At 33.6% G+C, this 127,287-nt stretch overlaps 17 protein-coding genes and 1 non-coding gene across 48 annotated transcripts; 12 read left to right on the plus strand and 6 right to left on the minus strand.

Moving 5' to 3' along the window:
* The first annotated feature begins 347 nt into the window (after positions 1-347).
* LOC103578860 (exocyst complex component 5) lies at positions 348-3,533 on the plus strand. The gene is made up of 6 exons (XM_008560097.3): positions 348-912; positions 986-1,426; positions 1,509-2,086; positions 2,167-2,655; positions 2,732-3,242; positions 3,320-3,533. Exons 1-6 carry the CDS (start codon positions 880-882, stop codon positions 3,419-3,421), a joined length of 2,154 nt encoding a protein of 717 aa, XP_008558319.1. The 5' UTR covers positions 348-879; the 3' UTR covers positions 3,422-3,533.
* Positions 3,534-3,591: 58 nt separating this feature from the next.
* Positions 3,592-6,607, minus strand: LOC103578859 (protein arginine N-methyltransferase 1). Of its 13 annotated transcripts, none has more exons than XM_008560083.3 (3): positions 6,501-6,581; positions 5,843-5,878; positions 3,592-5,656 (listed from the first exon to the last, which is right to left on the minus strand). In XM_008560083.3, exons 1-3 carry the CDS (start codon positions 6,576-6,578, stop codon positions 4,553-4,555), a joined length of 1,218 nt encoding a protein of 405 aa, XP_008558305.2. In that variant the 5' UTR covers positions 6,579-6,581; the 3' UTR covers positions 3,592-4,552. The 13 variants fall into 13 exon arrangements, with proteins under 13 accessions (XP_008558305.2, XP_008558303.2, XP_008558312.1 ...); XM_008560081.3 differs by having other exon boundaries at positions 3,592-5,659; XM_008560090.3 differs by having other exon boundaries at positions 6,458-6,549.
* A 95-nt stretch (positions 6,608-6,702) lies between these two features.
* Positions 6,703-16,242, plus strand: LOC103578858 (AT-rich interactive domain-containing protein 4B). Of its 2 annotated transcripts, none has more exons than XM_008560079.3 (5): positions 6,703-7,838; positions 8,334-8,770; positions 8,852-14,547; positions 14,625-14,765; positions 14,974-16,242. In XM_008560079.3, exons 1-5 carry the CDS (start codon positions 7,833-7,835, stop codon positions 15,015-15,017), a joined length of 6,324 nt encoding a protein of 2,107 aa, XP_008558301.1. In that variant the 5' UTR covers positions 6,703-7,832; the 3' UTR covers positions 15,018-16,242. The 2 variants fall into 2 exon arrangements, with proteins under 2 accessions (XP_008558301.1, XP_008558302.1); XM_008560080.3 differs by having other exon boundaries at positions 8,334-8,761.
* Positions 16,243-17,552: 1,310 nt separating this feature from the next.
* On the minus strand, positions 17,553-20,613 carry LOC103578856 (uncharacterized). 2 transcript variants are annotated; one of them, XM_008560077.3, is made up of 4 exons: positions 20,520-20,613; positions 19,861-20,076; positions 19,449-19,613; positions 17,553-19,322 (listed from the first exon to the last, which is right to left on the minus strand). In XM_008560077.3, the coding sequence occupies exons 3-4, from the start codon at positions 19,590-19,592 to the stop codon at positions 19,068-19,070; spliced, it is 399 nt and encodes a 132-aa protein (XP_008558299.1). In that variant the 5' UTR covers positions 19,593-19,613; positions 19,861-20,076; positions 20,520-20,613; the 3' UTR covers positions 17,553-19,067. The 2 variants fall into 2 exon arrangements, with proteins under 2 accessions (XP_008558299.1, XP_008558300.1); XM_008560078.3 differs by having other exon boundaries at positions 19,449-19,623.
* A 115-nt stretch (positions 20,614-20,728) lies between these two features.
* On the plus strand, positions 20,729-32,705 carry LOC103578855 (ubiquitin carboxyl-terminal hydrolase 34). Its single transcript, XM_008560076.3, has 3 exons — positions 20,729-21,184; positions 21,519-21,615; positions 21,683-32,705. The coding sequence occupies exons 1-3, from the start codon at positions 21,142-21,144 to the stop codon at positions 32,133-32,135; spliced, it is 10,593 nt and encodes a 3,530-aa protein (XP_008558298.1). The 5' UTR covers positions 20,729-21,141; the 3' UTR covers positions 32,136-32,705.
* A 1,421-nt stretch (positions 32,706-34,126) lies between these two features.
* LOC103578854 (cytochrome c oxidase subunit NDUFA4) lies at positions 34,127-34,834 on the plus strand. The gene is made up of 3 exons (XM_008560075.3): positions 34,127-34,286; positions 34,401-34,547; positions 34,626-34,834. The coding sequence occupies exons 1-3, from the start codon at positions 34,245-34,247 to the stop codon at positions 34,671-34,673; spliced, it is 237 nt and encodes a 78-aa protein (XP_008558297.1). The 5' UTR covers positions 34,127-34,244; the 3' UTR covers positions 34,674-34,834.
* Positions 34,835-34,931: 97 nt separating this feature from the next.
* Positions 34,932-37,182, plus strand: LOC103578853 (phosphopantothenate--cysteine ligase). Its single transcript, XM_008560074.3, has 6 exons — positions 34,932-35,353; positions 35,430-35,560; positions 35,818-35,915; positions 36,274-36,488; positions 36,552-36,734; positions 36,803-37,182. Exons 1-6 carry the CDS (start codon positions 35,225-35,227, stop codon positions 36,974-36,976), a joined length of 930 nt encoding a protein of 309 aa, XP_008558296.1. The 5' UTR covers positions 34,932-35,224; the 3' UTR covers positions 36,977-37,182.
* Positions 37,183-37,244: 62 nt separating this feature from the next.
* Positions 37,245-41,494, minus strand: LOC103578852 (vacuolar protein sorting-associated protein 16 homolog). The gene is made up of 13 exons (XM_014443097.2): positions 41,258-41,494; positions 41,005-41,191; positions 40,796-40,924; positions 40,315-40,459; positions 39,565-40,241; positions 39,366-39,493; positions 39,130-39,274; positions 38,742-38,876; positions 38,505-38,666; positions 38,297-38,446; positions 37,824-38,168; positions 37,654-37,757; positions 37,245-37,480 (listed from the first exon to the last, which is right to left on the minus strand). Exons 1-13 carry the CDS (start codon positions 41,311-41,313, stop codon positions 37,336-37,338), a joined length of 2,508 nt encoding a protein of 835 aa, XP_014298583.1. The 5' UTR covers positions 41,314-41,494; the 3' UTR covers positions 37,245-37,335.
* A 139-nt stretch (positions 41,495-41,633) lies between these two features.
* On the plus strand, positions 41,634-44,356 carry LOC103578851 (integrator complex subunit 11). Of its 2 annotated transcripts, none has more exons than XM_008560072.2 (4): positions 41,634-42,061; positions 42,299-43,042; positions 43,108-43,932; positions 43,996-44,356. In XM_008560072.2, exons 2-4 carry the CDS (start codon positions 42,371-42,373, stop codon positions 44,284-44,286), a joined length of 1,788 nt encoding a protein of 595 aa, XP_008558294.1. In that variant the 5' UTR covers positions 41,634-42,061; positions 42,299-42,370; the 3' UTR covers positions 44,287-44,356. The 2 variants fall into 2 exon arrangements, with proteins under 2 accessions (XP_008558294.1, XP_053597146.1); XM_053741171.1 differs by lacking the exon at positions 41,634-42,061 and adding an exon at positions 42,090-42,153.
* A 783-nt stretch (positions 44,357-45,139) lies between these two features.
* Positions 45,140-58,524, minus strand: LOC103578849 (kinectin). 9 transcript variants are annotated; one of them, XM_008560065.3, is made up of 15 exons: positions 58,264-58,524; positions 57,779-57,940; positions 57,404-57,555; positions 55,611-55,790; positions 55,068-55,416; positions 53,365-54,971; positions 53,001-53,087; positions 52,545-52,793; positions 52,082-52,225; positions 51,794-51,886; positions 50,999-51,142; positions 50,758-50,913; positions 50,608-50,682; positions 50,165-50,395; positions 45,140-47,067 (listed from the first exon to the last, which is right to left on the minus strand). In XM_008560065.3, the coding sequence occupies exons 2-15, from the start codon at positions 57,924-57,926 to the stop codon at positions 47,047-47,049; spliced, it is 3,636 nt and encodes a 1,211-aa protein (XP_008558287.1). In that variant the 5' UTR covers positions 57,927-57,940; positions 58,264-58,524; the 3' UTR covers positions 45,140-47,046. The 9 variants fall into 9 exon arrangements, with proteins under 9 accessions (XP_008558287.1, XP_008558286.1, XP_008558284.1 ...); XM_008560064.3 differs by having other exon boundaries at positions 50,165-50,392; positions 50,758-50,922; positions 58,264-58,521; XM_008560062.3 differs by having other exon boundaries at positions 50,758-50,922; positions 58,264-58,521.
* Positions 58,525-59,271: 747 nt separating this feature from the next.
* On the plus strand, positions 59,272-62,258 carry LOC103578848 (UDP-N-acetylhexosamine pyrophosphorylase). Of its 2 annotated transcripts, none has more exons than XM_053741451.1 (4): positions 59,272-59,471; positions 59,838-61,019; positions 61,091-61,487; positions 61,560-62,258. In XM_053741451.1, the coding sequence occupies exons 2-4, from the start codon at positions 60,538-60,540 to the stop codon at positions 62,091-62,093; spliced, it is 1,413 nt and encodes a 470-aa protein (XP_053597426.1). In that variant the 5' UTR covers positions 59,272-59,471; positions 59,838-60,537; the 3' UTR covers positions 62,094-62,258. The 2 variants fall into 2 exon arrangements, with proteins under 2 accessions (XP_053597426.1, XP_008558283.1); XM_008560061.3 differs by lacking the exon at positions 59,272-59,471 and adding an exon at positions 59,569-59,752.
* A 105-nt stretch (positions 62,259-62,363) lies between these two features.
* On the minus strand, positions 62,364-65,283 carry LOC103578847 (NF-kappa-B-repressing factor). Its single transcript, XM_008560059.3, has 8 exons — positions 64,856-65,283; positions 64,649-64,782; positions 64,281-64,506; positions 63,726-63,852; positions 63,471-63,643; positions 63,227-63,400; positions 62,534-62,704; positions 62,364-62,451 (listed from the first exon to the last, which is right to left on the minus strand). Exons 1-7 carry the CDS (start codon positions 65,032-65,034, stop codon positions 62,542-62,544), a joined length of 1,176 nt encoding a protein of 391 aa, XP_008558281.1. The 5' UTR covers positions 65,035-65,283; the 3' UTR covers positions 62,364-62,451; positions 62,534-62,541.
* Positions 65,284-65,521: 238 nt separating this feature from the next.
* LOC103578846 (uncharacterized) lies at positions 65,522-67,001 on the plus strand. Of its 2 annotated transcripts, XM_008560058.2 has the most exons (3): positions 65,522-66,096; positions 66,198-66,339; positions 66,406-67,001. In XM_008560058.2, exons 1-3 carry the CDS (start codon positions 65,981-65,983, stop codon positions 66,829-66,831), a joined length of 684 nt encoding a protein of 227 aa, XP_008558280.1. In that variant the 5' UTR covers positions 65,522-65,980; the 3' UTR covers positions 66,832-67,001. The 2 variants fall into 2 exon arrangements, with proteins under 2 accessions (XP_008558280.1, XP_014298597.1); XM_014443111.2 differs by having other exon boundaries at positions 66,198-67,001.
* Positions 67,002-67,277: 276 nt separating this feature from the next.
* LOC103578844 (dynactin subunit 4) lies at positions 67,278-70,087 on the plus strand. Its single transcript, XM_008560054.3, has 9 exons — positions 67,278-67,690; positions 67,774-67,844; positions 67,914-68,098; positions 68,162-68,304; positions 68,375-68,540; positions 68,606-68,789; positions 68,970-69,168; positions 69,475-69,665; positions 69,757-70,087. Exons 1-9 carry the CDS (start codon positions 67,562-67,564, stop codon positions 69,971-69,973), a joined length of 1,485 nt encoding a protein of 494 aa, XP_008558276.1. The 5' UTR covers positions 67,278-67,561; the 3' UTR covers positions 69,974-70,087.
* Positions 70,086-71,167, minus strand: LOC103578845 (40S ribosomal protein S14a). Its single transcript, XM_008560055.1, has 4 exons — positions 71,059-71,167; positions 70,635-70,789; positions 70,454-70,541; positions 70,086-70,367 (listed from the first exon to the last, which is right to left on the minus strand). The coding sequence occupies exons 2-4, from the start codon at positions 70,781-70,783 to the stop codon at positions 70,149-70,151; spliced, it is 456 nt and encodes a 151-aa protein (XP_008558277.1). The 5' UTR covers positions 70,784-70,789; positions 71,059-71,167; the 3' UTR covers positions 70,086-70,148.
* A 2,874-nt stretch (positions 71,168-74,041) lies between these two features.
* Positions 74,042-100,894, plus strand: LOC103578843 (zinc finger SWIM domain-containing protein 8 homolog). The gene is made up of 8 exons (XM_014443042.2): positions 74,042-74,047; positions 74,438-74,858; positions 92,231-92,482; positions 92,635-95,626; positions 95,727-96,219; positions 96,300-97,423; positions 97,514-97,663; positions 97,748-100,894. Exons 1-8 carry the CDS (start codon positions 74,042-74,044, stop codon positions 97,812-97,814), a joined length of 5,505 nt encoding a protein of 1,834 aa, XP_014298528.2. The 3' UTR covers positions 97,815-100,894.
* A 4,491-nt stretch (positions 100,895-105,385) lies between these two features.
* LOC103578841 (5-phosphohydroxy-L-lysine phospho-lyase) lies at positions 105,386-114,671 on the plus strand. Of its 6 annotated transcripts, XM_008560051.3 has the most exons (11): positions 105,386-105,718; positions 110,044-110,323; positions 110,474-110,685; positions 110,798-110,900; positions 111,833-111,951; positions 112,023-112,257; positions 112,870-112,960; positions 113,230-113,438; positions 113,531-113,756; positions 113,929-114,327; positions 114,404-114,671. In XM_008560051.3, the coding sequence occupies exons 4-11, from the start codon at positions 110,812-110,814 to the stop codon at positions 114,506-114,508; spliced, it is 1,473 nt and encodes a 490-aa protein (XP_008558273.1). In that variant the 5' UTR covers positions 105,386-105,718; positions 110,044-110,323; positions 110,474-110,685; positions 110,798-110,811; the 3' UTR covers positions 114,509-114,671. The 6 variants fall into 6 exon arrangements, with proteins under 6 accessions (XP_008558273.1, XP_053597200.1, XP_053597196.1 ...); XM_053741225.1 differs by lacking the exon at positions 110,044-110,323 and having other exon boundaries at positions 110,608-110,685; XM_053741221.1 differs by lacking the exon at positions 105,386-105,718 and having other exon boundaries at positions 105,768-110,323.
* Positions 106,265-106,346, plus strand: Trnas-aga (transfer RNA serine (anticodon AGA)). The gene has a single exon. It is a non-coding gene; the product is annotated as a tRNA-Ser (tRNA).
* Positions 114,672-127,287: the final 12,616 nt, after the last annotated feature.

The raw sequence follows: 127,287 nt of genomic DNA on the forward strand, positions 1-127,287 counted from the left end.
ATTATTTATAATTATATTTATTTCAATAAATTCAATATAATTTAGAACTGTTTAATCATAGTTTATCAAATTTTACTCACAGGTTTCACGGCCACTTCACACACGATTTTTAAACGACATTTTTTACTGATACTACTTCGCACAAACACGATAATTATTATCTATTATTAATGTCATAAGTTTTATTTAATTATTTAAGTAATTAAAGCAATTAATATCACGACAATTTATCACTAAATCCGAATATAATATCGCGATCTACCCGGTCATCACGAAACATGACGCTCAGCGGCCGCCATCTTGAAACTCTCGAGCGCGCGGAGAACAAGATTCGAATGACGCCACTTTCAAATCGTTCCATTACCGTCAGCGCGTAATTCAAAAATATCGACAACGCAAAACTCACTTCACACTTCAAACTTCATAAACTTATAGATTAATCAAAAACTTCTAATAAAAAAGATCAGATGGCAATTAACGTTTGTTTTTAAAGTAATTAAGCAGCAGAGACTTCTATTGACTTGGAAATTTACTATAAAAATAACGTAACCTCACAACAATATATCAGACGAAATTTATGTTCCAAATCCAAATCCACTTGTCAATTTATCATATGGCTCATATGACGTTATCCAAATAAGTGTAGATGGAATTTATCACATAAAACAATAGATAATAATTACAGACAATTAAAGTCTGAACTGGTCAATATGAGTAATAATAATATTAGATAAATATATTAATATAATGAAATATTATAAAAATAATTTAATAATGTTGCCTTAATAATAAACAAATCTATTTATAAATATTTATTTTTGTGTTTACAACAATACCATTGGCTTTAATAATTACTAGTAAACTAAATAACTCTTCAAGATGATGCAACAATATATGAAAGAGCTTGAGCAGGTATTCTGTCCTATTTAAAATTACAAATTACTTATTTTTAACAATTTAAATATTTAAATTAATTGTCACATAGGAGCCGTTCGATTCCGAGGAATTTGTTGAACGCTTGGCTTGGAGAACAGTTAACGACTCTATGGTAGACGGACCAGGTGTTTTTGACCCAGTTTCAGTCCACGAGACCTTTCTCCATGCCATCAAAGACCTCCAGATCCTAGAGGAACGTCAGCAGAAAAAGTGCGAGAAGCTGGAGCTGGCGCTAAAAGATGAGGAGACGCGGCATGCCTATGAAATTATCGAGATGCAAGGAAAGAATAAAAAAGCCATTGATTTATTTCATCAGCTCGACGAGCGGATAAATTTTGTTGCTACCAAAGTTATTCATCTTGGCGATCAACTTGAGAACGTCAACACTCCAAGAGCACGTGCAGTTGAAGCACAAAAATTAATGAAACATTTTAGCGAATTTTTAAGTCCTGGTCCTCTCACTGATCCTATTTTTACTGATAAATCTACAGTAAGTTCATCAGCAATGTTTTTTAAATTACAAAAAAACAAATTGCTTTAAGTGTATTAATTATTATCATTATTATCATCAGTTAGACGTCGCTGCAGACGTGATACAAAAACTGCATCTGATATCACAAGAACTGCCATCAGACAAGTTCGATCAAGCGAAAGCTAAAATAGCAGCCAAGTATGACGAGATAGAGCGAAGTTTGATCGAAGAATTCGTTCGTGCTCACAACAGCGACGATGCTGAGAGGATGAAAGAACTTGCATCTGTATTGGAGCACTTTAAAGGTTACTCACAGTGTGTTGATGCATTTATTGAGCAAAGTCAAATGGGTTCGTTTGGCGGGAAAGATGTATTCCAGGATGTCATACCAATGTGTACAAAAAATTACAAACTTATGCAGCAAGTATTTACAAATCCCCAGCAAGTTATGGCCAAGTTCGTTCTTAATATCTATCATTTGAGATTACAAAAATATACGGTAGCTAAACTAGCTGATAGATCTGACAATGACAAGTATTTAAGTAACTTGTATGATTTGTATTGCAAGACTATTAAACTGTCAACTGACTTGAAGCAATTTGACATGGGTACTGACGAGGCCTACTTGACTAAACTTACCCGTAATATTTTTCAAAAACACCTCGATACTTATATCAGGTACTTTGAAATCAATTTATTTTTATTTGTAATAATTTATTTGACGCGACAGTAAATAAATAAAAAATTTTAATTTACAGCCTTGAGTTGAAGGCCCTGAGAGAAAAATCCACGAGCTTCTTGGTCGAATACTACGACTCTAAGAATCATCAGAAGAAACAAATACAGACAGGAGGCTTTCAAGAGCTCAGACGTGATCTCCAGGCAGTAATCAGGACAAGGACAAATATAAATATCGCTCAGATAGAAGATTACGGCGGAGAAACTTTTCTGTCAGAGGAGCTGGCGATAGCTCTACTTCAACGGAGTAAATTAGCGTTTCAACGATGTCAGGCGTTATCCCAACCAGCAGACTTGCCTTCAAACGCACTTCAAATTCTGGAGATTCTCCTGCAGCACTTGATGAATGAGCACGTAGACTACGCGTTGGAACTGGGACTACAAAGTGTACCAATCCCCGAAAGCAGGACTCCTCCAGACATACATTTCTTCAATATCGCACGACAGTGCAATGTTATCGTGCGGTTGCTTGAAGAACAATTCAACGACAGTCTCGTGCCTCTTGTCATGTAATTATTATTCTAACTATCAAACCTTCAATAATAATACTGCAAGATTAACAATATTTTATTTGAATTATTTTAGATCAACTCCAAAACACGGAGATTGTTTAGCTCGACAAAAATCAGTACTAGTACAAATAGAATTGAAGTTGGACACAGGATTGGACCGCAGCATCAACGCGATCGTGGGCTGGGTTAGATTATACCTGCAAAGTGAGCAACGGAAAACAGACTTCAAGCCTGAGACTGATGACGTTGACACAATCAATACATCAGCATGCTTAGCAGTGTGTCAGTATGTCACAGGAATGATTCGCCACATCAGGGACACTCTCGACGGAAAGAATGCAGAAAATGTACTGACTGAACTCGGAATACGTTTCCACCGGGTGATTTACGAGCATCTCCAACAGTTTCAGTTCAACTCTGCCGGCGCCATGTGCGCGATTTGCGACATGAATGAGTACAGAAAGTGTGTTAAGGAACTAGGAGTTGGTATTGTTATCTCATTGTTCGATACTCTGCACGCCTTGTGTAATCTCCTGCTTGTCAAACCTGCGAACTTGAAGCAAGTCTGCACCGATGACCAATTGGTAATTATTGAAAAGTTATTTCCTCAGTAATTTTTGTTAAAAAATAAATTAATTAATAACTTAAACTCGTAATATAGGCCATGCTGGACCGTTCAACCCTCATGAGCTTCATTCAGCTGAGATCGGACTACAAAACTCAAAAATTAGCGAACTTACTAAAAGGTCTTGCGACGACATAACACTTTTAAAAACTAAATTATAAATTAAAATTATTGGAAAGGAAAATTATAAATATATATATATATGTGGGAAGTTGACAAATTAAAATTGTTTATATAATAAACCAAAATGCCTTTTATAAGGAGAATAATCATGTCTGTAATAATAAAAGAAAATAACGATACACAAATGTCGTAGCAAACTTATTGACTTTTATAATTCTTACAATTTATAATTCACAATTACTGGTATAAAAGCAATAATTTTATAACATACAATTTTAGTTAATAATCGCGTCATCATCATTACACAGACAGAATCTAATTACTTTTATTTATTTGTTTATTTTTTTTTTTTTAATTTGACGTTCATACTTCAGACTTATTGAGTTTTTTTTATTTTCGTCGATGATAAGTCGGAGAAAAAAAAGAAATAATTATTTTATTATTCTCTAGTGAGTGGAATCTTTTTGATATTTCGTGCCGTGATGAAAAAAATAATCTGAGTGACGGCAAAAGAAAGTACAAGTACCATTTAATTATTATTTGTTTTTTTTGCTTCTTAATCTAACTCGCTTACTAGACTGATAATCTTAGGGCCAGTTTTTCAAATCGGGTTTATTTTTATCCGGGCTTAAATTAATATTGCTAGTAAATCTATACATTAGCAATATATAGATTTACCAGCAATGATAATTTAAATCCGGATTAAAAATCACCCGGTTTGAAAAACTGGCCCTCAAACACAATTGATTTTTCTTTTTTTTTTGTTACATATTAATTAATATCTACTCATACAATTTTGTGATATAAAATATTTACTTAGATGAATTGACATTGATATAAAAAAAAACTCAAAACAAAAGATGATAATCGTTATTCAGGGAATAAAAAAAAATAATTAAGTTATTGCATATACAACTATAGAGGAAGAAATATTTAAAGTTATCAAGTGATTATAAACAGAATACATTTATTGTGTATCACTTTCGCTTGCCTTCGTTCCGTTACAATTTATTACTTATTTGTTGTTGTTGTTGTTGTTTTTATTTTATTTTACTCTTCCTCACTATCAATTCCAAGCAAAGGTGTTATGACTCATCGGCAAGATTACAGAGCGAATAAGGACACGTAAGAAGAGTAATTGTTAAATCAACGCATACGATAATGATTCGTTTCGTTAATTTGGCACAACTCTCCTTTGAAATCTAACTCAATACTAAAATCTAGATCACGATAATTCCTAGCGTTTGGTTTCATCGAGAATACACCGTAAATTTCCTCACCGCGTTTTACCGTCATGTAGGAGTCAAAGTAGAATACCGTCTGCTTCCAATGGGTGTACTGAACTTCCGGCGCTGTGCTGAACCCAACACGTTTGTGGCACTTGGTGAATTCAATGTTGAAGAATGTGACTAGAGCTTGAACGTAGTCGTTGCGTCGTACTTGAAGAGTAAACGGAGATGAGAAATCAAGATCCGCTTTTGTTACCGTGTAGAGATCAACCTCCTTGATGAGACATGCGTTCGTGACAACTTGCTTAGGGTCCACGACATCAACGAGGGGTTCACTTATTGCGACCTTACGAATACTGCTCATGTCAAAGCCGTAGACGTCGTCCCACCAGTTTATTTTCTCGTCTTTGTATTGACGATCCTCGATACCGCAAATAAATAGAGTTGCTTTATCGGGGAAAAGCATACCGTCGGGTTTGAGCCATTTGTCACGCGCATGGAGCACCGTGTCCAACATCGACTCGTAGAAAAGACAATAGCCCATCCATTCGGAAATAATAATGTCGACTTTTTCAATACCGTCTGGCAATACGACTTCTTCGACTTTTCCCTTAACAATAGTGATTATGTGAGACAGTTGATTGGCTTCAACTATTTTTTCCGCGTACTCGACGATATTGGAGCACTCAATACCAATTACTCGAGCTGCGCCGGCTTTTGCTGCAAACATTGACAAAATTCCCGTGCCGCAGCCAATGTCCAACACGATTTTATCTTTAAATAAATGCTTATTATGATACATTGAGTTACGATAGGTTATCGTTCGCACTTCGTCCTTCAGCATCTCCTCATGGATGCCATAGTGAGCGTACGAGTCGAAGTAGTAGTCACGTGAAGTCATCTCGTCCACTGGCACCTTCTTGTTCGTTGCCGCTGATTCTTTGTCGTTGTTCTCCGTGTTGTTCTCCTCTACTTTTATTGCCGTTATAGGCTCAGCAACTTCCATTGTCTCCATTTTTGACTGCTGAAATTATACAAAATGACTGTTTAAATAATTAATTAATAAAATAAAATAATAAATAATTATTTAAAATAAACATGCAGGAAATTTGAATAAAGAAGCCGTAGCTTCGAAAAAATTAAATTTTAGCATGAAAATTAAAAAAATTCGATTATTCTATTAAAGGAATTATTGAATTTTAATTACAATGTCCTTCATAAGTGACCGGGTATTTGTGAATGGCTGCAAATTAAATTATACAAAATAAAAAATCACGTTTAAATAATATGCACTAAGAAAAAAAAATTTTTTTTTAAATAATAAAATAATAATTAAACTTTATGTAGCTATAAATTTATTAACTAAAAGCAGTTTGTAATTATTAAAATTATGAACAAAAACGTCGTCCACGTGCCCGCCAAAATGAATGGCGTCTATTCTATTGTAATCGAGCTTTATGAATATCACTCACTCGGTTATATATTTTCACGTGTCAATTATTATTATATATATATATAAATGATTTAATTAATTATGCACAAATAAGTACTCAATAATTATAAATTTTAAAAATAATTTATTATTCAAATGTAACTCAATTTTTTTTTTAGTGAAACGAACTAATAAAGAGTGCAGAGAATATGTATGTATATATATAATATATATAAAACCGGAGGAATGCCAAGGTTTAACAAAACATGCTTTCTATGACAAAAATTCACCCAACAAAAAAAACGACGGTACTTTTTAATGGTAGAATAATAAAAATGCAAGTAGACACCACCGAATTAACATTAAATAAAATAAATAACGTTTATTTACGAATTATTTAGTCACTCGGATGCCGTTGACGTGTGTTACTCACGGATTTTTCGGCGGATAATGAATTGTTCTCGGTGATGCCTCCCGGCACTTCATTACTCGTCGCCATTTTGTTTCGCATCGAGCTCTGCCGCATCTTTTGCGCTCATTTTCTCAACTAAAATAAAACTTTTTTATATATTTTATAATTCCTCAATTTATCAGCGATCTCCAATAAAAATCACTCAATTACTCAAAACAGTCGACGAACTATTTTTATACATCAGTTTAAAATTTATTCATCTCCCAATCTCTCTCCAAAACGCGACTTCATTTAACCGAATTCAAATCTCCCGCGCTAAGTGCGCCCGCCGCCATATTTAATTTTTCGGCCAATTCAAATCAGTTTACATTTTTGAACGCACTTCCGGTACAGTATTGCTATTAGCCAGCATAAAGACATCGGTCTTCATTTTTATTTTTAAAAAAAAAAATTCATATACTTTTTGAAATTCATTATCATCAATTTTAAAGTAAACAATAATTTTAAAAAATTAATCGGTAAAAAAAAAATAAATTTAAATAGTGATAATGATTTTAGTTTGTTTTAAAAATATATTTATTTGCATGAGTGCACATCAGTCCATAGTTTATGTCCATGACGTACGCATACTCCCAGCACCGCCAGCACCACCTCCGTCACTTCGTCCCTCATCACCATGTCATTCTTCGTATCTCTATGTTGTTGTAAGTATTGGTGTAGCAGCAATAGTTAGCAGCTAAAAAGAGAAGTAATAAAAGTAAAAGAGTGTAGAGGATAAATTCGATTGTGCATGAAACTCTGGTGAGAATGCGCGGCAGCAACCAAACCAACTTGCTCTAATATGTACGAAAAGGAATAAAAGTAGCAGAGGAAGATACAGCTGCTGAAGGAGAGCAAGAGACAGAAGTCTGTTGGTGAACAGTGAATTTATATGTACGGTGATATGTGTTGGTGCCGTCTGTCCAGGTCGCTGTTACACCGTGTTGTCAACAGAAGTGAGACAGAATAAACTTACGAGATTGCTGGAGAAGTAAAATAGGCGGGGAAGGTTTGAGGTAAAGCCTGGTAGTTGTGTGATCACTGATCAGTGTGGGTATTACTCCAACCCAAACTCTTAAGCTGAATTTTTAAACGGGTCATCATTTTATTCTGCACATAAATTATTATTATTATTTTATTTATACCATAAATTAATACTGCGGGGATTACTTGTGCTCAGACGTATTATTTGTGCTGCTAATAACTGAGATATTAATAATTGTGTGTGCTCAGTACAAACTATTATTATTTTTCATGCCGTGTTTTATAAATTGTCGTAAATTTGTGTACATGGAGCCTGTGGAACGATAGAAAATGCTGGTAAGTAAACGGGCGGGAGAGAGTTACTAATTCTTAAACTCTGTCTACCTATTTTTAATCATTTAAATATTCGTGGCTCATTTTTATCTACCATACTTAATTATTTGAGTGATTTATATTTTTTATTTATTATTTATACCCTTTTATTTTATTTTATTCATTTATTTATCAACGAGTTATTTTATTTATTTATTTAAAAAATTCAGAAGTTATTTTAGTATAAATAATATTTTTCGAGGTTACGAAATAAACGTTAAATACTATACGTAAATACGTCGTTGCTGTTTATAACAAATAGAAGAGGTTTTTTTTAAAACTACTTTGCTGTTAATTATTTTTACTGTAATTACTTTATTATCAATGTAGATTATAAATGCGCACTATCGCAAGTAACTCTGTGCTGGTGACGTAATTCATACAACTTAAAAAATATTACGTGTAATTTTTTTTTTTAATTTATTTGTGACATAAAAAATATAATTGTTTATTTTTTAGGGAGACGATCCGCCATACCTGTCGGTGGGAACGGAAGTGAGCGCCAAGTACAAAGGCGCCTTTTGCGAGGCTAAGATTCGTAAAGTTGTACGTTCAGTAAAATGTCGAGTTACGTACAAGCAAGGTCTGGGAACTGCAACTGTTACCGATGACCAAATAAAAGGTACACTGAGAGTCGGAGCATCTGTGGAGGCTCGTCATGTGGACAAGAAAGAATTCGTTGAGGCGACCATCACCAAGATACAGGATTGCAGTCAGTACACGGTAGTCTTTGATGACGGAGACATAACGACGTTGAGACGAACTGCTTTGTGCTTGAAGAGTGGAAGACACTTTGCCGAAAGTGAGACGTTGGATCAGCTGCCGTTGACGCATCCTGAACACTTTGGTAACCCGGTGATTGGTGGTAGACGTGGCAGACGTTCGAGGCAAGCACAGTGAGTTTTTTATTTTTGCATGTTACGTTTTGACCCGACAACTTTTTAAATTAAATATTTTTTTTTGTTCTTGTGTTGCAGGGATGACAGCAGCGAAGATGAAGGAAGTCCACCGCGAGGGAGTCCGTCTGGTTCGGGTGTTGGTGGAAAAGAAGGTGTGGAAACTGAGCCTGAGATCGGACGAGTCGTTTGTGTCGAGCTGGGCGATAAGAAAAAGAAAGACAATTGGTTTCCCGGGTTAGTTGTTGCTCCGACTGCTCAGGATACTGTCAGAATACGGGTCCGTGATGATTATTTGGTTAGATCCTTCAAGGATGCTCGATACTACACAGTTCCCAAGAAGGAAGCGACTGAATTTACCAAGGAAATGGGAACGAAAGTTGAAAACAGTGCTTTGAAAATTGCTGTTGAGAAAGCTCTATTGTTTTTAGAGAAAAATGAATTGCCTCCTCACTGGGATCGCGATTCATTGTTTGGTAACAGTATGTCCAGTGGTAACAGTGATACAGATGGAGATTTAGATTCCGACAGCTCGGATGACGAACCACGCGAGGAAAAAGATCATTTTGTAGCACAATTATATAAATTTATGGACGATCGAGGTACTCCGATAAATAATTGCCCGATGATTGGCAATGAAGACATTGATTTGTATCGTTTATTCCGGGCTGTTGAAAAGCTAGGTGGCTATAATCGCGTGACGAATCAAAATCAGTGGAAGTCAATAACAAGACGACTTGGTATTTCAATGCAATTGACACATGCTACGCACAACCTCGTGAAGCAGGCATACAAAAAATTTTTACACTCTTTTGAAGATTTTTACAGAAAGCTTGGATGCACGATGGTGAATCATCCGAGAGGCAGTACACGTAAACAACGACCTGGGAGAAGTCTTATCCGAGACAAAGATCGTAACACTCCGGTTCCAACGGCTCATCAGAACATTCCCAAGACGGAGAAAGAAAAAACTGAAGGTGATGAGGAACCAAAAGAAAAGAAAGTTCCCGTTGAAGATGAAAAACCTGTCAGTAGCGAGCCGTGTGTACCTCGAGAGATTGTCAAAGAGGAAGAACCGAAGCCGGTTAAGAAGAAAGAAGTTGTCGAAGAGTCCGTCAGTGGACAAGAGAGTGATATAAATGTTGAAGCTGAGAGTACTGAATCATCGAGTAGTGAAAAGTCACAAAAACCACCAGCGAGATTCACTCCAGTATCTCTGGGTCGTGCTAAATCATCATCAGCAACGACAGCGACAGCATCAGTAATAGCTACAGCAACAACAACAGCAGCAACAACTCCGGCGACTAAAATTAAAGAAGAGCCGAAGAAAAAAACCTATGAAAAGAAAAAACAAGAGGGAAATTCATCATCGTCAAGTTCTGGTGCAAGTTTGACGGGAAAAAAAGAAACGTTAAATAAAAAAGACGAGGAAACTACAAAGACACGTTCTAAATCTAAAGAAGATACTAAAGTAAAAGACTCTCGTGAAACTCGTACACCTTCTCGTGAGTCTGAAAAAACTCGTGGTAATTCTTTGAAACCGCGGCGATTGACAGACGACGAACTTAAAAAGCAACAGCGTGGACGGAAGAAGCGAGAAGACACTGATAAATCTCGTACTGACAAGGATGAAAGCAGTGGAGCTGAAAGCTCATCGGCGCCCTGCTATAAGGGTCCAGTGCAATTGGGAGACAGACTGAAAGTTTACTACGGACCGACACACGAGTCTAAAGTAACGTACGAGGCAAAAGTTATTGGAGTCCAGCAACTCGATGACTGTGATGAGATTAACTATCTCGTGCATTACACAGGTTGGAATACAAGATACGATGAGTGGATCAAAGCTACCAGGATAGCGCAGAATTTTACACAAACTCAGGCGCGAGTTAGAAGAACTAAAGCAACACCCAGACCTCAAACGCCTAGTACCAACTCGAGTAAATCTGCTAAAACACCAACTACTGGCTTACAAGGTAGACGAAGAGCTCAGAGTGTTGCGCCAACGACTTCGAAAACTTCGTCAGCAACTTCCACCAGCACTAGTTCAACTTCATCTGCAAATAATAAAGATAAAGATAAAGATTCGTTTCAACCTGCAAGATCTACTACGCCTTTGTCAGTTAACAGCTCTAGCTCACGAACAAAGAGTCCAGCTACTCCAGCAGGTAGTCGTCCTACTAGAAATACTAGAAATGCTGAACAACTGGGTATTGAATTGCGTAGACGTACCAGAAGAATGTCTGGACACACTGATTTGTCTGTCGTCACTGAAAGTGAAGACAGTGATGCTTATGAGACTGATACTACTGAACCAGAGAGAGCTAGAACGAGATCACGTGGTACTGAGGAACGTAGAAGACGAGAAGTAAGACGCAGAGTTGAAGACAGAATAAAACCAGATGAAAATAGTGAAGTTGAAGATGAAAAAGATGCTGTGAGTGAACCAAGAAGAACACGAAGATTAAGAAGGACTCCGAATAAAATACAAAGTACTAAATCTGAGGTAGACAGTGGTGGTGCTGGTGCTGATGAAGATGAAGAAGACGATGTGGAGGATGAAGAGAATGATGAAAATGATGAAGATGAAGATGACGAGGATGAAGTGCCAGATACTTTTGAGCGAACACAAGGACACGATGAACAACCGAAAGGACGTGATTTTGATCTTAATCAAATAAGATCAGAACTCAAAGGATTTGATAAAGCTGTGAAAATGGAAGTACTGAGAATGGAGCCAGAAAATTCTGGGGATGAAGAAACTAAACCACGTGTTGAAGATCTGCAAAAAGATGTTAAAGAAGAGAAAAAAGAAGTTAAAGATGTTAAAGTTGAAGAACCTGTTGACATTAAACCAGTTGTTGAAGCTGTTGCTGTTAAACCTGATCCATCCCCTTCGCCTACTGAGGACGTTTATGAATTTAAAGAACCAGAACCATTTGAATTTGAAGTTAGAAATAAGCGGGATTCTTCTGGTGATAAAGATAAACCGAAAAAGCGGGTCTTTGATGAAGAACCCAAGAGCCCGAAAAAGAAACAAAAAACTTCAGCAGCTAGTCCTAAAGAAAATAAACCAGAGGTTGAGGCTGAATCTAAACGTAAAGCCAGAAGAACGCCTGTAAAACGTCCTGAAGAAACTCCTGAAATTATTACGCCGCCTAAACCAACTGTTATTTCATCGCCGAAAGAATTTGAAAAGATTGTTGATCCTCCACCATTGATTCCACCTAAAACGACACCTGTTACTCTTTCACCGCCGACTTTAGTCTCAGCCGTCATCGAAGAACAAACCAAGAGTAGTTCTAACGTCGATTTACTTTTTAATGACTCGATGAGCAACGACGATGGAGCCGGAGATGCTGATGATCCCGAGGACCGTTTGATAATATCTGAAGCCGAAGTTTCCGAGGCTGAACACGACAATCTGTTTACTTATCAACAAGACATGTTTCCAAAGAATGAAATGGCCAATAAAATTGAATTTAATAAAGAACCTGAAAGTGGCAAAGACAAAGAAGAGAAACATATCCAAGCAGCTCCAACTGTCGCTAGCACTAGTGCCATGCCTATAATTGCACCACTGGTGATTCCAACGGTAGCTCCGATAGTCGATAGAAAAATAATTGATCCAAAACCATTGATTAATGAAAGAAAAATAATTGATATTAAGCCACCAATCATTGAACGAAAAATTATCGACTTAAAGCCACCGGTGATTGAAAGAAAAATAATCGATCCAAAGCCGCCGACTATTGAAAGAAAAATAATTGACACAAAACCACCGACGATCGAACGAAAAGTTATGGATACAAAGCCGCCGGTGATTGAAAGAAAAATTATTGACATGAAACCATCAGCTGTTGCTTCTCTAGCGACTACAACTCTCACTACACCTATAATTCTTGCTCCCATTAGCGCCAGATTACCGGCAACGTCAACGATCGAAGAAAAATTATCAGCCGCGGCGATGGCCTTCAGACAATCAAAGCCGAGAGACTCTAAGCGGGATGATGATTCAAATGAGTCGAAGAAAAATTCAAAAGATATTTTGAAGAAGACCGAAACATATGGAAAGAGATCGAAAATTATAAATGACGAGCAGGTTAAACTGAAGCAAGAATTGGAGAGGAAAAAAGAAGAAGAAGCTTTGAAACTCCAAGAGGAACGGTCGAGAGAAGTTATAAGAATTGCGTTGAAACAAAAAGAGGAAGAGCTTGAACAGTTGAAGATGCATAAAGAAGATTTGAAGAAAGTTACGGATGTTAAAGTTGATCAGAGAAAAATAGTCGACAAACGTGAAGACGTGTGGAAAAAGAAAGATAAAGTTGAAATTATGGATATAGATGTTCCGAAAGAAATTACTCCGGAGCCTAAAGAAAATGAAAAACAAAAACGTAAGAAAGTTTTGAGCCAAGAGTTTGTCGATTCAACTGATAGCAGCGATTCGGAGCAAAAACTTGTGATTGACAATTCTGAGATGAGAGAAGAGCGGCATGAATCCTGTGATTTTGATGTTAAAATAAAAACAGAGATGGATTTATATCCAGAGGCGCGTTCTGATCAACATCAACAAGTACAAAGTCATGTCGTTCAGCTTTCCCAGCAGGAACAACTCATTAATTCTCCCAAGAATATTGTAATGAGTGTTAAAACAGAGGAAGAAGGTGAAAATATGAATTTACTTTGTGAAGAAGAGATTCCAGGTTCTCCTGCACCTGTCATTGATACGACAGAGCAGGAAAGACCTGGTGATCATCATCATCATCACCACCATACTTTAATAAAGAATGAATCGAATGAAAAGAAACTTGTGCTTTTAGAGATGCCATTTGCCAGTGCACCAGCTCTAGGACCACAGAGTAGTACCAGCCAAGGATCGATGTCAATGACCGTCACCACGGCATGTAACGTTCCTGTGCCTGTGCTGATTCCAATGCAGCCAAATGTCGTCTCCACTTCACGGCAGCCGCCGCTCATTCAGCATCAGCATCAACCCCAACAGCAGCAGCAGCAGCACCAGCCACTACAGCAACACCAACCACCACCTCCTCCACTACCAGAACAACACTTGCCACCTCCGGTCCCGCAAGTCATCCATCCACCAAGACGTGAAAGCAATGAAGCTGCTCCCGTAATGGACAATACCCCTCCAACTACACCAGACTCGACGATCTCCAACATATCTACATCTCCACGAGGCGACGAAAGAACCGGTGGATCCTCGCCCTTGTCCGATGAAAATGTTAAAATAAATCGTGATACATCAGAAGCTGATGACAGCGCCGGCAAAGGTCCCTCAGGTTACAGCGAAGACGACGCGACCTTAAATACTGACAGCAATACAGCCGAAAGAAGTTCCTCCAAGGCAATAAAAAGGTCTGCTGAGGATCCTTCGTCGCCTAAAAAGAAAAAACGCAGTCGTAAAAGCTCCGAGTGTGGTAGCAATGCAGGTAGAAAATCAAGTGGAAGACAATCAGGCAGACAGACGAGACAAAGTGGTGCTGCTGGAAGTGACAGTGATGACACCAGTGAAAGCTCTAATTCTGCTTCTCACAATATTAATAATAATAATGTTAATAATAATAATATTAATAGTAATAATAATAATAGTAACAGTAATAGTACTACTAATAATACTAATTCTCCGCCGGATGTTATTGAAAATACAACTACTGCGACCACTACAACGACAGCAGTTACTACTAATGGAATAACAGATCTCAATAGTATTTCGTCTCGATCTCCAAAGCCAATGAAGTACAACTTTTATGTGGAACTTGGTAATTATTTATTATTTATTATTCATTATTCATTATTATTATTATTTTAAATATTTATTAATTATTTAATTTAATAGATCCTCAGTTGGATGGCAGCCAGAGAATAGCTTTACTTCAACAAAAATTAACAGAGTTGAAGAATACTTATAATTCAGTGAAACTGGAATTAGCGGGTATTGAAAGGCGAAGAAAAAAATTACGAAGAAGAGAAAGAGAAGGTTAGTAGTATTATAATTTATCATTTTAAGATCTATTTAATTAATTGATAAAGTAAAAGACCTAGTACCCATTCAGGTAACTAGTACTCGATTATTCCATGTATATTTACTAAGTAAAGATATTCAAATACATGATAGTGGTCGGGTACTGAATCTATTCGCTTTAATTATCGATGAAATTTTAAAGTTATTTATGAAATTGTTCCAGCAATGAAAGCCGCGAAAGCAGAAATGCAACAAGCGTGCTCTTGATGAGACCGCAATAATCACCATTAGCATCATTAAATGTTATAAATTATTTAAAATGGCTAAAGGATTTAATAAATAAATTGTAAATACAGGCGATGAGGAGGACCGGCTATTCTCGTAAAAAATAACAGCCACCTTAGACGCACTGTTTAAATTAAGTACAGTTACAATGGAGTAAATTTAGAACATAACTTTCTGGTACATCTTTTATCAATGTAAATTGTAGATATAGATGTAAGAAATTCGTTTTAAAGATAAATTAATATTGATATTATTATTAAATTGATAACTAACAAAAAATATATATACATAAAAAATTGATAGATTGTATAAGTATACATATTATATTATATTATATATATTTTGGTTGACAATACCGTTTATATAATTTTTTTTTTTTTTTTTTTCCGTCTGTGTCAAGTGCGAATGTTTAACAAAGTACAAAATATTGGCCGGATTTGTGTCTTGATGATTAAAAGAAGCCAAACCCAAAGGTCCTGACTACTCCTCGTGTCCAACGTGGACCAATTTTAAACTTTGGCTTAATTTTTTCTTCAGCAATTTATTAAAATATTTGATATTATATATTTTGTAAAAAATAATAAAAAATTAATGCCGATTAATTATTTACCCAGTGAACAACTCAACAGTTATTAATTATTAGTTATTAATTACTAAGTAATTATATGCATTACAAAAAAAAATAATTAAAATTTTTATATGAAATTGTATTTATTTGTTATAATACAGGAATAAGATAATCATTAGCTGATTTATTTTTAAGTTTACTGTTTTATTTCGTGCTTTTATTAAATGGTCATTACTTTTTATCTATTAGCTGACGTACTTTAATTAATGACTAGTGTTGAAAAAATAATTACTCCTCAGTACTCAACAACTTTGTCTAACATCAAATAGATCAATAAAAAATATGCGAGTAGTAGATCCTACAGAAGAAGAAGAAGAAGTCTTTTTATTGAAGATTAAATAAATAGAGTGAATAGAAATCGACTCGGGTGTTGACAGTTTTAATACTCCGGCGCAATGAGGAAAAATTTTCAAATTCTGTCAACGTCAAACTAAACCTTCGTAGTATTCTGAGATATGAAATGAGTAAAGAGTAGTTACAATTAAACGTGAAAAAATAAATTTCTCAAATGAACAAGTTAGTTGTAAGTAAAGTAAAATTTTTAGAAGAGGACAAGAAGATTTTCCTAAATTTTTGATGTGCAATTTTTTCTATATTTTATTTGTTTATTTGGAAAAAAAAAAAAAAAAAAAAAAAAAAAAAAAAAAAAAAAAAAACATTTTTTTGTCTAGCTAGTTATGATTTTCAATTGAAATTTAAATATTTCAAAATATTTAAGTGCAGTGACTAGTGCATATAATTAACTTGAATAACCATCAGCGTGAATCTCCACTGCGACTAATTACCCATGGAAAAATAACCGAGTGACATGTATATAATAAACTTAAATATGAATTTTTAAATGGTACAATTCTATGATACTCAAGTTAACTGACGTCTAATAATTTTTGAATTTTTTTCGACACGAGAAATTATTAGAAAAAGAATATTTCAAAAAATTACACCTATAATTTTTTTAATTTTCTACATATGCATTTAAATTGTACAACTTTTTACTATATATATTTAATAATAGGACATGGCGTGTTCAGTTTCTCGTTCTGAGCTGAAGTATATCCATTTAAGTCTGTTTTTCTGCTCTGACCTGCTCTAAAGAAGTTTGAATACATAAAAACTTGGGTACTTTTTTGTGAGTGTAATGTAGCAGACATGAGACAATTTATAAATTTGAAATAAATCAATTAAAATAACGAAATTGAATTAAATGCACGTACGGATTTTGCGTTTATGTAAATATGCATTTTATAATTTTTTACTCTACTTAAATTTTATTCATTTATTCTAAAATTAAAAAAATTTACAATCGTCAGCTACATTCACACTCATACTTTTTTCAGTAAATTTTAGTACTTCTAAAGTTAAGAAATTATTTATAACTAGGTCTCCTATTTAAAGCTATTGGACATAAAATTAAACATCTACCACAAAAAAAAAATTCTATGGCCCAAAACTAGGTCAAGTCCCACTTTCCTACTTATTTAACAAAATATTTGTATAAATAAAAAATGAAACATTTGTACAAATTTTATTTACTGTCTACTGAAATTACCACTACGCGACATCTCGTGATAAATTAAAAAAAAGCTTACCACCAAATTTTAATTTTGACATCAAACACTAGGTGGTTTTATTTATTTATCAAAAAAAACATATCGTATCTAAACGCTTCAGCAAATTTTTTCCTCATCACCTTTCTTTGCAAAAAGGATTTAAAAATAATAATAATAACAATAAGAGACTTATTAAATACATGAGTAATAATTTATTTTATAATAATGTATGAACTTTATAAACAATATAACATTATGTCGAAGAATATATTTTACTTTTATTTATATTAAATATGTATAGTTATTAATATTAATAATAATAATCATAGATGTGGAAATAAATGATGACTCTGTTATTGAACACAATTAATTTATAAACAAATAAATTGCAGCATTCAGTACCATAATTATACAATTATTTCAGCTAAATTATATTCGATAAACTAAACAAAAAAAAATTTATAAAATGAATTGACATGATTAAAATTTCATTTTTTTCTTTTATTTTTATCATTTTATTTAAATATTTTATTAATTTAATCTAACTACGATAATCTAACATCAAACAAACAAAATATCGTATGCTCGTTTGAAAAAATACAAATCCCATCGTATAGGGAAGATATATCAAAGACAATTCATTAATTTATCAGCTATCCCTGCACAGGAAAAAAAGATTTCTTGGCATAAGAAACTTATGATCCTGAAGTTAACAGATAATTAACAATTTTTGAATTTTTTTTCCAATAAATCAAATACAAAAGAAAAAAAAACTAAAAATATGCACATGTAGAAAATTAAAAAAACTAAAAGTGCAATTTTGTTAAATATTTTTTAAAATAATTTATCGTTTTGAAAAAAATCCAAACAATTATTAAAGGTCGGCTAACTTCAGTATCACAAAAATTTTTACTTGCCCCAAGAATTTTTTTACACTATAAATTGAACACACAAATTATTTTTTTCTTGCACCAAAAATTTTTTTCTAGTCTTAAGAAAATTCGTCTTTAATTCATATTACAAAATATTCCTTGTGCCAAGAAATCCTTTTTTTCTGTGTGGTCACACTCCAATTTGAAATAAAAGATCCTGATTATTTTCCATTGAAGTAAATCTTCTGCAATCAATCGGGAAATAATAAATTTCCTACTATTATTCTCAATAAGATTCAATCGGAATTTTCAATCAGGGACCAAAGATTTTCCTAAATAATTTATCTAAAAAGAATGATTCATTACGAATAGATTTGTTTTCATTACTGAGTTAAATTAATTTTATCATCGGTGATTAATTCAATTGGTTATCATTCATAGAATTGTCAAATAAGTCCAAGTACCTTTTATAAATAAGCCAATAATTAATTTCAAAAATAAAAATAATAATTCAAAAAATATAAATAATAATAATTAATTATTCAACGTTAAGAAAAATAAAATAAATTAATTTATGAAAGATAAAATGCGTTGCACAAATCCTTCATAATCTAACAAAAAAAAAATTATATATAAATATATTATAATAAATAAAGACTTGAATTAATTAATATATTATGTCAATAATGATGTGGAATAAACGTCTCATCGATAGTAATTATAATAATAATAATAATAATAATATCTAAATTGGCTATTTCTTGGCACTTTCGCGGACATTTTAAAGTACAACAAAAAATCAGTGATTAGAAAAAAAAAAAATCAGTAAAGTGTAAGTGTCTATATGTTCAAATGACATTCGATTGTTAACGATAAAAAATAAAACAATAAACAAAATAAAATATAAATTTGTGAGTTAAGTTTTGTTGACGTGATATTGAGCGATTATTTGATTACTTTTAGTATTAAATTACGACAATCGTCAACACGGAGGTGAATTTAATTGCGCTTGCTGTGTCGAGGGCGGTGGAGGTGCTGCCGGTGATTCTGTTGACGTTACTGCCAGCGATTGAGATGACAGAGATGATGATTGGGATGACGGTGCTTGATTAACGTCTGGCTCTATTCCTAGTCGTTTTCTAGCGAACAATATTTTTTCCATTAGCTCGTGGTGAGCTTCCAGCCGTTCGATGCAGTGAAGACAAGCTGTTTTAGGCAGCGGATCATTGACTTTAACCTGGGGACGATAATTGGTAAATTATGTATTTATTACCAGTGATTTTTATCATGATAAGTATCAAAACTTTTACTGTTTGTTTTAAGTATTTAATCAACTGGAATTGCATTAGCAATTATTACTTACAGTGATTGGAAGATAAGCATTTATTTTTTCAGCCAATTTCATTCTCTCGCCTTCCTCACCGTAAATATGGATTACAAAACGATTCATTTTACTGCAAAGTCTACAAATGAACCCAGTGATCACAGCTTTATCCATGCTACCCATTTTTGGGCCTCCCACGCAAATCTGTCAGGAACTCACGATTATTCACTTACGATATATACAATTAAATATATATATATATATATATATATATATATATATATATATATATATATATATATGTATATTTATATATATCTATATTTATATATTTTTTTTTTTTGCTAATTTATCCTTGAACTAATAAATTTTCATAGAAAATTAAGTGACTGTTTAGTTTATTGTTGCAATAAATATTTATGAATAATAAAACAATAATTAATAGACTCACTTGTAATAAAATTTCTAAGTAATTGTCTTCTACTAAGAACGTACAGATTTGTTTATTACCATTCTAGAAGGCATATACGGTTGGCGCTGAGTATGTATACTCAAAGGGCCGAAAATAATTTCGAATAAACCCGCTCCGATAAATAAATTATTCCGTTTTTTTTCTAATCCCTCCACTGACAGGTACTTAAAAAAATAACAAAACCCTTTGTCAGCTCTAAAAAATAAATTATATGATATTTATATTTAATTTACTGTCATAAAATATATTGGAGTAGTTTATAAAATAAATTTCCACAATAGGAATTTGCAGTACGCTCCTGAATCATCTGTCGTCTGTCAAAACTCAAAATAATTCTAAAAATTGTCCCAGTAATTTTTGAATTTTTTAAATCCCGCTAAAATAATTAAAATATTACAAATTTAACTAAAAATATGTGTAGTTTTTGTTTATATATACATTTTAAAAAAAAGTAAATATTTAAAGCTAAAATGAAAATTTCAACGTATCCTAAAATACAAAACTTTTAATTGGGTAAAATTTAAAAATGGCGTTGACCGTCAGCTGAAAACTGTCAATTTGACACTGGTATTTTTTAAATTATTATATTTATAATAATAAATATAATGTCATTTATTTTTACTGTCATTTTTACGTACATATTTACAGGATTATTTTAAATGGATTCAAATAGTCGGCTGGGTTTTTAAAAACCATAAGTGTAGGTGGTAAATATGTATAAAGAAATAGGTTAAAAGAGAGATAAGCTGAGGAATTTATAAACTGGGATAACATGAAGTATACAACAGAATAAACGCACCAGCCTATTGGAATGCTTAATACACATTTCTGCCAACTTAATCATTTAATCGTTCCCTATTCACTGAGGCCCATTTTCGCCGTCCCGATAATACTCAAGTCTCGATTGAAATTGTGCATACAATAAACTGTAGAGTAAAAAAAAACGAGACAAAGACATCGTGAAAAAGAAGGAGAGTATAACACATATATATTTATATACATATATGTGCTGATGGATGTGTGCTTATGTATAAACGTAGAGATATACATAAAATAAAATTGTGCACACCAATATGGTAACTGGGAGAGATTAATAAACTGTTGAGGATCATAAAAAAATATAAATATAAAATGTTTTAAAAATGTTGAGGTTGTTGGTGTTTACAGTAATAATTAATATGGTTATTATTATTAAATCGTGTAATTTAAATTAGAGCTCATCATTGGGTTATTTGTTTATAAGCCAAGATAAAGAGAATCATGTGCGATGTGTGTGTTGATTTTCACGACCTTTTGCTTTCATGTAAGCATTTTATTTTATTTATTTACTTATTTACTTTTTTTTATATTTTATTTATCTTGTTGGCGGGTTTTAAATAATAATCAGCACGATTATAAATAATTGTGGCTCGTGATGACTGATATTATTTGTTGATACTCTTTTATACTCGAGTTATATTTTTAACGAGTGGCAAATTTTTTGGTTATATTATAGCTGACATTATTGTCTTTGTTGTTTTACTAGTGACAATTGTCTGGTGATTCGATTTGTCGCAATTCGTTGCTAGCTGGTGTAGATTAATGGAGTTAGATATTGCGATTAATTAATTTTTTTTTTTTATTTACTTTTATTTCAGACGAGGAACGTTCCTCGAAAGAGCCTGACGAGGTTGCCTCTCTTTGTGCCATAGATGTGGACATTATACTCCACTATGTTAATCAATGGGTTCAAAGGTAAGATTGGTTAGTGGTTTTATAGAATTTAATTTTATAAATTGAGTAATTGATTGGTGATTTTCAGACAATGTATGTGTTGTTATCGTGACTCGAAGAACTTTGAGAGGTTTATACGTTTGACCCATAGCGTTGTCCTGTGCACACTTCAGCAGCTAAAAGCGATCCAGAGTAAAAAGGAGGATGGAGCTGATAAATCAACTGGGTGTGATAATGATGACAAGGGTGTGGAGACAGATGATAAGGAGTCACGAGAGAAAGAAGAGACGAAAGAAGGAAAGGAAAAAGGTTCTGAGTCGTCAACAGCTGTGGCAGCAAGTGATTATAAATCAAAGCACCGCTGGACTCAACAGGATCGGGAAAAATTATTTCATTTGCTGTCGAAGATATTTCTTTTGAATTTCCCTCTGTACATTGCCATGAAGCATGGCGGTGCTTTGAATCCACTTGCACCAGTTAAAGACGAAGGAGGATTTTGTGAGCCTCAAGATCCTGAAGTACCAGCACCGCTTATTCGTGTTGTTTCGTTATTTTGTCGTGAAAATGGTATAAATTTAATGTCTTCCTGTTTTGACATGGAGGAACCGCTTCCAGTTGGCCTGGCCCACTCTTTGGTAGCTGTTATTTATAATCTTAAATTGTGGCTTAATTATCCAAGTATTTTGCAATTATATGTGCCACTGAGAAGTCGAGTTATGAAGTACATGTGCCGTCTTGCTGATAAAGATTTACGAACACCAGTTGTTAGGACAATGGCTGATTTTATGTGGAGCGCTGTTAAAGATCCAGCAGACGCAGTACTGCCGACTTTTGATCGCGATGGTTTAGATTTAGCTTTTAAATATTTTACAAGCACAACTTTAACAATGAGACTTGCTGGCATCGCTCAGATAAACGTTCACATTACGGCGTTCAATGAATTATGCAACAGTGAAACGGTCGCAGAAGTCGAGCAAGTTGGTCATGCGTTGGCCGCCTGGTTAACGGAAAATAATATAATATCTCATATATTTGGACCAAACCTACATGTCGAGGTGATAAAACAGAGTCATATTGTCCTGAGCTTCCTGGCAATGGAGGGAAGAATATCTTCGACGGACATGGACACAATGTGGCAAGCAGCACAATTGAAACATTGCGCACGTCCAGTTTATGACCTACTTGCACCTTTGGTTAAACATCTAGCACCGACACCAGTTCTCCATCTCTACTCATTGCTTGGGAAACTCGAGCCAAAAGATCACACCGAGCAGAGTCTCTTTTTAGCCTCTGCGTTGATTAAATTTATATGGACATCAGGTGCTCCAGGATATCCCGGTGGGTTGTCAATAAAAAATCGCGATTTATCACGTGGTCCCGATGACATTGACAGCAGTAGCAGCGATCCCAGTGGTATGGACGGCAGTAGTCCTGAGGAAGATGAAGAAGAGCCTAGTCCAGCACCGTCAGAAGGTCCCTCGCCTAGGAAACAAGCTCGTGGTGACAGCAGTGACTGTGAGGGAAATTGTAAAGGAAAAAGTATCGATAGAATGCCAGTGGAATCTAATTTAGAAGTTGATGAATTTGCTGGTGATAAATTAGACCGCAGTACGCCTCCCATCACTACGAGTCCTATTGATGATGACACAAACACAGAAGTGAGATTGTACAATAGAAAGGTAAAGACACAAAGTGGATCGGATGCAGAAGCTGATACAGAAAAGTCAGCAGCCGAAGAGCCGATTATTCATGAGAAGAAAAAAAGAAAAATATTACGAAAACGTAAGACACCGCAAAAACGTTTGGTTAATGTGGAGGAAAATATACAGGGTAATATTGTTGTATCTGAGGATAGAGAGTCACAGGATTTGCCAAGCGAGGGACCAGATTCGCTGGATGTTGAGGATAAGTCGAGAATAGATAATGCTGGTTTGGATTCAGCGTCAAAAGAGCCCAAGATAGACACTTTGGACTGCGTTAAACAGCAGCAGAGATCTCTATTGGAACCCAATGATCAGCAAGTTCCTACGACGACCTTACTGAGAAGTACTAGTAAAAACAGTGATAAGTACATGTCGTTGGTGGAGCACGGATCATTAACAAGGGATCCAGATTCAATTGACAGTTCACACGACGAAGACAGCGATCCTGTGGCAGCTGGAGTTGTCGTTGGTGCTACTGATCCAACAGGTGCCGTTATATCAGAACTCGCGGGCCTTGTTCACGCTACTGGTCAATCATTTCTACCTTCTGGACTGGATGACATGCTGTCCGACGAGGAGGGATCTTATAGCAGCAGAATTTCCAATAAAAGTGAAAAAAATATGGCGGATTTCGACGGAGAAGAGAGCGGGTGCGAAGAAGAGTTAGCTCAGCTGGCTGCCAGACACTTGAGTACAATTCAAATGCAAGCTTACGCTCCTCATTCTCACCACCACAATCATCATCAGCATCACCATCATCACCACCATCACGCTCCCCACGCAATGACCATGAGGAGATCCGTCTTCCGGCCTCCGCAAGTTCGCAGAAGAGCTATGAGACAGCAGTCCATGAGCTCGCGACTCGCATCCCAGTTTAATTTAGAGACAGTATGCAAGCCTGGAAACACACTGCTCTGGGATCTTCTTCAAGACGATAAAATTGGTCAGCTGGGCGAAGGATTGGCTCTTGAAGCAGAGAAAGCGCTGTGTAATCTTTTGTGTTTCAATGTCGACCGTTTAATTCCTATGAAATTTATCGAAGGTTGCTTGGAGAATCTGGCAGCTAATCATTCAGTGGTCGTGTCACTCAGATTACTACCAAAGCTACTCGCAAGTTTCCAGCAATTTGGGGCAATGGACGCGCACACTATCACTACTTGGGCTGACCGAGAACGCGGTATGATGAAACATTTTTTCAGTAATTTAAAAGCATACACAAGTAATTACGCGAATAATTCAAATAATTCAAATTCAATGAATTTATATTCACACCAAACTGAAGTACAAGTAAGATTACAATTTTTATCTTCAATATTTTCGCCTCTCGGATCGCCAGATTGTTTTCGCTTGAGTTTAGAACAAGTAGACATACTCTGGCAATGTCTCTCCCAAGATCCGACGTGTGCTGATGAGCTTTTTAGCTGGCTGCTGAGTCAGGCTAAATCAACAGAGCAACATGCACTTGGAATGGACACTTTGAAGCATCTGTGTATGCGTAAATTACCCAGTTTACCACCAGAAACAATCAGCATGACCGGATTAAGTTTATTTCAACAGCTGTGTAATTTGGCTCGTTTGGCAGCTGCTCATCTAGATCGTCCATTAAGAGAAGTTGATTCTGTGGGAATGGATTTTCTATGGCGAATAGCTTTAAGAGCTAAATCAACAGATGTCAGTATGGCGGCCATACAATATCTCAATGGCTACTACATGTCTCGTCAATTGACCCAAGAAGCGGAATTTGTATCTCAATGCATGACTCATCTGGAAGCGGCAAGCGCGGACTTGGAGAATAACGAAGAAGCGAGTCTTCGGTGTATACAGCGGGCGCTTTTACTTCTCCGTACTCACTTGGAGGCATTTAGAAAACGTTACGCGTATCATTTACGTCGATGGGCATTGGAAGGACGCGGAGCTGGTTCCCATGTCGCTATGAGCAGCTCTGACAAAGGACAGCACCTGAAAATTTATGTACAACCCGCTGGAATTCCTGACAAAACAACATTTTCACTGCTGAGTACCGACTACGTAGCCGACTTGAGAGCGGAAGTAGCCAAGTGGTGGGATGATACACAAAATAATAAAACAAATGCCGAGTCTTCAGCGTCAGGTTCATCGAATACCAACTCATCAGTCCTGGGAACTCTTTTGACAGACGGACCCATCAGAATGATAACTCAAGGCCAGGAGTTGACGTTTGAATACGACGAGAAGACACTGCAAGAAATGGGATTCAAAGACGGACAGTTGGTATTCATTTCTCTCGGCGCTTCTGGTAATCGCGGTGGCAATGTCAGTCGAGGAAAACGTGACGTAGATTCAGCTTCACTGTTACCTCCTCCGCCACGAGAATCACTGCCAACTTTATTACTCCTGAAGCATCAGTACTTCGAGCAGCTGTTTACATTAATGAGGACCTTGAGTGCAATGAAGTCTATGGTGAAAGGTGGACAGAAAATACCGCATACCAAAGCACAAGTTTTATCTCGCAGAGTATGGGATACTCTTATGCTACTGCCTACCAGTCCAACTTTACTCAGAGGGTTTCAGAAACTCGGAGAAACATCTCTACCTGAACTACTTGACCCAGCGAGTCCGCAGAAACTTATGTACTCACTCTACATCGTCGAGTCACTCAGCAGAAGGAACCCACCCTCGTCTCCGGTCTCTTGCTCCAATTCTGTCACGATAACTCCCGTCCATGAAGGCGGCGGTGACGCCTCTGAAGAAACTCAAGGTGACAACAAAGACCAGACGGTTGCTGAAGACTCAGTACCCTGGGCTACAAACTTTGTCCAACACGGCGGCTTACGACATCTTTTTGACATCTTCATGTCCGGGTGTTTAGAACGTGGCGACGGCAGCGAATGGCAGCAAGACTGTCTCGCGAGTTTACTTAAACAGCTCTGCCATTTAGGAGTCGTACGTGAAGAAAAGAAACGACCTAAATCTGAAAAATTAATTGTACCGCGATTGAGTGATGCGATGCTCGCCATGATGACTGTTGACACGGTAATGACAAGAATAACAAGTATTTTAAATGCCGCTTCTATGCCGCGTGATCCCAATCACTATAAAACTGGACTTTTTGGAAGGTCGCAAGTGATTCATTACACTATGGCTCTACTTGTCTGCTGGGTTCACAGTGACCCACGTGTCCGACAGACTCTTTTTTCATCTTCTGAGTTATTTGGTAACACGTGGCTCCGAAGATTAGTTTTAGAAGACCCTGAGCCAGCGGTACGCCGAGAAGTTTGTACGGCATTGTACCGTCTTTGTTTAGGGACAACAGTCCACGAAGAAGACGAAGAAAAAACAAATGATAAAGGTGATAACACTGCGTTGATTGTCCCAATGTTGAACACTCTGCTGGAGCACTTGGTATTCGCTGAAGCGATGCAACCGTCTCACAGACGTCGGCCTGATCTTCCTCTGCATCTTCATTCGGCGATTCACGAAGACGGCAAAGAACCTTACGGTCCTGCATGCCGTGATTACTTTTGGCTAGTGTGTAGACTTGTCGACGCGCTACCTGATGAAGCCATCAGAGAAGTCGGAGCTGATGAGTCTGAGCAAGGAGGCACGATAGATTTGGAAGCCTTGGCCAGCAGCGTTATAGACTCGGTACTTAATCGTGAGCACTTGGAAACTCGTCACAATACCGTCGAAGACGACGCACTTGTTGGGCTTTTAAATCTTACATGCAATATTATGTCACACAATCCACCATGCAAACAATCAAAGATTGGACAGAATTTACTTCACCGAGTCTTTGATTTTCTTTTTGCTCTGCCCAACTCTCGAATGAAACACGTGCCGAAATGCAAGAGTCAAGTCTCAAGGTCCGCGGCCTTTGACCTTCTAGCCGAGCTCGCAAAGTCTGCGCCCGACAATTACCGAATTTTACATGAAAAACTTCTGACTCAACACAAACCTGGACCACACTCGCCGTACCCGTGGGACTACTGGCCGCACGAAGACGGTCGCTCTGACTGTGGGTATGTCGGATTAACTAATTTAGGAGCCACCTGCTACATGGCCAGCTGCATGCAACATTTATATATGATGCCCCAAGCAAGACTCGCGATACTCAGCGCAGACTGCAATCGTGCTAACAAACACCAGCTAACATTAAGAGAACTTCAGAGGATGTTCGCGTATCTCCTAGAGTCTGAACGGAAGGCCTACAATCCAAGAAGTTTTTGTCGTGTCTACACGATGAACCACGAGCCTCTGAATACCGGTGAACAAAAAGACATGGCTGAATTTTTTATAGATCTTGTATCAAAGCTAGAAGAAATGACGTCAGACTTGAAAACTCTCGTGAAAACTTTATTTTGCGGAGTTATTTCTAACAACGTGGTCTCGCTTGATTGCGAGCATGTCAGCAGAACTGTCGAAGAATTTTATACAGTCCGTTGTCAAGTTGCGGACATGAGAAATCTTTACGAAAGTCTTGATGAAGTCACAGTAAAAGACACATTGGAAGGCGATAATATGTACACGTGCTCGCAGTGCGGTAAAAAAGCCAGAGCTGAAAAGCGCGCGTGTTTCAAAAAGTTACCCCATATTTTGTGCTTTAATACTATGCGATATACATTCAATATGGGCACGATGTTGAAAGAAAAAGTAAACACGCACTTTAGTTTTCCACTGAGACTGGACATGTCGGGTTATGTAGAGAAAAAATTAATTCCTCAGCACTATCGGGAGGATAAACGTAAAGGAGAGTGCGACAAAACCGAGTGTGAGAATGATGATAAAATAAATATTGATAAAGACGATGATAATGCGAGGGCTGAGCACTACCAGTATGAGTTAATTGGCGTTACTGTTCACACTGGAACTGCTGATGGTGGACACTACTATAGTTTTATTCGAGATCGTACTTCTGCCAACAAGGACAAGTGGTTTTTATTTAACGACGCAGAAGTTAAACCTTTTGATCCCAGTCAAATAGCCGCTGAATGTTTCGGTGGTGAAATGACAAGCAAAACTTATGACTCGGTAACTGATAAATTTATGGATTTCAGTTTTGAAAAAACAAATTCAGCGTACATGCTCTTTTACGAATGGTGCGCAGATCCCAGTTCTGAGCAACACAAAGAAGAGGAAGCTACTGGTTCAAGTCCGTCGGTAGTTGCGACTATTCATGAGGATCCAAATCGTTTTAATGAAAAACTTTATGCGCAGTTGGAACTTAATAAAGAACTGGAAGATTGGATTTGGCAGGACAACATGCATTTTCTTCAAGACAAAAATATATTTGAGCACACGTATTTTAGTTTTATGTGGCAAATATGCGGATATATACCAGGTACTCTGCTGTCACTGTATCCAGATGTTACGGAAATGTCGGCAGAGTTATCAACGTCGTTTTTCATGGAGACATTTATTCATGCTAAAGAGAAACCAACGATGGTCCAATGGGTTGAGTTGCTGACAAAACAGTTCAACGCCTCAGCTGGAGCATGTGCAAGATTTCTTGAACGCATGGCCAGTGATTCCTGGTGGCCTATACAAATTCTAGTCAAGTGTCCGAATCAAATGGTGCGTCAGATGTTCCAGCGACTGTGTATTCATGTGATACAACGATTAAGATCCACTCAAGCTCCTCTGTACCTGTTGTGTGAAAATGAAGACGAATCTTCGGACAATCAGTTCAATGGCGTCGGTACCCAGTCCTGCGTCACGCGATTCGTCAGAATGTTGTTGTCGTTGATGGAACACGCCAAGCAACATCTCAAGCATCTAACCGAGTACTTTAGTTTCTTGTACGAGTTCTGCAAAATGGGAGAAGAAGAGACGTTATTTTTGATCAGAGTCCAGGCGATATCTACGATGATTAATTTTTATCTTGGGCACAAAACTCTCGAGATGGTTGACACTGTCAGCGAGGAAGAAGAGGAAGAAGAGGAGGAAATTGTTGTAGCAGTGCCAGCTGAAAAATTGCGACCAGCTTCGCTGGATAAAATGATAACCCTGATAGCAACTCTCGTTGAAAGAAGCCGAGGACCTGATCATCGACTAACGCTGTCTCCAGCAGATCGCAGCGCCGTCGCTGGCGGCAAAGGTTTCCCGTTTTTATATCAACAGACTCGCGATGTTATTAATCTTAACCAAACCCGCAATCTTATCCAGTCACTGTGCCGGTGGAATGATAGACTCGCCATCCACATTGTCACCATGATCTTTCAAGCCATCACCAAACACACGGACACATGCCAGCCATTTTTTAAATTACTTACGCTACTGACAGAAGGCTCTAATCCCACAGGACTGCCCTCGATGACTCAGCTGATCTTGAGCCGCGTTTGGGACGCCGCGAGAGCTGCGCCTCATGCAGCCCTCGAGTGGCTAGCGCTCGCAGTCACCAGGAGTAAATTAGCCCACACTTGGGTCCTCCAAGAGCTCGATACCTGGTTGCAACATTTTTTAATCGAGCATTCAAATCAAAGAGTCCGTTCTGCCGCAGCTTTCCTTCTCGTATCGCTCGTACCCTCAACTCATTTTCGCCAAGGATACCGAAGCACTCACCGACTTGGTCTCGGTTGCAATTCAACTCGAGAGTTCCAATTGCCCTCCGAAGCAACAATAATACTTCATCAAATTTACACAGCATTATTAAGATTACTTCAACCTGCCCGTCATTTTATAGACATTCAAACTCACGGTACCATGAAATTAACCGCATACTTTGCATTGATGACCTACTGCGTTGTTTCTAAAACTGAAAAATTAATGTTTGGACAGTATTTAAATGATTTGTGGACATTATTTCATCCGAAATTATCGGAACCGAGTATTCCTGTTCACCACAACAAGCAAGCTGTATTATTATTCTGGCACCATGTCTGCGTAGACTGCCCAGAAAACGTCACGATGATACTTCACAATCCTCATATCACCAAAAACATTGCTTTCAATTACATTCTAGCCGACCACGAAGACCAAGATGTTGTTTTATTTAACCGTGTAATGTTACCAGCTTACTACGGGCTCTTGAGACTCTGCTGTCAGCAGTCACGTGCATTCACACGTCAACTGGCAGCCCATCAAAATATCCAGTGGGCTTTTAAAAATATAACTCCTCATCCTACACAGTATTCAACGGCCGTCGACGAGTTATTCAAACTTATGCACTTGCTGGTGGCCCGACATCCCGACCAAACAGAGCAAGAGGAAGCAGACATTGCGACATTCAGACGTGGAACTTTGTCGTCATATCTCCAGGGCCTGGATGGTAGATCCTGCTGGGCGACACTCATATCAGCATTTAGAATTCTCATTGAGTCTGACGATGACCGTCTCTACGTGGTCTATAACGGCGGGCTGGGAATGGCTCTTGAGGCCTTCCACATGTTGCACATAATGTACCACGAAGCAACGGCATGCCATGTTGCTAGTGACCTAGCAGAATTAATCGCCATAATAGTCGATCTTGTTCGATGCATGAGAACAGCTCGAGACGGTCCTGATGCCAGGAGTATCCTAGCTAATTGTAAAGAATGGCCTGATGTACTTCGTAAACTCGCGACTTTACTCAACACTTATAATCCCCCTGAGATAAGAAACTTAGCTATTGAATTACTAAAAGAGTTAGTGATGTTAGTACCTGCAGAAGCGATATTAATACTCGCACCTTTGCTCTCGCACTGCCATGCCGCTCTTCAAGAGTCCCACCCGGCTGTACCACCCGGTCCTTATCTACCAAGACGTTCAACACCTTCAGGAAAAATAGCTGCGCGACCAGCAAGGCCTATGGTTCAAATGGCAGTACCACACTCTCAGTTGGAAGCTACCAAAGGCTCTGATCCCGAGTACGACAGTGCTCTATTAGAATTTTATCTTCCGTATCACGAGCTGATTGATGTTATGTGCAGACTAGCCATAAATCACGACTGCATGACTGAAACTCTGGTTAATTTAAGTGCAATGCTAGGATTTGAAGGAGTGCCACTTCATCTCGCATTATTCCCTCGACTGTGGTTAGATGTTCATGCAGCCGCTCATATTGATCGCAAACATATAACAGCACTTTTATGTTCCTCATACACGGTCGACTACGTGGACGCAGTCTTGCTGGACGAAAGATCATCACTCGGCGTACCGGCAATTCACGCCTTCCTCAAGACATTTTTTCCCAAGCTTGCTAACCACGTGTTAACCGAGCAAACTTGCTCGCTAATTGATAACTTGGTCAGCAGCCTGAGCACGATGGTCGACTCAGTAGATGTCAAAGCTGCTGCGCACCGCCTCACGGGTGATCTACGTGCTCTTGCACTAGTTTACAGCAGCGGTAGTCAAGTAGAACCACCCAAATCTCTTCATCAGGCACTAGAGACTCTTCTTACTCGCACTAGAAATGCGCGACTTAAAGAAACTAGTACTCAGCAACAGGACATTGAAGCCCCGGCTAAAAAACGTAAATTTACACCTAGCAACGAGTGTGAGGACGACAGCGCCAGAAGAAGAAGTCAGTCTCCTGCAAATGTTGACGAAACACCTACTGTCAATCATCAAGAGCATGAGAGCAATGCGGTAATGGATGTCGAGGATAAGAGTGAACCAGCGGGAGAAAAACAAGAAACCAAATCAACAGATTCAGGTGATGAGCGCACAAGTAATCCAGACAACAGCAAGACAACTGTCAGTAAGTTGTCTCCAAGTGTTGATGGAACTTCATTGTCACCCTCGAGTCTTATGTCTGCTTCGTCAACTGGCAGCCGAACTAACCAACTAATGTGTTCTATGACAAATGTATCGTGGTTAGAGATGCTTGAAAAAACAATTGTTAATCTTCAAGTGATTGTGACAATGCAAACTAAAAACAATTAAATGAATTTATTAAATATTATTACAATAATGATAAATAATAAAAAATAATAAATAATAATAATAATGATTATAATTATAACTCGAGGTTTGTACAACAAGCCAATGGTTAATTTGTTTTCTTCCTCACTCAGGTGAAAATTCATTAAAATAAATAAGTAATTAAAAATATAAAACAAAATAATAAAAAATGATTGATAATAAAAGAGTGTGAGAGAAGAGTGAGGAAGAGTGTGAGAGACACTGTAAGTTTATGAAAGTGAGAATTTGAAAATAAAAAATTAAAAAAAAATTAATTAATTAATTATTATAATGAGTGCTCACGGATTAATCGTGTGGCGTTTTTATTGTAATTGTATAACACACACAATTTATTGGGACTGAACTTTGTGTATAGCTTTTTGCGAATTATTTGCCAGAATATATATAAAAAAATTGATAAATTAAATAATTATTATTTTAAATGGGCACAAGATTTGTTGGCCTGGAACACGATTCGTATGAGTGAATTTAATGATTTTTTTTATTATAAAAAAAAAGTAATTAATAAAATATTATTTAATCTGCTAATTATTTCATCAATTGTACATGTTTATTACTATTATTATTATTTATACCTAAGTGAGTACGTTAATAATTATCAATTTTTTATAGTCATTTTTTAAATGATAAGATGTAGTTATCAAGAAAATTATATAAATTCACACCAATAGTAATTTATTATTTGTTTCAGTGTTAAATATTTATTTTCATATATATTTAGTTTAGTAGTAAATAAATTTTAATAGATAAGTGAGTGTGAATGTAGCAGACATAAGACGATTTATAAATTTGAAATAAATAAATTAATTAATTGAAATATTTAAATTTAAAAAAATGCGCGTAAGGATTTTTCGTTTATCTAAATGTGCCTTTTTTAATTTTAACTCTACTTACTTTTTATTTGTTTATTTTAAAATTAAAAAAAATTATAATTGTCTGCTACATTCACACTTATATTAATAAGTCTTTCTTACGAGTGTGAATGTAGCAGACATCAAATTTAAAATTTTAAATAATTTAAAAAATAATATTTATAAAAAATGCACTTATTAACTTCAAAATTTTTTTAATTATTTACTCTATTAATAATTTTAAATTTGTCTGATGTCTGCTACATTCACTCATGTATTTTTTTTATAAATTAAAATTAACGGTGAGAGTTAATGTAACTGACAAGTAGGAATTTTTGAATAAATAAATAAAATGCTCGTATAATAAAAAATTAAAAAATACACGAATTTAGATCAATGAAAAAGTATGCGCGTTTTTCAAAACTATGAGTGTAAACGTAGCTGTCAATTGTTAATTTTTTTGAATTTTTAAATAAATAAATAAAATTTTAGTAGGATAAAAATTAGAAAATGCGTATTTAAATATTTGAAAAATCAGTACGTGCATTTTTTTAAATTTTATTATTTTGATTTATTTATTTATTTATTTATTTATTCAAAATTTTTAAACTGCCTCCTGTCTGCCAAATTCATGATTTTGAAGTTTGAAGACAATTAGCAATGTTCGGATGTTTTTGTTTAACAAATCAGTTACAAAAAAAAAATAAATAAAAATATGCACATGTAGAAAATTCAAAAAGCTATAAGTGAAATTTTTCAAATATTATTTTCTTTATAATCTATTGATTTTTAAAATGTCAAAAAATTATTAGAAGTCGGCTAACTTCAAGATCATGCTACATTCACATTCATTTTTAAACTTGATGATTTTAATTTATTATATTTATTTTTAATTTTATAAACTGTTTCATGTCTGCTACATTACACCCAATTAATGACAACTGCCAATCAATTATTTTATGTTCACAAAAACAAGTAAATCGTAAAATTTAAATAAATATTTTGACGCTGTAAGCAACTTCTTAAACTCTGCCGATAAAACAACACAAAATAGAGGTCGTTGTTTACAACCCAATATCAAGCCCTCAATATAAATTTATCTCATCTTACATTCACAATTTTATGTGCAGTACTAGGGTTAAACCCGCAAAAAAGAGTAGAAAGGTGTAGAAGAAATTAAATTTTAATCGCCGATCACGTAACTAAAAAATCCTCAAAAATGTTGGGAATGGATTTGAAAAGTCTGAAGAAAAATCCCTCTGTAAGTACTCTCAGTTTGATCCACTGTCAAGTAAATTACTACCTTTAAATCAATTAATTTCTCGATCTAATTACAATCATTAATAAAAATATTTTTTTTCCCACATTTATCCAGCTACTGCCTCTGTTTGCTTGTGTTATTGTCGGAGGTATAGGAGCAAGTGGATACTTAATACGTTTAGCAACGAAAAACCCTGATGTGACATGGAGCAGAAAAAGGAACCCAGAACCATGGCAAGAATACAAAACTAAACAGTACAAGGTATATATTGATCTTTATTATATATTTTGACAACAAACCCAAGCAATAATTATTTTTTTATTTCTTATTTACTTTCAGTTTAAATCTCAAGTTGATCATTCAAAATCACCAGTTCCAGAGTACTAAATAAATAAATAACATTTATTTAAATAATAATTTAATAGGTTACTAACGCATGTATCATAAATAATGTTTTGGTAAACTGTATTTATTATAATCATCAGTTAAAAAAATATAAAATGATACAAACGCAGTGTAAAAATAAAATGTTTTAAATATAGTATCTATTTATCTCGTATTTTTTAATTTTCCGCATTTATTTATTTATTTAAAATTAAAATTAATCAATAGTCAATTAAATAAAAGGTCTTAAGAAAAATTAATTATTTTTCTGGTCATTATATAAGAGGCTCCATATGTTCTAAGACGTCACTGTCGGACGTTATCTTTTTTATAAATATATATATTTTTATATCAATAATATGTGATTTAATTAAATAATTAATTGAAAGTTGCAGTACTAGTAATTACTCGTAATTACTTACAAAGTTTGTTAGTAATTAATTAGATCTAAATAAGTAAATTTAATTACAAGTTAGGAAATTGTTTTAGAGGTTAATTCATAGGGATCTTTTTTGAATTTAAATAAAGATTAATTGTTTGTATATATTATTAAAATGGGATCAAACTGGGAAGACTTTTATGCGAATCTTCCGGCACCTAGAGATTTAGATAATAGCATTGAGTTGTTGAAAAACTTTACTGAGCGACAAGGACCCAGTGCCAAGGGAATTGTTTTGGTTACGGTGAGTTATTTTTTATGATTGAGGAATTGAGATAATTTTTGTGGGGATCTGATAAGAATGTTTGTCTATTTTTTAGAGTGGAGGAACCACAGTGCCATTGGAGCATAACACAGTTAGATTTGTTGACAATTTTAGTGCTGGTACCAGAGGTTCTGTATCTGCGGAGTATTTTTTAGAACGTGGATATGCTGTTATATTTATGTTTAGGTAATTTACTAGTTACGTTAAGACACTGATTAAGCAAAATGATTCACTTAATGATGAATGTATATCTATATAGTAGTAAAATGAATCGTTTTGAATCTTTTTTTAATCAGAGGCTGAGCCGTACCTTGAAATTTTAATGATAATTAATTAATTAATAAATTAATAGAAATATGAAATTCGATGATTCGTTAAGTATGGCCCAGCCTTGGTTACAGTTAATTTATTTTAATTAATTAATTTTTTTATCGATTATTTAGGCTTAAAACTCTTGAACCGTATTCAAGACATTTTACTGGACAAAAATTTTTAGACATGCTGGAGACGAATGAAATTAATGGAAAAGATGTAGTAACAAGTAATTTTATTCAAATATATATACTCATTAGGGTGTTCGTTGTTTCTCAAATTAGATTTTTTTACTTGTCCATGATATAAATCATTTATTAATGATATCATCAAATCATCATTAATGATATCAAAAATTCTTTATATTTAGAACTTGAATATCTCTCAAATGAGTAGGTTTATCAAAAAAATGTAAGAGATCTTTTTTGTAGAGCGGTAAATTTCCTATAACAATTTGGATGAGTTGGAGCTGTACACTTAATTTTAAGCGAGTAATAAAATTTTTCTCATGATCACAAGTAAATGATATATCATGGACATATTCATTAGCTAGATTTAGTAATAAATTTTAATGTATGAATTACTAGTATTGCCAGAACATTCCGAGCGTATTGCTGAGGTGCTAAAGAAATATAAACAAGCATTGGAACAAGAAAAATTATTAGAAATAACATTTACAACTGTCGCTGAATATTTATGGCTACTAAGGGCAGCTTGCCAGGCACTTGCTCCACTAGGACGTCGTGCTATTTTGTATTTAGCTGCCGCAGTATCCGACTTTTATATTCCGCCCAATGAAATGGTAATTTAAGTATCCCTCGCAATAAACTTTATTATTATAAATAATCATAGTTATTTAAAACAGTCAGTTCATAAAATTCCATCAAGTGGACCGCCAAATATATCACTGCAATTAGTCCCTAAAATATTGAAGCCGCTGGTGAGCCTGTGGGTGCCCAGAGCTTTTGTGGTTTCATTCAAACTGGAGACGGATGAAAATTTGTTGATATCCAAAGCTCGTGATGCTTTGAATAAATACAACCACAATGTAAATATATATTTTTTATTGCCCATTTCATTATTATTTTTTTTTAATTGGACTGATTAATTTTACAGTTGGTGATAGCAAACATGTTGCACACACGCAAAAATAAAGTGGTGATGGTCACCAAAGAAAAAAGTTATGAAATTACGCTTAGTGATGAGCAAATAGAAAAAGGGGAGGAAATTGAAAAATATATAATAAATGATCTTCTTATTATTTACACCCGATTTTTAGAAGCTCATTAAAAATATATGAAATTTACACGGTGAAGGATTTTATTTTTAATATTTTGTATTCAAAAAATTAAGTCGGCAAATAATTATTTACATTTAAATATATATATACGAAAAATACAACGTATGTATAACGTTTATTTGTTTGTGCGTAATATATTTCCAAATATGTATGATGTCAGCATATATATATATATATATATGTAAATATGCTATATTTATTTGCCATGTGTATTTGTATATTTTGCGCGTATAATTTTTATAATATTAATAATTTAAATTATTAATTGTTATTCTATTTTTTATTAAATATAAAACAATATGTACAAAAAATTTATTTTTTCTTCTTTTACATTAATAAATTGTTTAAATTATTTATTACTTCGAAGACTAGTTATCATTCCGTTTATTTTTTCGGCTAGTAATCTGTCTGACGGCCCGCACTGTGCCAATACAAATGATAACGCCGATGAATCTTTTTGTTCGTAGGCAGTTTGAGCAGCTTCCACTAGCATCCTGTTTAGCAAACACATATTTATAATTAAATAATCAATTACAACACTAATTAACAATTTACGTGCTTGCTATAGTATATTACAAAGAGTTTAATTTTTTGTCTCTGTTTGTGGGAAGGATGGCACATGCGCTAATTTTTATCATTCGTTTTTTTATGAAGTTTTAAAACTTACTTGAACTTGGCTAGATATTTAACTTTCAATTCGTCTCTCACACGAGTCAAATATTTTTTTCCCTCATCTACATTATTGTACTTCAAGCACTCGTCAATGAACGGCTAATTCAAAAATAATAATTTTTTATTAACTATAAATAATTAAACAAAAGTAATTTACAAAAATACCTCATAGCCAATCGGAGATTTTTTGCTTTTAGAAAATTTCTCCAGTTCACTCCAAAGCCCGCGTTCAGACAGACACTGGATCCGTAACCACCAGTACCTTCTGTCAGGAATTTTGTACTCCGAGCGCAATTTATCAGCTAATTTAACTTCATTTTGCATCAACAATAGTTGGACTGTATCATGAAGAGATTTTCCGATCACCGACTCGCGTAAAGTTTCCTCTAATTGTCTTTGGTACTTAAGTAATTTAACTTGTTCTTCAGTCAATGCTGCATTAGTGTCATAACGTCCCATTTTGAATTTTTCTTGAGCGTTTAGTAATAGCGGCTCTCGAGTTAATGCATTCTGTATATAATTAATTACAATATTAGCAATCTGCAGTCCCTACAAGACTACCCGAGTACTACTGTCGTCTTTAGTTTATAAAAACCTATAATAGATTAATTAGCTAATGTAATAATGTAATAAATTACCTTTGGTTGATAACTTTCTCTAATATACCAGAGAGCTTGCGAATAAAAATCGTCATACATATCATAAATATCTAGCAAAGCTTCACGATTATGATTCCGACAATATTTAATGTACAGTGACATTGCGAGTGGGCAATGTTTTATTGACATCTATAAATAATATAACAAATTACTTAAAATAAAATCACTCGTTGCTTTCTAAAATTACCTCAAAATTAGCTAGAGGCATGTTTTTTTGAAAATGTAAAATAACATGATAAACTAAATCCGTATTTCCACTTTCTACTGCTTTGTCAAGCGCCGCTCTTTCGACACCAAGACGCAAAAGTAGTGGCACCTGGAGTTGAGCTCTCGGCTCATAATCTATCAACTTAAAATACAAAAATAAATAAAATATTTGTCGTTATAAATATTTGTTGAATAAAATCTTATTGTAAATCAATACTTTGATAGCTAATTGTTTTCTACCACAATCGGCAGCTTTTTCAGCAATTTCGCTGTAAGATACTCCACGTGCGTAGCCTAATTTAGCTGCTATCTCTTCAGCTATTTGTTCTTTATCCAATACTGATTGTTTTACCTAAAATTATTTAAAAATTATTATTAATTATCAATAATACAGGATGGCCACAAATGGGGAATATCGGAAATTGTCAGGGAATTCAATACAACCGGGAAATATTGAGGAATTCCAAAAAGTATCCGGGGGTTTTTTTACTACGCGCAGTTCCGGAGTGATCATGTAAAAAAAAAAAAATTTCCATATATTTGTGGCCACCATGTAATAAATGGAGTTATTGATAACTAGTAAGCAAAAACAATTTTTATAAGACCTTGTAACAAGCCCAGTGAGCAAGAATTCTGCTTTCACCATCAACTTCAGGTATTTGTAAGTGACGCGCTATTTGAATAGCTAAATAATAATGTCTTCTAACTACCAAACGATCTAATAACACCTGATTAGTCAATAAATCCAATCTAATTAATTAATTATTAAGAAATTTAAAATCCCAATATTAACAAAAAAAAAAAAAAATTAATAATAATTAGTGGGGTAAAAAAAGGATACTGTGTAAATGTCAACGGAATTCCAACAGTCGGATGTCTTATGGCATTTAGAACTCTCAAAATCCTACACATTGTGACGTAACGTTCTGGATCAATGGAATTACTGAATCCCTTTCCAAATTTAGCCGCCTAAAATTTAAAAGTAATTAATAAAATGCAAGTACTTAATTTATTGATATAAAAAATAATAAATTAATTACTCGCATGAGAAGTTTCTGAGTCTCGGGATCAAACTCATGGCTGGCTGCGTTAACACAATCCTTAATGGCACTGTCAAGTTTGTCTTTAACTAGATCAATGTAACTATCGGCTTTGTGACTGCGCTTTTCAAATTGTTTTGAAGCCTCAAGCAAATAGGACGCGGGATCAGTTGAGTTGATACGGAATATTTTCTGGACGACATTGGGGACTTTTTGAATCATTTCATGAGAACTCGCGGAAATAACTCGGACACCGTCAACTTCAGTTACTAGATGGATGGGACTGTCGTAGACGTGCAGAATAGTGTCACCACTGCGGCCAATGACCATTAGAGAATTATTCCAGCAGCAAACGACCGCTTCCGTTCCGCACCAAGCGATGTCTGTGAGCGGTTTGTTGATCCCGGTTATACATTCTGTATATTTTTCTTTCAGGTCAACCGATCCTAAGTACAAATGTCCAGTGTCTCCGTACAATGCCAGATGCAAATTATTTGCTGACACTGCCATCGCGGTGATATTATTTATCTTGTTGCTAAATAAGTTACCGAAAGGTATCGGCGCTGGTGTTTTTCCCATATGCTGGATTTGGTACAACCCATTTTGATTTGAAATTATCACCTGGCTCTGTCTCTCGAAACAGACTACACACCAGGAGTCTATTGGACCTCCCAGTTCTACAGAAAATAAAGAATTTAGATTATTTAATATAAAATCGTAACTTTTTTTTTCTTAAGATAATTAACTTACTGGGAATTTCGGGTAATTGTCTCACTTTAGGGTCAGCGACATTATTTACAAGAAATATTAAATTTGTAGAAGTTAAAACGGCTACTCCAGTGCCATTTACTGATGTGAAAAATTTTGCATCTATAACTTTGGTATTTTTAGCTTCCTAAAATATACAATAATAAGTAATAAATTTTTGAGGGCATTTAAGCGCAAAAAATTTTTTGTATTATGAAGAAATCCTTTTTTTCTGGATATTTATCAAATTTTGTTTAACTTCAAATTGATAACAACTGCAAGTAATTTTTAAAAATCTAAATCTCAGCAAAATTGAAACTACGCTGTCCTTTTTTTTAATTAATGCTTTAATTTCTTTTTAATTATTTAATAAAATTTAGATCCGCTTATGACAGTTGTCATTGAAAATTTTTGAAAAGTGGGGGACACTGCCTCTGAATGTCCTCAAAAATAACTAACAGCAACTCGAGATAATTTGACTTACACTTCCCATACTAAAAGTAGTTTGGTATGATCCAAAAAGATCATAATTAAGAATCATTCCGTCATCTTGAACACAGAGAAGCTCTTCTTGATGAGACCATCCCATCCGTACTAACTGCCCGCTGTTCCACTTTTAAATAAACAACAACATTAATTTGAATTATAAAATGATAATTTTCAAGTACTTACATTAATTATAAATACACTTACTGTAAATTTAGTCGTTACTTTTCCTGATGATGAGTACAGAGATATTATAGGTTTGTTAGCACCTTGAATTTTCACAAATTTTTTCGGATCTCTCGTAACTGCAATGGATCCTCCATAAGGAGCAGCAATTAGCTGATTGTTCAAATTTACTTCATGTTGTAATTCAATTGGGTACAGCTCGAATTTTCTGTTAATAAAATTATTTATCATAAATGATAAAATAATTGACAGATTTTGGCAATAAAACAATTACCTGAAATAAGTGTCTCTCCCCAGGGGAAACCAATCAGCTGTCAACATTACAGGCATGGTTATTCGAAGTAATTGAAGTAATAATTTTTTTTATTGTTATTTATTATCATGTGTCATATATTTATTTTTGTGACAATGTGACATGAATCTTTGACAGATAAATTAACCAGAGACTAAACGGGAACGGGAGTGGCGCCAATTCTCACTTGTCCATATTCCCACTTAAATAAAAAAATATATTGGCAGCATTGATAACTTGGCAACGAACTATATCTTCATAAATATTGCAGGTAGTAAATATAGGCGAATACTCAACTCTACTCAAAATTTCTTTACTCGAGCACAGTCTGTGTGCCGAGTAAAGAAATTTTGAGTAGAGTTGAGTATTCGCCCGCAGCTCATCAAGAAATTTTTCAAATTTTTCTCTTTATTTTGCACGACTCTTAATGCAAAGCATTAGAATGTGCTTTACAATCAAAATCAGAAAATTATTTTAAAGTTCGCGAAATCAGGAAATTATTTTTACGTTCGCGTATTTCCGACAACTGTCGGAATCTCTCGTGGACATTTTTCAACCGCGCAAAATAAAGGAAAAAAAAAACACAGCAGAGTCGACGTAGAGCAATTTGTTGTGTTGTACCAAACTTGTAATTATTATGTCAATTACTGTATGACTTACATAAAGACATCGGTAATTGATATGAGCCCAAGTTGCTGCAATTTTTTTCTACAATAAAAATTAATGTCATAAATTTTTATTTCAAATATTACGTCGAGTATTTTTGTATTTACACAATAATTTAAGGTTAGAAATTATTTTTATACTGATACCGAAAGTAGCTAACGTCTGATAATTTTTTTTAAACGAATTATATATTTAAAAAAAAAAAATTAAAGGTATACACAAATGTTTGAAAACTTGTGTATTAAAAAAATATTTTTTCTTTAAATTTTAAATTTGTTAGACAAATTAAAAATTTATTTGCTGTTTTTATTTTTATTTTTTATTCTGGTTTATTTAATTTTTATTGTTATTTTTTAGTAATCGCTTGACTGCAGCTAATTGAAAAAAAAAAAAAAAAAAAAAATTTGGAGGTAAGAGTAAAAAAACAAAATGCCAGATATTAAAGTAACGCCACTGGGAGCTGGACAAGATGTTGGAAGGAGCTGCATCCTTGTATCTATGGGTGGAAAAAATATAATGCTTGACTGTGGGATGCATATGGGTTTTAATGATGAGAGAAGATTTCCAGACTTTTCTTATATTGTACCTGAAGGACCAGTGACGAATTACATTGACTGTGTAATCATCTCGCACTTTCATCTAGACCACTGTGGAGCGCTTCCTTATTTCACTGAAATGGTGGGATACACGGGACCAATTTATATGACCCACCCTACAAAAGCGATAGCTCCAATCCTGCTAGAAGACATGAGGAAAGTAGCAGTAGAACGTAAAGGCGAGAGCAATTTTTTTACTTCGCAAATGATTAAGGATTGTATGAAGAAAGTTGTTGCCGTGACACTCCATCAGTCAGTGATGGTCGATCCAGAGTTGGAGATAAAAGCTTACTATGCCGGGCACGTGCTTGGGGCTGCCATGTTCCATGTAAGAGTCGGTTCCCAGTCGATTGTCTACACCGGCGACTACAATATGACTCCAGACCGACATCTAGGCGCTGCTTGGATAGACAAATGTCGGCCTGATTTACTAATATCTGAGTCTACTTACGCCACGACGATTCGCGACTCTAAAAGATGTCGAGAACGTGATTTTTTAAAAAAGGTATTTTATATTTATTTAAATTCAAGTTATTTTTTTATTAATATTTTATTGTTATTTATCGATAGGTTCATGAATGTATAGATCATGGAGGTAAAGTATTGATACCAGTATTTGCTCTCGGTCGTGCTCAAGAACTATGTATACTCTTAGAAACTTACTGGGAACGTATGAATCTCAAAGTACCTGTTTATTTTGCCCTCGGTCTCACAGAAAAAGCGAATAATTATTACAAAATGTTTATCACCTGGACAAACCAAAAAATAAAAAAGACTTTTGTCCAGAGAAATATGTTTGATTTTAAACATATCAAGCCATTTGACAAAGCTTTCATTGATAATCCTGGAGCTATGGTAGTTTTTGCAACACCGGGAATGTTACACGCTGGATTATCACTGCAGATTTTCAAAAAATGGGCGCCAAATGAACAGAACATGGTAATCATGCCTGGTTTCTGCGTGCAGGGAACAGTAGGACATAAAGTACTTGCAGGCGCAAAGAAAATCGAATTTGAAAACCGGCAAATTGTCGAAGTTAAAATGGCCGTTGAGTACATGTCATTTTCAGCACACGCGGATGCCAAAGGAATAATGCAACTGATTCAGTACTGCGAGCCAAAGAATGTTATGCTCGTGCACGGAGAATTTGCAAAGATGGAATACTTGAAAGAGAAAATAAAACAAGAGTTCGGTATCAATTGTTATAATCCAGCAAACGGAGAGACTTGTGTCATCACTACCATGTCCAAAGTACCTGTTGATGCTTCTTTGGAGCTTTTGAAAGCCGAGGCCAAACGTTATTCAGCTCTGCCGCCAGATCCCAAAAGAAGAAGACTTCTGCACAGCGTTTTGATGCTAAGAGAGGACAGCGTGAGTCTCGTGGACGCCGAAGAGGTGAGTTGATAATAATAAATGATCATTTGAATTACAGACAATGAATTATTAAATAAATTTTAGGTGGGGAAAGCAGCAGGAATACCGAGGCACGTCGTAAGATTTACCTCCACAGTACAGATCCAAGATCCCGGTCCAGTTCAATCAACGACGATGAAGTTATTTCAACCGTTGAAGGAACGGTTGACTGGGTGGAATGTTCAGCTGACTGATGGTGCCATTTCTGTTGAGTCTGTTTTAGTTAAAATTGAGGGAAGCGAAGATGATCAAAAGAATGTGTACGTTTCTTGGACGAATGAAGACGAAGATTTAGGCAGCTACATCCTTGGATTCCTCCAAACCATGTTGAATTAATTTAAGTTGATAATAATCTATCGTTATTTTTATAATATCATAAATATAATTTTAGCAAAGGTAAAGCAAACTGTGATATGGTTACAGAGTTTAATTTTTATAGTCAAATTCCATTAACTCGGAACTTTCCCTTAATTTTGACCCCCCACTACGAGCTACGCTGTCTCTCAAACATTTGTATGTGTCTGTGTATATTTACGTATACATTTGTATGTGTATGTATATATTTACGTATGCAGCATTCATGTGGTGTTAAGGCACATACGTGTAATATATTCTTTAAAGGAGGTGGTATTTGATAAGTCGGAATTTCCGCTTCGTAGACTAACTGTCCAAGTTAATGGAATTCGACTGTACCGCGAACCTTCTAGACATTTTGTTAAGATAATACTTTTGGTTTTAGAATTACTGTCAAAATTTAATAAAATCGACGTTCAGCAGATGATTTTGTGCTGGTATGATATTAAATTTAATTAAAAATATTTGCAGATAACTTTGTCCAAGTTTTTCTCCCGGAAGTTCTTATCACGAGATCATACCAAGACTCAATACACTGCTCTATAGTTGAGCGATCCTCCGTCGAATTTATTCAAAATTTCCATTCGGTTGCGATAAAATTTTTTTATAAAGCCTCCATTTACTGTACAAGTGCATCAAAGAATTCCGTTCCTCCATTCCAGTGTGAGAAAAAGTGCAATCTGCTCTTAAATTTTTAACAGTAATTCCAAAACCGATAGTTTTATATTTTAAGTTCTATACGTAACAGTTAAAATTTATTATAGATAATTGGTTGGGTAAATTAAATACATAATAATACGTAATAATTAATAATAACAATAATTGAAAATAACGATTGCAGGGTACATATATTTTTTATTATTAGTATATTTAATGCTATATTGCAACTGTTATAAGATACTACCAGGATTGTTAAGGCTGACCAATGGTTTGGATATTACATCAACATTCACGAGTATTTTATTATCTTTCGTAATTTACTTTTTTTCTACAGAGATTCAAATCACAAATAATTTGTGAGAACACTGATTTATTTATCTATTAATTAATTAATAGCCTTTTGTAAAAATGCATTGGTTTCAAATGCCTGATTATTGTTAACTATTTTAATTAATATAATTAATTATAATAATCGCGTTACATTTTGCGTTGAGCCGATTTGTAAAGATGTTTAAAAAAAAAAAATAATATATATAATTATATATATAGTGTCGATTGGACGATGGGTTAATTTCATTTTGGTTTCAGCGATTTAAATAATTGGTATTGAATACAAATATACTAGTATTTATTAATTATAAGTTTGTTTTTGTTTTAGTCCAAACCATTAATCGTCCAATCGAGTTAATGTGCATCATAATTTACCCCTTAATTCAGTAGTTTGTATTATAAAATGTATACAAAATAAGTACGGTATCCAATTAAAAAATGTTTACATGTATACTTTATTTAATAAATGATCAGCAATTTATTTTAGGCTGCATCAATCATTTTGGTGAACATCAAATAGAGAAAGCCTTCAATCAAAATTATTAATTAACTAGATTCTAAGCATTTAAATTTTTTATTAACAAATTAATCATCAATTACGTTCACCAAATATTGTAAATAAATAAACAATTGGTTTAATAATTACTAATTATTATCAATTATTATCAATCCGTTTGTTCTCAGCTCAATGAAATAAATAAATAATTACAATTTCAATTCATTTTCTTGATAATAATTAATTAATTTAAAAAATAAATTTACAAATTTAAAATAATCGCATGTCTGTTTTCTGTTATTGGCTTTCGATATGATTCCCTGTGTATGAGATGAGAATATAATATATATAAACTACTTTTAAAACATTAATTAACAATCTCCAAGCAAGATTTTTTTTATTCATTTATTTTATTTTATTTTCTTCAATAATTCTCGACTGGTAGACACATTAACTTGTTCTCACTGGGCTTAAACCATGATTTTGTTGCACAAAGCTCACTAGAATATCAATGTTCGTTTTTTAATTACCGAACACTTTATTGCACGTGCGACTGTTTATATATTTTATCATTTTATATTTTATTAAAATGCATGGACTGCAATATTATGTTTTAATCGTTTATGTAATTAATATATTTATATATATATATTTTTTTTTATTCTTATTTGTCTTTAATTAACTTCTAATTAGCCCAATTGATAGATTAATTTATTCAAATTGAGTGGAATCATTTTTTTAGATTTTTTATTGTAATCTTTTTTTCTGTTTTTTAAATACAATTTTAAATGTGTACTAAAGTTTTGTGTTGTCTTTTAACATCTAGATTACTAAATCTCAAATGGAGTGAATCGTTGGTTTAAAATAAAAAAAAACGTGTTTATTTTTTAAGTATTTAATTTGTTACCGTCTACTAAATCTCATGATTTTCCTGCTTCACTACCTACGTCTTGATTTATATTCTTTTTATTATTTACTGTTATTATTATCAATATTTTTTTTTTTATCAATTCTTCATATAATAAAATATGATATATTTTTTATAATAAACATTATCCATAATTAATTAATTATTATTATTTTAGTCTTCTCAGTAGCAAAGTCGCTGTTTAGTCACGTCCACAGCTTGACTTTATGTGCTAATAACTCTATTCATTTATTTACTTCATTATTATAATTATTTATTATTTATTGTTTAGTTTGCATTCTTCGCAACTCCTTTATTGTTTTTCGCTAGCGCAGCTTTGCTCTTGACGTTACTTTTTTCCTGAACCACCCTGGAAAATTTACAGTTTATTTTTAATTATTTATAAATATATTTATTGATTATTTTTTTTTTGTTTAAATGTGAGAACGAGAACCCATAAATGTTCACAATGCAAGAATCAATTTGACAAGACATTAAGTTAATAAAATAGTTCATTGTGTGGCAAGAAATAAAACAGGTTTCGGGAGCCAAAGACGAAGGCTGCTATCACATAAAATTTGAAATCGTGTTTAATCCCATGCCACAGATGATATTTTTCATGATTACCTGAATTGAAAGTTTCAATTTGAGTTCAAATATTTGGAGCTAGAAAACGAGGTAATTTGACCAATGGCGTTTACAGATTTAAGTTGGAAACGTTTGAAAAATTTTTTAAAAGAGATTCGTTCTCTGAAATTCGTAAATTTGAGACAGAAAACTTTGAGTAGAATTTTTGGAAATTTTTAAATGAAAATAATTTATTTAGAATTTAGTATTAACGTATTTTGAGTGTAAGATAAACAGATTTTGATTTTTTTTTAAATTAATATTCGCGGTAAATTTTGATTGTTTACTTGGATCTCAAAATTTGGTAATAAGTCAAAAGTAATAAATGAAATAATTATTTCAAAATTTAAAATATACGAGTGCGATTTCTATAGAGCAAATATAATATTCAAAACTAATTCATCAGGCAGTAATGAGACTTTCTACCCAAGTAAAAAAATGAATAATTTTCCCGCTAAATCTTATTGGTCAAAATTCAATTTTCGACTGACTCCCAGTGATAAAAACTCGTGTTATCAATGCAGGTGATATGAAAAATATATATAATTTATTTTAAACAAATAACATAAATGGAGTGCAAGCTTTATAAATATTTAATTTTAATAACTTGCCGTGCGTTAACAAAAAAACTTGGGTAATAAAATTGAAATAATAAAATTATATTTATTTGTTTAACTTCAAAGAATAAAAAATAATAATAAATTATCAGTGATTGTGCTAACTAAAAGCAAACATTTACACATCTACATTTTTAAATACAATCACACTGATAAATAAAAATAACTAAAAAATATCTGTGTAATCAAATAAAATCTGAAATAAATGAGTAAAATAAAATATGATTTTATTTGTACATGATAAATATATGATTAGCCCGATCTAAGTCCAGTAGATAAAAACTACCCTTTACCCCAGTGTTTGCACTCAAAATTAATCCCAATTATTATTTAATAACCATTCATATTTATATATATAAATATATATATATATATATATATATATATATATATATATATATACATTTAACTCCTGGCTATTAACAATTTTTTAAAAATATATTTATACATATTTAAATGCATATATATATATATATATATATATATATATATATATATATATATATATAGATATATATATATATATATATTGTCCGCGTGGGTTATTAATTAATAAGGTTAATATATTTTAATTTTTTTTAAACGCCAGGCACCAGATTCAGTTAATAATCATAAATTTTATTGTTAGCACTTACATATTATTTAATAAAATGGTTTTATTGATTTAAATTAATAATATTACATATTTATTTATTGAATTTGAATATTAAGTTTAATAAATTTAAATTCTACGGCGCTAAAATTACCAAGCAGTCAAAGCCACTCTCTTTATACGATCGATAATTATTAATTATTAATAAACAAAATATTTTAAATTCAGGTCAGGGTCCGAGTATTGAATTAATTATTTGTCAGCAAACAAAATGCAGCACACTTGGTTATTAATTATGGATTCAAATATAAGAAAAAAAATAAGGATTAAATTTAATAGGGTAACAAAAATAGCAAATAAAAAGTGAGTAAAAGCAAACATTTAATAGTAATTTATAAACTAATTAAAATTAAAATATATATACAAGTGTAATCACGCTTATTTAGATACTACATATTAATTTATTGTTTACTTTGACTTTAATTTAAATTTCAGCAAATAAAATATATTAATTTAAAATCGAGAGTGGCTTGAATTTAAGCGAAACTATCGTGATGGATATTAAGTGCCTCAAATGATAAACTAGTTGATTATAATGACAAGTGACGATGATGATGAAATGAAATTTAAAAAAAAATAATAATTAAATAAATAAAAATAAAATAAAAAAAGCAATTTAAAACCGTACGACCCTATTTTGATAACTATGCTCCCGCAAAACGTATTTATTGATTTCAAATAAATATCGCGCTTTTTTTTGTAATTTAGCATACCTGCGAATCTGCGCCGCTTTGAAGTGGCTTTCTTTGTGGACTGTCAGAACAATTAAAATTAAATTGTTATTTAGCTATCACGTTAATTTAAATACGCGACTATTATTTAATTTTAATTTATTTGTTTGCCCGATAATCCCTAGTTGGTACTTAATATTGGTGCAGATTTAAACACTGGGACAAAGGTAACTCGACGTTAAATTAATTTTTTTTTTCTTCTTACATGCGTTGACTTTTTTTTTTGTTGCTACTGGCATCATTATTGTAGGAATTTTTTTTACTCCTCTTACACAGCAGGAAGTAAAGAAAAAAAATAATAATTACTGATAAGAGCTACAGGAGTGTAGATTAAAACCATCGGAAAATAATTATTTTAAGTGTCAGCAATAAATAACAAGAGATTTTGTTTTTATAAGCGTCTAGTTTAAATTACCAGAAATAAAATATTGTCATGGTGATGTTGAAACACTTTTCTAATGAACAATTAGACTTTCAACATCGTGAAAAAAAAAGAATGAAATGTGAAAATCAAGGAGGAAAATTGAACAACAGTTTTAGATGTATAATATATCTGGCGAAAGTTTTAAATGCAGCTAAAATCAGCTACTAACATAATTACACACTGATCCAAGAATAAAAACTGGTATAAAAATAAATACAGAGGCACTAATTTTAAGACAAAAATGATATGAAAAAATAAAGGAAAAGGAAAAGAAAAATAAAATAATCCTCAATCCATTTACCAAAAGTAAAGATGCACCAACTGTCATTTTAAAATTTAATCGAACCAGTAATACTTTCCCGCAACACTTGGACCAATAAAAAGGTTGGCCGTATTTGTTTTTTTTATTGCTTTACCTTCCTCTTTTTCTTGTGTTTTTTATGTTGTTGACCGTTAATAGATTGTACGTCATAGGCTGCCGTATGACAATTATCGGAATTTAATTCGGAGGTAAATGAGTCACGGTTGTAATCTTGTTGTGACTCGACAACCAATTTGGTGCTGGTTATGGAACAGTTTTCGGGTTCCGGATTCTTGATAAGGGTTTTTTCTATTGCAGCTAACAGAGACTGGGTCGCTCTCATCTGCTGCGTGTTATTCAGATAGGTGATTAGCTGATTAGAGATCGGGCAAGTCTGACTAATCGGTTTACGATAACGGCAATTTATTTTCGTGACTACTGAGTCTTTATCAACGATCAAAATTTATTTATCCCAAATAAATTGCCGTTTTCATGTGTTAGTAATTACATGAAAAAAAAAAAAAAAAAAACAGGTCAAAAATTATGATCTACACTAACCTCTGGCTTCATGCACTCCGATGAAGGTCCGTTCACAGACTGATCGAGACTACTGCAAGCTCCGGTAGCTTCATTCTGGTAAAAAAAGCTTCTTTCAGCAAATTCTCCTCTCAATAAATTAATTCTTTTTTAATTAAAATATTTAAATACCTTCAGTCGAGAGACTTCTTGCTGAAGTTTAGAGACTAATGTTTTCTCTTGATTTAAAGTGGCTTCACTGTTTTCAACCAGCGAACGCAGTTTGCCCAGCTCGTTGTCCAGCACTTTATTTTTCGTACGTTCAGTCTCCAAATCTTGTGATAATCTCTGTTTTTCCTTCAAACAATATCCAATTAAACAATAATTATTATTAAGTAAATTATAGTTATGAAAATAAAAAAAAAATAATAACCTCTTGCAACTGTTCAACGTTGGCAAAATTAACAGTTTTAATTGGCGAAGTGTAAGTTGTTTTTACTGTCACTATATTTGCTTTATCTTTCAGTGCTTCCTCTTCCTTCAATCTCGACTCTAATTGTGATATTTTTTCTTGAAGCTAAAATTTTTAAATAATTTTAAATAAAACACACAATTTAATTTATTTATAATTATTATAGTTAAGGGAATTCTCAGGCAGTGTCTCCCACTTTTTTAAAGTATTAAAATTTTATTGATTAATGAAAAAAAAATTAAAGAATTAATTGAAAAAAGGTCAATTTCGAGATATAGATTTTAAAAAAATTACTTACAGTTGTTATCAATTAATTGATATAAAATTTAAAAATTCGAACTATAAAATTCACATGAAAATTTTACTGAAATTAATTTTTCAAATTTCATTTAACTTCTAGTTGATATCAACTGCAAATAATTTTTTAAAATTCTATCAGCGAAATTTCCTTTTTTCAATTAATGCTTTGATTTATTTTAATTAATTGATAAAATTTTGATATGCTTGTGATAGCTCGAGTTGAATATTTTGAAAAAGTAGAGGGTATTGTCTGAGAATGTCCTTAATGTTAGTAATAAATAATCAGTGTACTTTACTTATTTAAAATAAAAAAGCCATGCATTGTTAATTGTTACCCTTATTTGATGGAAATGTTTACGAGTTTGATCAAGAGAAAGATTATTAAATATTTAGCAATCATGAGCCGATAATAAAACTTGTATATTTTGTTAATAAATCCATTAAAATACTTCATACCTCTTTAGTTATAGTCGGTAGAGATTTTTCAATGCAACTAAATGCAAATTCAACTCCATCATTGTCACGACACGTGTCCTTTTGTTCGTGAATCTGAGTACACCAATTACAACAACCATACATGCACGGATTTATTAAACAATTATTAAAAGTTTATATTTTAACTCCATTTGATTAATTAAGCATGATCATTAAAATTGTTAGTTGTAAATATTTGTTTTTAAACAAAAAGTCATGCAACACATTTATGGATAAAAGATCTTATTAATAATTAAATTACTCATTTACCTTATCGTTTATTGTTGTTTTATTTTTAATTTCTTGTAATTCTAATCTAAGACTAATAACTTCATTCTCTTTTTGCCGCAAACCTGCTTTCCATCTTGACTCTTCGGATTCTACATTATTTTGAAGATTATTAAGCATTCCCTCCTGAAAAAATTATTCAAATATTTAAACACATATAAAAAAATCTTCGGAGTTTCCGGAGCTTCGGAGTTTAAAAAAATTACTCTGTACATGGAGTAAATCGGGAGTTTTTTGCGGAGTAATTTCGGAGTGATCTGGATTTTATTTAAATTTCCATTCACTCCAATTTGAATTTAACATTAAAATAAACTCCAGTTCGGAGTAAATTTCACTCCGAAGGCATCAACTAAATAATCATCCGCTCCGGATTTAATTCGGAATTTTTTTTACAGAGTAATTATTTTTGTGATAAAGAAAAAAATTTGAAAAATAAAAAACGTACGGTATCAATAATAATTTGCTTATAGTGAGCGACCAAGCCTTGTAAATTTTTATTTTGTTTTTCTAATTCTGAATTAACATCTTGTGAGTCATGGTAATTTTTATTTTGCAAAACATCTTGGACCCGTTCCTCAAAAGTCGTCAGCCACTTGTCGAATGATTTTTCAGTGACAGAGATCTCGGGGAATATCCTCTGTAATAAAGATTTTGTTGTCTCCTGTTCTTTATTTTTTACCGACTCAATGCTTTCCTGTAAATTAAAAAAAAAAAAATCACATATACATTTATATGAATAGTTATTATGACGGTTATTAATAGTTTACATTCCATGATAAGATGATGACTAATAACGAGTAGCGAGTGATCGTAAAGAAAATATTTTTTTTATTTAAAAAGATTAACGGATGGTCACTAATTTAAATTTTTATTATTTGTATAAACGACGGCCAAGACTTACGTCAATGGATTTCCTGGGATTGGATTTAACACGCGACTCGGCGGCTGAAAGAGCTTCCATCACTTTCCAGTTCTTAGTACGTAATTCCTGCGACCAATCACGAAATAACAATAATAATGATAACAACAACAATAAAGCAGAATGTAGAAATAAAATACGAATAAATTTACAAAATATTCAAAGCAATAAATTTAAGAAAAATATAAAACAAAATTAAATTATTAATATCGTAAATTTGAATAAACAAATTGGTTGTATGATTTTTTTTTAATGTAATGTTCGAAAAGTGATGGAAGACATGAGAGTAAAAACTGCAAATGATAAAAAAACAAAAATAATGAGCATGTCTAATCAAAAGACTTACGTTGTTCTTTAATCGCTGAGCCTCCAGGTCATCTTGAAGTCGTTTAGTTAAACTCGAGTGGTTATTTGCGTCGCGTTGTAGAGATTCGACTTGAGCTTTGAGCTGATTAAACTCAGCCTGTTTCTTCATCAGCTCGCTCTTCAAGGCATCAATCTGGCCATGATCTTCTTGCGTTCGCTGCATGTCTTTAAGTCGCTCGTTCTCTTCCTGGAGTTTTATTATTTCCAGATGAATGGCACTTGATTTTTTATCGCCATTCTGCAATTGTTCTATTTCGGCTTTCAATAATTTAACGTCACCGGTTTCTTGATTGTTTACCGCTGCCTTAAGATTCTTAAGTTCATCCATTAGGTTCTTCACTCTATTCTTCTCCTGTTTCAAATCTTCCACAGCTTTAGTCAACTCAGCGCGCGCTTTGGTCGATTCATTGCGGGCCTCGTTCACCAACGACTCCGAAATTGCAATGATAGCGCCTTTTTCCCGAACTTCCTGTTGAGCTTTAAGTAAATCTTGTTGAAGTATTTTAACTTCTTCTTCTTTATCAGCAAGTAAATTTTTCAAATTTGTTATTTCTATAGCTTCTGTTTTGGCTTCATTTTGTGATACAGACAAATCAGACTTTAATTTATTCAATTCCGTTTGGACTTTATTTAATTCCTCATTCAAAGCAGTCGCGTCACCAGCCTCAGCCTTGGCAACTTTCAATTCATTCTGCAATGAGTGAACCTGTTTCTGCAATTCCTGTTCATGGCGATGAAGATTTTTAAGACGATGATCAAGATCAGCGTTTGCGCGATGCGATTCTTCGAGTTGTCGTGCCATTTCCTGAAGACGTACTTCGGAATCGCGTAAATTCTGCAATTGTCCTTCCGAGTGCATGAACTGTTCCTGCATCATGCCGAGCTGCTGTCTCAGCATATCAATCTCATTTGAGTTGGAATCGACCGTAGCCGTTAATTCCGATGTGATACTTATGTGAACACCATGAAGTTGATCATACTCCATTTGTTTTTGTGACAATTGCGCCTTCAACGAGTTTTCATTTTCCCGCATCTGAGCAAACTGTATGTCAAGCTGCTTGCGCTGAGCTATCAATTCTTGCTGAAGATGTCCTTGCGTCTGACCTTGATCTTCCTGCATCTTATGAATAATCGTGGCATCCTCATTGACCTTAGCCTGCAGCTGTTCGATTTGACGGGCAAATCCTTGTTTTTCTGCGGCATGGCTTTCAAGTATGTGTTGCATACGCGTGTGCAGAGTTTGTGCTTCAGTTATTTTGGCATTGAGCGCCTCCTCGAGTTGCTTCAAGCTACCGGTTAACCTAGACCTCTCAGAATTTAATTCAGCTCTGAGTTCTTTTAATTTGTTCTGGTAAGTCAAGCTGGCTTCGTGCTCTTCAGACAGGGCTTTTTCCTTCTCGCTGAGTTGTTTCTTTAGCTTTATTACCGGATCCGCGCGGCCTTCAGTCCACTCGGTGACCTCCTGTGGGTTGTCCAATTGTTTGTTCAACAACAAGTCAATGAGAATCTGAATTTCTGACCGACTCAACTCGGCTTTTTGCACCAGCGGCATCAATAGAGACACATTTATTCCATCCTTATCACCACCTAAAGCAATTATTAATTTTTTACTCAACATATAGATGCATAAACAACTTGTTTTTTTTTTTTTTTTTTTTTTTTTTTTTTTAATCGGATGCTTACCTATTTGAGCGAGAATGTCATTCTTCTTTTTATTTTTTTTATTAACTTCTTTGTTTGTCGGTTGCACTGAAATCGCGGTATCTTTTTGTTGTTGTACATCTTTTTGTTGCGGTTCTTTAGATTCCTTGGCAGTAGGAGCTTGCTCAGCAAGTGACGCTGAAGCTTTTACTACTGTCTGTTGGACGGCTGCATTAACATTTACGTTTGATTCTTTTTTATCATCTTTAGATTCTTCCTTTTTCTTAACGGGTTCTTTAACAACATTCTTTTTTGATTTCGTTGGAGTTTCTCTTGGCGATGACTTTCCAGTCACCGGCTCTGACTGAGTCGCCTGCTGGAGATTTTCCTTCTAATTAAATAAAATTTATAAATAAATTAGCACATTAAATGACGAGTCAATGGATACTTAAGTATTTAAAAGCTGACAATTAGTAATGAATGTATCAAGCCGTGAAAAAAAAAAATAATAATCAGTAAACACATCTATTGAGTTTATGAAAATATATTGTGTAGCAAGCAAGCATTTCCGTCTGCATAACTTACACTTTGACTCCGAATTAATTCAAGGTCGTCCTTTGGGTGAATGACATCAAAATGATTGACATTTACCAGCGGAGGCTGGGAAGCTATTGACTCAGTCACAACTGGTGACTCATCCTTATTTACAAGGATTGGTTTCACCTTTTCAGGCTTACTCTTCTTCTTATTCCCCTTGCCAACATCCTGCATTACAACACAATATATCCCAAATATAAAAGCCCAAGTGTTTAATAAAAACCAATTAATAGTTATGTTAGTATGTATGCATGTTGGATTAATAACTTAATACTTTTTTTTTCTCTTATCAATAACTTATATTTAAACTGCGTAATCTCTCGTTTTTCGACAAAGTTTATCGACTAGAGAAAGACAAAAACTAACGAGTAAAACTTTGTCGAGATAATGCCAGCTGTCTTATGTAAAGCAAAAAAAAATTACATTTAAAAAAAAAGCTCCAAAAAATTTCATTATCTTTCGGAGGATCGGTGGCATTTTAAACTATAGAATACACTTGGATCAATTAAATAATTCAACGCCAGAACGTGAAACTACATTAATTTAAATTAAAAAAAAAATTTATTAGCTATGAATATAAATAAAAGACACATTGAATTTTTTTAGTTTTTAATTGACTGTAAGAATGAGCTGATAAATCGCCCGTCGTGATTGGCAATTAAATTTTAACAGTTTATTATATTTATTTACTTTTTATTATATTTATCTTTCGATATTATTGTAGTAGTTGTTAGAGAGTAATAGTTTTATTTTATTTTTTGGTGATGAAGCAAATGATTATCGGGTAATGTTACAAGATACGTGCACACGTATGTATAATATACAAAATAATTTTTTTCAGCCAGGTATTTGTCATATTAAATGCCGTACATGTGTTACATTTGATATGCAAACGAGTGTACCGTATTTCAGTCGTGAAATACTTGAAGAGTGGAAGATATTTAATATTGTGCTAAGTAATTAATTATTATATAAATAGCCACCGGGTTAAATGATAAGTAAATATAGCTCCCATAAATTAATTAGTACACTGTAAAAAATCGCGAGTTCATTCGGAGTGACTGCAGATTTTATTTAAATCCGCATTCACTCCGATTCGAAGAAATGATCCTGAAGTTAACAGACAGTTAACAGTTTTCGGATTTTTTTTAAACAAGTCGATTACAAAAAAAAAAAACTAAAAATATGCACATGTAGAAAATTAAAAAAACTATAGATGCAATTTTTTTTATAATTTATCGTTTAAAAAAAAAATTATTAAACGTCGGTTGACTTCAGTTTCATTTCGGAGCTTAGAAAAAAATCACTCTGTAGGGTAGAGTTCCGTTTTTGGCCACATTAGGGCCGGTTTTGGACATTTGAAAAATTTTAATAAATTAATTTGTAAAAGACCCGATAACATAATTTTTTAAATGTTTCTATCCCACTATTAAAATCAAAATTTTATCTTATACTCTTTCATTAATCAAAATAAAGGATTAAATGTCCAAAAATGGAGCAGTGGCCACCAATGGTACCTCTACCTAATATGGAGTAAATAGGGAGTTGTTTTGTTCAGCGGAGTGATTTCGAAGTGATCTGGACTTTATTTAAATTTCCATTCACTCCAATTCGGAGTTTTTTATATAAATTAAATTCCTTTTGGAGTAAATTTAACTCCAACAGCATTAAATAATTAAAGTCATCCATTCCGCATTTACTCCGAAAATTTTTTACAGTGTAACCGCATAAACAATTAAATAAAACAATAATTATTATTAATATAAGACGTCAGTACATACCTGAACATTTATGTCTGGTAAAATTTGAGGAGTGTCCTCAAATTGTACATGCTCCTGCTTATCATCCTTATCATCTTTATCATCTTTCTTCTCCTTAACTTTTTTACCCGTCTTACTTTTATGTTTTTTATCTTTACCCTTGTCTTTCTTGCCTATAAGTTTTAAGTACAAAAAATAATAGCAATTAATAATATAATAGTGAAAAAAAACCGGGTTATAGAATTATTTTTTATTCATTGTTCTAGGTCTCTCTGCTTCTTAATAAATTATGACATATACATCTATGCTCTGTATCTATATACATATATATACATATTTATACGTAGTTGGTAAAAAGGTATACAAGGTCTATAATAATAATGAATAATTATTTACCTAATAGCAAATCATCAGGAAGTTTCCGTTGTTCAGCGATAGCTTCTTCATAAGATTTTTCTTTAATACCCAGAACTGATACCAAAAAAATAACAGCCGCGGAAACAACCACCACACCACCATAAATCAGTGTCGTTTGGAAATCCATCTTATGGTATTTATCTGTCGAAAAAAAATAAATAAATAAAAAAATAAGAAAAATAATAATACTGTGATTTAAATTTTATAATTAAAAATATATAAATAAATAAATATAATAAAATATAAGAGTAATAAGTCACCGGTATGTGTAACAGATTTACAATCACACTGCACAGATACAATATACGAATAGAATGGAGTATCGTGTTAAAAAAAATCACAGCCGGCAAAAGTTTACCGAAATGTGTGAAGCAGGACGGAGTAGATAAAAACTTATGAGTTTAAATACATAAATATTATATATACTTTTAGTATAAGATGTTTATTAAATTATGTATAAAAACCTTGTTATATTTGAAAGGTATTGGTTGTCGTTGTCGTGGCCGTCGATGCTCGTCGTCTTGATCGTGGATGTGGATGATGATGAACTCTGTCCCTTAAGGGGAATCACGACAGTAATTCACAAGCTAAGGTATGTCGTCGCGAGAAGTTATGGCTGCCGGAGAAAATACAACCGAGCTGGACACCACTACAGTAAAAAACAACGGTACTCTATATATATGTAATAACTTTATTTGAATGTGTAGTTTTAACCACGCCTATCAGAATTACGGTATCGTTATTGGCAGTTGCTGATGCCACGTACGCAGACATCAGTAGATACTTGCGGATTATTATTTATATATATATATACCTATAAATAAATATCTGCCGCTACTTTCTTATCTATTTATTTACACTTTTCCTCCTCAAATTTAATCACTATTTATTTACAGATATTTAATATATATAGTGTTGATATTTTTGTAATTGTTGTAGATTTTAAATTATTTATGTTTTTTAAACGTCACTTTAATACCAACTTTACGAATTTGAATTTTAAATTCTCGCGCGGTGTCACTAGTGTCGGCTGGCGCTTCGTTTAATTTGAATTTATTTATTTAATTTTAAATAACAATAATTACGTTTTATTCTACTGATATATTTGAATATAATAATATATATTTTTAATAACTTATATGTCATTAAAATAATAAATAATAATTATAAAAAAATAATTAAAAAGTTTGTGACGTAAAACATGAGTACCAACGTAATTTGGCGGCAACATTTGAATTAAATAAAGTTATCAATTTCAATTATTAGTTAATAATTATTTAGCTTAATTACTGTTTAATTTTATATATATTTTTAATTTATTGATGATAAATTTGTATGTAATAATAATTTATAAATAAATAGAATTAGATTTGTAAAAGTGTTCCGGAGCCGCGCAATCGCAAAAATATTTCATTGATGACGTGTATTCCTCATGTGCTCTACATATGTACACGTTTATTAATTAAGTAAGTAAGTACGTATGTAATCATTGCGTCGGCGTAAAAAATAATAACTATAAAAAATGATAAGAATTTTTATTATGATATAACAGAAAATTTAGCCCTTGCATAAAATTATTTGATTTCTTTTAATGTCCTCACGATAACCAGCTGTTATCATCGATTGGAGTATTATCGTAAATAATAAGAGATAATGAAAGCTGTATGAAGGTGTTGTTATTGTTATTATTATTTTTTAAATCTATTTATCAAAATTGATAGTATTTTTTATGAGTATGAATGTAGCAGACATCATAAAAATTTTAAATTATAAATAAATAGAGTAAATAATTTAAAAAATAATATTTATTAAAAATGCACTTATTGATTTTTAAATTTTTAACATGCGCATTTTTTTAAAATTTAATTTTTTTAATTATTTGCTCTATTTATTAATAATTTTAAATTTGACGTCTGCTACATTCACACTGATATTTTTTTTAAGCATGAAAATGTCAGTAGCGTATATATATTAATTAGTTTATTATTATTTTTCATCATAATAATAGTAATAGTAATAGTAATTATTATTCATTTAGCATGAAAGTGCCGTTCCAGGCACCGATGATTCATAGGCAGTACAGTAAATTAGGCATAGAGGACTACCAAGATCTGATAAACCGAAAGATAATTAAATGCCACGCATAATATTCTAGCTGTGGCGTAAATGAGTAAATAATAAAATGTTGCTTTGCTGGCAGATTGTTGAAACAAGAGACTGGCAAGAAATAAATAATAATAATAATAAAGATAAAATTAACTACGGAAATGCGAGTGGATCAGAGAAATCGTCGAGAGATTTTTTGAGCAATTGTGAAAGTGAACGGATGGGTCAACGATCTGATGTGAAAGATCGGTGTTGCAAGAGCAGTAGAACTGACGAGAACCACCAGCAGCAGCACCACCACCGGCAACAACCTAGTTCGATAATGAAATATTTTTTAAATGTCAAGTTCCTTATTCTCTTTGGCCTAGCGAGAGAGTTTCGTTCTGTTAATAACAATATTATACGCCGATACCATTACTCGATTCCGATACTCCCACCATTTTAATATATCCAACGCAAGTTGAGAGACTATTTTCTTGTTTGACTGGCCTGGCAACTTTTAATTCAGTTGTATTATACCTTTCCAGGTATAAACTCGTTGCAATTATTTTAGATTGTGTACCACAGCTGACAAAACTACCAGGTCTAGTTAAATAATTTAAAATTACTCGTGTGATTGACAATAACTCAACATGGATGAAGATACTCTCCGTGCACAGCTCAATAAATATAATCAAGGACACGTGCTGCAGTTTTGGAAGGAACTGACGGAAGATCAGCGCGCTAGTTTGACAGAAGATATTTTGGAGTTCAGTTTGTCGGAAGTTACTTCGTATTTTAAAAGAGCTAACGAGTCTTCGGAGAATAATAACAAATTATTGGACGACCGGATCCAGCCGATTGAAGACGATGCTATCAAGTCGGTGACCGGCTGTGACAGTGCTCTGCTGAAGAAATATCAAGACACCGGGCTGCGTGAAATAGCCGCTGGACGGGTTGCTGTTCTTGTTCTAGCCGGTGGTCAAGGTACCAGACTTGGTGTCACTTGTCCTAAGGGAATGTACGATGTCGGGTTGCCCTCACACAAGAGCTTGTTTCAGTTGCAGGCTGAAAAGATAAGACGATTAGAAGTTATGGCTAAAGAAAAGTATGGGAAATGTCAAGGGATCACTTGGTGAGTTATCGCCATATGTTATATTTTTTTAATTGATTTATTTAGTGATAAATGTCCTTGTTTTTTTACAGGTACTTGATGACGAGTGAAGCCACGCACGAGTCAACGCTTGATTTTCTTGAGCAGAATAATTACTTTGGGTTGAATAAAAATAATGTCAAGGCCTTCAAACAGGGTATGATTCCTTGTTTTGGATTTGATGGTAAAATATTGCTTGATGAAATGCACTCGTTATCAAAAGCCCCTGATGGTAATGGCGGGCTTTATCGCGCACTAAAAGTCCAAGGGATACTGCAAGATATGACTGAACGCGGTATTAATAGCGTACACGCTCATTCTGTAGATAATATTTTGATTAAAGTTGCTGATCCTGTTTTCATTGGCTATTGCATTGATAAAGGAGCCGACTGCGGAGTTAAAGTTGTTGACAAAGCTGATCCTAGCGAAGCTGTCGGTGTCGTTTGTCAGGTTTGTTATCAATTTTTTAAACATTTATCGTCAATTTAAAACTTGTACACTTCAAATTAATTATTAAATCAGGTTGATGGCAAGTATCAAGTCGTTGAGTACAGCGAAATATCCAAGAAGACTTCAGAGTTGCGACGCCCTAATGGAAAGCTTGTTTTTAATGCTGGTAATATTTGCAATCACTACTTCACTCTCGGCTTCTTCCGTAATATCTCGGATTATCATGAAGAAGAGTTGCCACTTCATGTTGCGAAGAAAAAAATTCCTTATGTCGACAACAGTGGGGTGAGACAAAAACCGACGAGTCCCAATGGAATTAAGATTGAGAAATTTATTTTCGATGTGTTAAAATTTTCGAAAAATTTCGTCGCTTGGGAAGTTCCGAGAGAGAGTGAATTTAGCCCGCTAAAAAATTCAGATTCTGCTGGTCAGGATTGCCCTTCGACAGCACGTAACGATTTACTCGCGCTTCACAAACAATGGCTCTTGAATGCGGGTGCTAAGTCTGTACAAGGTGACGTTGAGATCTCGCCATTACTGTCTTACGCAGGAGAAAATTTAAAGGACATTCCTGAGATCATACAGGGGCCAAAAGTATTCGAATGATAAATATTGTTGTAAAAATGAATTTATAATTATTCTGATGTAGATTTTATAATTTTATAGAATAATTAATTGGTGATATTTAAATATCTATGAGATAAATTTACAAGTGTAGACGAAAATCAATTTATATGCATAATATTACGTTGTATTGTTTTACATTAGAAAGATATATTATATATATATATTGTACTTAGTATAAATATTTGTTTTTTTTTTTCTGTATTTTTTTTTAATAATCAGAGCAAAAATAAAAACGACAAATTATATTATAAAGAATTTTATTTTACTTATGATTAAACAAGGGGATAAGATAATTTATAAATCTATTAAAATAATTTAACTTCCGGTTCTTTGAGAGCTAAAATAAAAATTTCTAGTTGATTTAAAAAAAAACTTTATTTAGTTAAATTATTTATATTTTAAAATTATATATAATTTACCAGCTTATTTAATCATCAGTAGGAGCTTTTAATATATATTTATCAGTGATTCCACCAATTTTCAATAATTCCTTAACAAGATCACTCGGCTCTAGCTTACGCGTTATCAATAACGTTCTCTGATCCTTAGTCCCATGACTTTGTGATTTTAATCCCATTCTTCTTGCACAACTATAACATGAACACATTTAATTAAACATCTCTAAGAGTTAAATATATATATTTTTTATATGTATATGCATATTAGACTGTCCCAAAAAATTGAAACTGTTCAAAATTTACTTTTTTACAAAAATTTCAGTTTTATTTTCAAACATTTAATTTGTAAGATGTGAAATTTATCATAAATTTGAATTTAAGCTTCAATAACTTCTGAACGATTGGATTTATCAAAAAATTATAAGAGACCTTTTTTTTAGAGCGTTCAATTCTCTACAAGAAGATATATTAGTTTTATTAATCCATTGATCAGTTAATGAATTATAAAATTCCTAACTTAAAAAAAATTTTCCCATGTTATTTAAATAGGAAATTTTATTTAGGCGAGCGCGCGTTTTCTAATTGAATTTGAGGACCAAACGGGTACCCATTTTTTTTATATTACATTCAATGTAATTTTCAAATGCGACAGAAAAAAAATATCAATTTTTCTGGCACAGTCTAATATATAAGTATATATAATAAAATACGTACTCGTGCATAATTGCGCGTTCATCGTTTGTGAAATCAGCAAATACTAGGTAATTATGTGTATCGCTTTCTCGTATGTATTGATACAACGTCTGCTGGCATTTTCTCTTGAACAGACCCATGTTATCCGAGGTCAACTTCAATCCAAACCCTGATCGCGATATTTGTCGCTTCAGTCTACAATAAAATGTAATTATAAATGACTGAATTCTCAATTTACAAAAAATAAAAAAAAAGTTCTACTCACGTAACGGGTTCAGTGATTCCCTGCTCCGACTTCCCTAGACCACCGCCAGCCCAGCCCATCAACTTCATCAGTTTAGCTCCAACACCATCTGATTGAAGCGAATTATCATTAGGGTCATCTGCCTTTAATTCCGATTGTTTGCCACTCAAGTTAACTTTCCAATCGTCTTTTATCTAAAGTCACAATCGACAAAACGAGTAATTAATTATTTTCTTCCTGCTACGAATAAACAATTATTTATTAGCTCATAAATACCTCAATAGTATAATAGTATTTTTGAAGAACAGTTAGACCTTTCTTGGCAGCATCAGCTTTAGATGCTTTCTTTGTACTGCCAGCTCCTTCAGACACTTTCTTACCATTTATAAAAAACTCACACCGACTGTAATTAAATTTATCCATTAATATTTATTACCAGCGCAATAAAACTTTTATATTATACTTAAACTGTTAAAATTTTTTAATTATAATGACTAAAATGACAAAAATAAAACTCATGAACGATTTTTCTCTATTCATCAAATGTAAGTAAAAAAATTAACAAAATTATAAAATAACAATTTATTAACGTTAAGTTTAAACTATAAAATTTACAGATAATTTGTAATTATGGCCTGAGGATGTGGGTATTGGGCTCACGAATTATCACCAAAACAATAAAATAATTGAAAAAGATCGGAAGTCTGTCAGTTATTTAAAACCAACAATAATCAAAACCAATCAAAAAGATATATATTTATAGATATATAAATATTGAAATTTTCTAAAACAATAAAAAAAGAAAGTTTTATATTTAGTGTTAATAATTACCATTGAAGAATTTGTGCCATATGAAACTTCCACTCGATTCGCTGGCCACTCATTTTCACCGAAGAATCCAGAGTCATTTGAGGAGAACTATTTGGATAATCTAATAAAACTAAATTACCAAATGGCTGGCTCGTTATTTTCATTTTTTTACTGGGATTATCTTCGGCATCGTTACATCTTTTACTCGTGGATGTTGATGCGGCGTCGGTGTGAGGAGTATTATGTCCTAAACAAAATACATATCCGTTATTTAGCACAAATATAAATTATAAAAATATCATTAGTAACAAAAATAATAATAATAATAAAAGTATACTGATTTCTTCCAGGCTATACATTTTTTCAAGATAACTCACAATTTTTTGTACCTTTCACCTTGGAGCTAGCCGCATCGGAAGCTTTGACAAACGTCCTCTGCAATTTCGACTTTTGCTTCTCTCTGAAATCTCTCGCTACATCTTGCGACAGCTCTGCCACTAAGTCCATCGTTTCTTTAGGATACCTTGCATAAATTAAAATAAATTAACAATCAGAAAATCTAAAACCTGTGTCAGTAAATTAAATTTAAAACTCACTTGCATCCCAGAAGCTCAATATTAGTAAAAACTTGAGCCAAACAGACCAACTGGTCCTCAGGGTAATCATTTTTGTGAGCCTCGAGGAAGTTTTTCCTCAACTCCCAATGCTCGTCGCACTCATACTCCAATTTGTGTTTCTCGACATCCCAGTCCGTGTTAAAATTCTTCTTGGACATTTTTTTTAAATAAATAAAATCAATAAATTTGCGATTATACCCACGGGTTGCAGTCTTTTGTTAAAAGTAAACAACAATTTTAAGTAAACAGGCAGTTTATTTTCTCGACAATTGATTATTTTACACGTGAACTTGCTAATAAATCTATAGTAGGCCTACAGTTTAGACTCTAGACACCATCATTACAAAACAATATCACTTTTGCCACCTACACATTGTCTACCGCAGCTCAAAAAAATATATTCGTTTTACTCAGTCGATAAATCTGACAAATTTTTAAAAATTATGACACTGAAGTTAGCTGTCTAAAAATTTTTGAAGTTTTTTAAAAACAATAAATTATAAAAAAAAAAATATTTTAAGAAATTGCACTTGGAGTTTTTTTAGTTTCTTACTTGTGCATATTTTCAACTTTATTTTTTTTTGTAACTGATTTGTTTAAGAAAATAATCATAAAATTTTTAATTGTTTGCTAACTTCAGGATGATAAAAAAACATCATTTGAAACATAACTGTAATTTAAATAAATAAAATAATAACGAGAAATTATAAATAAATGAACTATATATATGTATATTTATAAAAAAAAAATTAATTATTAATCAGCTATTAGGTTATCAGTAAAATGACCTAAGACACAAAATTTTATTTCTACTTCCTGATAATAAATAATAGAAATCTATTGGTCGACATTTATTACCAATTGAAAATGGCAAGTAATTAAAGTAATTCATGATAATTGATAACTGATAATATTCAATAATACTTTTAAAATAAAGTTAACAAATGATATGATTGAGTAATGCTTTGCAAAATCGTTAGGTTATAAAATAGAGCGAAAATAAATTGTAGTTTGTTGATGAAGCATGACACGGATGGTAAACGTCACTTATTGCAACACAACTTTTACTGTAATTAGTATCCTGATAAATAAAAAGTGAAGAAGATGGTTAAGAATGATGATAAATTCAGTATTGAGGATGCAAAAGCTGTTATTGAGAGTGGCAAGAAACAATCACACATTAATTACTCATTGTTAATATTGGAGCAATGTCTTGACACGTGAGTGTTTTGATAAATTAGGTCACGCTGAATTATGAACAAGTTTCATCATTTTGTGAATAAAATTAATTAATTGTTTATTAATGACCGGTTGTTTTCAGATACCAAGTTGATGAAATATTCCTGAGCTTCAATGGAGGTAAAGATTGTACGGTGATGCTTCATTTGACTGCTGCCTTATTTAAATTACGTGGGTTATCACCGCTGCTGTGTCTTTACGTCACTGATGATCCATTTCCTGAGGTTATTCAACTCTGTTACATAAAAATGATAAATGTCCGTTTATTAATAAATTTTATTTCGTTTCAGATGGATGAGTTTGTTGACAAAGCGACTCACTACTATGATATAAAACTGATAAGGAAAAAAAAACCAATAAAATCAGCTGTTGAATGTCTTTTGGAAGAAAACAAGCAGCTGAAGGCCACGTTGATGGGCATTAGGAAAGACGACCCGGGTTCAGAGTCTTTGGAGCCGTTTAAAACCACTGATGAAGGCTGGCCGAAGATCATGAGGGTCAGTCCTATTCTGGACTGGTCTTACAGCCAGATTTGGGAGTTTATTTTGAAGCACAAGGTTCCTTATTGCTCGCTGTATGACCAAGGGTACACCAGTCTCGGTCACAGGACGACTACATCTCCAAATCCTTTGCTACGTGACCCTGATAATCCTGCTCGTTATCTTCCTGCTTACACACTCAAAGACAGTTCTACTGAGAGAAATGGAAGACAATAACGAATTAATAGTCCAATTATTAATCAATTCACTGTTGAATAATTGAATTTATTTATTTATTTAATTGCGCACTGTCCTTTTATCAACTACTTTGTTAAGATCTGATGTGTTACTTAATCAATTATGCTAAATAAAAGTGTATTTTTTACTTAATTAAAAAAAATCTTAAATCTACGGAGAATTTAAAGATATATTATAGTCACGGGAAAAATTATTCATTTGGAAAATTCTTCCCTGTCTTTTATTAAATTTACGGGTTCTAGAAAATTTCATCCCATGTCTGCAACCTGTCACGAAAATTGTCTTGCAGTCACGGGCCGTAGCGTGACTCGTGTAGATAGACACTGCCCATTAATTCAGCAATATATTTGAAATAGCCGCCAAAATGTATTAGCCATATCACATATGGCGCTGCAACCCATACATCACCGTCCTTAAAATTGAAAACGCCCTGTGCATAAATTTATTGCAAATAATAGTATAATTTAAAGTAAGAAATTATTTTAATTATTCATTTGGAGAATTTTTCCCTGTCTTTTATTAAATCCACGGGTTCCAGAAAATTTTATCCCATGTCCGCAATCTGACTCGTAGTTTGTCTTGCAATCACGGACCGTAGCGTGAATCGTGTAGATAGACACTGTCGTGAATTGCCAAGAATGTCAAATTGAGATTGTCAGATTTTTAAAATTAATACTCAACAACAGTTACTGTTTTATTAATTACAATAATGGCCTATTTACTCGGACCAGATTGCGTACGATATGTTTGTAATTGTGGGTCACTGAAACCAATCTCTCGTATTTATTTCTGTCGACATTGTTTAAAAATTAGGTGTGGTTATTGTGTTTCCCATGAGGTAACCTTTATTTTATTAAATAAATTACTTATCAAATAAAAAATCAATAAATAATTGTAACAGTAAATTATTTTATAAATCAGGTTGACTCTCATTATTGTCCGAATTGTTTAGAAAACTTGCCGTCGTCTGAAGTGCGACTGAAGAAAAATAAGTGAGTGTTTTATTTATGACAGATATAGATTTATTTATTTGACATTTATTGTTTAATTGCTTATTTTAGGTGTTCAAATTGTTTTGACTGTCCCTGCTGCTTTCAAACGCTGACTATACGAGCTGGTCATCCACCAGTAAGACCAGCAGTTACTGGTGAAGCTGCCAAAGCAACACCAAAAAAAGTTTACTACTTGTGCTGTTCGTTGTGTCGATGGAGTTCACGAGATGCAGGAATTCCCGATCAGTTTGTTGGTACGGTTTCAATTTAATTATCTAATTATTTGAATATTTATTTAAATTTATTTTCAATTTCAGCAACTGGAGGCTGGCCGGAGCAAGAAAATCCTCATGCTGCTAGAATAAGTTCACTGATTGATTTTCACAAAATTTTGGCTTCACGTGAACGTCAGAACCAGGAACGTAAAAAGTTTGATCCGAAAAGAACATCCTTACAATTTGTACTGTCATTATTTAAATATTTGAATAATTATGATTAATTTTTAGTACTTATCATAATTGTCTTTGTAGGAGAAGTTCGGATTGACATCTGCGATGGCCCGTAAACGAGCTGGACTTCCTATTGTCTCGGAAGCTAAGTGGCAACAAGCCAATTTTCCCCAGCCTTCAGTTGCTTCGGAAAATGTTGACGAACTACCAGATTCTATTTTTTCTTCTCCGGTTGACATCACCAAGAGTACGCTATTTATTTATTATAAAAAAAGAAATAAATATCAATTAAATGATTATATTTTATTTTAGTAACGAGACTAGACCAACGACTCCAGCATCCAGAAGTACAAGCTGAGAAAATTTATGAACTAAGACCGCAGCACAAAAAATTTCCCGTCAAACGGTCACAGAGATGTCGAGCTTGCGAGCACAATGTCAGCAAACCTGAGTTTTCTCCTCAGTCTATTAAATTCAAAATTCAATTGGCAGCTTTGTAAGAATTTATATTTATTTCAGTTTCTTACTTCTCATATAAGATAAGGAACCCAGTACCCGATCACTACTCATGTATTAATATATCTATATTTACTAAATATAGATATACAAATACATGAGTAATGATCGGGTACTAGGTATTTGACCTTAACTTTGATTTAATAAATATATATTTTAGTTATCATGTACCAGAGGTACGAATTGTTACTTTCCAACCTCTGGAAGTAGGAAAGCCAAGTGAATTGCTATTGAAATTTTGTAATCCAACTCAACATCAAACACAAATATTATTATTGCCTGAAGATACTCCAACAACAGCAACTACGACGTCAGCGACTGGAGAAATGGAGGAACTCAAACGAGAGAATATGCAATTGGTAATTATATTTTAAATTACTAACAATAATAATAAATAGATCACAGGAAGTCGGGACAAGGTAAAAAATCAGAACATCAGCTTTGATCTAGTTGTTCGTTTCGTTACTTTGTAGTTGCTGAGGAAGTCCCAACAAAGAGACGAAACGTACAACTAAAAGCTGATGTTCTAATTTTTTATCTTGTTCTGACTACCTGTGATCTATTTATTTATTTGTTATTCAGTTTTGGACGTGATATAAAAAATTAATAATAATTATTATTATTAATATATATGTGTAATTGATTTTAAAAAATTTAATCAACAGGGCTGTGAATCTCCAAATTTATTACCGTCAGTAGTCAGACAAGCGTCAGTGCTAGAAGATCCAAAACCTGTGAAAATAGTAACTGGAGCATCCATTGAATTACCAACTGGTCCAGTGATTCTTGCACCCCGTGACGATGCTGCTGAGTACGACGACGCAGGAGATACGCAAACATTTCCAGACGATCCCAAGTAAATATTTATTTGAATAATATAAGTAAGAGTAATTTTAATACTTGAGAAATTCACAATCATAAATAACATGAATTATTCACCAACACAGATTGGTAGTTTGGCGAAAAGGCAATAAAGCTGTACTCAAATTACAAGTAACACCTTATGTTTCGGAGGAAGGCAAAGAAAATGAACCAATTGTCGTCGGATTAGTTATGCAGTACGGATACATAAACACAATAGCTACTCTGGAGCACAAGACGCCGCAAAAAGTTGATTTGAAAGTTAAATTATTTCTTACGCTTGATAAACTCTGTAAATCTTAAACTTAAACATCCACAATAACAATATTATTTATATAGCTATTTAATATTACGTACTAAATATTTGTTTTTGTAATTAATCACGATGTAAACGGAATAAACAATAACACAAAACTTTTAGTATTTTTCAACAAACGTTTTATTCGACGTCGCAAAGAAATGGTAGAAAATAAATGGTTTATAAACGTCTTCCACGACGACCACCCTTCCTTCGTGTTGAATCAGATGGAATAGGCGTGACATCTTCAATTCTGCCGATTTTCATGTTTGAACGTGCGAGAGCACGTAGGGCTGATTGCGCACCAGGTCCTGGTGTCTTGGTTTTGTTACCTCCGGTAGCACGAAGTTTGATGTGAAGGGCAGTGATACCCAAAGTCTTACATTTTTCAGCAACGTCCTGATGAAAATACATCATTAATTAATATAATACATTAATATTTAAATATTTAGTAAAATAATTGACAGTTTAATTTTTCTACGTACTTGGGCTGCCAACATAGCAGCGTAGGGTGAAGCTTCATCACGATCAGCCTTCACCTTCATTCCTCCAGTGACACGGGCGATGGTTTCCCTGTAAATTTTCAACATAAGGAGGTTGTTGAAAATGTCTATTCGATTTATTGATGAAAAAATAAATAGCAGGAGTTTTGATATAATGACTTACCGGCCAGACAAATCCGTCACATGGACGAAGGTGTCGTTAAAACTGGCGAAAATATGGGCAACGCCAAAAACAATCTCTCCTTCTCTTACTTGAGGTCCAAGGGACACCTGAGCCTCTTCTTTAGGCGCTTTACCTCTTTTGGGTGCCATTTTAAACTGCAATTACAATAAACTTGTTAATTATAAATAAATTCACTGACACTATTTATTTTTTTGGAGAAAAATTTTATTGGTTAGGTAGCACTGATATAAAACACATGAACACTCGGTGTCAACTTTTTATCCATTCACATCCATGTCTCGGTATATTTCTTAGCACCGATTAAAATTATATACAAATATAAAAAATGTTAACAAATAAATAAAATGAATATTTAATAATCTGGATAAATATATTAATTGTTAATAATTAAAAATATTCTTACTTTATTCTTGAACTACAGCGTTGGTGTTGTCCATATACAAAAGAAGGTTCACGTCTTTTTCCACTCGAGGGCCCACTGATTCTGGCAGAGCAGCGCCAATCTCCGGAATCCAAACTACTGTCACTTCCTCCATTCAAAAATATTTAATTATTCTTTACATCCAGAGCTCAATCTTTATTAATTTCAAATTTGTAAAATTTCACTACTCTAATTAGCAAACTAATAAATTAACATTTTCTTTTTTTAAACATCTGTTAGTTTGAGTTTTGAATTTCAATCAAAGCGCGCCAAATTTAAAAAGATCGATTCCACTTCGGGTAATTCTCATGAGTGAATGTAGCAGACCTTAGACAAATTTAAAATTATAAATAAGAGTAAATAATTAAAAAAATAATATTTATAAAAAATGCATTTATTAATTTCAAATTTTTTTAAATGTGAATTTTATTAAATTTTATCTTAATAATTATTTACGCTATTTATTAATAATTTTAAATTTTCCTGATGTTTGCTACATTCACACTCATTTGAATTTTTATTTAGTCACAAATAATTATTTAATAGTAAATAGTAATTGAACTCTTGATTAAAAACTTGTTAATTAAAAATAAATAAGTAATTGATGTGTTAATTTCATCAGTTATAATTATTACTACAGTGCTTTTTTTTTTCTATAAAAATTAATTATGATCCTGAAGTTAGCCGCCGTTTAATAACTTTTGGATTTTTCTAAAAACGATAAATTATAAAAAAAAAATTGCACGTATAGTTTTTTTAGTTTTCTACATGTGAATATTTTTAGTTTATTTATTTTTTTAATCGATAGGTTGAAAAAAAATCAAAAAATTGTTAATTGGCTGCTAACTTCAATGTCACAAATTAATTTTTTTTTAAATTGACATCAATTGTCGCGCATTAAAATAATTTATTTATAATTTTTGGTGAGTCATAAAAAAAGTAAAAGTAATTACTCGAAGGATATTTTAAAATAGCAACTGTAATAAAATGTAATTTATTATTATTATTATTATTATTATTATTGTTAGTATTATTTAGTGTTTGATGAGAACAATGGACTATAGAAAGCATGATGGAGCATAACTTTTTTTTTACTATTTTTTTTTATTTATAACGCAGCTGAAAGTGGGGGAAAGAGCTGGTGGTGCCACCTGGGTCTGCTGGAGACTCTCCCTGTCGTTGGCCCGGAGATCAGCAGGCTCGGTGCAGGAGCTCGTAGTGCTCGCCATATTTGTTGTTGTCGTCGATGGGGTAGGCTAGAGCAGCAAGAGAAAACTGGACTGAAGTGAGGCAGTGTGTGATCTTCCCGACACAAAGGAATTGATTCGCGAACGAGTGATGAGTGAGCTGATTATTCATCGTGGATAACGACGATCATGGATCCTCACACATCATAATCACAGTTGTGCATACACTCGGATATCTGGCAAGACGGACAAAAAAAAATACTGGCGGTTTGTGTGCTAAGGCTCAGCTGGCTCGGGTCGTGTTCTTGGCTTTGTGTTTTTTTTTTCACGAGTTATTTTTTATAATTTTTGCTTTTTTCCAGACCCGTCATTGTGATACTGTTGCATTAAAAAAATAAATAAAAGTAAAATCGGAATTTTATAAAAAATTGTGTGAAATCTAGTGAAATTTTAATTGAAGTTTAAATTTAAATTTTAAAATCGGAGTTACTTGCATAGCAAAGGTAAGATTATTTTTTTTTCTTATGGTTTAAATGTTTATTTAAAATATTAGACAGTTGTGAATGTGAGCCAACGGATGGATTTAGTGAGGATGATGTGGGAGATAACAAAAACCCAGTGAATTTAACCAGAGAAAGAGGAAAGGGAGCGAGAGAGCCAGGGATTGGATGTTGTTTAAATGAAGATGAGAGTAACGGAGACCGAGAGAAGAAGGCCAAAGATAAAAAGAGACGGAAAGAGTTTGTGATTGTATTGGGGTAGGATAGCAGGAATAGGAATAAGAACGAGTGTGTGTGACCACGACACCACGAGATTTAAGAGGGGTGGCTCCCCTGGAATTACTCGGGGTCGTCGTACGAGTTCCTCCCGCGATACGAGAGTCTGTCGACCCGTCAAGCTGCTCCCTGACAAACACTATTCTTCCATGGCGTCCCATATGTTTCTGGCAGGGCTTCATGCTTGTCAAAATTCCTGTCACTTGCTATTCCATATACTATACTCCTCCGAATGCAACAAATAAAATTTAGCCTTCATATTCATACTATATAACATACACTCTCTCTCTCGAGTCTCTAGACAACCATTACCCATTTACACTCTATCTATTTTAATTTATACGCTCACATAAATATAATAACTATTCATAAATAAATCATATCAAGCGCACCGACTTTTGGAGTAGGGTTTATCGACAAGTATCGACACACAGATTAGCGTTTTCTAATTCGTAATTGATAACGTCGAGTATTTAAATTTTTTTCAGACTTTCGAGTCACTTGTTTCGGATTTTGGCCTTCGAGTTTGATATGAGCTTGTGGTTATTTTGCTACAGATCACTGGAGATTAAATCGATTCACGGGATTTACTTGAACTCTTGGTTGTTAGCTCATAGTGAAAGTACATGTGTACTAAAAACATTAAACAATGAAAATAAGGATGCGAATTACTGGGCGATTAAAGTGAAAGGCCGTTCATCGGTTTGTAGATATAAATACCACTAGGATAATTATATTTTCAAGGTTCTACGACGTTGACCTGCTTTAGATTTTTCACATTACTTCCTGGGAAAAAATATTACGTTTTATTTAAAAACATTTGCATAGGAATAAAAACAACTGCAATGATAGTTAATTTAAAAGTTTATTGTCGTAAACATTGTTGCATATATTTATTTTTGTTCAACTGACATTAGTCATACTAATACATATAATCTATATAAATTAATAATCCGTAATTAGAGTCGTCAATAATATATATCGTATTAGTCGTAACTCAAAATGGTTGTCAGTAACAGCAAAATTAATAGGCATTGTTGTACAAATATAATGAATGGTCGAATCCTATAATCAATTATTCGCTTCACCGTCGGGATTACATTGTCTCCATTTGCCATGACCTGACGTAGTCAAAAACATGAATATACTTTTAAGGATAATCGTTTAACAAAAGGGAATTGCCGTGTGAATATATATCTATACATTTAAATAATATTAAATTTATTTATTTAAACTGTAGAATATAAATTTAGATATATTTAAATATGCAAATGAAAAATAATATATAATTATATTGTGATTGTTTAAGCAGGAGGTTGCGGAAGGTCGCTAAAGTGGCGTCATCAGGGGAATCGAGGGGGGCCGGATCGTCCCGTGAATTAAACGCGTGTGATCCAGAAGTGCCCGTGGTGTCGCGCGATATTTCGTACGACAATTAAACTGGCGGGCAACCTGGCGAGATCCCCCGTGGTGGTGGGTGGAAGTGGACCTGGAGGAGAACGACCTGGACCCGGCGCGGGTTCTGGATCCGGTAACCACACCAGCAATAGCAGTAATAACAACAACAACAACAACAGCAATAATCACAACGGTGGAGCTGGAGGAGGTACTACTACTGGAGTAGATGGTCCACAGGCACGGGCGATCCATGATTGGGAGGAGGCATTGGCTGAGGCAGATGGCTACTCCTTCGACGACTCAGATCGCTTCGAAGAAGACTCGCTCTGCAGCTGGAGCAGCGAAGCCGAGTCTCTCATCAACCACTGGCGTGGATGGAGGCGACTGCCCGCAGGCTTTGGCATCTCTAAAAAATCCGAAGGTCAGTTTTACTTTTTCAACTTTTATTTTTTTATTACCGGTCTATGTAATTATCCATTTTTTGTCCCTGCGTTCTATGGCTGCCCTGCTATAAATTTTAGTTTACAAAAAATTCCCTTACAATTTTTTTTCCGGCCACTTAGAACCGTAATTGTTAAGATATATATTTTTTTTAACTTATAATGACAAAGAATAAAAGAATATCGTCAGATGAATTTAAAAAAAATTAAAATATGAAGAAAAAATATTTTTTTTGTCAACAAAAAGTTCTTTTGTCATGTTAACGTTTTTTTTTTTTAATCGATCCTTTGCAGCACAATACTGTGTAGCTACGGTCACCGTTTTTTATTGAATTAAAAAAAAAAAAGAAACATTTATTATCATTGAGTGATCGATGGTTACATTTTACGGGTCTCTGAATACGAATAAAAAGCCCTTCTTTTTTTTAATCATTTTTCTCTCAATTTAATATTGCTGTGCACTCTCTGAGTCAGTGACTTAAAATTTTTCTGACACAGAGAGCGAGCAGATGAAATCGTTTTTAAGAATTAAAGGGGAGAACTGTAACTAAGTAGATGAAGCCCACAGCGAAAGAGACAAAGAATAACTTAAGTAGTATGAGAGAAGTAAATAAGAAAATATCTTGTAGATGTTGTAAAATTGCCTCACAGAGAGCCAGGGACTCTTTGTCACTGCCACGTGAAGCTATTGTCCACCCTAGGAACATTAACGATCGTCTCGAGGGCATGACGAGACTTGTTCCGCCTTGATTTTCTCTCCTTCTTAAACTCATTCTCAGTTAAACTCTTATTCATTCTTCACTGTACTTGCACACGTTCATACGAGCACACATGTATGTGTTCATATAAATACACACATAAAAATTTATATATCTGTACATGTGCATCCTCGCGGAACTCCGTCGCGTAAACACGTTGGTCGCGTGTCTCTCCCGTTTGAGACGACTGAGAACATTACCATCACGGCGTGTTGCTCTTTTTAACGAGCACCAACGTCATCCTCTTCTCTATATAGCAATGTCAGTATCCGTACACTTAAAGCTTGACTCATAATTCTATTCGTCATCATCGTCATCGTCATCGTCATCGTCATCGTCATCATTACAGTCCATTCTGCTAATTCAACCCGTTATAAATTAAATATAAATTTAAAAAATGACAATAGCCATAGCAATAAAAATAACAACAAGAGTTAAAAAAAGTAAATTTGACAATAATTAAAAATTATCCCGAGTACTTTATAATTATAATTAGCAAGTCTTTTAATTTATATTTTATCCTCATTATCATTTAATCATTCCCCATTAATTTTAATCTTGTTTTAAATTCAGTAACAAAAGATAAAGAATAAATAAAAATAAATATAGCTTAAGATAATGAAAATAAGAGTAAAATAAATGGGGATGAAATAATAACGGGGTTAAAGCCCTCTACGGTAACGTGAATGACGTTAGCAACGGCGGGAGTTTGTGGAGCGATGGAGGCGATGGGAAAGTTGAAGAAAAAGGAAAAAATAATAGAGCTGTAGGTATAGGTATATATCATGGGTAAGCTGAATATAAGGGTAGGTCGACGTCGACGTACTTCTTGACTCAGCAGGCGAGTTGGGAGGGTAGATTTAGGCGGGAATCAGACCAGGAGATTGCAATGGATACGGAAAAACATGGTATAGGTGCACGTATACGTAAAGGAAATGAGACAGTAAGTAATGTAAGAGTAAAGGAATTTTGAAAAAGATAAAACGTGAGAGACGGAAAGACGGGTAAAAGTACATAGATAAACAGACCTCAGGAGAAACAGAACTGGAAGATTGCATTGGAGGTATAGAACAAAGGAACGCTGCTGTTTCTGCTCCTACTGCTACCGCTGATGGCAGTCTGGCGAAGGAGTCGCGAAAGCCTGCTGGCTCTTGGGAATAAAACTCAAATCATATATATATATATACAGACTCATACATGTACGTTTCTATCTACATGAAGAAGATACAATCGGCTTGAGGCTACACACGAAAAAAAAAATAAATAAAGAAAGAAATTATATTGAAACAAAAAAAAGCTCCAAAATGAATTCTGCTGATAAAATTTTTTTGCATCCTCAAAACGTGATCGGAGTGATGAATCAGCGCGACTAGCGTATCATTCATTTAGTGTATACTTTTTTATTTGGTTCTTTATATCCACGTACACACTAGAGTCTCCTTTGTCTTGTTCAGTAAATAAAAGTATCGGGACTCGTGAGACTGAATACGACTTTCCAATCGGGATTGAAGCGATCGGAAACGATACTGTAGGTTGCTGAGGATTGGCTGAATAAGGAGAGGAAAATAAGAGAGCGAGACGGGGACAAGAGAAGTCCAAGTGAGTCCTTGATCTGGGACGAAGGGTTCGAGGCCGAGGAATAACTTGAAAGGAAACAAAAAAATAAACAAAGAAACTTGTATATCCTTAGAGAATCAGGACGTGTTACTCTTACTCTTTGTGCTTGTGCAAATAATTTTTCCTCAGCCATCGCCGTAACCGAGAGATACCGTTGATTTACATCTGAATCACCCGACACGTCGGTTCTATTGATTCATCAATAGATATATAACTATATATGATTCTCTTTTTCTTTGGTTATTTCATGTCTGCTCGCGGAGAGACACCTTACATTCTGAGCTGGCTGCTTATACTTATACCCAGCTCATCAAAGAAAGTGTCACGCGAGTGTTCTCGCAGAGCTGGATAAGATAAGAGAAAAAATGACGATAGTAGAGTTGTTGCACGCGAGCGATGAGACCGGTAATGAGGGTATGGGGCTCGAGGGGTTGGAAAACGACGAAGTCGACGTTGACTACGAGCTACCATACCAGCGAATAGTATACAGAGAGAGAGAGAGAGAGAGAGAGAGAGAGAGAGAGAGAGAGAGAGAGAGAGAGAGAAAGAGAGAAAGAGAGAAAGAGATAGTACACCGTGGGTGGTTCGCGGGGGCTGACAAGGCTTTGGTACGGGCCGCGGAGGGTGACAAAGAGTCGACAGCGCCGGCTTGCTTTGGTTGGTGATGGTGGAGGTGGTGGGCCTAGCAAGACTCCCGGGTCGATGTTACCGGTACTATGTACTGTGTGTATACGGTTAGGTTGTACACGTGCATGCGCTCGACCGCCATTTGTGCACGCATATACCCAAATGCTGTGTGAGTAGTTTTATCGTGCTTGCACCCGCGCACAACCAAACCTACAACTACTACCATTAAAACTAAAACTATATACATTCATACATATATAGGTGCTTTAAACCTTGTGCCGTTGCCGTGTCGCTTTCATTTCGCGAAGCCGACCTGCCGACCAGGCTTTTCCATTCCATATATCCCTACAAACTGCTATTCTACTACTACGTAATGTCCTGTATTTGCCATCCGCGGAAAAGTTACCCAACGCTATTACTCATTTTATTTTCCTGAATATTTTTCACATTTATATACAGTAATTATTTTCCCGCTGATGTCATCCTCATCTTTGTGTTATAATGTAATTAATATTAGATGGGAGTAAACTTATTTTATATATATATATATATATATATATATATATATATATATATATATATATATATATAATCTAATTAAAATGAAATAAAGATGAGACAAAGAGTAATGAGAATATTATATAAATGTTTTATAACATCGTAGAGAGTAAATTTGGGTTGATGGGTAAAAGAGACAGAGTGGAGCAGGATTGAGACTGATGTTGCGGTCGAAGACGTTGGGATGAGTTTGGTCGACCACACGTAGCAGCGGTTGCAGAGTAGAACGGCAGTTGGTCCGTGGGCCATTCTATACATACCCATCACGTTTCCTCAGCTGCACTACACTTAACTACTATACAGTACACACACTTACATACGTGCCATGCAGTGTGATGTTGTATAATAGCATAGTGCCGGAGTTGAGTTTATACTAAAGGATCGGCTGGTTAACGAGCGGTCGTGCCGCCCGACGGATTTATGTCCTCCACATTATCATCGATCGCAATCGTTTACATTTTGATAATGACCCATAAATTCAATTAAACGCCCCTGTAGTGTCGTGGGAGGCGTGTTCACGCACTCGTAGATTTTGAGCCAGCTTCTGATACATTGTTAAATACATTCATAGCTACATATTCATCTGTATGTATGCATATGCATACTCAAGCCCGTGTACTGCAAGGGACTAAATTAGCTGTAATACTCCTGGCTCGTTTTGCTCCGTCTATGTCCTCGGAGTCGGATAAATATGTGCAGGCTAGGCTACGACCTTGCACATCGACCTTAATCCTCGGCCCCGATATCATCGCGTGCCTATATTTCGGTGTGAATCAAAAATACCTTTCTGTATAAAACTTTTATTTATTTACGCAATTACATGTTTTTTTTTTTCAAATATATGTAATATTTTGTTTCATAAAAATATACGAAGAAAAATAAACAGATGATGGTTGTATTTGCGCTTTGAGGTGAAATTGCCTGTTGAATTTGCAAATTGATTGCTTACGTCAGCAAGTAGAGTGGAGTAGAGGAATTTTATGGATAAATTGCGTTTCGGCAGCCTTTGGATTTTATTCGCTCGATCGGTCATCGTGAAAGCGTTAAACGAAAAATCCAACACGATCCTTTGTGGTTGAGTACGCCATATATAAGTGTATACATATATATATTACATAGTTTGCCCTTTTACCATGTGCCGTTCGATAAGCCAATACAGCTAAGGATCAACTTAAATTTTCCTCTCAAACTTTCTTTTCGCCAAAGGAAGAAAAATTAATAAATAATATAATAAAATAATGAAATAGTCGCATTGTTAATTGAGATAATTGCGTACGTTGTAAGTTACGTATTCTCAATGTTGAAACCGTATCCTTCTTTGTCATTCTCAAGGCGAATTGCACACCTGGCCACGAGTTGTTATAAGCTCAGAACAATGGAATTGCGCCCTCTATACACGTAATAACCGGACAAGTTTGCTCACTGTTACTTTCCTTCGCTTTTCCACGTTTATTCATACGGGTATACATTTATATATACATATTTTATCGCGGTTGCTATTGCTGCTCTGTGTACTTTGCTGTGTATGTATGTTTGTACTCTGAATTTCCGGCGGATCAACACACCACTTTATTCTTCACACAGAGTGTAGCGTTACCTTCATATAATTTCTCGTTGCGTTTAAGCTTTTACTATTACATTCGAATATCATCCGACTTCTCATTAACGTTTAAGCGTTTTTTTACCCCTGACACCACTTGTTTCCGGTTGCAATTAATTAAAGCTCAGCTAAGCCTCCCAAGACTCATCATCATCAGAGTGTTGGATGCACCTTTCAAACATTCATACTCACTAATTCTACATATCCCGAAAATTTAATCTCGTTACTTATTCTCTCTATCGTTGGAATATTACCTAAGTGCAGAAACATAGAGTAATACATCTATACATCTCTATATACATTCGAAAGCATCAGTGATGTACAAATCTTTTTACGGTGTGCTTACCAAAATTAAATTATCGAATGGAGTTTTTCCATGCGTAAAACAGATTATTATTGTTTTTAAAATATAATAATTGATATATTTATTTTTTATAAAATGTTTCAGCAAATTTATTTTATTCACCGCTTTATTTATTGATCAAAAAATTGAGGTACTTATCAAGAAAAAAAAACGGTATTATTTTTTTGTGTCTGATTAATCTGTTTTTACAGCGCGTTGTATTGATGAAAAATTGACTAAAGAAAATATACGAGAGTACTGTTATTTTTAATATCGGTAAAACCTTCGGTTCGCGAACCAGCGAACCAACAATTCACGCACGACATTTATCCGCTGTACGTGTGTGCAGTAATATGTGCATACAATATTAATTTATTGTATACTTTATGCCTCTCAATTATTGATCCGGTCAATTATACACAAATATATAAGAGACGGGTTTTCCAGTTAAACATAATGGATATTATATCGAGCTGTAACAGATGCATAAAATGATCGCAAATGTTACCTGTTATTTACGTGGTCTTCAATTACTTCAATGACTTTACTGGAAGCACGTACAGATGTACATATGTATAAGTATAAGTGTACACTCATATGATATGTGCTTACCAATGCCGTGGGTACATATAATACATATTTACCTCCATACACAACTCCAGCACTTGGTGTATAGTATGACGTGTGTAACTTCTCGAGTTTCCAGACGCCATTTGCAAATGTCATTGACGCTCCAGTTAACCGTTATGGATACTCCCATCAACAATAAACGAAGACAGTGAGTTATATTGCTGGACAGAAGTCAACCTTCTCTTTTTCTTCAGCAACAGTAACACCAACGACAATAACAGCAACACCAGCAGAAAATAACAGCCAAGAAAAATAAATAGATACTTATAGACAAACAAGGCCGTACGTTGATTGACATTTAAAGGCATGCAATTTGCGCTACTATGGTTATCAGCCAAATTAACCCTGCTGTCTATCGACTCCGGTATAAATATAAATATACCTGATGTTAATGGATATATGTGTATATATCTGGCAACGTTAACGGTGTGAATAAGAGCCACGAATACACAGACGACCCGCAGGTAGTAGACATCCGGTTTAGCCTGAGTCAATGCACCTGGTATACACGTCCCGTCTACCGTCACTTAGCTGGTTTTCCTTTTTTATGTCTTTTTTTTATTTTTATTTTTATTCCCGAGCACTATAATCCCGTCTCTGCCAGAAGCACCAGCAGCCAGGGTGAGTCTGCTATTTCTCGTCCCCTACTTGCTGCTTTGGTATAGTACTCTGGTGTGTGTGTGTGTTGGTTTTTTTTCATGATTCCATTTTATACCTCCTCCGACGTGGGTTCCTTCATTGAAAGGATCTTTTGGCGCCGCTCTATAGCCTAACGTGCTGTACACTAGTATAGATGTGAAGAAGTATAAAGCAAAAGAAGAGGACTAAGAAGAAGGAGGGGCAAGGGGATGTAAGTATCAGCAGACGGTTTTAAAGCCAAGGAGAATGTCGGAGGTCAGTGCCGATTTCTTGCTACTCTACTCAAGTAAAGTCTACACAGCACCTTGGATGGTCAGCAACCGAAATAAAATAACTTTTGGTGTCTATAAGAGATTGCGAGTAGTCAGAGTAGGGACAGGACGAATGGAGAGAGGTAAAAAGTTAAGGAAAAAATAAAAAGTATAGAGAAACAGAAATGAGTTTCGAGGAACGAAGGATGCCGGCGCTGGTATATATCAGGGAGATTCAATCTTGGCAAAAGGAACAGCGAGCTTGAATTCTCGGATTGGTTGTTTACAAACAACAGTCAAGGACCCTGCTTTCGACCAACATTCATTCTTTGTTCTGAGATTCACGATTTGCCTCTTTTGTGCCGCTAAACTTTTAGCTCTCCTCTGTGTCCTAAAGACGGATAAGTCTTAAACTCCTTTTGCTCTATCTCCGTACTCTGTACTCTTTACTCTGTATTCTGTAGGTATATTGAACACACTCTTTCCTTTTAAAGTTTTATACAATTTTTACCCGTGTTTTATTGCTGGAAATCGAAACACGAGGATCGTCAAAGTTTTTCCAGCCTTTGTTCTCTTTATTGCATGTCTGTTGAAAACAATTTATCAGGCTATAAAAAATTCATACTTACATATAGAGTTTTACGTCTAGTTCTTTGTTTCAACTCTAATTACCTAAACCGACTTCAATATTCACTGCTGCCGTAACCTTAATATCTAAAAAATAAAATAATTTCCCGCAATATTATATACATTCACTGAATAAAAAGTACTATGTCTGGATTTTTATTATTATTATTATTTAGTATATTTGTGTATAATAGCAGTACGTGTACGTAGGACGGTAGTTGGCAAGACGTACGACCGTTACAACGACGCGACATGAATAAATAATACGATGCGAAACGTCCACAAGCAACGATAGCAGTCGCAGGTGCAAAGGATCTCACGTAGACCCTACTCTGTGTACAATACTTAGCTGTAGCTGTCGTTGTATTGGCTCAAGTGTATAGTTCTCCAAAGTACTTACATATGTTTAGCATCGATAAATAAAAGTTTTGCGTGTAGCATTTCGCCGCCACCTCATACAGCCCGTCGATACGGCTAAGAATGACGGGCAAGAAAAAAAGTACAAATTGAGAGCAAGGAATTTTATTTTTCTGCACAATATTATTTTTCAATTTAACCCGCCTTCACCGGCTTAAGCTGTCGTTCCCGCTACTGCTGGTGCTGAAGTGAGGGTGAAAAAGAGAGACAGAGTTAGGAAAAAATTTTTAATCGATTAATGTTTGTAAAAGCTTTGCCCTAGGAAATCCAGGCCAGTTCTATAGACTTTTCGTCTTCGTTTTTCTTCATCCCCGTTCACCGTCTACTCGCCCTTGCACCTCCTGTTCCTCTACTCCTCGTATACTTTACTTTGAATCGCGCCCCTTAACTTGCGTGCCTGGCGGCCATTACCATGGCAATGCTTGTATTCCAGACGAATCGTTCAACGCCTTACTGCTAATTCCTTCATCATTTTATTTATTGTTTAACATACATGACATATATTCTTCATGTACATGTGAGCCTGCTGCATGTAATTTGCTAATTGTAAATCATCGTCTGAACTTGGAGATAAATAAAAAACTTAAATATAAATATACTTATTTAGAGCTCTTATCGCAAGCCATTTATCATTTTATTTAGCTATTTAGCTATTTTTTTTTCAACTTGATTTATCATCTTATAGAACAGGATTAAATAGATTAGTCTTCCGAGCAATCTCACTGATTACCCATAGAAAGTTAAATCAAATGCATCAGCATTAAGTCAGCAGTTTCGGTTTTCTCATTTTCACGAACTACATAGTACACCGACACACGATCACATGTGTCGGTGTGTGTATATAATACACACACTTGAAAAATTGACGTTACGTTTGTCATCTTCCGCATGATTACCTCGTCTTTATCAATGTCCAGGTTCCTTTGGTGCGCTTGTAGATGAAAAAGAATGAAAAAAAATACAGGAGGAATAAAAAAATTTCGAATTAATCGACCGGAATAAATTGACGGAGACGTGTCTTTGATCGTCTACCAAAAAATAAAGAAGAAAATGTATGTGTATATATATTTTTAAACATCACTTAACTTTAAAATGCGCTCGTAGATGTCGGATATAGTGTTTGATTGGAAAAGGAAAATACGTGATCGATAGAGTGGCAATGAGGAGTAAGAAGAAAAGATAAAAAGTGGATGAGTGAGTTCTCGGGTGAGTCCAAGAGATAACCAAATGAAGATAAGACTTCTCGAGGGCGGTTTCAGAAGGTTCTTATTTAATTTCCTTACTTTTTTGTTCCTTCTATTCTACGTGTCTCGAGCCCCACACTTCTGCACTTTGTCGTTTGTCTTTCCAGCCAACTCAAGCCTCGTTGAGGTCCAAGGTCACGTCGGGCTGCAAATGCACTTTAAAGTTTATCGTTTTTCGATTATGAAAACAATTTCGCTAAAGTAAAATGTTTAAATGATTATTTTTTCCATGAGATAATTGCAGATGAAAAAAAGCGCTTTAACGGAGTGTAAAATTAAAAGTGTAATTATTTTCCTGTAGATAAGATTTATATGTATATATAAATATATATATCAAGTACCTCAAAGGGCTGATTCACCCTTTGTATCGTGATGCTGTATAGAACAAAGGCCTGCCGATTATATCGAAGAAATCGAGGCCGTGAGGGAGTTACTGTTGTTGTTGATATGAGTGAGTGAGTGAGCGAGTGAATCAACACGGTGATACACAGACACAGACAACCTACAAAGGCCAGTTGTTGAGAAAGGCAATGGAGATTATTATTCCATCAAAGAATAAGATAAAGAATAAGTACGAGGAGAAGATGAAGAAGAATAAGAAGAAGAAGAAGAAGAAGAAAGAGGAAAGTGAGGGAGTTGAGATAATAAGAACAGAGGAGGGAAAAAGTATTTATTTTTGACGGGCTCGCGGGGAGAGAAAAAGAAAAGGACATAAAAGAAAATAGAGGATAAAGACGGGGGCAATAAAGGAGTGTGTAGAGACCGAGTGTAGGAGTTAGTGTATATAGAGATAGATATAGAGGGAGCTAGAAAATATGGAATGGAAGCAGCGAAGGGTAGGAGTCGCATTGAGATGTATCCTACTCGTACAATCCCTCCGCGTAGAAGCAGCCCAGCGTTGCTATGGGCAACGGTATCGATCCTCCGTTGCTGCTATGGGATGGATATATAAAACGATCCACTGTGGATTCTATCTAGGGCCATTAATGCTCGTGTGCTGCTTGGAGTTGTGGACTGATCAAGAAGCTGCTGCTGCTATGAGAGTTTCGGGAGAGAGAATTTAAGATTAACAGAGACAGCATCATCAACTCCGAACATTCGCTCTTTTTATTCCCCAGTGAAATATCCAGTTTAAATTCTAAATTACTTTCTTTTATACTTTATTAAAATATATGTATATGCATACATATATTTTATATAAACTTGTAGTTACTGATGTCTCCCTCTTTGGTTGCCTTTCCCAACCTACATCAAGTATATACTTTCCAGCTATCAAGCAGTTTCGACGTTCGACGACCAAATTTTTGCTGACGAAAGCTCCTTTTTTCCTTATTCTTTTTTTATTGTCTTCATTGAAAGAACTTGACGTAGGAAACTTTTTTTAAATTATTAAGAACACTTTTACTGCACTTATAAAAGTGCCGAGTTTTTTACGCCACCGAATAATACCGAACATCTATATATAGATTTTACGCCCGTATATTTATATATATTTTTCTTTTCTCTTTCGAGCACGTATTGTTGATGACGGATCGAAAAGGACAGAGAGAGAAAGTAATAAAGTTGGTATGAAATTAAATAAAAAGAGCGACAGGTGCACCGTTGAAATCAATCGTCGTCGTGACAAGGTCGTTTTCTTTCTCTGGCCCAGGTGCATCATCATTGTATATAAACTTTTATAAATGTATTTATATATATGTTCTTGTGATTGTAGACAAAACAAAGCCAGAGCAGTAACCGCGAGTTTACGTCCAGTTTTGTTCTCTCGATTTGTCCGGCAACTGAAAGAAAAAGAAATTGCATGGGTTGAGTAATCCACTCCTCTCGATGGCTTCGTGTCGAGGGAGAAATTCAATTTATTGAGGTGTATCGAAGTTACGTACGTTGCACTGCTGCTTCATCGTATACATACATACTCACACACTCTAAATTGATACAGAGACTCAGTCACATCCATGTGCATCCTCCTCAACAATCAAAATCCTGAATTGAGTATAACGTCGATCCTCAGTGCTCTTGGGAATACTCACCAGTCGTTCGAAATTCACGGAAATTATCATCTTCTTCCTCTACCTCCTTCTCCTCTCGCCCACCAACTTTCCCTCCTTCTCTTAAAAAATTTATTTGCTCATTAAAATAAAATTAAATTGTAATTTAAAATATTTTTTATTCATACGGTTCATTAAAATATTTAATTTTCATTCGCCTTTTTAGTCCGTCCCTGCTCTTACATAAAAGGATTAAATATAATTATTTATCCGTTATATATATATATATATATATATATATATATATATATATATATATATATATATATATATATATATAATTTTTCATCGCAACTTGACGCCGTTACAATTTCTGGGAAAATAATTATCCCTCCTACGTATCTGGTATCGTACCGGTTGTTGTTATTGTGCTGAGTGTAGTGCACCGAGTAGGATGTAATGATGATCCACCATAAACTGTTTTTAAATTACATGAGAACACATACATACATGCATACATTTATATATACAGAAAGATATATATGAGCGAGCGAGCGAGCGAGCGACGTTTATATAAATAAGCTGCATATTACCGAGCACATTAATTTTTTATCATTCGTTCGAGTGGTTATTTATCATTATTGTTATTGGTAAATTTTGAGTAATGATTAACCGATGTTGGGATCATTAATCCTGGTACATGGATGCACACCTGCTGATGCTAACAACTCATAAATGTCTCGGTCTCAGTCTCTGAAGTAGAGGTTGTTAGTGCTATGCCAGCCGCAGATAGTTGCGTTGCTGGATACGTACAAACATTTAACCTCGTCAGAGTCCAAGGACCTCGGATCAGTTGACTCAAGGCAAATTTTCAAACTTTCTATTATATCTTAAAAGCAAACTTTATTACAAAAGCTTTGTCAACTATTTTTGTATATTTGCTAACCATCGCGTTCATAAATTATACAAATGTTGATTTTTGTTGAGGAATGCCGGTTTCATTGGAGTTTTAGTTCAAGTATTTTTTACGACCGAGGACTATTATACAAGTTTTAAAATCACGAGAAGAGAAGTTACTCTACGTCTTGCTCGTGACTCACAACGTGAACCATCACCAATCGGCATCAGCACCAGTTAAGTCAAGTTTGGTTCACTGACCGAGGTTTGGTTTGAGCTCTTGGTTTTTATTTATCGGTCGTCTTCGTCAATGAAAAGTGATGTTTGGCACAGGTCTCACGACGAGCTTCGTTAATTAGCGAGCTTCGAAGAAACTCGATGCTAATGTCTGTTATATTTATTAATTTAATACTGTACATTATTCGACACCGCACTGTACTCTGCCTGCTGCTGTATGTTTGTTAGTTGTGCAGTAGGTATGTTCGTAAATTAATTACCATTTGCTTGTTAACGAATCAGTTATCTTCAGCCGTCTAAAATAAATAACAATTTAGCAAGAACATATCTGATGTGTTCATATATTTTTATTCAAAGTCTAGGCATCGTAATTACGGTTCTATTCACTTATTTATTAATTTTTTATCTGGGAATTTGATCTTTAATTTATAATTTATAAATTAATAGTGACTTTGAATAACCTTGATCGGTACCGGGTCGTTGTCCATCAAGCATGTGTAACAAATTACAGGGTTCCTGTGTGAAAATCATTGAAGCTGCTTCAAAGACCGGTATTCATCCTCGCACCATTCAGCTTTGCATATTTATTGTAGTAACCAAAAAATAAAATGTAAAAAAAAACACAGCAACAAGAAATTTTTGTTACCTCTTGTTACTGATGACTTTTTTTTTTAGTCTGTCAAGTATTTCGGCACGAGCCACGTTGAATAGAGTACAATATCTTTTAGAATATATGTAATTTATTTTTCAAACCCTTTTATACTCGCACACGCTTTTTTTTCAGAGCCAGGGGAAAAAAAGTACTTAAATGTACAAATGAACTTAACATAATTTTATTCACCGTGAATTAGATATGATAAAATTTTTTGTACATATTCACTGATAAAAAATATTTTTTACTTATATTAAGCTTTTATCACAAGATCACTAATTATTTTTTAAAAATTATATTTATTAAATTTTTGGAGCAGCGTACAATTTACTCAATAATTATTATCATAATTAATGTGATGCTAAATTAATTTAGCAGTTGATTGAATTGTATTGTATTTTACGAAATTTTTCATAATGATCGAGTGCTCGTCGTTGTTGTTGTTATTATTATTATTATTTTTACCCATTGGAGTATGATGCATTGTACCTATTGTTCGGTCTCTGCAATCGTAGATGAGTATATAGTCAGTACATCGCATCCTTGAGTCTAAAACCGTTAAAAAGAAGAGATTGGATGGTATAGCATAGGACAGGGAGATTCTCCTCCTCATTTGCGTAATGCCTCTTGTTTTTCCGGACTCGCCCGGGCATTAAAATTTCTCGCCATCACATCTGAATACTACTATTCAAGATAAAGTAAGCGAGTGAGTGAGCAAGCGAGTAGGATTCCCCGTTTTACGCTGAATACTTTTCAAAAATTGCTTTCGTGTCTTTTGTTGTTTACTCAGTTATGCAAAATATATAACCATCGCATCTAAATATTTTATTTTACTAATTAATTTCATTTTATTTATAACTAAAAAATACATTTATAATTAATAAATTAAATTATTTATATTAAAATTAGCATTTATGTTTGTGTTTATATTTAAAAAGTAAATAGTTTGGGATGAAAGTAAATGAAAATTCAGAATTCAAAGAGAATGAAAAGCGCCAAGTAGGTCATTAAGGCTTCCCTTGTCTCAATTACCGGGTTGGCATGTTCTAATCTGACATTCCCTCTTTTCGACCTCATCCTATCCTGTAGTTCTCTTCTCTTCTCTTTTCCCTCTTTTCTCTCATACTCATTTTTACATCATCTCCCCCTTTTTTTCCATCTATCTCTCCTTCACTTATTTCCGCTTTAATCTATATTTCACCTCATAGCTTTCAGGATCGCATCCTGGGTTTCTCTTGCTGCCGTTGGCCCCGTTTTCCGTGGCAACAATCATCCGCCGAGTTAAAGTGAACAGCGCAAGCAAAATCGAATAAAAAATAATAAATTTTTTTAGCCTCGATGAGAGCTTATTTTTTCACCGGGTGTTCGGTTTTTAATGGACTTTCGCGATGTAATCTCGCTGGTGAGATGATGGAGAATTTTTTTAAAAACTACCCAACTAAAATAGAGAAGATAAGTGAGATAAAATCTGACGTCGTTGATTACTTTGAATAATGGATGATCCACATGATTATCCAGTCATTAAATGAGTCTCTCAAGTTAATTTTTAAATAAATTATAAATTCAATTTTCCCAAAATAAATAATCTCATTTATTTAAAATAAAAATAATGAATTTCCTGCTATTTTATTTAGAATTTTAGCACAAAGACATTAGCATTTTCCGATAATCATTTACTAAATTTTTTCATTCAATTTACTTTTATTGTATTTATTTTCCACGAGTCGATGGACTGCTCTCTGTATAAAACTCTTTTCTTCATATAAATGCTAATACATCGTAAATTTATTTCCACTACTGTAACTCGATGTTATTCCACAGTTCTTCCAGTATCACCAGCACCTGCATCGCCTGAAATATCAGATGCACTTGCAGTAATAGTATTTCAAAAGAAAAATAATTTACAACAAAATATCTTTCTCTACTTCTCGAAATCTCCTCACTTACTCTTACTATTTCTTCCCACGCTTCACCCTACACCCCCATAACACCAGACCGAGCAACTGAGTGAATTATACGTATTTCCAGTACATTGATCTCTGAATTTTCTTATTCTCTTCATCATAACTCTGGCGTACATTGTAACAGTGAAAGTGCTGCTGATTAAATTTATTGAAGCCAATGAGTGTTAAATGCATGCGGGAGAATTCTATAAAAAGCCACTGAATAATATTTATTTACCCGAATCAACTCTCCCTATATATCAAGGCTCTAAGACTTAATTTAATGTTTATTTTTAAGCTTTTTAAAAAAATCACCACCCGTTTAAATGCAAATTCTTCGTCACCAGTTTTAAAAATCATATCGCTTCGTATCATAAATTTATAACGCGGCTTTGATGTTTAAATTTCACAAGAAAACTTATATATATTTTAAAATAAATCATTCCACTGACTAGAAACGCAATTTATTCAGCGTCCAAGAGTATTTGTTACACAAATTATACGGTCGTTCTTAAAATTGATGAGATTATTAGTGCAGAGCACATCGCGCTTTATTTTATGGCTCGCGGAAAAGGGAGCAATAATTGAATTATGACTTCGAGGGTTCATTTTCTTCCCACACTCTTCAGCTTACTCATAATATATAATAATATCAAGACCAACGATATTTATTGTCATCAATATTTAGATCCCAGCATAAACTATTATTTAAATAACAGCTAACAGCCATAAGTATTTCATCTGTCGCAATAAATATAAAAAAAACATTCTTCACATCTACACAAGTTACTTTTACCAATCCCATATATACTTAAAGTACAGTAGTAACAATAAATATAAATAAATAATAAGCATTAAATGTTTATGCCGATGGAAAAGTTGAATAATAATCTACCGTAGGTTTTAACGACATTCGCATAAATTTAATGTCCGTCTGCATGATACAGGAAACTTATCAATGTTTTACAGCTTCGCAATTATTTTTGTTGCCACGCATTAATTAAAAAAAAAAAAAAAAACTAAGTATTTATTGATTATATAATTTTAAGCTTCAAAGCTCGGTCAGCAACAGCAGTAATGGCACAAACAGCTCTCGACGCTTTGACAATTCTCTAAAATAACTCGACGGTAATCAATGTTTTGTCGGTGAGTGAGAGTTTCCATGTCGAAATAGTCTCGGCACTGGCAATTCTACTTAACCAGTATCACTAGTAGAAGTAGTTTTAGTGCTAGTGCCAGTAGTTATATTGTATTTTATACCCTTTTCTCTTTAACCGTGTGCTGTATCGCCTCCATAGACTCCACACAGCTTCCTATCCACGAGCCCAACCCATTCCAGTGACTCTTCGGTTGGTTGGTGTTGCTGGTAGCTCGACTGATGCTGGTACAGTTTTCTCTACTCGGTGGGATTCTATTCTGCGTTACTGCTTTGCCACGTTTAGTTTTTCCTGGGCGAAAAACCCACACGGCCATTATTTTCCGAGTGAGGTATGAGCTTTGACATCACGGCAATTCGTTTTCGTCCTACCGAATATTTCGTACGGTCTCTCGCCTTTCCTAAAAAAATTCAAACTTGCAATTTATCTTACTTTTAGCTAAATGAAAAACTTTTAAGTAATTCACTGAGGCTGTACTTGCCTTCTTTTATTTTACGAAAGGAGCAACAAATTAGCATAAAAATTAACTGTAAATAAGTGATAGTTTATCGATTTATTGGTACGTTAAATAAAATAATTTTATTTCCTACGGAACTAAATTTCATTTAACACGACAACCAGAGAGAAAGAGAGAGTGATAAGTTTGTCACGAAATGTGGTTACTCTACCGACATACTAGTAATTGCAGTAGTGTGTTACTGTTATCGCTATAACAAATTACCTTCTCGACAAATATATAAACAGAGTTGCCTTGACCAATTTCCCTTTATCAGGTGAAAAAAAATAACATTTTGCATTAAATAATTTATATTTTTTTAAAGTAACGATATTATGATACTGAAATTATTTTTATTTTGAATTGTTGGTAAAAAGTAATGTGCCTGAAGAACGGAACATTTTTTGCACAACGAAAACTAAAAAAATTTATGTAATTTGAGTGCTTAAAGGGTAGATTCGGAGGTAAGAGGTGGCCTAAGATTTTCGGCTGACATATCAGCATCTACGTGTAAAACATTTCAGTTATCTAGTCATCCAGTAGATTTTTTACTTTCCAATTTTTTTTTCGTTGCGCAAAACGTTACGATCTTCAAGTACATAAAAAGTAAAATAGTCAGTATTTAATACTAATAATAATAAATTAATTTTTTTTTATATATTTGTTTTACAGATAAACAACAAGTACCGACCTTATGCGAACTCTCGGCGAGATGTGTCGCGTCTCATATACCCTTCGAGCTGGTCGAGCACGTCTATCCACCAGTTCCCGAGCAACTTCAGCTTCGAATAGCTTTCTGGAGTTTTCCGGACAATGAGGAGGACATCAGACTCTACTCTTGCTTAGCTAATGGCAGCGCTGATGAATTTCAACGAGGCGAAAATTTATTCCGTACGAGAAGTGTCAAAGATATCTTACAGATAGGTGAGTGAATCAACGACATACAGAAAAAAAGTTATCTTGAGTCAAGAAAATATTTTTTAAAACATCCACGTTCCGTAGATAACTTTTTTCTGTGTATAGTAAAGCAATCGATAAATATCTTATGTTAAATCGTGGATTTAATTTGTTCGCAGGGTTTCATCTGAGTGCCACTATAAATACTCAAATATGTTCAGGAACAGTAGCCAGCAAAGAACCCTTCAAAGTATCTGTAACATTCGACCGCCGAAGGATAACATCCTGCAACTGTACTTGTACTTCCGCCGCTTACTGGTGTTCTCACGTAGTTGCAGTATGTCTCTACAGAATCCACTTATCCTCTCAAGTATGTCTCCGTGCGCCGGTAAGCGAGTCACTGTCACGGTTACACCGCGACCAACTCCAGAAGTTCGCTCAATATCTGATAAGCGAATTGCCGCAGCAGATATTGCCCACAGCCCAGCGTCTGCTAGACGAGCTGCTCTCGACTCAGCCGAGCGCGATAAACATTTATTGCGGCGCTCCAGATCCAACCGCTGGAGCTTCCGCACACGATCAGACGACTTGGTACTTGGATGAGAAGACACTGCACGGAAATATTAAGAAAATTCTTATTAAATTTTGCGTCCCCGCGCCTATAGTCTTCAGCGATGTCAACTACTTGAGCACGACTGCTCCACCCGCGGCAACAGAATGGACTTCTCTGCTGCGTCCACTGAGGGGTCGCGAGCCCGAGGGTATGTGGAATCTGCTCTCGATAGTTCGCGAGATGTTCAAGCGCACAGATCGCAACGCGATCCCACTGCTGGAGATCATTACCGAGGAGTGCATGGCATGCGAGCAGTTCCTCGTCTGGTGGTTCAACACCAAGATCGCGTTGCTGAATGGGACTGGACATGGAGGCGGCAAGCACGGCAGCATGAACAGCAATGCTCATGCATCTCAACACGCGTGTTCCTCTCTCTGTGATGAGATAGTCGTACTCTGGCGATTAGCGGCTTTGAATCCAGGTCTGTCGCCCTCTGAACGCGAGATGCTGCACGGGCAGTTCACAGCTTGGCACATGAAAGTAATTGACAAAGTGACCAAGAGCCGTGGCTCGGTGTCTCATAATACCCAGAACCGCAATCACGGCGGCCCTCAGAAAGACTCACTCAAAACTGACATCGAGGTTTTCACGGGATTTAAACCCGCACTCGAGGCTTGTTATCTCGACTGGGATGAGTACACTTTACCGGGTATAACTTACACAGCTGGCAGTAATCCAATGTACCACTGTCCGTTTACTTGTTTTCGTCATGCTGGCGATTCCAGAACTGAAGTTAATCAAGTTAATTCAAGCGCCGCGGTATTAAATTGCCAACCACCAAATTCTCATCATCACAGTAGGCGTTCTCACTGTGTGGGTCTTGTTGATTTCAGTTATATGGATCGTAAACGACTAAATTCACGTGATTTTCCTGGTTTCTGTTCACGTAACAATGCCGGTAATAATGCTGGTAATGATGGTAATAGGAGTAGCGTCAGCTCGGAGGGTTTCTGTGAGAATGACGCAGACATATCTAATATCCCGTCGTTCCCGTTGTCATCTCAGGTTGATTTGGTTCGCCGTGAGTATGGAGAGTTGAATAATTGCGGCGACACGGATTCGCAAGAGGGTGGCGGCAGCGAGTCATCGTCTAACAGCAACGTCAGTTTGAAGAACGCTCAAGGCTCGGACAAGCACCGCTCAAATGCTTCGTCCGAAACCCACAGTGATAGTAGTGATAGTTGTAACAATAAAGTCGCCAATGATCCCAAGTGCAGCACATTGTGTCGCGCCGCAACTAGCGCCAGTACTTCAACAGCATCAGCAGCTCCTAATAAAATACCACCTGTTAATAATAATAAAAGAGACACTGCTGAGTGTAGTCTAGCTAAAGACCCATTGCGACGACCGTCCAAGGATGAAAGTTCGTCATCCAGCAGTGACAGCCCCTCTGGAGATGAGTACAATTTTTACTACTACGATTCAAAGGCCATGGCGAATATGAGCGCGACTGAAGTCAAGGATGCCAAGAACGATGGCCCAGGTGGCGCCAGTGCAAGCGCCGTTTTAGGAAACCTCAGGAAAACCGAAGATCCCTGGGATATTTTGTTCGCACGAGCGGAAGGTCTGTATGCTCATGGACACACACGGGAGGCGTGTATTCTCAGTGTTAAATTGGCCGAAGAATTGCTGTCGCATCCGCCGGATTTGATGATAGAAGTGCCGCCGGTGCTTATCAAAGGCAAACGAAAAAAACAGCCGGTAAATCCGGCGTCCCATCAGCTGACTTGTTTAGCCTCGGCAACCCTGGCAAAGTGTGCGTTCCTCTGCACAGTGCTGATGGAAAATTTCGAGCACCACAATCTGGCATTCAGAGTAGGTCTATTTGGTTTAGAAATGGCACGACCACCGGCGAGCACTAAACCGCTGGAAGTTAAATTAGCACATCAAGAGAGCGAACTTGTAGGACTGCTAAAGAGGATTCCATTGGGCCCAGCTGAACTGGCAATGCTGCGTCAGCGTGCAGAGCAACTTCGTGACGGTATTCTGCGGTCACGAGGGCACGCATTGTTGCCGATAATGCTGGCGAGTTTGATATTCGATGCATTGAATACATTGCGAATGAAAGGCGAGTGGTCGACGCTGACGAATGAAGATGATGAGAATCTCGGATTCGACGCGGCGGTTGCTGCGCTCGGTCTCAAAGCCAACGTCAGCGAAGCCGACCATCCACTCTTGTGTGAGGGCACACGTCGACAGAGGGGCGATCTTGCGATAACGCTGTTGCTCCACTACAAAGATGAACCTACAAAAGTCGCTAAGATAATGGACAAACTGCTGGATCGAGAGATTCATCAGCTGATTAAAACGCCGATTGTCAGTAGTTACTACAGCTCTAATCCCCCAACAAAGAGCCAACTGGCTAGTTTCCGTCGTGCTAAAGTGTGCTCGTCACCGCTCACGGGAACGGACGTCAGTGGTAGTGGCGACGGTATTGCTGGTACCAGCAGCCGGCCACACAGTAGCACAAGCGCTGAATTGGAGGCTGGTATGAGTGCGCTCACTGTACAGCCACAGACATCCCAGCCCCCGGTATCCACGAGGACCAAGGAAACGAGGTTAGGCAGGCAAGAGAAGAATGAAATTATTTTTCATTTTCTTATATATTTTTTCAACATTTTATCTTATTTTTTTTTATTTATTATTTTTCTTTTTCAGGTACAAGTGCAAAAAGGTGTACCCATCAATCCCCAACCAGCCTTCCGAAGCCGGAGCCCACTTTATGTGCGAATTAGCAAAAATAGTCCTGCTAAAAGCCGGTGGCAGCAGCTCTACATCATTGTTCACACAGCCTTCAACAAATCAAAACCACCATGGTCCTCATCGTGCGCTACACATGTGTGCCTTTCAAATTGGACTCTATGCACTTGGACTTCACAACTGCGTCAGTCCCAATTGGCTCAGTCGTACATACTCGAGTCACGTATCTTGGATCACTGGTCAGGCCATGGAAATCGGAGCGCCAGCTATCTGGTTCCTCATCGACAGCTGGGAAGGCCACCTCACGCCTCCCGAGGCCGTCAGCATTGCAGACAAATCATCCCGTGGTAGTGATCCAAACATGGTTCGCGCTGCCGCTGAATTGGCATTGTCTTGTTTACCTCACGCTCATGCGCTCAATCCCAATGAGATTCAGCGAGCCATTCTACAGGTATTGTATATCTTTTTAAACTTTATAATTATAATAAACTAAGTAATAAAAATAATTAAATACTTATATTTTTATTATAGTGTAAAGAACAAAGCGATCTCATGCTTGAGAAAGCCTGCATTATGGTGGAAAATACAGCCAAAGGTGGTGGCGTATATCCAGAAGTACTTTTCCAAGTTGCAAAGTACTGGTACGAGTTGTATCTACGTCACACACCCGGTGGTGAGCAGCAAGATGACATCCCCCACGATCATCTCCAACTGGACCCGAACGGCGCCCTTATAGTAGAGCCCGGACAAGGTCAACTGGATTTAAACATCGGCCAGATGATGCCAGGACCGACACAGACGGTCGTAGTCACCAGTACTCAGCCTCCGCCGCAACCTTATCCACCTCATCCTACAATGACGACTCTAGTGCCAGGCGTAGGTCTCCCTTACACTGTCGGCCCTTACAGTTTCGTTCATCCACATCATCCGATCCCCGCATTCGGTGGACAAATGCCTCCACATCGCGTTGCGTTGCCCCCTGCGCCGCCACACATGCAGATGTATCACGCAGCAATGCCGCCTCACCAAGTGCACCCTCAGCATCAACGTCATCCTCCACCGGTGACTCAGCCGCCGCCTGTACAGCAGTACTACCCGCAGCCAACCGTGACAACAGTGAATGTACATCCACTGCCAGGAGGTCATCACATGTTTGGAATGCAGCAGCCGATGCCGGTTAATGTACCTCAAGAAGTTGCAGGGTCCATGCCCGGACACAATGGAATGCAGGGACCAGCAATGGTCCAAGCTCAGCCAATTATTTCAACTGTAAGACCTCAGCCACAAGTGCATCGACAGAGCCAGCCTTTCAGTCCTCAGCAGTTGCGTCCACTTGTTGCTGCCTATCGAGTTGGTATGCTTGCACTTGAAACTCTCGCCCGCAGGGTCCATGACGACAGACCGCAAGCCAAGTACGCGAGGAATCCGCCCTATGGCGAGGATGTTAAATGGTTATTGAGAATTTCAAAACGTCTCGGCACACAGTGCTTCAACCAGCTGTGCATGTGCACTGTCAACAGTATTGTCAGTCCATTTGTACTTCACGATGTCGCTCTCGAAGCAGCCACTTTTCACTCCCGCAGTAATCCTGCCATGTTTTTGCAGCATTTGAGGTCTGCGCTATTGGCACCCATCGTTCATAAGTGTCAGCAAATGTAAGAAATTATTACTAATTGTAATCAAGTGTATTTTTTAATTAATAATAATAATAATAATATTGTAAATTAATAAAATATAAATTCCAGGTACATTCAATGTATGCACCATAAATTGTATCATTTAATGTCCGGAGAGTATGAAGAGTTTGCGAGTATAGTTTGCGCAGCACGGGCAGCTTTCCATATCACACCGGAAGGTCACACGCAGTTCAAGGAGTGGCTTCAATCTATGAAAAGGTCAGGATCGTTATTTCTTACAGACATTATTTTAATAATAATTATAATCGCTTAATCAATATCTTTGTTGTCTTGTTATTTTAGATCTCCCGCATGCAATAAAGAATTATGGGCGCAGATAAACGCCGCGTTGCAAAGTAATAATAAATGACACAGAGCGGAGCCAGGCGTGACGTGGCTCACATCCCATCTTCATGCTCCTCCTACATCACCAGCCCAACAACAACATCAACATCATCATCAGCAGCAGCAGCAGCAGCAACAAGCAGCCAGGACAACTCTTGTACTTCAGCATCAACATCAACATCATCGTCATCCTCCTCCCGAGAACGTGGCATACGTTCGAGGACTAGCCACTATCAACGAGCTCGCCTGGGATAAAATCGCCATTCCTTGCGTATTCGACAGACCTCCACATCAACACCAGCATCAGCATCAACATCAACATCAGCAGCAGCAGCAGCAGCAGCGAACAATTCATTATGCAACTGGCCCGCCAGTTCTCTCTCTAATTCACCGAGAATCGATAGCGAGGCCTCGCAATACTGACGCTAGACTAGGACAACGTAGTTGATTATCATAAATTTTAAATCTCGTAGCTCTCATTTCGCGCGGGCTTATATTTTTAAAATTAAATCAAATAGTTAGACTAGACCCGTTCGTTTAATTTTTATTTAGTAGAAAATTTATTTCTAACTCACTTAGTTCTCTTCGCGTTTTTTTCTTTTACGTGGAAATTAATCTAATAAATTATTTTTTAAAAAATTAATTCAATTGCTAAAAAAATATATATTTATATATATTAAAAAAAAAAATAATATTATTGAAAACGATCGAAAGATAATCGTCTTTACATGGCCCGCTTTTATAAAAATGAAAATTCGTCGACTTGCATACCCGTCATTTTATTCATCATTATCATTAAATTTATTATAATTAAGTGCGTGGAATTTTTTTTAAAAACAAATATAAATAAATTTCTTATTAAAGATACTCAAATTAGCCGACGTTTAATAACTTTTGGATTCTTTGAGAAACGATAAATTTAAAAAAAAATATTTCAAAAAATTGCACTTATAGTTTTTTAAATTTTCTACATGTGCATTTTTTTTTTTTTTTTTTTTTAATTCAATTGCCGAAAAAAAATTTCAAAATTGTTAATTGTCCGCTGACTTCAGTATCGTTATTCTCAATCAGTAATCCAGCACTTGATAGCAATGAACAAACTGCCGGTTGCAAGCAATGATTAAGTGTTTTATTTATTTTTTTTTTTTTTTTTTTTTTTTTTTTTTTTTTTTTTTTTTAATTAAAAAACACTTCTTATCTAAAATTAAAAATAAAATTAGATAAGTGATAACTCTTAATCACTAAAATAAATAAATAAATCAAAAGCCAGGCAGCCGATCGTCATTTAGATGAATTATTAATTGATTAATTAATAAATTCAATTATTTAAACTTATGACTGTGTCATTAGCGTCAATTAGGTAGTAAATTTTAATTTTTCACTAGATAGATTGAATTTTTTCATTATCTAATTCATTTTAAAATGATTTAATCAAGTCGTCATAAACGATGACAATTAACTGAAATGATAAATATTTAAAAATATATTTATAGTGACGATACGGTAAATAAAATATTTATACACACCCATACTATTTATTTAAACGATACAGTATGGAAAATATTTACTTAACATCGAAATCATTTTGTTTTTATTAATTACACGTTTTATTTTATTATTAATTCACTAGTATAATTTTTAAAAATGTCTTAATATTATTTGTCTACCGATCAAATCATTTAAAAAAATTTTTTTTAACCATTAACGTAATTAAACAATGCATACTTTATATATTTAATAATGCATTAACGTTGTGTTTTAATGTTTGTCAGTATTGACAATCCGTAAACAATTAAATGATCTCTGTAATTTTACAATTAATTATAATTATTTGAATTATAAATAAAGGTAACATTAAACGTTGACATATCACCTCAAAAATTTTGCGACACCTGTCTCTATATAATTATTCACTCTTATATTTATTCATTCATTAAATATTGTTATCATTACTATCGTTTTTATCAGTATATTGGTTTGTACGTACTATCCAACAGGATTTTATAAATAAATTGATTGGTTATTTAAATTGTTATAAATGAGCGGGAATGTAGCAGACATCAGACAAATTTAAAACTATAAATAAATAGAGTAAATTATTTCAAAAATAATATTTATCAAAAATGCACTTATTAATTGTTAAATTTTTTTAATGCGCATTTTTTTTTTAATTTTATTTTATTAATTATTTACTCTATTTATTAATAATTTTAAATTTGTTTATCTGCTGCAGTCACACTCATTTTTCATGATCCTGAAGTTAGTAGACAATTAACAATTTTTAGATTTTTTTTTACAACGAATCAATTGAAAAAAATATGCACATGTAGAAAATTAAAAGATCTATAGGTGCAATTTTTTAAATATTTTTTTTTTTAATTTGTCGTTTTTAAAAAAAATCCAAAAATTGTTAGATGTCGGCTAACTTTAGTATCATTAAAATTTTACAGAACGAATTGATGGAATTTAAAAATATATGAAGTTATAGAATAATAATAATCATGTTAAATTAAATATGTCGACGTCAAGCGAAAAAGCCAAAATTTTTAACAAAATTACTTTTAAATTTTCTATTATTAGAGGGGGGGAATGGAAATCTTAGAACAGATTTTTTTTTGATAAATTATTGCAGTGGAATAACTTAACCAGAAATTGCTTAATAAATATTTTACTATTGTCACTTAAAAATATATGAATTTATAAATTATAAGGTCATTTGATCTCAGCAATTTTACAAAACTTTCAAGTGCGACTTTAAGTTTTGCTCATCGCAAGCTACATCTTGAACTACTGCGAGTAAAGTTTAATTTATAACCTACGACAATAGCACAATATTTATTTACATTTCATATTAAACTCAATAGTCAGCTCTGTAATTTCGAAAATTAATTTAACGATTGTATAATTTTATGAGTTATAATCACAGAAAATTATTCTGTCCCACTAATTACACATGTCTATTTAAAATTGATTATTATTGTTGTATAAATTTATATATATTTAAATCTTATCAATTTGATTTCATCAAAAATTTAAATGATATCAATCTTTAAGATGTATTCAAAAAAAATATGTACAATCCTACGTAATTAATTTAAATTTCATCGAAACATATTCTTATTATTATTATTATTATTATTATTATTATTATTATTATTATTATTATAATTATTATTATTATACTAATTTATCATATTCATAAAATCTCATTACATGAATCAAATTACTGTTTGTGATAACGTGCGAAAAAATTATAATTACTAAGTAAGAGCTAAAATAATTAACAATTGATTGGCTGGTGGCTTATCAATTCCCTCGTCACTGCGTTCGCGATTTTTAATTTAAAACTAACTCTCTCATATATTTTTCGAGTACTGAATTTTCTGAAATTAAATTCTGTACTCCAAGAGTTCAAATTCATTTAAAACTCAGTAATTTAGTGTCTCAAAAATATTTCAAGTAATTTTTTATTCACACAATTTAATTATCTAAAAAAAAAAAAAAAAGTGTAAACTCACTATTTTAAAATTAAAAATATATAAAAATTAATTTATTGGGATGTTTAATTCCGAGACATTTTTTAGCTGTTAAAATAAAAAATGAATGAATTCCGAAGTTCCTTTGATGTAATGCTAAGACGCGATTTATTTAGTAATAATAAGCCGCTAATTAATAATTAATAATTAATATTAATTAAAAAAAAATGAAATAAGTAATAAATAATATTAATTGTTATTGTTTTTCTAGTAACACTGAACAGTGCCTCGTCAAAATCAATGTGAAAAATCTCAGTCTGCAAGTTAATAACAGCGATGTTGATATCGTATGATTAATACTTAAGATTAATTATTAATAGATATAAACATTGCTCGTCTTGTAATCGTATATTCTCCAGTGTTAAATAATTCCATTGTTAATATAGTTATTTATTATTATTACTATAATTAAATAATTAATTATCATCATTATTATTATTATCAGTACACTATTACTATAAATAAATCGGGTGGTGCACGTAATTGTATATTTTTAATGGATCAAATAAATGATTCATTCAAAAATCCAGTGCGAACGGATTCGTCGACGGGGAATAATTAATATTATTAATAATTGATAATTCATAATTGATATTCAATAATTATAATTCATAATTAGTAAGATTAAAAAAAAAAAAACAATAATTAAATTATTTAAAAGGCGATTTTATTGTAAGCTCTACAATATTCGTACGTTTTTAAAGAATCTGCAAGGATGGTTTTTATTTACAGACAAATATTGTATTTGTCTGACTTGGTGATATGTCACATAAGTAATTTAAATATATTATTTACATTTGAGGGCATTCTCAGACAGTACCGCCATTTTCTTTTAACTTTTAATGACTCAACTCATAAGTGTACGAAAATTTTATTAATTAATTAAAAAAATTTAAGCATTTGATTGCAGTTGATATAAATTGGCAGTTGGACGAAATTTAGAAAATTAATTTCAGTAAAATCTTCTTGTCTATTTCATAATTTGAAATTTCCCAACCGCTTAATTTTGTGACATCTATCAGATGTCAATTTTTAGACAAATCGATAAGATACCAAAATGTTGACAAAACAATCAGGAATTTATGTCATCGACAAAATTTCTACTTTAAAGACTTGACATAAGTGACGACAAAAAGTAAATTACAAATAATTTTGAAAATCATCAGCTGAACGATTTTTTAAATGAAATGTCTTCTTTAAGATGAAAAAGAACACAAAATTTGACTTGTCCTTTTAAGAGCCATCTGTATAACATCTGAAAGTTGTCGCTGTGTTACTTGGGTTTGCAGGTTAAAATTAACTCAAAATATTTTGTTCAATTTCTACTTAATACTCGAAGAAAAATTTCGAGTAAATATTCCTGTGTAAAAGTATAGAAATTACTTTACATGCCCAGTAATAATTCGCCTTTTTTCAATTAATGCTTTAATTTTTTTTTAATTAATTAATAAAATTTATATACGCTTATAACAGTTGGAAGTCATTGGAAATTTTCAAAAAATGGTGGGCACTGTCTGAAAATTTCCTTAAATATGCGACAAATAAGGCTGGCTGGATCCGCGATCGCTTCAATATTTATTAAATTCATTTATAAAATTGCTCAATGTTCAGAAGCTACCTTCGTTCATTTCTGGTAATTAATATTAATAATAATCCATTGTTCAAAAATAAGCATAAAAACAAAAAAAAAAAAATAAACAATTGCTAATTGTAATGGTAATTAATAAATAAAATAAATAGTTAATGTGATGGCGTGATTGCCGCCTGCCATTTGTTTGCATTCACGGATTAGATTTAAATTTTTAGAATACCTCGACTAGAGTAGATTTAGTTAACAGAAGAAAAATTTAGTTAATAATTAATTAATTAAATACTTAATTAATTAATTAGCTAATGAGTAATGATAATTAATAAAAATATTTCATGTATCAGCATGATAATTTATAAAATTGTCTTTAGCAGGATAGATAGGTGTTAGCCTAATTAGTAGTTGACGTGTAGGATCTGAAAAATAAAAAAGTAAAATAAAAAAACAAACAAAAAAAAAAAAAAAAATAAATAAATAAATAAATAAAAAAAAAAATTCATCAATTTATAATTAATAAGTTGGATTAAAAACATTGTAGTAAGTGCTAGCTTTTCAACGAGTTTCAAAGCTGTCTTTTTAGTAAGGAGTTCATTAATTAGTGTTCTGTCTACTTATAAATCTATATATTTTTATTTTTCTCTGTCTTATTTATCGATTTATGAAAAGAAAATAAAAATAAAATGTACTCGCGTTTCTACGAATAGTTAAATTGTCCAGCAAAAGCTCATTACATTACTAATAACTAATTACTAATTCTGTGTATCTTTTTGCGATCTGAAGAAACTAAATCCTGCCCGAGTTAGTCAGTAACGTGAAGAAGAAAAAATAAAATTAAAAAAAAAAAATAAAATAAAGACGAAAAATCTATGAAAGAGATTTAATGGAGATTGATAAATCTATTTTTACACTTGGTCAAGAATTAATAAAAAAAAAGTTATTAATTAATAAAAATAAAATAATGATAAATAAACTGATTAATTCTTTGCAGCAGCAAAGTTTATAGTAAATGATTTAGAGCTTTATCTAGATTTAATAATAATCGATTTTAAATTATAAGTAAAAAAGTTATTTATAGGAGTAGAAACGCGAGCTCCAATTAGTTTATCATTTTTTTTATTTTTATTTAACAATAGATTTAAATAAATGATTTTTTTAAAATTATTCTGGTAAAAAAAACATTTGTTTAAAAAAATAAAGGCGCAGATTTTAAAATAAAAAAAAAAAAGAGAGTAATAAATAAAAGAAAATAACTATTCCTTGATAAAAATTATATTGTGAGTAAAAACGTCATATTTATTTTATACAGTGATATATATATACATACATAACATATTATATATATATTTACTAAGACAACTTTTCTACTATTAAGTACGTATAGAAATTATAAAAATTATATTTAAATAATATATACATATATATAAAAAGATAATAAAGTAAAACATATTACGTATGAAATTTATGGCAGTGTAATTTATTTCGACGGAAAAATAAATTACGCTGGCAAAAAAAAAATGAATAAATAGTCGAGTATGAAATATTTAAATAAGTGAATTTAGCTTATCAAATTTTAAATAAAAAATTATCGCTTATTTTTGCGATGAATTTATTAATAATAGTTATAATAAAGTCAGTAATTAATGAGAGTATTTATTTACATAATCTCGGCTGTCTGCAGCGCTCACAATTTATTTTATTAAATTTTAAATCGAATGTACGCTCTTTTACTTCAATTATTTACATTAAAAACGATGATTATTTACAGAAACGAAACTAATTTAATTAGCTGTTTGTTTTACTTTTAATTTTCATTTTTAATTATTAAGATATGTGTGGTTTTCACATATAAGATTAAAATAAATAAATGAATAAATAAATAAATATATATATACATATATATTATGATAAAGATAATTATATACATGCATATAACAAATTATATTGTATTAAATATTATAAATCGATGTCATAATAAATATGATACTCGTCATACTTTTTTTGGTTGTTTATTTGATCCTATTGTTTCTTTATTTATTTATTACTGTAGTTGAGGCTGGGCCTTCCTGAAAAATTTTTAAATTTTAGATTTTTATTAATTCATTAATTGATTATCATTTTTTGAATTTTACTTTATTATTTACTTAGTCTATTTATTAATAATTTTAAATTTGTCTGATGCCTGCTACATTCACACTCATTATTACAGCGATTTTTTTTGGTGGTTAACTTATAGATGTCATAAAGACAAGTGTCTTACTTGAGTACGACCCAGCTTTAAGATGACATTTACGTAGCTGTTTTTTTCAAATTCAAAAAGCGCGCCTCAAGTAAAAGCGGCGTATTCTTATTTTCAACCAATCAGATTCCTGATTACATGTAAGCCAATAATTATATTTTTTTATTTAGCTTACAGATGGAGTTTAAATCGATTAAAAATATTATGTCCTTGTACTTCATTGGCTGTGAAGTGTAAACCGACGTAGTCAATTGTCAATGTTCTTAATAACTAATTTCACATTAAAGTTTTAGTTAAACTTTCTAAAATAATTTATTTGTTTATTTAAAAAGTTTATTTGACCCTGAAGTCTGAGTTTCCTAATGGCAAACACGTTTATCATATAAAAATAAAAAATATAAATTGAGGCTGTCTTATTTCCATGATGTAATTCAATTATTCATGGTTTTCTTCAAAAAATTTTTGTTATTATTTAATATTTGTTTAAAATTTTCATAGAATTCCTCGGTATTCCGACTTTACCAAGTATTAGAAAGAAAAAATAAAATTAATGTACACATGTAACAAAGGTATACAAGTAAATTTTTAAATTAATTAGTAAAAATTAAATTGATAGGTTAAATTTAAATTATTCCAAAACGCACGAACAATTGAAAATCACAAATTAATTACATCAATTATTAAACATTACTTTTCAAAAGTCATTAATAAGTAATTGAAACAATGAAACAAATACGAATTTATCCTACAAAGTACAAGAAGAAATTAAAAGTAATTAATCAAAGTGATAAATCAAAACGAAAGGATCAACTTAAATAAGTCATTAATAAATAGAGTACTGACTCATGTTTATCTGTATTGTTTATATATTTTTATTTCAATCATTTTACTACGATACATGCATACTTGAGGCACTTTTTTACAGATGAAATATTTTTTTTTTTGCTCATATGTATATTACATGTAATTTATTGAACTCTTTACCGGGAATATTTATCAATTCTGAAGCAAATTTTGAGCAAGTTAAGGAGAATAGAGCAAAATATTATATCTATGTATACTTCGGTTGATTGATGCTTATGTAGGGAGTTTGATATCAGCAAATGCAGAGGGCAGCAGTCGTGGCCGAGTGGTTAAGGCGTCTGACTAGAAATCAGATTCCCTCTGGGAGCGTAGGTTCGAGTCCTACCGACTGCGGATTTTTTTTAAATTTTAGTATACAATTCGAAATTCTTCAAAAATATACTATGTTATTATTAAAAATGCCTTACTATCATTTTTTATTCGAATTTGAACAACAATAACAAAGAAGTTTAATAATAACAGTTGTTAATAATTAATGCAACAGATATGATAATGAGAGACATTAACTTGTTTTATCATAATACATTTCTCATCGTGACATTGTATAAATTATCATGGCAATTATCTACAGGTAATTAACCAAATACCCTTGTCACTTAGCTAAGATATCGGTGTAATTGCATATTTAACATTTAAACTCTCGAGCCGTTTATACCTGACACTTATTATTAACCACTCATATTTGTTTGATCAAATTAGCACATCATTTGAAACACTTGAACAGTATCATAACTATTATCAACAATAGTTGCTGTTGAATTAAAAAAAAACATATGGGTTTATCAAGTGCTTGTACACTCGTTCAAAAATTAATCATCTATATCTTTACACAAACAAATATAAATCTGAAGAGATAATGCCCATCATTTTACGAATGACGTTATTGACGTAATCTGTGGAAATTTTTCTGACCGATAATTTTTGACGTGGGTGTGTATTGTAATCTACACTCAATAAATATAAATTATTAATCAATTTAAACTTATTGATAAAATTAATTGCTGTATGTATACATATGTAAATTTATCAATTATTATAATTCACACTTCATACTAGCGTTCGGTTATTAAGAGTTTATTATATTGTTTGATAACGTTAAATCACGTGGACATATATACACATATATTTACCATGATCGTAACAATCACGTTGCGTTACCACGTGTACTGAGCTGTATTTATTTATTATTGATCTCTATTATAATTTTTTTTTTATTTTAGAAAAAAATTGTTTTCTAGAAAAATCATCGATTATCTGAAGCTATTTACATATTTTTTTGTGATCAATGTTATTATGGTTACTCTATAATTGCACATCTAATGCGCAATTGATTTTTTACACTAATTTATTACTTCTCAAGACTTGAATGCAATGAAATTCTTCTAAGATCATATGCAATCTATTCTCTTTCTCACATACATATAAACAAACGAAACGAACATTGTTGCACTTACATCAGCAAATGGAAATTTAAAATCAGCCGTTCTCAGATATAAACTGAAATTTCCGAACGAGAAGCATTTCATCTAATAAATAATAACTTTATGCATCGAATGAAGTATTTTATTTAATGATCTAGGTCTTTGTCTATGAAAAGGAATCATTTGAAAATTACCTATTTCACTCTCTTAAAAATTATGAAAATCTAGAAATTTAGAATTTTTATCTCAATGGATTCTCATTAAAAAAAAATATTTAAAATTTATAAATCTACAAAGTAGTGTGAGCAAGTAGGGTAGAGGTACCATTTGTTGCCACTGCTCCATTTTTGGGCATTTATACTCTATTTTCACTAACGAAAAAGTGTAAGATAAATTTCCATTTAAATAGGGGGATAGAAGTATCTCTAAAGAAGTTCCAAGAATTAATTATGCTATTGCGTATTTTGAAAATTATTTTATTTTAATTTTTCAAGCGTCCAAAACTGGCTCTAAAGTGGTCAAAAACAGTACCTCTATCCTGTATATAGTAGAGGTGGGTAGTTCCGGGAATATTCCGGATTGAACCTGGAATGTTTCCGGAGCGAAAAGGGAGCTAGTTCCTGGAATCATATCCGTGGAACTATTCAATGTTTTTAATTCTCCTGAAGGTTCAGTATTTAGAACGTAGACATACAAAATATTCTAGTATACACAACATTATGCTATGTGACCTATGTATTTAAGACGCATTCACGGCGGACTATATTATTTTATACTAAATAGAAAATGAATTATGATTGGTATTCAACTCAAAGTTTCATAAAAAGTCACCAACTTAAGATTATTTTGCTGCTTTACTGCTTGTTAATAAAGACAGCAGTGCCGGACAAAAAAGAACTAGTGAGTATACTAAAATGAATTTTGAGGAACGATCGGATACGTATCTGTACAAAAGACATAGTTCATGGGACTATACAGATCTGGAATTGCCCACCTCTCATATACAGAAAGAAATAGAAATTAGAATATAAATACAGTTTACTCTATTTTTTTCGCACATAAAAATTTTCATGTTTAGCTGTGATACGATTTAACTAAAGTTATGAATACATCATTTTTAGACGTTTTTTAATGTCGATTAAATTATCTACTTTTTTTGTACTTTCCCTGATACCCGGTTATACCTTTAGCCCTCATATTGCTGTGTAGTAAAAATAATCAGTATAATATATTTATGAATGTTGAAGGAAAAAAAGCAGAAATACATATGAGATGGACAAGAAAAATAAATAAAGGAAAAGTAAATAATATAAATATTGATAAGAGGTCAGTAGGAAAAAAACGATTCACGTGCTGATCGAGAGGCCACACGTGTCCCTAGTTATTACGATAGAATAGAACAAACGTAGATATGACAATATTTATGCAGGTGCATTGACGGCGAAAAGAGAACGTCGATAAAGTCTACTAAGACAATATTTAATCTTACTCTTGAAACAAAAAGTTATCAATACACATATGTACATACACATTAACTCATTTTTTATTTAATAAAATTACGAAATCGCGTTATCGTAATGGAAATTTCTTCATTAGCAGTAATTTCGCAATTGCAAAATTTAAATCAGATAGACTTAAGTATGGAAATTTAAAAATTTTTTTTCAATAAATTGTAATTATTATTTGTGTAGTCTAATAAAAAAAATTAAAGTGATAAATCGATTGAACGCGGTAGAGCGATACTAATTTAGTGATGTGAGAACCGAAGCGATGCAGAATGTACATATTTGTGCTGCTCGTCGAATGAAACGAACGAGAGCGGGAGTGTGTAGATCTATCGAAAAGTGCAGTACCGAATAGTGTGCAAAGGGAGTTAACAAATTGCTGTCAACGAAAATCAATTTAAATCTCACTATAACTGATGCTTCTGAAACTGTTATCATTTAAGCTGATTAAGTTGTTTCGGAGTCGATTTGTTTAGATTTCTATCTTCAATTGATTGCCCGAAAATAAGCATATAGTCATCGGCAAAAAATTCATCGACATCAACAAAAGGTCAAGTCATATTTTAAAAGTTTCTATGACGTCCATAAAATAAAATAAAGTCTGAGTAGTTAAAGCATAAGCTAATCCGCTCTAATTCAGTTTTATCTGATCTACATTAATCCATCTAAATAAATCTATATCGGAATTAGGAAACATTAATACGAGTGATTTATTTACTCAGATAACAAAGTTTGCACTTCTACAATGTATATAATAAATATATATTTTTTGTGCGGTATTATCATCAATATTTTTAATTAATTTATTTAAAAGTCTAATTAGATCGACTGGGATAAAAATATATTTATAAGTATAAACGTTTGATCACAATTAGAACGAGCCTCCTTCACGTGACAACAATCTCCCACAATGACCCTCGGTCGTTGATTTGATAACATAACTATTTGCGTCTTAGATTATAATTCTTATCACCAATTTTCTTTCATCACAATATCGTAACTTCGCTACGCGCTAAATTATTAAAACGACTGTCAAACAAATTGATTAAACAATTTATTATCCATTCATCTAGTCAATAAAAAATACTTAAAAAATTTTTTCAGACTATTGTTGAAGGTGACCCATTCCAATTAAAGGGTCACCGATAAAATGACTTTAATTCGTGATGATTCAATGATTGAATAAATTGTAAAAACGACATGTTATATCAGTTGGTATTTGGAGTTATTATTAAGTATTAGTATTAGTATTAGTATTAGTATTAGTATTTCCTTGGACTTGGAGAGTTGGTGGCTGAGGGGCAGGACATGTTTAAGTGGTAAGCGCATGTTATCGGACGCCGGGGGACGGAAGACGCTAAATGAAACGTGTAGTGTGAGAAGTGTAAGTAGATACGGCTTAAACAAACTTTGCTCGGTATAGTCATACATTATGTATATGCTAGACTTCCATATATATATATATATATATATATATATATATATATATATATATATATATATATATATATATATATATTGATAACGTATATAGATATGTTTTGTGGGGATCTAGCGTAGCGTAGTTTGAATAGCAGCTAAGCGGGAGGATTTCATGCGAATGCGCGCGCAGATCCCCGCTTTTTTCCCGCCAACTTACGGATCCTATATATGACGTCACCATTATAGGTCGGGACGCTTTCAGCAGAAGCTGACAATTGCTTTCGGAAGCTGAGGAATCATCATCTTTTACTGGCTATTCATAAGGTTTGATTTTTTTTATTATTTATTTTTTATTCACTCTTTAATTTTTTTTTTGCCAAATTGTTTTAATGCGTTTTTTATTTATAATTGACAATTTAAAATTGTGTTTATGTAGACTTTTTTTTAAAAATGACTCCGACAACTGCAACAAGTTCTTCGGAATCACTTGAACAAATGCCTAAAAATGACACTCTAAAATTACGAGAAAGGCATATTGGGTAAGTTATGATTTTATTTAATAGCTTAGACAATTTAAAAAAAAAAAAAAAAAAAACAGAGTCGCTTATCATTGATTTTAAATAAAAAAAAAAAAGAAACAGTTAAAATATTATCAGGGATTTGGTGAATTTATCGGAGGAATTATTATGGTCGGGTTGATAACGTTGCGGATGACGCCGGTTGAATCGATCATCAGTATATAGAGGCGCCGCAAATTAGCATATTATCACTGGGATAAGTGAGAATTGGGTCGTATGTGATAAAATGTCACGAGCATATGATAATTCATAGGTCCAAATGCCGACAATGAGATTCTACATTCCAACTCATGTCCGTTCAGCCTCGTCTATAATATAATTCATATATTATTTCACACACTATTAACTGATGTGATAGCTAAAGCTGCGATTCGCTCTAAACTGTCCTTCTCACTTTCAATTCGCTACTTACTCTCCATTGATTTATCTCCTCATCCCGGTACAGAACTCCTCGAAATACTTAAGTGTATCTGGGATTTATAAATCCCTCATTTAATATAAAGTTAACCCATTCAACTGATGCATCAGTACTTTGGCTATTTTAACCGCACACGTACTTACCTTTCGTCTCTGCGATATCACATGGGAAATCATTATCGTCCCTACGTGAAAAACCTTTAAACCACTAAGGAAATATTCCATCAACAAACATGTTCAACAAACTTTTAAGTAATCGATTCAATTTATGTGATTAGATCAAGTCCATGTTTATCTCATCATTATATTTATTATAAAATAGATTTTCAAGGTAATCGATACCCGATACTACCATCACATGGAAAAATTTTATCCCTGATAAAAATACGTTGCGATAAAAATTTATCTGCTAAATTTTTAATCATAATTAGGTTTTTTTCATTTTATTTTTAAAGGCGATAAAAAATTGATTACAGGCAATCATGTAAGCTCTTTTATCGATCAAATCCTTTGAAGATTGTCAAAGCAACTGGGCAGTACATGTACAACGAACGGGGGGAACGTTACCTCGATTGTATCAACAATGTGGCGCATGGTAAAAAATTAACGCTCTTTGTAAATTATTTTTACAGATAGAAAATAAAATAAATAAATAAAACTTTGCAGTTGGACATTGTCATCCAGAGGTTGTAAAAGCCGGTCAACAGCAAATGTCATTATTGAGTACCAATAATCGTTTTCTGCATGACAATTTAGTAGTCTGTGCCCGTCGATTGACTTCGCTGCTACCGGAGCCGCTGTCTGTTTGTTTTCTCGTTAATTCTGGAAGCGAGGCGAACGATCTGGCACTCAGATTATCTGAAGCACACACTGGAAATAAAGACGTTATTGCTCTAGATCAGTAAGTAATCGCAACTTGTTAATTGGAACTGTAACTTGAAGGACACGTTAGCGAAAAGAAATAAAAAATATATAAGATTTATCCAGTAATTGCTATGGATTGCAAGGTGTCCTGGGCCTGGATATTATTTATTTGGACCTGTCCCCCAGATCTCGTGATACAGAACTAAACAATACTAATGCTATCGTTATTTTTTTTTTGTTGTTTACAGTTTTGAGTTAGCAGTCTAGGCACGAATTTCAGAGGATTAAGGCTACAAGTTTTGTTACTAAAAACGTACGTCTGCCAAGTATGAGAGAGAACTCGGAGTATTACTTTTTCCGCATTGGCGGAAGTCTATCATCCACATAATCCTCTTGTCATTTTAGGTGACATAAGATTACGTACGTGGAATGTATGCATAAGTCTTACAGTCATGATAACAAATTGAAAATAATAACAACGATAAATAAAACTAAATAAACTTTAAATTAAATATTGGAAATTTTTCAGTTTGCGATATTTCGAAAACGAGTATTTAGCCCAGGCCCTGGAGACGATCGATAAAAAAAAACGCTTTAATCATAACGATGTAAGAAATGTTGAGGTAACGTCTGATTCGTCTGATTTTAGTGCTTATCACGGACACTTGACCTCGCTGATCGATATCTCACCCTACAAGTTCAATCAACTGGAGAACGGGAAAAAGGAGTGGGTGCACGTGGTAAGAATGCAAACGTTGCTTTCTTTACTCCCTTATACAATTTAATCGGGCGTCTTTTAGCTTCTTATCCTCATCCTTCTTTCCCAACCTCTTCCTGAGCAGCTCCTTCACAGTTTCTCGAGTTCTCCAATTGCAATGGATGTAATAGAGACCTACTAAGTGCTGATTGTTAATCCCCTGCACGCACTCAAATCCCAGTCTCTCAAATTGTTCTTTTATTTTTGACGTTATTTTTTATTTATTTATTTTTTTTTTTTCGCTACTCTAAGGCTCCTTGTCCGGATGTCTATCGCGGAAAATATCGAGACGTGGACTATCCAGATGAGGATCTCGGAGAAAAGTACGCGAACGATGTAAAGAGGATTTGCGATAATGTTAAGACCCAAGGACGAGGTATTCGTGCATTCATCGCCGAAAGTCTTGTATCCGTTGGCGGGCAAATAATTCCCCCGAAAAATTATTTCAAAAATGTCTACCGGTGAGTTTATCTTTCCTTGCCATTGAGCAGGAACTCTGCTTTAAATTACAACTAATGCTGAACATCAGTAATGAATGTTTATATAATTGCAGCCACGTACGTCAAGCCGGAGGTTTGTGTATCGCAGATGAAGTTCAAGTTGGATTCGGTAGGGTGGGATCACACATGTGGGCATTCCAACTTTATGGCGAGGACGTAATACCGGACATTGTAACGATCGGTAAACCAATGGGAAATGGGCATCCTGTGGCCGCAGTTATAACAACTCAGGAGATTGCCGCCAGTTTTAAAAGTACCGGGCTCGAGTACTTTAATACGGTAAACAATTTATTTACAAACTTTATTTTATCTCCGTTTTTGTGACACTTGAGTGTGACAACTATTTTATTTTATTATCAATCCATAAACTGCTACCTGGCTTTTACGCCATACCTTCCAACAATTTATCGCTTTAAAGGGATAAATAAATAATAACTATTTATATATTTAGTACGGGGGTAATCCGGTATCATGTGCGATAGCAAATGCAGTAATGGAAGTAATTGAAAAGGAAGGTCTTCAAAAGCACGCAGCAAGAGTTGGCAGTTACTTGTTGAATGAATTAATTAAATTATCCCGAAGACGTACTATTATTGGAGATGTACGTGGTGTCGGATTATTTATTGGAATTGAGTTGGTACGTGATCGTGAACTGAGAACTCCAGCCACGGTGGAGGCCAAGCACGTCGTGTCTAGAATGAAGGACGAAAAAATTCTTGTAAGCAGCGACGGGCCTGATAATAATATTCTGAAATTAAAACCGCCGATGGTTTTCTCAATTGAAAACGCCGATCATTTTGTACAGACGCTCGATTACATCTTGCAGGAGGTTGAAGTTGATACTGATCAAGTATGTATTTGATATTAGTCATAATCTGAGTTTGTAAAGCCGACGGAGGGTTAATATTTTTTGTTTATTTATCGAGGTAATTGAACCGACGACCGCGATATTGGAGGCAGTCATCTCGGCGGTAGATATCGATCCCTCGATATCACAGCCAACTAAATCCGTGGCTATTCGAGCGAACTAGGTGACTCAGTCATCAATTATTTCAGACTATTCATCTTTGATGCAACTTCTCATCATTATTATTAATTAATTATTTTAGTAATTATTATAATTTATATACTAATTGTCTAAAGTTAAAATAGTGTAAATAGATTTGTAAATAAATAAATAACAGCATAATTGTAGTTTGTAGTAAAAAAAATTCACTTAATATAGACAAATAACTGACCTAACCTTCTTCTATAAAATCATCAATTGATTGGTTAATTCACCTGATATACTAAGAGGGTTTGGTATAGTCTGTAATAAACCGTGTCTCAGGAGCAATCGAATAATTAACATGCTAAGATCTAATAAAAACTACGAAATCGATGGACCGTACAATAGAATAGCTAACCAAGTCAACGAGTTCAATTCGGACATCGATTTTTTTGGTGGATCTTTTGGTTTTTCACTCAAATGTTAAAAATCTTCTGAATAATTAATCAAGTTTTTTCTTTCCTCAGTCAAAAACGTCAAAGTTTAATTATAACTGAATATTTTTCAACTTTCAAATCCTAGTTTTTCTTATATTTGTAAGGATATTTTGTAACCAGATGTCAGCTGCACAATTTCAAAACACAGTAGAGCACAAATTTTTCAAAACCGATATTTTAGTATTTTTAGTTTCAGTGGAGTCCTGTGAACATGATTCAATACATATTTCAAAAATTTTATTTTTGTCAGTCACTGTGTTTTGAAATTCGGCAGCCGTTGTATATAGTCGAATGAAGAGTGATATTAATGAATATTGAAGCTATGATATTTTTATATAAATTAATTCTACCGCAATTTGGTTATTTCTGTGCTTGTTGCTAAGTAAAAAGTTAAATTATTTGGTTAAGTGAATTTGAATATTTAAAAACAGAATAAAATATTGTTAAAATGAAATCTTTTATTAAACAGATAAGAAGAAAGCAAGCAAGCGAGCAAGTCAACTGTTGAAGCTGATGTTGAATTTCATAAGATTTCCTAGTACTTGATGAAATCTGGGCAAGTGAGGACGCGACAGTGGAGTTGCGTTGAATAAGAAATTAAATTTAACGTCACTGGGAAAGAGAAGTGGAAATTAATAAGAGACCGGGAGAAACTGCTGTCATGAGTGCAGTCTGTAAAAGGTTAATCTCAATGTATAAAACGTTAACTAAATCAAGGAAGGAAGTAAGAATGGAAGGGCTGAGTGTTGTAAGCCTTCGAAAAGTTAAATTATTAAGACAACTCATCATTCCTCCTTCAGATACAAGACATCAGACACTTTTCTTACTCTTCTGCTCGTCTATCCTCTTACACTTATTTATCTTCATGCCACTGCAGGTGGTTGTTTCTCTCATATCGCGCGAGCTGTATAATACAAATGCAACTTTCTGTTCAGTAAAATACCCAGGACGCGAGACGTAAAACGTAAAACTCAGATTACATTTATAACAATAAAGTCCTCTGGATCCTGGTACAGTTGCTGGGAAAGATAACTCGAGGCGTAAAATAAAAAATTTCGTAGCTCGCAATGTTCTTAAGGGATTTTGGGTATTACTCAAGTTTATACAACTTTGGCTTTTGTAAATTTTTCGCTTCAGTGCTGAGGAAAAAATGCTAATAATAAAAGAGTATAATAATAATAGAAATAAACTGAAAGCATTGAAAAAAATTACGTAGATCAATACGAGCTTTGTTTGAGATTTTTTCGCGGGCACAAAACATCTGAGTTAACTTTGGCAAATGAGTAGTTTGAGTGAAACATTAGAGCAAGTAAAAGTAAAGGAAAGTTTGGCAGGACAATGAGAAAAGCGCATAATGTTGTAAGTACGGTGGGTTGTTCTTGTACCGGAACAGATGGGCAAGCCGCGAGAGTGGCAAACACTGTAATCAAGGATGAAAACGCGACGTTACTGAGATGTTGCTATACTTCCGTCCTACGGCAAAAACTTGAAAAAGATCGTTGGCTCTTGGTCTTGGTCTACAGTTCTTTTTTTTCTGTTTAAAAGAATTTTTTACTACAATTTAATAATTAATTTCAGAACTCAAAACTTTTTTTTTCTTTTTTTAAAACTGATGATGAAAAATTGACTGAAATATTTAAATAATTAATGATTAATTAAATTAGCGAGTGTAGAAGTGGGATAAATATTTTAAAGGTTTCTCGTATCGTAGAAGTTAAATAACGAACTTAAGTAGCCGACTTTTAATTAAGTAGTTATGAAAAAAATGGCAAAATATAATAAATGAAATCAATTACTTCTGAGTGAAATTAATTATTAACTGGAATTGAGACGGTAAAGTTATAGTTTCCAATGCGCAAAATATAATTTCAATGAAATTTCAGTCGCTAGAGTTTAATTAACATTTAGTGTTTAAGAGTAGAATCGGTCAGTTGCAGTAATTTTCAAACTACACTCGACTTATTCTCTCCTCGTATTTAAATCCGACGGCTACGGTATATTCAGAGCTAAAGGTAATGTAATGATCGTTCAATTATCTGAAACGTCCAAATATTAGAATAGCCGTAGCTACTTTTCGATCCACTTCAGTCTTTAATTGCATCGATAAATATTTCACAACCGGATTACCCTTCCACCGAAGCTTAAATAAACCATTGGCGTCATTCGACAATGAATATAATTTTTTTTTTCTAATTTGAAATGTCGCAGTTAATAAAAGTGGAGGTGGAAAAGGATCAATATACATTTGACCGTTTTCATATCAATGTCCACGGGAATTGCCCGTACATCGTTAAAATTACCGCAAATATATGACTCTCCAGGGGTTTTATCGTTTGCTCAGTCGATATATTTGATGAGTAACAATTTAAACTACATGGAATATTTGTTTCGTTAAATTACCGCACATGCAATTGGTTTTTATTAGTAAAAAATATTTGAATAATCTATGAGAATTCAGAGAAATCCTATAGAATATCACTGGCACATAAAAGTAAAGGACAAAAATTTATTTTTGGAATATCTTTGAACGATCCCCACCGATCGAACTCAATTTTTTTTCAGCTTCTAGATATTGGCAAGCCGCGTCGAATGACACCTTGACCGAGATAGCTTCCTAGAACTTCAAAACGTCAAGATCTCTTAGAAATTCGATTTTCAAAATCGAACTGAAACCAATAACTTCCCGAATTTTTGAAAATTTTCAATTTTCTTAGGCGAAGTTAAAAAAATGACTTTATTTTGGGGAGGTATTGTCAATAGAAGTTAAACTACGGGCTACTTTCCATATCAATGTCTAGGAAGAGTCAGCCTTATCCTTCCTGACATGGGTCATAAGCTCATAAGTCAAAAATATAATTTTCTAGAACTTTCTGGGATTCTACCCAGCACACAGGAATTGTCTCCAAAGAATTAATGAAAGGAAATATTGACTCATTTGAAATTATCGTGTCCAGTGATGTTATGTTTTGTATCCAATTACATATGATGACAATTCAGGACAACAAACGTCTGTGAAATTTCTTGTCTTTGACGTATATTGGAAAACTGTGGCAAGTTTAATCTTGTACTTGACATATTGTGGCATTGTATTCAACATGCTTATGTATGCTACAAATTTATTTCAAACCCACATGACAACTTACATACATATATAAATACTATATGTTTTATTAATGTTCATATTGTTTTTTTTTTTTAAGAAATTTTATTATATTTTAAAATAAATATTAAAATTTTTCTTTTATTAAATTATGTCAGCAAAAGTAGTATGGACAAAAAAAAATCTCTGTAAATTTTATTAGAGCTATTAAGATCAATATAATTAAAGAGAAAAAAAGTAGACCGTGGTTTATTAAATTAAACCGAATTTATGTATCTCCCGGAAATTCGAAAATTAAATTTTCGTTCGTGCTCATCCAAATAATCAAAATATATAAATTTAATTACATGAAATTAAAAAATAAAATATTAAATTCTATAATAAATGAAACGATGTATCGAGTAATGTAATTTATAACGATAAATATAATGGAGTCTATACAGTTATACGTCCGATTAAATTTCGTAATTGCCCAAATGTTAATATTTGCTCAGAGCGGCAGTAGTCTGCGTGGTTCATTATCGTAGCTATCGATGCGTGATTTATCGCGATTGATCGTTGGCTCGTTTAAGCCAACGGTGACTGGTTCTATTGCTGGTGGTAGTAGCAATGCCACTGCTGTACTGCCCAAGGAATACCAGTCAGCTTTGATCCATACACCAATAGATCTCGAATGGAAGACGACGGGTACTAGAGTCCAAGGACCTTTGCATATTATTCGGATGATTGCGTGTAATAACACGAGCCGTTTGGATCAGCCATTTTATATAAAACATCTATGCTTTAAGTACACATTCATGTAACATTATTCACGTAAAACGAGTTTTCACAACTCAAACAACGTTGACAAACTTATTTTGTTCATGAAATATCTGCGAAAAATCTTTTTCTCGGGGTCATTTTACTTTTTTTCTCAACCCCTTGTATGACTTTTTTATTTTTGGGAGTTCGTTGGTGACTACACAGTAAAAAAATTCTGTGTTAAAAATATTATGTTAAATATTTAACATTTTTGTGTGTTAATTTAACATACTCTTTTTTTGTTAAATGATTAGTTCATTTTTAACACAAAAAAATGTTACTTAAAAGTAACATTTTCTGAGTGTTACTGTTCAAACAAGTGTTAACACTTTTGAAATGTAACTTTAACATAGAACGTGTGTCAATTCCTTTATGTAACATAAAGAATGTGTTAAATTTACCATAGTCACTTGTTAAGCCTATACACAGTAAAAAAACAAATCGTCAAAGTGTAAAAAAAGGTGTGTTAAAATTCTGAGTGTTAAATTTTTAACACACAAAAGATATTAAAAATAATCTTGACCGTCATGAAAAAATTCTTGGAAAATTTGTTACTTTTAACACATACGTGTGTAAATTTTTCAATATTTACGACATGTTAAAATAACATATAAATAAGAGTAAGCCGTTCATTTTACACACGATGTGTATTCATTTTGACGAATTCTTTTTTACTAATATATACATAAATTGTTATAAATATAAAATTAACATAAATGAGAATATCAACATTTTTCTGTGCTATTTTTTCTTACACAAATGAGTAATGTTAAAACGACATAAAAATTTGTGTAAAATGTTGTTTTAACACACAGGTTTGTGTTAATTTTCAAAAATATTTTTTATTATGCAGACGATCGTTGATAAAAAAAAGAGGCTAAGAAAATAACAAACCATTTTATTATTTAACTATTTAATTAAGCTTTTGAATGAAATATTTCAATTAGTGATATACAAAGACAGTATTTATATGAAACTTGAATTTATTATGTGGCTCGTTGATCAAAAGACAACTGCGACATATACTCTGGATTCAGAACGACAAAGGCTGTCATTAAATGCAACAAAACTTTCTCTTACTAATTAAACTGTTGAGTGTCATTTCTTTAATATTTTTATTTTTTCAATTTCATTCAGCCAAGCCAAAATTAAAACTGACATTAAATAAATAGTAATTGAATGAAAATAATAACAAAAAGACTATATATTTTCCAATTGAAAAAGTTTTATTTTCGATTGCTGAATACAAAATTGGGTTAATTGTTTTCCATCCAGTGTTTTTACCCCTTGGAATTATTCTCAGCCGCTGACGACGGTACTAGAACATAACAAATTAAATTGTAGTTTTTGTTCATAGAACAGAAGCCCGCGATGATTAAACAACAAAATATAATATAAATACAAAAAAAATCAGCTTTCATTATAAAAAAATGTTTTTCAGTGGCGGTGGAGGTAATTTGCTAATTTAATGCCCACAAACCTCAGTCTAATTAATTATGTTTAATTATCTCATTATAGTCTGTAATGTTGCGTATTTACAGTACAGTCATTATTTTGCAGATAAGGGTGTACTCTAATTAATTAATTAATACATTTATTAATTAATTTATTAACAAATTATTTAATTGGGATTTCCATGCGATAATGCATGAGAGCTTTATGGAACATTATAATGTGAAATGATTTAATGGAAGACATTAATATGACTATTTGCTGAAAGTACCTCGGAAATAATGTACGATAAAGTAAAAAAATAAAAATAAACGAAAATACATATGCGCAATAAAAATCCGGTGGATTCGTTATCGTCCGTATATATGAGGGGCACTATCGCGTTGATAAGGCATCGCGATAGGTAGTTATATGTTGGAAGTTTAATCTTTACGAGAATCGAGTGTCGCACATTGGGACATCCATCGTGACGTTAAATCCAAAATAATGACTTTGCCAATTGCCATCGTATTGTGTGCAGATACACTACGGCATAAATATAGACACTCATAAATGAGACTAAATTACTGGAAAAATATATTTTGTACATTTGTACGGGCGACTAATGCATTAGTCATTATTTTAATCCTATTAAATCAGAAGCTTTTTTTTAAACGGGAAATGTTTACTTTTTATTCTGAATATATTCGATTGCTATTTTATCAAACTTTATATTTAAAACTCGAAATAGTTGTATTTTACTTTCAGATTAGGAGTTTTACACTAATGCCAACTATTTTCTGGCTTTTCAGTGAGTTATTTGGAATTAGATGGTAGAAAGTCTAGACCAGCTTGTATTTTATGTGTTTTCAAACTACAAGAAAATTATATGCTAACTTGCTTGGTGTGTTTTCAGGATTTTGTCGTTTTTGATTTAAAACCTTATAACCCTGTTTTGAAATTTGTTTTTTGTGTTCGAAATGTGAAATAGTGAAATTAGTTACTATTCACTGTTTCTTAGTGAAAAGTATGCCGCTACTTCAAACAGTGGTATACTTTTCACAAGCAATAATCTGCTATTCACTGTCAAATAGTGATTGCCACGTGATTTTCACTAATTCGTTTTTAGAAAGTGGTTACACTCTTGGAAAAAGAAAACTTAGATCGAATACCAACATAGATTGAATTTTAGACATCCATTGATTGCTAGTCGATAGCGGTACTGTTTTTGGCCACAAAGTCCGGTTTTGGGCAGTTCAAAAATTTGAACAAAATAGTTTGTAAAAGACGCAATGACGTAATTAATTTTTAAAGTGTGTTTAAAGATACTTTTATCACATTGTTTAAATGAAAATTTTATTCTGTACTTTTTTGTTAATTAAAATAAAGTATTAAAGGTTCAAAAATAGAACAGTGGCCAAAAATTGTACACCTGTCCTATATCTATCAATAAATATTGACACTCATTGAAAAATAAACGTAATAATTATCAAAATTTAATAACTTATTTGAAATTCGTAAGAATAAAAAAATAAGTTATCAATTTTGAAATCAAAATTTTTATTAATCTGCTAGAAAATAATAAATGAATTTTATCCGTATAATTGTCAGTAACAATAAATTGTCCGTAACATTAATTAGACCGTGAATATAAATAATTAATAGCGATTATTAATTGATGTTTGTAAATAAAAAATAGTGGATATGGGTTTAGGAATGTTTCTTACAACATTATTGGGTTTCTAGTCAAGTGATTTGGAAACGCGAGTTTTGGGCTGAAGTAACAAAGCTCCGTCAAGCATGAAAACTAATTATTGAGGCTGGAAGAAACCCGACGGAATTCAGTAATTAATTTTCCATCAAGTTAATTACCATCTTTAATTATTTTCCGTTTGTAAATTTAATATTTACTTTTTTTTCTTCACATTAACATCCTCAAAGCTCAAAGACTTTTGGGAAAAAAATTAAATGTAAATCACAGATTTCATTTTTCCGTTACAAAAGTGTCAAAGAGACGAACCAATATAATATATGGTTACGTTTGTGCCTGCATTGTAGCCACGAGATTGAAAATTCCTGATTCTCAAAGATTGTACACATCGACTATTTATAGTTTATGTATATAAAAGTGAGGGCATGTATAAAAGAATGCCACGGCAGGTATTTAATATTGGATTCTGTGGGACCGGACGATTGAATTCTTTGAAAAGTTCAGTGCACCCACACAGTAGCGATCTGGATATCGACAAATGGAAACCAGCTGACAGTAAATCTCAAACATGATTAGGGGAGACCGGGGCAAGACGGCCCCCTGGGGGCAAGAAGGCCCACCTCAAAAATTAACCAAAAATTTTTTTTTCTTTTTTTCTTTTGATGTATTTGATATTATTATAACCTATATTCATGATTAATTTAATAGAAATATCATTTTTTGGTTAATTCTATGGATTTGGAGTAAAAAAGAGCATTTGAAAAAGTTAAAAATACCAATAATCAAATTTTTATTCGATAGAAAAATAATTATTAATCAATTAAGTTATTTTTTATTAAATAACTTTTAATTTATTCATATAATTTGTTATAGAGTCCAACAGAACAATTATAATTATTATATGTAACATTATTAATAATATATTTATAAAATTAACAACATTAACTATTAAAATGTAACAAAAATACTTTTTTAGATATTAAATTTAATTTAAGTGTATTATAAATTAATCTTTACAATATTCACAAATGTACATATCGAAAAAATATTCGTCAACTGCACAGGAATCATGAGCCCATTCTTTACATTTTTGACATTGAATTCATGATTCTTTTGATTCCAATACAGTCCATGACAGGAGAGACAGTAACAATCGTTTGGAAAAAAATTAAAACACTCAATTTTTTTCTACAGAAGTGAACAAATTACTCGTATTATATCAAAAAAGGTCATTTCGAGTAATATAAAAGTAAAAACAGGTGTTAAAGAAAAAAATATATACATTTATAATGCAGGAAATTTTTTTACAATTAAAAAAAAATTTTTTTTTCATTTTTTCCGGAGGGGGCCGTCTTGCCCAAAAAAAAAAAAAAATTTTTTCAGGAGCTTCACCAAAATTTTGGTGAATTAAGTTAAAGTTGGACGATAGTAAATCGATTTGATGGTTAAAAGCCACAAAGAATAATAATCGGCTTAGGTGGGCCGTCTTGCCCCGGTCTCTCCTACACTAAATTCAGCTCAAAATCAAAGGATTTCTAGCTGGCGCCGTGTTTACCGAACTTCTGCTGTGGTTTTAGCTTACCTTGCACAGTAATTCAAGCTCATCTACTCCCCCATTCACTCACTCACGGAATTGATAGTATTCATTTAATTAACACAGCCCGATAGCTATCAAATTTCCTCGTTACATTAATCAATCTTTCAGAGTTACCACATGAAAAGTAAAACATTCATCAGCTTGATGACGTTAAAAGTATTTCATAGGTTTTTATTTTACAATCAATTGCTGCTGGTTTTATTTAACTTTCCGTGCATCAAGGGATCACAGGATACGAAGAGAAGAGTATAGAGAGGTTATCAATCAGTAGTAAAAGGAGAAAACGAGTAATCAAACAGTAGGATGTATATGAAATCTCGTCAGCCGGGATGAGGGAGAATTGATTAGCAATCCTGAGTACGGTGATTCATTAACCTCCGTGGAATGACATCTCGCTAACTATATATGCACATTTTATACATATATACGAGAACTGACGTTCGCGGAAAAATCCCGGTGTTATGTTCGATCCACTCGGACTGAGCTCGTACGTTGGTTGTATGACAGCTGTACGAGGGAAAAGCTTTTACTAAATTTTTTTTTTTAAATTTATACCAACAGATGGTTAATAAATGAGTTTTCTCAATACCATTAATGATACAAATTATGCACTATAAAAAATCAGGAGTGAGTTCGGAGTGATTATGGATTTTATTTCAATCTGCTTTCACTCTGCTTCGGAGTAAATTTCACTCCGAGGTAATTAAATAAGTAAACAGTCATCTGCTCCGCATTCACTCCGCAAATTTTAACAGTGTGGAGGGTAATTAATTTAAAAAATATGTAATTAATTTTTTAAAAAACCAACTGTTGTAAAATGTATTAAAGAAGCAGTATTTCGAGTAATTTAATTGCATAACCAGTAGTTTACGTGGTGTTTTGACGTTTAATTTAAGTAAAAGTTGTTTGGTAACAATTCACATTAGACACTCAGCTCTGGTTTTTGTAAGTTCTGTGTCCCAGTTGCCTGCTATGGAATCGCAAGTAGTGCAGCTAAGAAGCTGGGTAGCCAGCGATGGGTAAGGAGTGAAGGAGATGCGAAAAGGAAGGAGTGAAATGGAGAATCCACCGAGCCGGAGGAACGCCGTTGTTAGAAACTTGGATGCTTGTTTCTGTGTGCGATTGCGGCTCAAGGAAAACTTTAAACATTTAGCCTGTCACCGTGGCTAGCTTTTAGAGTAAGCACTAAAGCTGTTACACAATATAATACACTATTTTTTTTTTTTTTAATTCATTTTACTCTGTTTCAATGACTCGTATATTTATGTTAAGCTGCTGCTACGAAATTAATTTCGGATTTCCTGTAATTTAATTCATTTTCTGTGCCAATCAATAATATACGTTATTAATTTTCTCGGCAGAATTTAATTACATTCTCGATGTGAGCGTTTAAATTTAATTATCGAATTGCTAAATTGAATTTTTGAATCCTCGTACTTACCTGAATTATTGTCAATCTGATAAGCACGAGCTGAATAAGTTTCAGAGTTTAAGATGCAGAAGGAAATGATAAGACATAAAATACTTCTATATCTTATCACTTGCGTTTCATTTTTTTTTCAACAATCTTCATTTAGTTGTTCAAGTACAAATATAAGAAATGCTCAGTAATAACTGAGACAATTGAAAATTTTCTACACAATCATCAAATGCTGCTTAAACAATTCTGTACATATATATATATATATATATATATATATATATATATATATATATATATATATATATACATATATATTTTTTTTTTTTATCTTGGTTTCATCTTCCATCTTGTACTTTATCACCACTACAATCTTTCCTTGATCTCGTCGTTCTTTTGTTTGCCAGAGTCTTTAAATTCTCTCAATTCCATTGTCCTAATCGTCTTTAGCTATAGATTGTATTTATAAAACCGAACACAAAAGATTGAGCTTAAAAAAAAAAAAAAAATGTCTATTGATTCTGATTCCAATTGTTAACAATTCGAGTACGCTTAATTAATGGGCACTAATTAATAAAAGTAGTTTTGGAGTAGATCATTAGTTCGTTCTACTTGTAATTAAATATGATGTAATTTAGCTAGTTGATATATCGGGTGACAACAAAATGAAATTTGTACATTAAAAGCACTCGGAAAATTGAATAAGCTGATGATGTATATGAGAAATTATATAACATATAGTGGAAAATAATTGTTGCTTTCAAGCTGTTGCATAACAAATTGAGTGTACCAGCCGATACTGACATTCTAACCATACGATTGTATTGCGCGCGTGTTTTTACCTCACCCTTCCGAAAGCTTGTCACTCTCCCTTCCGCCGCGCAATTTAATCCAGACTGTCCTTTGATTACTTTCAAATTACATTTCGCAATTAGCTTTTCCGAAAATATCTACAATATTAAATATCACAATGAATTATATTCAGAACTCTATTTTTTTTTTTTTTTTATTTTTTTTATTTACTCCAATGAAATATTATTGGCATGGCTGCGTACAAATTTTTCCCAAATTAGATTTGTACATGTTAAAAGCATTTGCAATATTAATTATTATTATTGTAGCATACATTTGTGTTAAATGAAACCACAGAAATAGTGAAGAATCAAATGAGCGAACGTGTGGAAAATTTTGTTGAATAGTTTTGGCAAATCTATAGCTAATGGACTCGCGGATTAAATTCGTTTTTAAATTCCCCGACTTATTTGTACATGTAAAAGTAATCAGGGCCGGTAATTAAAATTTTCATTCAAAAATAAGTGAATGGAAGTGGGTTAAACATTCGCCATAATATCGGGCATTTAAAGTTAAGTAGAGAAACAGAGAATTGTTGGAATGACATAGGCGTGCGTCGTTAAATTATTTTAATCCAATTTAGCATGCTCGGCTGGCAATCTCAAGCATTGTAAAATGTAGCTCTCATTGTTAGCGGGGTCATGGGGAATAAAAAGGTACGTGATGAGGGGAAAGCCAACTCTCAGCTGCAGTACACAGTAACGGCAACAGCAATTACGGCGGACGCCCTGGACGATATCTATACGACGTAACAGATAACAGCAACGCAATCGCTGTCGTTACTAAATTGTGCACGTCCTCCCCCGGAATACGCTCTTATATTCTCTTGTACTCTACTCTACTTTACTCTATTCCACTCTTCTCTTCCTCGTTGTACGAGCAATTAAGTTTCTGATGCGTGAACTCACTCATTTGCGTTCTCAGATTGTATTATTATAATTATTTCACTTAATTTCGCCAATTAATTATACGCAAATAAACATAAATGATTATAAAATTTGTTACGACCCATTTGTCAATACTAGCAGGCTAATAAAAAAATAAAATGTAATTTAACGCGTTAATAAAAAGACGTAATTTACGATCGCCGATGGTTCGTCAGTATTTATTAAGTAGTATAAGAAATTGAGAAAGAAGCATAGGCCAGTAGGAGCACAGGATAAGGATAAAGTTTAAATAATGCGCACACTCAAAGTACGTTGGGCGCCGTCGTCGACGTTCTCCGGATCTATATCTATATATACGAGTATAAACGCGATCACGGGGTTTTGCGGGTACGTTGCAACCTCCGCTCGACAGGTTATCACGGGACGCGCGACCGTCAGCATCTCCGGACCTCATCTCGATTTTCATTCTGTCCTGCACCATGTGTTTTACTCGTCTACTTAATTATCATCCTCATTACCATTATTA

The sequence above is a fragment of the Microplitis demolitor genome, chromosome 8, assembly GCF_026212275.2.
Source record: "Microplitis demolitor isolate Queensland-Clemson2020A chromosome 8, iyMicDemo2.1a, whole genome shotgun sequence".
NCBI classification, from domain to species: Eukaryota; Metazoa; Arthropoda; class Insecta; order Hymenoptera; family Braconidae; genus Microplitis; species Microplitis demolitor.

What these genes read in the sequence shown, in the direction of transcription:
- LOC103578860 (XM_008560097.3), top strand. Translation starts at nt 880, where the DNA reads ATGATGCAACAATATATGAAAGAGCTTGAGCAG. An exon ending in CACCTCGATACTTATATCAG is followed by an intron (nt 2,087 to 2,166) that starts GTACTTTGAAAT and finishes TTTAATTTACAG; the next exon opens with CCTTGAGTTGAAGGCCCTGA. An exon ending in AGTCTCGTGCCTCTTGTCAT is followed by an intron (nt 2,656 to 2,731) that starts GTAATTATTATT and finishes GAATTATTTTAG; the next exon opens with ATCAACTCCAAAACACGGAG.
- LOC103578859 (XM_008560081.3), bottom strand. Translation starts at nt 6,578, where the DNA reads ATGCGAAACAAAATGGCGACGAGTAATGAAGTGCCGGGAGGCATCACC. An exon ending in CATTATCCGCCGAAAAATCC is followed by an intron (nt 5,879 to 6,500) that starts GTGAGTAACACA and finishes TTTAATTTGCAG; the next exon opens with CCATTCACAAATACCCGGTC. An exon ending in GGTCACTTATGAAGGACATT is followed by an intron (nt 5,660 to 5,842) that starts GTAATTAAAATT and finishes GTATAATTTCAG; the next exon opens with CAGTCAAAAATGGAGACAAT.
- LOC103578858 (XM_008560079.3), top strand. An exon ending in CAACTTTTATGTGGAACTTG is followed by an intron (nt 14,548 to 14,624) that starts GTAATTATTTAT and finishes TTAATTTAATAG; the next exon opens with ATCCTCAGTTGGATGGCAGC. An exon ending in ACGAAGAAGAGAAAGAGAAG is followed by an intron (nt 14,766 to 14,973) that starts GTTAGTAGTATT and finishes AAATTGTTCCAG; the next exon opens with CAATGAAAGCCGCGAAAGCA.
- LOC103578856 (XM_008560077.3), bottom strand. Translation starts at nt 19,592, where the DNA reads ATGGGTAGCATGGATAAAGCTGTGATCACTGGGTTCATTTGTAGACTT. An exon ending in ATGCTTATCTTCCAATCACT is followed by an intron (nt 19,323 to 19,448) that starts GTAAGTAATAAT and finishes TATCGTCCCCAG; the next exon opens with GTTAAAGTCAATGATCCGCT.
- LOC103578855 (XM_008560076.3), top strand. Translation starts at nt 21,142, where the DNA reads ATGTGCGATGTGTGTGTTGATTTTCACGACCTTTTGCTTTCAT. An exon ending in TCACGACCTTTTGCTTTCAT is followed by an intron (nt 21,185 to 21,518) that starts GTAAGCATTTTA and finishes CTTTTATTTCAG; the next exon opens with ACGAGGAACGTTCCTCGAAA. An exon ending in GTTAATCAATGGGTTCAAAG is followed by an intron (nt 21,616 to 21,682) that starts GTAAGATTGGTT and finishes GGTGATTTTCAG; the next exon opens with ACAATGTATGTGTTGTTATC.
- LOC103578854 (XM_008560075.3), top strand. Translation starts at nt 34,245, where the DNA reads ATGTTGGGAATGGATTTGAAAAGTCTGAAGAAAAATCCCTCT. An exon ending in GTCTGAAGAAAAATCCCTCT is followed by an intron (nt 34,287 to 34,400) that starts GTAAGTACTCTC and finishes ACATTTATCCAG; the next exon opens with CTACTGCCTCTGTTTGCTTG. An exon ending in ACAAAACTAAACAGTACAAG is followed by an intron (nt 34,548 to 34,625) that starts GTATATATTGAT and finishes ATTTACTTTCAG; the next exon opens with TTTAAATCTCAAGTTGATCA.
- LOC103578853 (XM_008560074.3), top strand. Translation starts at nt 35,225, where the DNA reads ATGGGATCAAACTGGGAAGACTTTTATGCGAATCTTCCGGCACCTAGA. An exon ending in GCTGTTATATTTATGTTTAG is followed by an intron (nt 35,561 to 35,817) that starts GTAATTTACTAG and finishes TCGATTATTTAG; the next exon opens with GCTTAAAACTCTTGAACCGT. An exon ending in TGGAAAAGATGTAGTAACAA is followed by an intron (nt 35,916 to 36,273) that starts GTAATTTTATTC and finishes ATGAATTACTAG; the next exon opens with TATTGCCAGAACATTCCGAG.
- LOC103578852 (XM_014443097.2), bottom strand. Translation starts at nt 41,313, where the DNA reads ATGCCTGTAATGTTGACAGCTGATTGGTTTCCCCTGGGGAGAGACACT. An exon ending in AAGTAACGACTAAATTTACA is followed by an intron (nt 40,925 to 41,004) that starts GTAAGTGTATTT and finishes TTTATTTAAAAG; the next exon opens with TGGAACAGCGGGCAGTTAGT. An exon ending in AATCTCCGATTGGCTATGAG is followed by an intron (nt 37,758 to 37,823) that starts GTATTTTTGTAA and finishes TTTTTGAATTAG; the next exon opens with CCGTTCATTGACGAGTGCTT.
- LOC103578851 (XM_008560072.2), top strand. Translation starts at nt 42,371, where the DNA reads ATGCCAGATATTAAAGTAACGCCACTGGGAGCTGGACAAGATGTTGGA. An exon ending in AACGTGATTTTTTAAAAAAG is followed by an intron (nt 43,043 to 43,107) that starts GTATTTTATATT and finishes ATTTATCGATAG; the next exon opens with GTTCATGAATGTATAGATCA. An exon ending in GTCTCGTGGACGCCGAAGAG is followed by an intron (nt 43,933 to 43,995) that starts GTGAGTTGATAA and finishes AATAAATTTTAG; the next exon opens with GTGGGGAAAGCAGCAGGAAT.
- LOC103578849 (XM_008560062.3), bottom strand. Translation starts at nt 57,926, where the DNA reads ATGGATTTCCAAACGACACTGATTTATGGTGGTGTGGTGGTTGTTTCC. An exon ending in TCCTGATGATTTGCTATTAG is followed by an intron (nt 57,556 to 57,778) that starts GTAAATAATTAT and finishes TAAAACTTATAG; the next exon opens with GCAAGAAAGACAAGGGTAAA. An exon ending in CTCAGCGATTAAAGAACAAC is followed by an intron (nt 53,088 to 53,364) that starts GTAAGTCTTTTG and finishes GATTGGTCGCAG; the next exon opens with GAATTACGTACTAAGAACTG.
- LOC103578848 (XM_053741451.1), top strand. Translation starts at nt 60,538, where the DNA reads ATGGATGAAGATACTCTCCGTGCACAGCTCAATAAATATAATCAAGGA. An exon ending in AAATGTCAAGGGATCACTTG is followed by an intron (nt 61,020 to 61,090) that starts GTGAGTTATCGC and finishes GTTTTTTTACAG; the next exon opens with GTACTTGATGACGAGTGAAG. An exon ending in CTGTCGGTGTCGTTTGTCAG is followed by an intron (nt 61,488 to 61,559) that starts GTTTGTTATCAA and finishes TTATTAAATCAG; the next exon opens with GTTGATGGCAAGTATCAAGT.
- LOC103578847 (XM_008560059.3), bottom strand. Translation starts at nt 65,034, where the DNA reads ATGTCCAAGAAGAATTTTAACACGGACTGGGATGTCGAGAAACACAAA. An exon ending in ATTGAGCTTCTGGGATGCAA is followed by an intron (nt 64,783 to 64,855) that starts GTGAGTTTTAAA and finishes AATTTATGCAAG; the next exon opens with GTATCCTAAAGAAACGATGG. An exon ending in ATGGCACAAATTCTTCAATG is followed by an intron (nt 63,853 to 64,280) that starts GTAATTATTAAC and finishes ATTTAATTACAG; the next exon opens with TCGGTGTGAGTTTTTTATAA.
- LOC103578846 (XM_014443111.2), top strand. Translation starts at nt 65,981, where the DNA reads ATGGTTAAGAATGATGATAAATTCAGTATTGAGGATGCAAAAGCTGTT. An exon ending in TTGGAGCAATGTCTTGACAC is followed by an intron (nt 66,097 to 66,197) that starts GTGAGTGTTTTG and finishes GGTTGTTTTCAG; the next exon opens with ATACCAAGTTGATGAAATAT.
- LOC103578844 (XM_008560054.3), top strand. Translation starts at nt 67,562, where the DNA reads ATGGCCTATTTACTCGGACCAGATTGCGTACGATATGTTTGTAATTGT. An exon ending in AAAATTCAATTGGCAGCTTT is followed by an intron (nt 68,790 to 68,969) that starts GTAAGAATTTAT and finishes TATATATTTTAG; the next exon opens with TTATCATGTACCAGAGGTAC. An exon ending in AACGAGAGAATATGCAATTG is followed by an intron (nt 69,169 to 69,474) that starts GTAATTATATTT and finishes TTTAATCAACAG; the next exon opens with GGCTGTGAATCTCCAAATTT.
- LOC103578845 (XM_008560055.1), bottom strand. Translation starts at nt 70,783, where the DNA reads ATGGCACCCAAAAGAGGTAAAGCGCCTAAAGAAGAGGCTCAGGTGTCC. An exon ending in GTGACGGATTTGTCTGGCCG is followed by an intron (nt 70,542 to 70,634) that starts GTAAGTCATTAT and finishes GAAAATTTACAG; the next exon opens with GGAAACCATCGCCCGTGTCA. An exon ending in CTGCTATGTTGGCAGCCCAA is followed by an intron (nt 70,368 to 70,453) that starts GTACGTAGAAAA and finishes TATTTTCATCAG; the next exon opens with GACGTTGCTGAAAAATGTAA.
- LOC103578843 (XM_014443042.2), top strand. An exon ending in ACGAGGACCAAGGAAACGAG is followed by an intron (nt 95,627 to 95,726) that starts GTTAGGCAGGCA and finishes TTTCTTTTTCAG; the next exon opens with GTACAAGTGCAAAAAGGTGT. An exon ending in GTTCATAAGTGTCAGCAAAT is followed by an intron (nt 97,424 to 97,513) that starts GTAAGAAATTAT and finishes TATAAATTCCAG; the next exon opens with GTACATTCAATGTATGCACC.
- LOC103578841 (XM_008560051.3), top strand. Translation starts at nt 110,812, where the DNA reads ATGACTCCGACAACTGCAACAAGTTCTTCGGAATCACTTGAACAAATG. An exon ending in AAAAGGAGTGGGTGCACGTG is followed by an intron (nt 112,961 to 113,229) that starts GTAAGAATGCAA and finishes CGCTACTCTAAG; the next exon opens with GCTCCTTGTCCGGATGTCTA. An exon ending in TATTTCAAAAATGTCTACCG is followed by an intron (nt 113,439 to 113,530) that starts GTGAGTTTATCT and finishes ATATAATTGCAG; the next exon opens with CCACGTACGTCAAGCCGGAG.